This window comes from Crinia signifera, chromosome 7 (genome assembly GCF_055691185.1).
Source record: "Crinia signifera chromosome 7, ASM5569118v1, whole genome shotgun sequence".
NCBI lineage: Eukaryota > Metazoa > Chordata > Amphibia > Anura > Myobatrachidae > Crinia > Crinia signifera.
In genome coordinates this window covers 162,289,716-162,433,894 of record NC_139223.1, presented here as the reverse complement: position 1 = coordinate 162,433,894, position 144,179 = coordinate 162,289,716, and the positions used below count along the sequence as shown (strand labels likewise).

Sequence of the window (144,179 nt, the reverse complement as noted above, 5' to 3'; positions counted from 1 at the left end):
CCAGGGGCATTCAGGGCGCATGTGGTCGAGGTCGCCGCAGCCCGTGCACCTCTCAGATTCCTCTTCGCTCCAGTCGTCCTCTGAGGACCAGTTGGTGGGGGCAGGGTGGTCGACATACCCTTGGCACCAATTCTTAATCGTTTGGGCTGAGACGTAGGGGCAATCCGGCGGTTCGTGGTCCACCTCGTTGCAGAGTTCGCACCAGGGTTCGTCCCATTCGGTATCCTCTCTTGCTGTGTAGCCTTCGTCTCTCTCGCTGGTATCGGCTAGCCACTGTGCCATCGGCGAGACGTCTCGTTCTAGTACGTCCTCTGCCGACTTCCTTCCTCCTATCGGCACGTCCCTACCTTCCGGAGCTTCTGGTCCCAACCGTTCGAGTTGGAGACTGGTCCGGCAGGGGGAGTGGCGAGAGTTCCCTGTTGTGCCTTCTTGCCCCGCCCAACATGGGGACCTTTCCGCGATCCAGAAGGGAGATATCACGGCCTCCTCCGTCGTCAGGGAGTCTGGATGCCTTGGCCCCTTCCACTCCGTCGATCTGATGGTTTCCATTGCAGCATGGCTCTGGGGGCAGTCGCTGGTAAAGTGTCCCACCTGCTGACACGTCCGACACGGGGTCACCAGAGCCTTCGCGAGCCTCTCCTCCCGTCGCTGGTCCTTGTCGCGCTGGATCGACCTCTGTACAATCCTCATCAGGTCCGCTCCTGTCACCGTCACCCAACCGTCTTCATCAACACAGGGGTAAGGTGCTTCCGGAAGGTCCCTCCGGCGGGTCTCCCTGGGCGTGCCCCACATCGCAACTGTGGATTCAGATCCTGCCGACTACGCCAAAATGTAGGAGGCCCCGGGGCGGGGCCGGGCGCGCACCACTCGCTGCGCGTACTCACCTCGCCCGCTCCGCCTCCTACCTTCGGGCCTGTGACGGTCCCGGTACCTTCCTCTTGCTCCACTGGTCTCCAGAAGCGACTGCACCTGTAGGGGGAACAAGGGGGAAAACCCCCTAAGGGGGGGAGGGGATGCTCATCACAGGCACTATTGGCCTCAGAGTGGTTACGCCCGCTTGTGGAACACGGCAGGCGTAACTGAGGTGGGGGAACGCTCCGGGGAGGGGAAGGAGCACAAACAACACGACAACAGATTCAATACAATTTCTACTCACCAGTCGTTCACTGGTCCACCGTCACACTTCCAGTGCGGATACCGGCACCTGAAAAGGAACTCACGTAACCTCCTGCTCCCTAGGGCAGGGCAATACACCAACGCGCATGCGGCTTACCTCCTGCGCACCCTGCGGCCTGAAGCCGGCTTACGTAACTCGCGACCTAGCGCTGGATCCTTAGATGCCACAGCCTAGCGTCGCGCAACCTAGGACCTAACGCCGGATCTCCCGATGCCACGGCCTAGCGTCCTGCAACCTGGCGCCTAACGCCCGCGCAACCTGTGACCTAGCGCCGGATCTTCCGATGCCACGGCCTAGCGTCACGCACCCTGGCGCCTAACGCCCGCGCAACCTGTGACCTAGCGCCGGATCTTCCGATGCCACGGCCTAGCGTCACGCAACCTGAAAAGAACACAATCTGCACAGGGCCACGATTGGTGAACCCCAGTACAGCATACAGTACACGGTGTCAAGTAAAACAGTGCAATGTAAAGAGACAACACTGCACCAACACCTAGCGAGGGCCTACCTCCCTCTGGCTGTTCCTAGCCTTACCGCGATACCCCTTGCGGCGATAACTGCACTCGAGGCCTGTCGATACAGGCCTGTTACTTCTAAGGAGAGGCCTCAGCCCGGGCAGGGTCTGGGCCTCGTCCACAACCAGGGCCTTGCGCCCTGCAACGCAGATGGGCCTGGTGCCCGACACACACGCGGGGCCTAATGCCCAACAACAAGCAAAGAGGCCTAATGCCCAACGACACGCAATGTGGCCTAATGCCAAACAGCACACAAAGTGGCCTAATGCCAAACAACATGAAAGGGGCCTAAGGCCCAACAATACAAAACCTTGGGTCCCCACAGGCCTAGAGCCCGACTACAATACACACAGGCCTGATGCCTGAATTGGCCCACGGACCTAATGCCCGCACGCCTGGTGGTCTAGGGAGGGGACCCACACTGTGGACTTACCCGTCCTAGGGCCTTCCGCTGGACCAAGCCTGGTCCAGCCACGAGGGTGGTCCGTCTTCACCGGAGGTGGGATGCTTCCCACCACCTCCGGGCTTCCTGCAGTCTTCACCGGGGCAGCGGGGGCCGGGGCAAGCTCTTTTGCGTTGCACCCCGCCGCACCCGGGCTTCCTCCGTCTTCGCCGGCTGTCCCCGGCACTGTGTCCTTCGCCCGGCGGGCGGCAGCGTGTAGCAGTACTCCGCACACAGCTGCCGCCTCCCGGGGCTTCCGGCGGCAGACCTCGATCCGTCCTGCAGCCTCCGCTCACTTGCTTCTCCGTCGCCGAACTCCTCTTCCCGCCCCCGGCGTTGGTTAGTTCAAACCAGCACCCGGGGGCGGGGCTCGTGACGTGGCGAGCCAGGATTGGCTCGCCGCCGCCACTTCCCATTGGGCGCCAGAGCGAGAGCCATGATTGGCTCTCCTTTGGCGCCGTATTTGAATCACCTTTGTTCGTGGGGATCAGCGGCAAAGGCTCGCCGCTGCCCCCACACCCGGCGTCACTGGAGGGTCTGCTTCCGGCTCCCTGAGGTGGCGCCAGGCCACCCCAGGCCAGGAAGCAGGCGCCAGCCAGCAGCAGGGCCAGTGACCGCACTAGTACACTGGCCCTGGCTGCAGGGGGCGGCGCCACCCGGCGGCGGCACTGCCCCTTTCGTCCCGGTGCAATAGCACCGGGGCGTATTTCTACACTGCGCCTGCAGGGAGAAAGCAGAAGATGTCACTCACCCGCCGAGAGGACTGGCCGCTGCCACCGCCGAGGACAGGTGAGTCTGCCGGGTGGTGGGAGGGAAGGGGGGGTTTGCAGCCAGTCAGGTCTCCACTCTCCACGGCTCCTCTGCCCCAGCGCAAAAATGTACTGCCTAAGGGCGCTCCATGCCTAGTCTATGGCCAGGGGGAAGGGTGAGGGAACAGGAGAGCTGGCTGCCCGTCTACCGCTGTGATCGCGCAGCTGCGCCTGGCACCAGCAGCGCCCGATCCGCACACGGGGGACATGCCCCCCCTTGCTGCCGCGCCGCCCCATGCTGATCGTGCAGCCGCAGTTCAGTGAAGATCGAAGCAGGCTGTCAGCTGCGCCTGTGATCAACAGCGCCTGCCCTGGGGGGACACTTCCTCCTTTAACTCACAGCCGCTGCCGCACACTGGGAATGGCATGCAAGCCCCCCCATTTGTACTACCACACATAACACTAACATCGTGGCAGAGACTTCACAGAGGACCTGCTTTCACCACTGACTGCACCCGATGATGGACTGCTTCTATTAGGTATGAAGACATAAATTATATATTCTTATAACGCTACAAAAAAAAAATATATATATACACAGTCTTTAATATACTACAGTTCAACTTCTTCATTCTGCCCCCACTAATATATATATATATATATATATATATATATATATATATATATATATATATATATATATATATATATATATATGCAATGTAAGCGACACTCCACACATAGAAATAAGAGCCAAGGCACAGGTTGTTTTGTTCAACATTTCATTTGCAAACATACAATTTTCATCAGGAACTAAAGGTGCACACACACGGGGGCGATTATTGCAACTATCGCTGGCAATATGGTCGCTGAACGACCATATTGCCAGCGATAGGAGTGTGCACCGGCGATAAATCGCCGGGTGCACGCTCCCATTTTCTGCCCTTTGTGATCGCTGGTCGCAGGAGCTTGCTCCTGCGACCAGCTGATTTCCACTGCTGGGCTCCCCTGGCAGTTTCTTTTTCATCAGCGACCATCTCTGGTCGCTGATGCAAACGGGACACCGAGCGATACATCGCACCGTGTGTACAGGGCTTAAGTGTCGCTTATGCTGCCAGTATCTTTGGGGACTGTGCCTGTATCATATCCAGGAGGGCATCCAGGTGAATATATTTTTTTTGTGGAATGTGATAGATTATATATATATATATATATATATATATATATATATATATATATAAACGGGGTAGTGGACAGCACTCCAATGTGCAAAGATTTCCTTGCTCCGGTGCCCTCAGAGGACCTGTTATGGTCCTAGTATGCAACTTTGGGATAAGCGGCACTCGGAATAAATAATACACAACAGCAGGTGTTTAGGGACCCTAAACATCTGCTGTTGAGTATTATTTATTCCGAGTGCCGCTTATCCCAAAGTTGTATATGTATATATATATATATATATATATATATATTTCAGAGAGACAAAGGCACTCAGAGGCTTGAAGAAGGTGAAAAAAACTGGAGGAATTTTATTCCATAGCCTGTCTACATTTCGGGGGTCATGCCCCCGTCATCAGGACAAAAAGGCAAAGGTAACAACCTGCTAAGTGTACATACTGTGAATAAATTTTGTACACTATTTATTCACAGTATGTACACTTAGCAGGTTGTTACCTTTGTCTTTTTGTCCTGACGAACACTTATGTGGCATAATATGCAATATGCATTACGGTGTGTGGTGTAATGGGTATTACGGCATGTGGTATTTGCAATAGGCATTATAAAGTATGGCATAATTGTGTAAGGGGCGTTACCTTGTGTGGTCTAATGTGTAATGGGCATTATAGTGTTAATGTGTGGTATAATGTGTAATGGGCATTGCGTTTAAAATATATTGCTGCATGCCTCTAGCAGGCAGCAGCGGGTGTATGTGCTTCTACATTCGCGGGGTCCAGCTAGGAAAGGATATGACTGCACGGGCTGTTGCTCCTCCTAGACATTTTCTCTGTAGTGGACTCCTGGCTACACCACTGTGCCTCTGCTAAAGTTTGCAGTCTGAATCTGTGTCCACGGGTCTTTTGGTGGTAGTGGTGTGGGTCCTGCTCATCTCAACATATATATGCAGCTTTTGTGAGTGCAGCAGGGACAGCAACTATGGGTGACAGCTGTCCCTTGACAAGGGCAGGGCTGTCAGGGACTTGCGCACATGTACAGGGCTCTTGGCTGCACCTCACGTGGCATTATGCGTGTAAGCAGCACTACAAGGGGCATTGTGTGTGTAAGCGGCACTGCAGGGGGCATTATGTGTAAGTGTATCCTCGCAGGGCATTATGCATGTTAGCGGCAATAAAATGTACTACTAGGAGAAGATGCATCTTTTGCCATGAAACCCCCGGCATAATATGTAATTGGCATTACAGTGTGTGGTATAACATGTACTTGGCATTATGGTGTTTGGTATAATGTGTAATGCACATTACAGTGTGTGGTATACTGTGTACTGGGCATTAAAGTGTGTGGTATAACATGTAATGGGCATTACGGTGTATGGTATAATGTGTACATGGCATTATGGTGTGTGGTGTAATGGGTATTAGGGTGTGTGGCACAATGTGTAATGGCATTACGCTGTGTGGCACAATGTGTAATGGCCATTACGGTTTGTGGTATAATGTGTAATGGGCATTATGGTGTGTGGTACAATGGGCATTACTGTGTGGCATAATATGTAATGGCCATTACCTGGGCACAATGTGTAATGAATTGGGCATGCCTTTTTCCAGGCTAGGATACACCCCTTGTAATTAGGCTCCGCCAATTGTTGATTTGGTGCCGCCCACATGAGGCCACTTCCAGATATTTTCCAGGGCCACTTTCAGTCCCCAATCCGCCCCTGGTCGCATATACCGGCGGCCGCTGCATATGTAGCACCGCGGGGGGGGGGGGTGCTGGTGAGGTCAGTGCCTCCCCAGGCAATGACCTCACCGCACGTCACTGGCGTCTACGATGGTACCTGTGTCGACCACTTTTGTGTTGACCATTGTTATCTCAACCTTTTGACCTTGTCGACCTTAACCACTGTCAACATTTAATGAATTGATTTTAGTTCAACCTATTGACAGTCGACCTTAATGCTGTCAACCCTCTGTGCCGCACCCAGAAGTGAGCATGAGTGGTCTGAACGGGTTTCCATGGAGAACTCGGAGCCTCCTCTTTATTTTTATTCTAAAGACTTCTATGAAGCCGCATTCCGTGAGTCGTGGCCTAAGATCGCCGGAAGGCGACAGGGTGCACAGTGACGCGGCTCAGGGAAACCATCGCTCGCCCGTCCCACGTGCACTTATTACTCACTGCGCCTTCTATCATATCAATGACTCAGTGTCAGGACCTATTAGGGTGACGGAGGATTCACATACTAATCCTTTGTAGGCTTCACTCAGCGCTTCCCGAGACCAACAATAGCTACAAAAGATCCCGTGAAAAGAGAATTTGACTTAAAAGCACAGCCCGAAGGCAGGAGAGAGCGCGCCAGGGAAACCCCCCCCCCCCCTCCCTCCGCTCTCATACACTCCGTTACACTGACATAAATACTCTGGCTGCACCAAAGGCCACCGCCACCTCGCAGCCCGGCCAGTGCACTCAGCCACTTAGCCCTCACTGCACGTCTATACCAGCTCACTATGCGCAATATAGTCATTTCTGTAACGCAGCGCCATGATCTGCTGTCCTGACCACAGGCCAAAAAGGGAACGATACCAGTTACAGGGAGCGCGGGAAGAGTCGAGACAGATATTTATAAGGATCGGCACCAACAGCAGGGCCGGATTTGTGCCTAGGCCCGTGAGGCACCGGTCTCAGGGCGGCACCATTTAAGGGCGGCAGGCAGGCTGACATTCAGTTAAATAGCAGCATGGCACAGCAGGAGGGCAGCGGCGAGTGACGAGCGCCGCAGACATGAATTATCATAATGTCGGCGGCAGCGCCACTCGTCACTCGCCACTGCCCACCCACTCTGCCATGCACATTACATCACCGCTTAGTGGCTGGGTCCGACGGTTTCCCTGCGCGTCCGGAAATGGCTCAGGCTCACTGCTGCCAGCTCCCGCCCATTGGCTACTCTACACACACACACATTGGCTGCTGTGTATCCAACAGCTGAGCTGAGTGGCGCGCAGATCCCCCCTGCGCGCCACTCTGTGCTCAGTTGTTAGTCACAGTGTGTGAGCCAGAGAGAGATTGAGGGAGACACTGTGCAGCTAATCACTGTACTAATAAGTGCCTCCCTCCCTCCGGGTCCTCCGTACAGTGAGCAGTCCAGAGAGAGACTGACAGAGACACTGTGCTGCTAATCACTGTACTAATAAGTGCCTCCCTCCCTCCGGGTCCTCTGTACAGTGAGCAGTCCAGAGAGAGACTGACGGAGACACTGTGCTGCTAATCACTGTACTAATAAGTGCCTCCCTCCCTCCGGGTCCTCCGTACAGTGAGCAGTCCAGAGAGAGACTGACGGAGACACTGTGCTAATCACTGTACTAATAAGTGCCTCCCTCCCTCCGGGTCCTCTGTACAGTGAGCAGTCCAGAGAGAGACTGACGGAGACACTGTGCTAATCACTGTACTAATAAGTGCCTCCCTCCCTCCGGGTCCTCCGTACAGTGAGCAGTCCAGAGAGAGACTGACGGAGACACTGTGCTAATCACTGTACTAATAAGTGCCTCCCTCCCTCCGGGTCCTCCGTACAGTGAGCAGTCCAGAGAGAGACTGACGGAGACACTGTGCTAGTGAGCAAGAGAGATTGAGGGAGACACTGTGCTGCTAATCACTGTACTAATAAGTGCCTCCCTCCCTCCGGGTCCTCTGTAAAGTGAGCAGTCCAGAGAGAGACTGACGGAGACACTGTGCTGCTAATCACTGTACTAATAAGTGACTCCCTCCGGGTCCTCTGTATAGTGAGCAGTCCAGAGAGAGACTGACGGAGACACTGTGCTAATCACTGTACTAATAAGTGCCTCCCTCCCTCCGGGTCCTCCGTACAGTGAGCAGTCCAGAGAGAGACTGACGGAGACACTGTGCTAATCACTGTACTAATAAGTGCCTCCCTTCCTCCGGGTCCTCCGTACAGTGAGCAGTCCAGAGAGAGACTGACGGAGACACTGTGCTGTAAAACACTGTACTAATAAGTGCCTCCCTCCCTCCGGGTCCTCCGTACAGTGAGCAATCCAGAGAGAGACTGACGGAGACACTGTGCTAATCACTGTACTAATAAGTGCCACCCTCCCTCCGGGTCCTCCGTACAGTGAGCAGTCCAGAGAGAGACTGACGGAGACACTGTGCTAATCACTGTACTAATAAGTGCCTCCCTCCGGGTCCTCAGTACAGTGAGCAGTCCAGAGAGAGACTGGCGGAGACACTGTGCTAATCACTGTACTAATAAGTGCCTCCCTCCCTCCGGGTCCTCCGTACACTGAGCAGTCCAGAGAGAGACTGACGGAGACACTTTGAGAATACCTTTGAGAAAGTTGCCAGAGCGCAACGAAACGCGTCAGGTTAACCCTTGTCTGCATTTGTGACCACAACTTTGAATACCTACCAACTACCCCTTGAACCAGCTACCATTTTTTGCCCCCCCCCCCCCACGGACTCAGCCACTTCCAAACTTCTGGAGCCCTATCCGAGCAGTGAGGTATATACAATCTTGCCCACCAGTGGAAACCAACATCAAGGCCTCCAGCAGGACTAACAGATCCCCACCAGTACAAGCTGATTCCGGACCCCCTCTCCACTTTGCCCTTCCCAGTCCCACCCCACCTGGGGACTACAAAATTCTATTAAGAAGGTAGCAGTGCTTGGAACAAGCGGGACTCACTTAAGTATCCTATATCCATTATACTACAAAAAAAAATTTTGACAAGTGGTTTACTGTATGCCTATCTCTCATAAGTGCAATAATTAAGTTTTTATTTATGTGTATTTATATTGAATATGTTTTTAATCGATGTGATAATTAAATGTATTTTTTTGTGATACCCAATTGATCAAACCTCTTTATTTAAATTTATTTAAATTTAATAAGTAATCTTTTTGGCGCTCCACATCTTTTTGCTCTTTGCTCGTATCTACCTTTAGGAGACTGAAACTCCCCCACGTGTGAGCAGCCTTATCAACACACCCCATCTCCCCAGCGCCTTTAATCACCTGGTGGTGATTCAAACCTTCTCTTTAGCAGTCCAGAGAGAGACTGACGGAGACACTGTGCTAATCACTGTACTAATAAGTGCCTCCCTCCCTCCGGGTCCTCCGTACAGTGAGCAGTCCAGAGAGAGACTGACGGAGACACTGTGCTAATCACTGTACTAATAAGTGCCTCCCTCCCTCTGGGTCCTCCGTACAGTAAGCAGTCCAGAGAGAGACTGACGGAGACACTGTGCTAATCACTGTACTAAAAAGTGCCGCCCTCCCTCCGGGTCCTCCGTACAGTGAGCAGTCCAGAGTGAGACTGACGGAGACACTGTGCTAACCACTGTACTAATAAGTGCCTCCCTCCGGGTCCTCCGTACAGTGAGCAGTCCAGAGAGAGACTGACGGAGACACTGTGCTAATCACTGTACTAATAAGTGCCGCCCTCCCTCCGGGTCCTCCGTACAGTGGGCAATCCAGAGAGAGACTGACGGAGACACTGTGCTAACCACTGTACTAATAAGTGCCTCCCTCCGGGTCCTCCGTACAGTGAGCAGTCCAGAGTGAGACTGACGGAGACACTGTGCTAACCACTGTACTAATAAGTGCCGCCCTCCCTCCAGGTCCTCCGTACAGTGAGCAGTCCAGAGAGAGACTGACGGAGACACTGTGCTAATCACTGTACTAATAAGTGCCTCCCTCCCTCCGGGTCCTCCGTACACTGAGCAGTCCAGAGAGAGACTGACGGAGACACTGTGCTAATCACTGTACTAATAAGTGCCGCCCTCCCTCCGGGTCCTCCGTACAGTGAGCAGTCCAGAGAGAGACTGACGGAGACACTGTGCTAATCACTGTACTAATAAGTGCCTCCCTCCCTCCGGGTCCTCCGTACAGTGAGCAGTCCAGAGTGAGACTGACGGAGACACTGTGCTAACCACTGTACTAATAAGTGCCTCCCTCCCTCCGGGTCCTCCGTACAGTGAGCAGTCCAGAGAGAGACTGACGGAGACACTGTGCTAATCACTGTACTAATAAGTGCCGCCCTCCCTCCGGGTCCTCCGTACAGTGGGCAATCCAGAGATAGAGTGACGGAGACACTATGCTAATCTCTGTACTAATAAGTGCCTCCCTCCCTCCGGGTCCTCCGTACAGTGAGCAGTCCAGAGAGAGACTGACGGAGACACTGTGCTAATCGCTGTACTAATAAGTGCCTCCCTCCCTCCGGGTCCTCCGTACAGTGAGCAGTCCAGAGAGAGACTGACGGAGACACTGTGCTAATCACTGTACTAATAAGTGCCTCCCTCCCTCCGGGTCCTCCGTACAGTGAGCAGTCCAGAGAGAGACTGACGGAGACACTGTGCTAATCACTGTACTAATAAGTGCCACCCTCCCTCCGGGTCCTCCGTACAGTGAGCAGTCCAGAGAGAGACTGACGGAGACACTGTGCTAATCACTGTACTAATAAGTGCCTCCCTCCCTCCGGGTCCTCCGTACAGTGAGCAGTCCAGAGTGAGACTGACGGAGACACTGTGCTAACCACTGTACTAATAAGTGCCTCCCTCCGGGTCCTCCGTACAGTGAGCAGTCCAGAGAGAGACTGACGGAGACACTGTGCTAATCACTGTACTAATAAGTGCCTCCCTCCCTCCGGGTCCTCCGTACAGTGAGCAGTCCAGAGAGAGACTGACGGAGACACTGTGCTAATCACTGTACTAATAAGTGCCTCCCTCCCTCCGGGTCCTCCGTACAGTGAGCAGTCCAGAGTGAGACTGACGGAGACACTGTGCTAACCACTGTACTAATAAGTGCCTCCCTCCCTCCGGGTCCTCCGTACAGTGAGCAGTCCAGAGAGAGACTGACGGAGACACTGTGCTAATCACTGTACTAATAAGTGCCGCCCTCCCTCCGGGTCCTCCGTACAGTGAGCAATCCAGAGAGAGAGTGACGGAGACACTATGCTAATCACTGTACTAATAAGTGCCTCCCTCCCTCCGGGTCCTCCGTACAGTGAGCAGTCCAGAGAGAGACTGACGGAGACACTGTGCTAATCGCTGTACTAATAAGTGCCTCCCTCCGGGTCCTCCGTACAGTGAGCAGTCCAGAGAGAGACTGACGGAGACACTGTGCTAATCACTGTACTAATAAGTGCCTCCCTCCCTCCGGGTCCTCCGTACAGTAAGCAGTCCAGAGAGAGACTGACGGAGACACTGTGCTAATCACTGTACTAATAAGTGCCACCCTCCCTCCGGGTCCTCCGTACAGTGAGCAGTCCAGAGAGAGACTGACGGAGTCACTGTGCTAATCACTGTACTAATAAGTGCCTCCCTCCCTCCGGGTCCTCCGTACAGTGAGCAGTCCAGAGAGAGACTGACGGAGACACTGTGCTAACCACTGTACTAATAAGTGCCTCCCTCCGGGTCCTCCGTACAGTGAGCAGTCCAGAGTGAGACTGACGGAGACACTGTGCTAACCACTGTACTAATAAGTGCCGCCCTCCCTCCAGGTCCTCCGTACAGTGAGCAGTCCAGAGAGAGACTGAGGGAGACACTGTGCTAATCACTGTACTAATAAGTGCCTCCCTCCCTCCGGGTCCTCCATACAGTGAGCAGTCCAGAGAGAGACTGACAGAGACACTGTGCTAATCACTGTACTAATAAGTGCCGCCCTCCCTCCGGGTCCTCCGTACAGTGAGCAGTCCAGAGAGAGACTGACGGAGACACTGTGCTGCTAATCACTGTACTAATAAGTGCCGCCCTCCCTCCAGGTCCTCCGTACAGTGAGCAGTCCAGAGAGAGACTGACAGAGACACTGTGCTAATCACTGTACTAATAAGTGCCGCCCTCCCTCCGGGTCCTCCGTACAGTGAGCAGTCCAGAGAGAGACTGACGGAGACACTGTGCTGCTAATCACTGTACTAATAAGTGCCTCCCTCCATCCGGGTCCTCCGTACAGTGAGCAGTCCAGAGAGAGACTGACGGAGACACTGTGCAAATCACTGTACTAATAAGTGCCTCCCTCCGGGTCCTCCATACAGTGAGCAGTTCAGAGAGAGACTGACGGAGACACTGTGCTAATCACTGTACTAATAAGTGCCTCCCTCCGGGTCCTCCGTACAGTGAGCAGTCCAGAGAGAGACTGACGGAGACACTGTGCTAATCACTGTACTAATAAGTGCCTCCCTCCCTCCGGGTCCTCCGTACAGTGAGCAGTCCAGAGAGAGACTGACGGAGACACTGTGCTAACCACTGTACTAATAAGTGCCTCCCTCCCTCCGGGTCCTCCATACAGTGAGCAGTCCAGAGAGAGACTGACAGAGACACTGTGCTAATCACTGTACTAATAAGTGCCGCCCTCCCTCCGGGTCCTCCGTACAGTGAGCAGTCCAGAGAGAGACTGACGGAGACACTGTGCTGCTAATCACTGTACTAATAAGTGCCGCCCTCCCTCCAGGTCCTCCGTACAGTGAGCAGTCCAGAGAGAGACTGACAGAGACACTGTGCTAATCACTGTACTAATAAGTGCCGCCCTCCCTCCGGGTCCTCCGTACAGTGAGCAGTCCAGAGAGAGACTGACGGAGACACTGTGCTGCTAATCACTGTACTAATAAGTGCCTCCCTCCATCCGGGTCCTCCGTACAGTGAGCAGTCCAGAGAGAGACTGACGGAGACACTGTGCAAATCACTGTACTAATAAGTGCCTCCCTCCGGGTCCTCCATACAGTGAGCAGTTCAGAGAGAGACTGACGGAGACACTGTGCTAATCACTGTACTAATAAGTGCCTCCCTCCGGGTCCTCCGTACAGTGAGCAGTCCAGAGAGAGACTGACGGAGACACTGTGCTAATCACTGTACTAATAAGTGCCTCCCTCCCTCCGGGTCCTCCGTACAGTGAGCAGTCCAGAGAGAGACTGACGGAGACACTGTGCTAACCACTGTACTAATAAGTGCCACCCTCCCTCCGGGTCCTCCGTGCAGTGAGCAGTCCAGATAGAGACTGACGGAGACACTGTGCTAATCACTGTACTAATAAGTGCCTCCCTCCCTCCGGGTCCTCCGTACAGTGAACAAAAAAGAGAGATTGCTACTCGCACAGGACCCTCATTGATATCGAGGATAGTGGGTGGACCCCTAGGTTAAGTGTACTTATAGAAGTTTCTAAATAGGGCTTATCAGGGGTGTGCTTCCACTGGACATCAAAATATACACAAATGACAAAGAAGAAAAAGTATGTCCTGGTGTGGTGCACCTATTGAGACTCAAGCGAATAAAGATGAACTTTTATTAACAATTTTAAGAAAGCGAAATATAAAAACACACAGACAAAACATATACGCAAATGTGTTTTTGAATTTTTACAACGCTTTGAACATTTTTTATGAACTTTTGATCAGAGAACATGCTCAATAACATTTGGAAGTATGAAAAAACTGTGTTGGCCGGAAATCGAACCCGGGTCAACTGCTTGGAAGGCACCTATGCTCACCACTATACCACCAACGCTTGACTGACACATTTGCGTATATGTTTTGTCTGTGTGTTTTTATATTTCGCTTTCTTAAAATTGTTAATAAAAGTTAATCTTTATTCGCTTGAGTCTCAATAGGTGCACCACACCAGGACATACTTTTTCTTCTTTGTCACCTCCGTACAGTGAGCAGTCCGGAGTGCTTACAAAAAATATTCAAATATATATATATATATATATATATATATATATATATAAAAATTTTAATGAAATATATAAATAACAATGTATATACATATGATTACATTAAAATGGGGGGGGGGGAGCGGCACAAAAATGTTGTGCCTAGGGGCGGCCTGACCCCTAAATTCGCCCCTGACCAACAGAGCAGGGGGTAGCACACACACACACAATGCATGTATGCTTAGGTCACAACGGATCTTATATAGTCGTATTAAAGCTGAAACGGTGGTCCGGAGGACTCATAGACAATCAATAGGTCGACATTAAAAGGTTGACATGACAAAACACAGATATGGCATGAATTTTTCACATTTTTTTTTTCACTTTTTCATCATTTACCAACCACGTCATCTCTGATTGGGTAAAGTGTGCCAAGTGCAGCGGTAGTGTAGTGGAGTGTAGCTGGCAAAGTGCATCGCTGCGCTCACTATGCTTCGGGCCTGGCGCCTCGCTGCGCTGGGCACACTATTATATGCCCACTTGGATAGTAAGGTATGAAAAACCACCTTTATTTGAAAAAAAAAAAGTGAAAAACTCATGTTGACCATAAGCTTGTACTGACCTTTTGTCAATGTCCACCTTGGGAATGTCGACCATTTCAAGGTGTTGACATTATTGGTCGACCTAATTACTGTTGACTGGGAGATGAGCGAGAGGCCCTGGGAGATTGGGTCATCGCAAGCAGCCCATAGGCAGGAATAGGTGCATGCTACGATGATGGACACGAGGGGAGGAGCCTGCTGGGACACAGACAGATTACCGCCACTGTGTGCACTTCTGCCTGCGATTCAGGCCCCAAGTGTGCTTTCCTCAGCGTCGCATTGGATGTAGGGATGGCCATCGATTGTTTCCTTCAATGGCAATATTGCAACCAGCCATTGATAGTCATAACCTATGTTATGGATAACCATTGATAGCCAAAACTATCGATGGTTATCAATTATCTTTGACTGAATGGATCATGGGCCAATCAGAAAGTGGGGGTGGGGCTTCTGGGTTGTCGGGAGGTGGAGCTATGCTCCGTGTCCCGGCACCCTGGGGGGAAAAAAAAAGAGAAAGAAACATCGGTTCCCCTGTGCCATCGATGTATGGAAAGCATCTGGCTCTCCCACATCGATGGCAAAAGTATTCAACATCGGCCATAAACCATTGATAATTTAAAATCATTGATGGTTGATGGCCATCCCTAAAATTTGGATGAACATCCCACATGACTGACACATTGTTACTATGTTACATCACTGCCCTATACCGCAAGCAGGGCCGGCGCCACCACTAGGCAGCCTTAGGCATTTGCCTAGGGCGCCGGCCACTGGAGGGCGGAAGAAAGGAGCAGGAGGTCCCGTCCCCCCCATGGAGGTAAGCAACTCTGCCCTATACTGATACAGACATAACTGTATGACGTATTAGTCCGCCACATGACTGACACATTGTTACATCACAGCCCTATACCGATACAGACATAACTGTATGATGTATTAGTCCACCACATGACTGACACATTGTTACTATGTTACATCACTGCCCTATACCGTTACAGACATAATTGTATGACGTATTAGTCCGCCACATGACTGACACATTGTGACATCACAGCCCTATACCGATACAGACATAACTGTATGACGTATTAGTCCGACCACATGACTGACACATTGTTACATCACTGCCCTATACCGATACAGACATAAATGTATGACGTATTAGTCCGACCACATGACTGACACATTGTTACATCACAGCCCTATACCGATACAGACATAACTGTATGACGTATTAGTCCACCACATGACTGACACATTGTTACTATGTTACATCACTGCCCTATACCGTTACAGACATAATTGTATGACGTATTAGTCCGCCACATGGCTGACACATTGTTACATCACTGCCCTATACCGATACAGACATAACTGTATGACGTATTAGTCCGACCACAAGACTGACACATTGTTACATCACTGCCCTATACCGATACAGACATAACTGTATGATGTATTAGTCCGACCACAAGACGGACACATTGTTACTATGTTACATCACTGCCCTATACCGATACAGACATAACTGTATGTCGTATTAGTCCGCCACATGACTGACACATTGTTACATCACTGCCCTATACCGATACAGACAGAACTGTATGATGTATTAGTCCGACCACAAGACTGACACATTGTTACTATGTTACATCACTGCCCTATACCGATACAGACATAACTGTATGACGTATTAGTCCGCCACATGACTGACACATTGTTACATCACAGCCCTATACCGATACAGACATAACTGTATGACTTATTAGTCCGCCACATGACTGACACATTGGTACAATGTTACATCACTGCCCTATACCAATACAGACATAACTGTATGACATATTAGTCCGCCACATGACTGACACATTGTTACTATGTTACATCACTGCCCTATACCGATACAGACATAACTGTATGACGTATTAGTCCGCCACATGACTGACACATTGTTACTATGTTAAATCGCAGCAATATACCGATACAGACATAGCTGTATGACGTATTAGTCCGACCACATGACTGACACATTGTTACATCACTGCCCTATACCGATACAGACATAGCTGTATGACGTCTTAGTCCGCCATATGACTGACACATTGTTACATCACTGCCCTATACCGATATAGACATAACTGTATGACGTATTAGTCCGACCACATGACTGACACATTGTTACATCACTGCCCTATACCGATACAGACATAACTGTATGACGTATTAGTCCTCCACATGACTGACACATTGTTACAATGTTACATCACTGCCCTATACTGATACAGACATAACTGTATGACGTATTAGTCCGCCACATGACTGACACATTGTTACATCACTGCCCTATACCGATACAGACATAATTGTATGACGTATTAGTCCGCCACATGACTGACACATTGTTACTATGTTACATCGCAGCACTATACCGATACAGACATAGCTGTATGACGTATTAGTCCGACCACATGACTGACACATTGTTACATCACTGCCCTATACCGATACAGACATAACTGTATGACGTATTAGTCCGCCACATGACTGACACATTGTTACTATGTTAAATCGCAGCAATATACCGATACAGACATAGCTGTATGACGTATTAGTCCGACCACATGACTGACACATTGTTACATCACTGCCCTATACCGATACAGACATAGCTGTATGACGTATTAGTCCGCCATATGACTGACACATTGTTACTATGTTAAATCGCAGCACTATACCGATACAGACATAACTGTATGACGTATTAGTCCGCCACATGACTGACACATTGTTACATCACTGCCCTATACCGATACAGACATAGCTGTATGACGTATTAGTCCGCCATATGACTGACACATTGTTACTATGTTAAATCGCAGCACTATACCGATACAGACATAACTGTATGTCGTATTAGTCCGCCACATGACTGACACATTGTTACATCACTGCCCTATACCGATACAGACATAACTGTATGATGTATTAGTCCGACCACAAGACGGACACATTGTTACTATGTTACATCACTGCCCTATACCGATACAGACATAACTGATGACGTATTAGTCCGCCACATGACTGACACATTGTTACATCACAGCCCTATACCGATACAGACATAACTGTATGACGTATTAGTCCGCCACATGACTGACACATTGTTACTATGTTACATCACTGCCCTATACCGATACAGACATAACTGTATGACGTATTAGTCCGCCACATGACTGACACATTGTTACTATGTTAAATCGCAGCAATATACCGATACAGACATAGCTGTATGACGTATTAGTCCGACCACATGACTGACACATTGTTACATCACAGCCCTATACCGATACAGACATAACTGTATGACGTATTAGTCCGCCACATGACTGACACATTGTTACTATGTTACATCACTGCCCTATACCGATACAGACATAACTGTATGACGTATTAGTCCGCCACATGACTGACACATTGTTACTATGTTAAATCGCAGCAATATACCGATACAGACATAACTGTATGACGTATTAGTCCGCCACATGACTGACACATTGTTACATCACAGCCCTATACCGATACAGACATAACTGTATGACGTATTAGTCCGCCACATGACTGACACATTGTTACTATGTTACATCACTGCCCTATACCGATACAGACATAACTGTATGACGTATTAGTCCGCCACATGACTGACACATTGTTACTATGTTAAATCGCAGCAATATACCGATACAGACATAGCTGTATGACGTATTAGTCCGACCACATGACTGACACATTGTTACATCACTGCCCTATACCGATACAGACATAGCTGTATGACGTATTAGTCCGCCATATGACTGACACATTGTTACATCACTGCCCTATACCGATATAGACATAACTGTATGACGTATTAGTCCGACCACATGACTGACACATTGTTACATCACTGCCCTATACCGATACAGACATAACTGTATGACGTATTAGTCCTCCACATGACTGACACATTGTTACAATGTTACATCACTGCCCTATACTGATACAGACATAACTGTATGACGTATTAGTCCGCCACATGACTGACACATTGTTACATCACTGCCCTATACCGATACAGACATAATTGTATGACGTATTAGTCCGCCACATGACTGACACATTGTTACTATGTTACATCGCAGCACTATACCGATACAGACATAGCTGTATGACGTATTAGTCCGACCACATGACTGACACATTGTTACATCACTGCCCTATACCGATACAGACATAACTGTATGACGTATTAGTCCGCCACATGACTGACACATTGTTACTATGTTAAATCGCAGCAATATACCGATACAGACATAGCTGTATGACGTATTAGTCCGACCACATGACTGACACATTGTTACATCACTGCCCTATACCGATACAGACATAGCTGTATGACGTATTAGTCCGCCATATGACTGACACATTGTTACTATGTTAAATCGCAGCACTATACCGATACAGACATAACTGTATGACGTTTTAGTCCGCCACATGACTGACACATTGTTACTATGTTACATCACTGCCCTATACCGATACAGACAACTGTATGACGTATTAGTCCGACCACATGATTGACACATTGTTACTATGTTACATCGCAGCACTATACCGATACAGACATAACTGTATGACGTATTAGTCCACCACATTACTGACACATTGTTACTTTGTTAAATCGCAGCACTATACCGATACAGACATAACTGTATGACGTATTAGTCCGCCACATTACTGACACATTGTTGGATCACAGTCCTATACCGATACAGACATAGCTGTATGACGTATTAGCCCACCACATTACTGACACATTGTTGGATCACAGCCCTATACCGATACAGACATAACTGTATGACGTATTAGTCCGCCACATGACTAACACATTGTTACTATGTTACATCGCAGCACTATACCGATACAGACATAGCTGTATGACGTATTAGTCCGACCACATGACTGACACATTGTTACATCACTGCCCTATACCGATACAGACATAACTGTATGACGTATTAGTCCACCACATTACTGACACATTGTTGGATCACAGCCCTATACCGATACAGACATAACTGTATGACATATTAGTCCGACCACATGACTGACACATTGTTACATCACTGCCCTACACCGATACAGACATAACTGTATTATGTATTAGTCCGCCACATGACTGACACATTGTTACATCACAGCCCTATACCGATACAGACATAACTGTATTATGTATTAGTCCGCCACATGACTGACACATTGTTACTATGTTACATCGCAGCACTATACCGATACAGACATAGCTGTATGATGTATTAGTCCGCCACATGACTGACACATTGTTACTATGTTACATCGCAGCACTATACCGATACAGACATAGCTGTATGATGTATTAGTCCGCCACATGACTGACACATTGTTACTATGTTACATCGCAGCACTATACCGATACAGACATAGCTGTATGACGTATTAGTCCGCCACATTACTGACACATTGTTGGATCACAGCCCCGGGACAATACTTTCGGTTTCTATGTGACGTCCCCCATTAGTATTGCTCAGCTGTAATACATGCCCCCCATCTATTATTTACTGTCCTGCCCTCACACAATGAATAATTCATGTCAGAGACACAGAGACACATTTGCATGGGAGATGACACTGCGCCGCAGCTCACGGTCCCGGCCATTAGACATGACTCTGACTTGATTACATCTGAAACCAAGCACATGTATTTATCCCAATCTCTAGATCTAAGAGGGTAAGGGGAGGATTTCCCTGCTAATAGAATAAGCAGCTTAATGAATGAGGAAACTAGGTCAAGCTGTCTGGTGTCAGCCGGGCCTGGTCACTGCGTGCTAGTGATTCATGGGAGACAGAATGAGAGCAGGTGCAGCCACCGCTGCCACCGCCGTGGAGTCACAAATAGCTACTTTCACTCTTTGCGTGTAAAAGCTGATCCCATTGCCGCACTCTGGGAGGGGGGTGACTGGCAATTTTTAAAACAATTTCAATGTTTTTTTAGATCCCCAGAATACACATAGCATCAACAATTGTGATAACTCTCTCATTCATAATTCATAGTGTCCGCAAGTCCGGGCAATATACATGTAGTATGAGTTATGCCAGGGTGATGGCACAGCTGTGTGTAGAGGGGTTGCCCCTGGCCAGCTCCCAGCTTCGCAGCAGCAGTGCCTTCTCATCCCCCTATCAGTAGTCTCCTGGCATACAGCGCTGGCTGCTGACAGCAGTGGGTCATGCGGATATTAGTGCTGCCTGAACACATGTTGTCACAGTCACCGCTGTACTCTACGTGACCGGCACGTTCCAGTAAAGTAAGGAGATGGTTCTGAAGAAGTCAGCCATGGGGATACGGGTGCTGGAGATTTGATTCCCAGCCCTGGAACTCTGGATGGGGAATCACCTGCCAGAATCAGGTGCAGCTAACAGCCTCTGCTGTCCCAGCGCTACAGAGGCTGTTAGCTGCGCCGGAGAAAGCCGGCTCAACCCCGCCGGCTATGCTGCAGACAGACCAGCGCTGGATCCTGGATTGGTATATTGGTGTAAAAGTGTATGCGTGTGTATGAATGTGAAATAAAGTTATACTTTTCTGTGTGTGTGTTTTTTCTTTTAACATTCTTTTTACAAGGGGACTACAAGTCCCAGCGGGCCCATTAATGCCCTGCATGCTGGGACTTGTGGTTCTCCAAGTCCCAGCATGCTGGGGAGGTCTGCTGGTACTTGTAGTTCTCCTGGATAAAGCAATGTTACGTGTGTGAGTTTTAACTTTATCAGGCCGGCGTCCACTGGCCACGGATGGCGGTGACAGCCCCGGGCTTCAGCCCTGGACGGGTCAAGCCTGGAGGGGGGGACCCCTTTATTGGGAGGGTCCCCAGTCCTCCAGGTACCCCGTCCAAGGCTGACCAGCCACGGTGCTTATGTTTCGGCTGGGGGACCTTATGTAAAAAGTGTCTCCCGGCTGTGGCATGACACCGCAGGCTGTTGGAGCCCGGTGCTGGTTTCAAAATACGGGGGACCCCCAGATTTCTTGTCCCCCGTATTTTTAGAACTAGGACCGGTCCAAGAGTCCAGGGCTGGTTTCAGAAATACGGGGGACCGTATGCTTTTTGTCCCCGTAATTTATGCTCAGGAGGGGGTACCTTTTTTTTAACAAACACAAAATCGCACATTACCTCAAATTTGCACATTTTTATGCCTAAAATTCGCCCATTATCACACTTTTCTTTCCGGAATACGCACCTAATTAAATATGCAAATTTGCGGCAAAGAATTCGATTTCAAAAAGTGCGATAATGGGTGATTTTGAAAGTGTGAAAAATATCGCATCCTATTAAATGTCACCCTAAAACTCTACTCTAGCCTCCAAACTTTCAAGCGTTCCCTGAGTACTCACCTCTTCAGGCAGCTTATAATATTCCCAAACCCCACACAACCTCCAGTAGTGTTCCCTGAGTACTCACCTCTTCAGGCAGGTTATCATATTCCAGAACCCCCACACAACCTCCAGTAGTGTTACCTTAGTACTCACCTCTTCAGGCAGCCTATCATATTCCGGAACCCCACATAACCTCCAGTAGTGTTCCCTGAGTACTCACCTCTTCAGGCAGCCTATCATATTCCGGAACCCCCACATAACCTCCAGTAGTGTTCCCTGAGTACTCACCTCTTCAGGCAGCCTATCATATTCCGGAACCCCCACATAACCTCCAGTAGTGTTCCCTGAGTACTCACCTCTTCAGGCAGGTTATCATATTCCAGAACCCCCACACAACCTCCAGTAGTGTTCCCTGAGTACTCACCTCTTCAGGCAGCCTATCATATTCCGGAACCCCCACACAAACTCCAGTAGCGTTCCCTGAGTACTCACCTCTTCAGGCAGCCTATCATATTCCGGAACCCCCACATAACCTCCAGTAGCGTTCCCTGAGTACTCACCTCTTCAGGCAGCCTATCATATTCCGGAACCCCCACATAACCTCCAGTAGCGTTCCCTGAGTACTCACCTCTTCAGGCAGCCTATCATATTCCGGAACCCCCACACAACCTCCAGTAGCGTTCAATGAGTACTCACCTCTTCAGGCAGCCTATCATATTCCGGAACCCCCACACAACCCCAAGTAGCGTTCCCTGAATACTCACCTCTTCAGACAGCCTATCATATTCCGGAACCCCCACATAACCTCCAGTAGCGTTCCCTGAGTACTCACCTCTTCAGGCAGCCTATCATATTCCGGAACCCCCTGAGTACTCACCTCTTCAGGCAGCCTATCATATTCCAGAACCACCACATAACCTCCAGTAGCGTTCCCTGAGTACTCACCTCTTCAGGCAGCCTATCATATTCCAGAACCACCACATAACCTCCAGTAGCGTTCCCTGAGTACTCACCTCTTCAGGCAGCCTATCATATTCCGGAACCCCCACATAACCTCCGGTAGCGTTCCCTGAGTACTCACCTCTTCAGGCAGCTTATCATATTCCAGAACCAAAACACAACCTCCAGTAGCATTCCCTGAGTACTCACCTCTTCAGGCAGCTTATCATATTCCAGAACCCCACATAACCTCCAGTAGCATTCCCTGAGTACTCACCTCTTCAGGCAGCCTATCATATTCCAGAGCCCCCACACAACCTCCAGTAGTGTTCCCTGAGTACTCACTTCTTCAGGCAGCCTATCATATTCCAGAACCCCCACATAATCTCCAGTAGTGTTCCCTGAGTACTCACCTCTTCAGTCAGCCTATCATATTCCAGAACCCCCACATAATCTCCAGTAGTGTTCCCTGAGTACTCACCTCTTCTGGTAGCCTATCATATTCCAGAACCCCCACACAACCTCCAGTAGTGTTCCCTGAGTACTCACCTCTTCAGGCAGCCTATCATATTCCAGAACCCCCACATAATCTCCAGTAGTGTTCCCTGAGTACTCACCTCTTCAGTCAGCCTATCATATTCCAGAACCCCCACATAACCTCCAGTAGCGTTCCATGAGTACTTACCTCTTCAGGCAGCCTATCATATTCCAGAACCACCACATAACCTCCAGTAGCGTTCCCTGAGTACTCACCTCTTCAGGCAGCCTATCATATTCCGGAACCCCCACATAACCTCCAGTAGCGTTCCCTGAGTACTCACCTCTTCAGGCAGCCTATCATATTCCGCAAACCCCACACAACCGCCAGTAGCGTTCCCTGAGTACTCACCTCTTCAGCAGGGGCGGGCTGGGCCGGGGGGCAGGATGCCATGTGCCCCCCGGGCCGCTATATCAATTGGTGCGGCGGGCCGGTTTAGATATTGAAAAGGGCCCTGGTGGTCCAGTGTATTTAGAGCCGCGCCCGCCCGCAGCCCGGCATTCACTACACTGGCAGTCACTCTTTGCTGCAGGCGGCACACGCTGGGAGGAGGAGGAGGGATGCGCTCTCCCCACGGCACCTCCTGCTTCAGCGTGTGACGTGACAGCCACGGCCGCGCTGCGATCCCCTTCAGTTACAGTTACCCTGGCATGATATTGACTAGTACTAGTGGTCTCACGGTAGAGACTAGATCGCTTCAGTTACAGTTACTGGCTACCGTTAGACCACTAGTACTAGTCAATATCATGCCACCCGCAGCGCGGCCGCGGCTGTCACGTCACACGCTGAAGCAGGAGGTGCCGTGGGGAGAGTCACACGTTGAAGCAGGAGGTGCCATGGGGAGAGCTCCCAGCGTGCGCCGCCCACGCCCCACAGAAAAGAGTGCCACTGTAGTTATTCAATGAATGCCGGGCTGCGGGCTGGGCCGGGCTGGGTGCTGCCAGCCATGGCACATGGAGGGGGGTGAGCCGGTAAGGAACTTTACTGCGCCTGCTGCTTGCCGCCTGTGAGACCACGGTAGTAGTGCTACAGTATATCATAAGCCAGTAACTGTAACTGAAGGGGATCTAGTCTCTACCCTGGCAGCACCCAGGCCCCAGTGACTGGCCCAGGCTGTGGCTTGCCTCCCCAGGACTTCAGGATGCAGAGCAGCCAATGGGCCATGGCTGTCCTGCACCCCCCACTATGTGCCCTGTCCAGCGGTGCCCAGGTCCCCAGACTCCAGTCAAGTCATTATGTGCCCTCAATTGCACTCAGGCGGCCCCAGGAGCAGGCAGCTCAGCAAGTACGATGCCACCCTTGACACATAGAGCATGCAACCCCAGGTGTCCTAGCATGCAAACCCTGGCATCAAATAAGAAGCCCGTAGCAACGAGCATGTAGGTAAGTGGCACTTATGTGGCATAAAATGTAATAGGCATCACAGCGTGTGGTATTATATGTAATGTAATTATATGTAATGGGCATTACAGTGTGGCATAAGGTGTAATGGGCATTACAGTGTTTGGTATGACGTGTAATGGGCATTACGTGGTTTCGTATAATGAGTAATAAGCATTATGGCATGTGGTGTAATGTAATGGGTGTGCAATGTGTAATAGGCATTATGGTGTAAATTTTTGGCTTGCACTCTCCCAATTTTTGGTTTGCCTAGCTCTTTTATCCTGGCTCCTACATTAACATAACATTTGTTCAGCCCTGACATAACGTGTAATGAGTGTCACAGTGTCTTGCTTAACATGTAATGGGTATCACAGTGTGTGGCGTAGTGTGTAATGGGCATCACGGTGTGTGCCGTTTCATGTAATGGGCATCATGGTGTGTGTGGCGTAGCGTGTACTGGGCATCACGGTGTGGCATAATGTGTAATGAGCATTACGGTGTGCAATAAGCCTGTGAAAATTGCACAGGCCTGCGATTATCTGCAAATCCATTTGCAATAATTTACCATCAAATGATTTACCTAGTGTGTGGAGTCTGTGCGTAGCCCAGGACTTACACTGGTGCTGCGATAGAAACAGGGTCGGAGCTGATGTCACGGTCTGTGACTGTTACTTATGGGCCAGTGCTCAGGACTTGTCCCCCAGGCTAAAAGTTGCCAGCCAGCCCCTGCTCTTCAGGCAGCCTATCATACTCCCGAACCCCCACACAACCTCCAGTAGCGTTCCCTGAGTACTCACCTCTTCAGGCAGCCTATCTTATTCCGGAACCCCCACATAACCTCCAGTAACGTTCCCTGAGTACTCACCTCTTCAGGCAGCCTATCATATTCCGGAACCCCCACATAACCTCCAGTAACGTTCCCTGAGTACCCACCTCTTCAGGCAGCCTATCATATTCCGGAACCCCCACATAACCTCCAGTAGCGTTCCCTGAGTACCCACCACTTCAGGCTGCCTATCATATTCCAGAACCCCCACATAACCTCCAGTAGCGTTCCCTGAGTACTTACCTCTTCAGGCAGCCTATCATATTCCAGAACCACCACACAACCTCCAGTAGCGTTCCCTGAGTACTCACCTCTTCAGGCAGCCTATCATATTCCGGAACCCCCACATAACCTCCAGTAGCATTCCCTGAGTACTCACCTCTTCAGACAGACTATCATATTCCAGAACCACCACATAACCTCCAGTAGCGTTCCCTGAGTACTCACCTCTTCAGGCAGCCTGTCATATTCCAGAACCACCCCACAACCTCCAGTAGCGTTCCCTGAGTACTCACCTCTTCAGGCAGCCTGTCATATTCCAGAACCACCACACAACCTCCAGTAGCGTTCCCTGAGTACTCACCTCTTCAGGCAGCCTATCATATTCCAGAACCCCCACATAACCTCTAGTAGCGTTGCCTGAGTACTTACCTCTTCAGGCAGCCTATCATATTCCGGAACCACCACATAACCTCCACTAGTGTTCCCTGAGTACTCACCTCTTCAGGCAGCCGATCATATTCCGGAACCCCCCCCACAACCTCCAGTAGTGTTCCCTGAGTACTCACCTCTTCAGGCAGCCTATCATATTCCAGAACCACCACACAACCTCCAGTAGCGTTCCCTGAGTACTCACCTCTATAGGCAGCCTATCATATTCCAGAACCCCCACATAACCTCCAGTAGCGTTCACTGAGTACTCACCTCTTCAGACAGCTTATCATATTCCAGAACCCCCACATAACCTCCAGTAGTGTTCCCTGAGTACTCACCTCTTCAGGCAGCTTATCATATTCCGGAACCCCCACATAACCTCCAGTAACGTTCCCTGAGTACTCACCTCTTCAGGCAGCCTATCATATTCTGGAACCCCCACATAACCTCCAGTAGCGTTCCCTGAGTACTCACCTCTTCAGGCAGCCTATCATATTCCAGAACCACCACACAACCTCCAGTAGCGTTCCCTGAGTACTCACCTCTTCAGGCAGCCTATCATATTCCGGAACCCCCACATAACCTCCAATAGTGTTCCCTGAGTACTCACCTCTTCAGGCAGCCTATCATATTCCGGAACCTCCTTATTACCTCCAGCATCAGTCATATCCAATTGCATCCTATCAGGACTGTCTTGGGTACTTATGTAATATCTGGACTCCCGTTTTTCTTATGAGACCGCGTCCCCTCGCGGGGCTCGCTGCGCTCGCCACGCTTCGGGCACGGTGGCTTGCTGCGCTCGCCACACTATATAAAATCAACTCCATGCGTAGTTGGATAGTAGGGGTATGAAAAAATGGGGTGCATTTAACATGGGAGTCCAGATAATACATAAGTACCCTGTCTTGTAATCTGGTGGGACTGCCATGCTATGGAATTGTATCCTTATGTATCCCTCCTATTATCCCTATAGATTGTAAACTTGCGAGCAGGGCCCTCCTACCTCTATGCAAGTTTGTTACTATCACTGTTTCCTTTTCTAAAGCGCAATGGAATCTGTTGCGCTATAGAAGACACTGTAAATAAATATTTTGAAATTCGGATTTAATTTTGGATTTATTAGAACACGATATAAACAGCTAAAATCATGTTATTTGGACCTTATAATGTATAAAATAGTTTGATTTTGTTATTGTCATGTTATGCGTGTACCCCAACACCCCCCCCCTTTTTTTTTCCGCTGTCTTTTTCCACTGGTTTCTTTTTTCTTCTGTCACGTTTCTGTTCTCTGGTTGATTATTTGTATTATAATGTTTACATTTGTTAAAGCGCAATAAAATACTATATAATAAAACATAATAAATGAACAACGGCTACAATGACGCAGTAAGGGGAACACTATACAAATAAATACCACACTACAAAGAGAAGGGCGAAGCAATGAATGAGTCTATTGCTGACCATGAGGGATTAACAGTCCAATCTAATTAGAATGGCTTACCCATGATCTAGCCAATTAAGTGCATGGGACTCTGATTGGCTGATGACCCAGCCAATTAGATCTAGTCAGTGAGATGCAAGTGACTCTGACAGATCATGTAATGTGGATCCCCCCATGATTTGAGGCTTAGCCCTGATAGGCCATTAACCCTTCCCGTACACTTCCCAGCAGCACTGGCGGACCTGTTCCATACAGCAGACGGCTGCTCTCATGCTCTCTGTTATCATCCTCACAGTAAGCCATTTAAGTTTCAGGTATCTTGGTGCTTAGCGCACGGTGAGCCGCTAATCCAATCACTGCCTTAGAACCGGCGTTTGCTGAAACCATCGTAATCACAATGTTTATTTTTCACCCATATTTTCATTGTTTGTAATGATTGGTATCTCTCAGACCATGAACTGTGTCATATAGGGCCTTATTCTAGTTCACTCTTTCTGACAAAATCCTTCTTAGATGGACAACACCATGTGCACTGCAGGGGGGCAGATGTAACCTGTGCAGAGAGAATTAGATTAGGGTGAGTTATTTTGTTTCTGTGCAGGGTAAATACTGGCTGCTTTATTTTTACACTGCAATATAGATCTCACTTTGAAGTAAAACCCCACCCAAATCTAATTCTCTCTGCACAGGTTACATCTGCCCCACCTGCAGTGCACGGAAGCGGTACATCTGTCAGAATGAACTTAGGTCTACAGTCATTAGGTCGACCCCACTAGGTCGACTTGCAGGAAGGTCGACCTGACTTAAGGTCGACATGTGCCAAGGTCGACATGACTTAAGGTCGAATTTGCATAAAGGTCGACATGAGGATGGTCGACTGGTCATAAGGTCGACATGGGTTTTTCACTGTTTTTTTTATCCGAATGTCGACACAGTCGACATGGACACAGTTGGCAATGAGAATCGGACCCTCGCATCGCTCGCTTCGCTCGCAATGCTTCGGGCACGGTGCCTCGCTGCGCTCGGCACACTATTTTATTCTCCCACCACGCCCTAGTGGATGGTAGGGCATGAAATAACGCCTGTCGGCACATGTCGGCTCAAAAAACAGTGAAAAACCCATGTCGACCTTATGACCAGTCGAACTTCCTCATGTCGACCTTTATGCAAATTCGACCTTAAGTCATGTCGACCTTGGCCCATGTCGACCTTAAGTCAGGTCGACCTTCCTGCCAGTCGACCTAGTGGGGTCGACCTAATGACTGTAGACCTAAGTTCATTCTAATAGATGACCGCTTCCCCAGTGCACATGGTGTTGTCCATCTAAGAAGGATTTTGTCAGAAAGAGTGAACTAGAATAAGGCCCATAGCCTGGTGTCGGCAAATGCTATGTACAGGGACTGGGTGTGGTATATTAGATCATTCATGACTAGGTCGACCCCAAAATGTCAACACGCACAAGAGGAATAGTGCCAAAAGGTCAACACAAGCAAAGCGTCGACACATGAAAAGGTCACAATGAGTTTTCCACATTTATTTAGATGTTAATGTCGACTATTGCCTGTCAACCTACCATCCGGATACCAACGGGATCCGCAGCCCCTGAATATCCAAATAGTCCCAAATTACTGTCCTGCAGCTTCCGACCTATCCCATCATAGGGATGGCCATCGATGGTGATACTGCAACCAGCCATCGATAGTAATAGACTATGTGATGGATAACAATCGATAGTTTTACCTTCACGGGTGTCGGAGCTGTGCTCTGGCACGTTGAATAAAACAAAAGCAAAACATCGGTTTTGCTGTGCCATGGATGGAGAGATATCATGTGGTACGCCTCCATCGATGGCAAAAGTATTCGTCATCGGCCATAATCCATCCATGATTTGTAATCATTGATGGTCATCCCTATCCCATTACTGACACTATTTACCTCATAGGGGGATATTCAAGTGGGGATTGTGACAGTCGGAATCCCGGGCAGTGTTCAGCCAGCTCGCCTGAAACTCGACATGATGCAATTCAATGTTCCACCTGGTGAGTGGCGAAAAGTGGGCATGTCGCCGAAAGCGGCGTGGACTCTCGAGAAATGGGCGTGCATTCAACAATCCTCGTCCGTATCCAACAAAACAGATCTGACGGGTTCTAAAGTCGGAGTTATTTTGTCGAGATCCGCCCTCAATGCGGTCGGAAACGGCAGCACTGAATAAGGAAATAGCGCTGGGGATTGAATACCCCCCATAGTGGCCCTGACGCTCTCATTCTCCTCCCAATAGATAAATAATTATAAACCCCCCATTGCTGTTGTGTATATGATTCTGGTTTATGAAGTGCTAGGTGTAGTATATATGTATATATATATATATATATATATATATATATATATATATATATATATATATATACACTGTATGTAGCAGCTGTGTATACTGTTCTGTGCGCTGTAGAATATCGCTATTGCTCAGTCCAATAGGAGACGATTGTTTGCGAATGGCGAAGCAATAACAGAATTGTGACACTACGCCGTCTCTCCGTCCAGCTACAGCAATATTTATACTTCTCTGTGAGAGGCGCTGCATTTTCCATGTTGGGGCTGTGGAACACATAAGGTGATTCATCCTCTCTCCGTAGTACTGGCTGACACAGCAGAGCAGCCGCACAGCACACTCTGCACAGAAGGCGGCTCTGTGATCCTGGGCTCCTGGTGCTGGATACCGTGTAATCGGGCACAGAGGAATATTGTGCAGACAGGCAGGGTGTGTCGTCCTGCACAGACAGTGACTTCACCTATTAGGGTGCCGCCTAGTGCCGGGATACAGTCACCACGGAAAACTAACCTAGCGTACACGTATCCAGACTATTTGTCTACAGCAAAAAGATAGGCAACCATTAGGTCGACAAGCAAAAAGGTGGACATGCAAAATGGTTGACATGCAAAAAGGTCAACAGGCAAAAAGATCAACATGCAAAAAGGTCAACATGCAAAAAGGTTGACACTACCATTAGGTCGACAGTGTCTAGGTCGACAGTCAAAATGTCGACATGGGGTTTTTTCACTGTTTTTTGAGCCGACATGTGCCGACAGGCGGTATTTCATGCCCTACCATCCACTAGGGCGAGGTGCGAAGCCCGAAGCATTGCGAGCGGCTGCGGTTCACTTCAAACTGCATCCATGTAGACTGTGTCGACATTCAGGGGAAAAACCTGTGAAAAACCCCATGTCGACCTTTTGACTGTTGACCTAATAGCAGTGTCGACCTAATTGCAGTGTCGATCTTTTAGCAAGTCGACCTTTTTGCTTGTCGAACTAATGGTGTCGACCTAATGGTTGTCTATCTTTTTGCTGTAGATCCCTTGTCCCGCTTCCGCGTATACACCACAGGCACGCCCAGATCAGTAGCTGGGATATATATATGTGTGTATATATATATATATATATATATATATACATACATACATACATACATACATACATACACACACACACACACCCCACAGACATATAGATAGTGACAGGTGCTCAGTTAGCTTAGTAATACCACTTAAGTGCATGGGATGAGGGGTAACACTGAGTAAGTAACAATACGTGGTTTCCCCCAGCTAGCTGAATGGTATTAGTAACCAGTCTAGATAAAAGGGGCAGATTTATTTAGCCTGGTAAAGGGATAAATTGGCCGGTGATAAAGCACCAGCCAAATAGCTCATAACTGTAATTTTTCTAACAAAATTTGCTATTTGACAGTTGGGAGCTAATTGGTATTTTGGGTGACATTCTATGGGATGCGATTTCCGTTTTTTGGCGTTATTTAGACCACAAAATGGCGATATCGCATTTTTCATTGAAATCGCAAATTTAATGTGATGCGTTAAGTGACAGAAATCGCATATTATGTGCGTAAAGGTATGCGGACCAAAAGCGCGAGATTAATTCACACTTTTATCGCATCCAGATGTTTTCCAATACAAAAGTATACAAACCGCTTATTTAATGCTATGCGCATTCGCAATTCGCACTTTTTAGGTGTCTAATTATCACACTTATTTTAGACCTGGTTCTGTTTGGCGAATTTGCACAGAACTCATTTTGGCCAAGTGCACACATGGTTAATTTCAACACAGGTGCCCTCATTATCACTCACAAACACCCCTACATAAACCCCAACATCAGTAAGGACACCTGTGAGGGTTTAAATCATGTAGATTTTGATGACTATTTTCAAGTTGCTTATCTGTGATGTGTCCCATTTGGAGGATCTACGCAGGAGGGAGGAAGGTGGGCAACAGATCCTGGTAGCCCCCCCACTACTGGGTACCCCACGTATGTATGGTGCTCGCCTGTACCTGGACTACCTGTCGGATCAACAGGTTGTGGGGATGGTTACGCTGAACCCCATTACCCTGTAGGAGTTATATGAGCAGGTGAGAGATGAATTGTACCATTTTGTAGGTGCCAACTATGCAGTGTCTGCCCAGCACAAATTAATGTGTGCCCTCTCCTATTTGTCCACAGCCTCCACTCAGTCTGTGACCTCATGGGCCTTGGTGCTATCACAGGCCACTTTGTCTAAGCATTTTACTCAACTGTTACTTGCTATAAAGAAGTTGTTGCGGACATACATCAGCAGCCGTTACTTTTCTGCTAAGCACATGTGCCCTGTACTCCAAAATGTACCAGTGTTGTAAGTGTACTCATTAACAAATTATTGACCAATACCATCTGTTTCCACCCACATTTAACCTAACACCAGTCCCCAACGGATGCACATGGTGGTGCTGACCTATCCCTTGCTGCTATCTACCTTCTAAGTACTGTTGATACATGTATGAATGAAGTTTGCAGTCAAACATGGCTCACTGGTGTTGTGGAACTACATGTGCCAGCATGCCCAGACACACTACAACCATTACAGTCCAAACCATGAGTGTCAGAGCCTGCTGGAATATGTAGATCCACAACCTTTGCCAGCCAAGGAGTTATACCACACTACTTTAGTGCAATCCCATAGTCATATACCATTACAATATGTTATAATTCACACATTAATTTATATTGAGAAAAAGACACAAACACAATGGTATGCGGTTAGCAATTTTTACTTTTTGTTTTTTTTGGTGAAGCATTCTGCATTTTGACATGTGGTAAATAACAACTGTGGGGCCATGTACAAAGATCTTTGGCATTTCAATGACTAAACACACTGATATAGCAGCTACCTTCTCCCAGCATCAGGCAGCCCTACACCACTTCTAGACCCTGCACTAAGCCCACCACGGGTCCTCACACTACGACGGGGTGGGGAAGTGGGGGAGCCACTTATTGGGGTGCTGGATACACTGCTGAGGGTTGATGCAGTGCCACCTCCCACATTGCCTTCCTGCTGCTGTATTTGGGCCTGCATAGCTAGTAGGGCATTGAACTGCGCTGTGCATGTTTGGGTTAGTGCTGTTAGACTTTGCGCCAGGCTTCCAATATGCATATTCTGCTCCCTTATTGCAGAAGTTAGTTCTGCAAATGGGTGTCAATACTGTTGGCAATGCGCACTTGAGTGCCTACACCTACACGTACACTACGTGCAATTTTGCGTAACTGAAGGAAGGTGTCACGCATGTACCCCTGTATATTACCTTTTTAGGAGGCTTTGGGAGGCCATGAATTCTAACTGTTTGTCCTTGAAATTAACCAAGGAGTTAGCTACTTGGGAAGCAGTAGCTGCTGTATGAGGTGGGTGGGTGGTTGGGGGTGGGTTGGGAGACACCCCACTTGGGGGAAGATCACTCTGTGACGAGGTCTGCATTTCTTCCTCTGCCGCAAAGGTGTTGACCGGATCAAGAATGATGTCCATTTCGTCTAGCACCACTATTGAAGAATCTGTTGTGTTGCTCCCTAGTTGTATAGCACCTGTGGATACAGATGAAGAGGTAAGTATTGATGCATATATAGGACACACTGTCGTCTACACTGTTTTACATAGGGCTATAGATGGCTGACGCACATACCTAGGGGTGTTATGCACTTACACATGTACCCCGATACAGCATGCAACATTGGCATTAATAATATATCACATGCCTAGCTCAGATTACATTCATTTCTGTAGCAATGTAGCAGCAGGAGCTGAATGTAGTGTGAGATCTTGTTGATGTAAGATGGGTGTGTGTACTGTATGTGTAATGGGGTGTGGTTTGTTCATTTACCTGCTTCCGCAGATTCAGCAGCAATGGGCCTTCTTCTCTTGGATGCCGCAGCACTTCGGGACGGACAATCTGTACAAGGAAAGATGGACAGGCATTATGGACATTGCTAAGGCTAAGCATTTTCTGAAAACATGCATTGAATTTACAATAATGGACAATACCCAATGGATAAGGACTGCATTATATCTTGACCACCTTTTTTTTGGTTTATAGTCAAATATTTCATTTAAAGCTTAGTAGTAAACTAGTGTACACATGACAACTATTGGTTAATCGGTGGTATGTAGGCATGGCAGCTAAACCACCAGTACACCACAGGGTTTTTCTACACATACATGTTAGTCTGATAGAAAGAATGGTACACTGTTAATCAATATGAGTAGTTGTGGAACTACAGGGCCCAGCATTATCAGCAATTTCAAAGTAGGAGCAGACATTTTCTTGTGCATGACCTTGCTGGGCTATGTAGTTCCACAGCAGCACTTTACAAAGCATAACAATACAAGTGCACATTACAGGTATAATACATTGGCATGTATGTTAAAGTTTGCATGGGGTCACACTTACCAGCTCGTGGTGGCGTTTGTGGCCTGTCGGAATCCGCCACATGCATGCCAGGCAGGACCTCAGGTGGGATGATGCGCTTCAGCTTCACCTCATACGCATTGTAGCAGACAGTGGTGGGGCTTCCTCCTCCAGTCCTGGTGGCCTCCTCCATCTCCAGGGCCATTTTATGTTTTAACTGGCGTTTTATATCGTTAAACCGCTTTTTCACATTGCGGACCAGGCGCTTGTGATTACTGACAGCGTTCACCGCCTGGGTGATGTCCTTCCATATAGCCCGTTTGCGCTGGGCAGTGGTCTTGTAGTTGCTTTTTCCGAGCAGACGCTCGAACACTGGCATGATAGCCTGGACAAGTGCCACATTTTCTTCATAGGAAAATCTCACCATCCGGCCACTTTTGGTGCGACCAGCTACCACCTCCTCCTCCTCATTTTCACCACCAGCCATGTCGCCCTCCTCCTCCATGCCAGTGTCTTCCTCCTCCTCACCAGCATCTTCCTCCACCTCTGACATGTGGCCCTCCTGCAGCTGGTGTTGGGTATGGTCTAGGGCTTGGCTGTAGGATGGGGATGCCAGCGGATCCTCAACCTCGTCCTGCTGGGGCTGGACGCCCAGGGTCTGGGCTGAGGCTGGCCTTGCTGTGGCCATGCTGCCTGCCACACTGCTGCCTCTCACACTTGACTGGCTGCTGCCACTGCTTCCTCTGCCACTGCTTCCTCTGCCACTGCTCCCTCTGCCACTCATCACTCTGCCACTGCTCCCTCTGCCACTCCTCACTCTGCCACCAACACCTCTTCCTGAACTCACGCTTCCACTGCTCCTCTCCATGCTCCTTACTTCCTATCAAAGAGTGAAATGGCGCCAATGCCCGTTTATATAGGGGGTGTGATGCATAATGGAGGGGACACAGGTGGGCCAATAGGTTGTGGGGTTCTTAGTGATGCGGAGACAGTTTTGTAAATCACACTCCGGTTGGTCCAAAACTCGCACATGACCGGCGGAAGAAATCGCACTTTTTTGTTACTAAAAATCGCACCTCTTCGCCGCAAATCGCCCCTCTTCGCACTTTTCAGCCTCAAATGCGCATCACATTAAATAATCAAATTTTGACTGAAAAGTGCGATTTTGAAAAAGGCGATTTGCGGCGATGTGGTGCGCGAATAAAACATGCGCATTTAGCGCATCCCATAGAATGTCACCCGTAATCTCTCTCCACTGTATCTCTCTCCAAGGCTTAATAAACAGACGTTATAGTCATGTGAAAAAATGACTATAGGCGGGATGTACAGTAACAAGATTTAGGACACAGTAAAGCTCCCAATGACATATATACTAAATAAATAGGGGAACATTTTGTTTCTGTGTAATTTGGGATATCGCGTCCTGGAGCAAAACTGTTCCATGCAATTTGTTCCTCAATTAAATGCTAATATGCCGGTCATATGACTGCAGTTCTGCTGCTAGCGATCACGCCCCGGCAATACCCGCTTACATGCCGCGATGGCAAACACTTTATCGCAGACAGACGCTTCTTTGTACACAAGCTTGATTCTGGTTGTACTAATACAAGTAACCTTTATACATTATCTCTCTGTGGCAGCGGTTATGGTGGTGGGGGGACGGGGTGGAACTGAGTTAGACCACCTGTTAAAGGTGTGGGGGGGGGGGCTAGTTCCGCCTCTGCCACAGCCCTGCACAGTAATTCCAACAGAAAACCTGTTCCAGCGGCTTCCTATTCTGGCACGGCGTATGTGATGTCACGCTGAAGTGAAGAAGAGCTACTATAGGGTCTGTGCATGCTGAAGACAAGGTGATAGAGGGCTGGAGGGACACAGAGAGGGGAAGCTGCTGGAGGTACACAGGATGCGGAACTGCTGGAGTGACAGAGATGTGTATAAGGGGTACTACAGTGGGCATTATGTGAATAAGGGGCGCTACTACTGTGGCCTTTTTGTGTATAGGGGGCAATACTTTAGGTAGGGATATCACTTCATCCCTTTCTGGACACATATTAATTAGACAGGTTCTGTGGCTGATTAAATCCAGGTGAAATGGAATCTTAAAATCAGCCAGCCACAGAACCTGTGTAATTAATGTGTCCAGTATTAAAAGGGATGAGGTGGTAACTTTAGCTCAGGGGTAGTCAACTCCAGTCCTCGAGAGCTACCAGCAGTTTACGTTTTCCAGGTCTCCTCACAGAATCAAGTAATTAGCTCCACCTGTGCACCAGCTAGGACAGGTGGTATGAAACACATGACCTGTTGGTAGCACTCGAGGACTGGAGTTGACAACCCCTGGTTTAGGTATGATCAGTAAATGCAGTACTACTGTGTGCAAGGGTCACAACAAATGTGGGCATTATGTGCAAGGGTCACAACAAATGTGGGCATTATGTGCAAGGGTCACAACCACTGTGTGCATTATGTGCAAGGGGCACGGCCACTGTGTACATTATGTGCAAGGGGCACGGCCACTGTGTGCATTATGTGCAAGGGGCACGGCCACTGTGTGCATTATGTGCAAGGGGCACGGCCACTGTGTGCATTATGTGCAAGGGTCACAACAAATGTGGGCATTATGTGCAAGGGTCACAACCACTGTGTGCATTATGTGCAAGGGGCACGGCCACTGTGTGCATTATGTGCAAGGGGCACGGCCACGGCCACTGTGTGCATTATGTGCAAGGGTCACGACCACTGTGGGCATTATGTGCAAGGGTCACAACAAATGTGTGCATTATGTGCAAGGGGCACGGCCACTGTGTGCATTATGTGCAAAGGTCACAACAAATGTGGGCATTATGTGCAATGGTCACAACCACTGTGGGCATTATGTGCAAGGGTCACAACCACTGTGTGCATTATGTGCAAGGGGCACGGCCACTGTGTGCATTATGTGCAAGGGGCACGGCCACTGTGCGCATTATGTGCAAGGGGCACGGCCACTGTGGGCATTATGTGCAAAGGTCACGGCCACTGTGGGCATTATGTGCAAGGGTCACGACCACTGTGGGCATTATGTGCAAAGGTCACGACCACTGTGAGCATTATGTGCAAGGGTCACAACCACTGTGGGCATTATGTGCAAGGGTCACAACCACTGTGGGCATTATGTGCAAGGGTCACAGCCACTGTGGGCATTTTGTGCAAGGGTCACGACCACTGTGGGCATTATGTGCAAAGGTCACGACCACTGTGGGCATTATGTGCAAGGGTCACGACCACTGTGGGCATTATGTGCAAGGGTCACGGCCACTGTGGGCATTATGTGCAAGGGTCACGACCACTGTGGGCATTATGTGCAAGGGTCACGACCACTGTGGGCATTATGTGCAAGGGGCACGGCCACTGTGGGCATTATGTGCAAAGGTCACGGACACTGTGGGCATTATTTGCAAGGGTCACGACCACTGTGAGCATTATGTGTAAGGGGCACGACCACTGTGTGCATTATGTGCAAGGAGCATGACCACTGTGGGCATTATGTGCAAGGGTCACGACCACTGTGGGCATTATGTGCAAGGGTCACGACCACTGTGGGCATTATGTGCAAGGGTCACGGCCACTGTGGGCATTATGTGCAAGGGTCACGACCACTGTGGGCATTATGTGCAAGGGTCACGACCACTGTGGGAATTATGTGCAAGGGTCACAACCACTGTGTGCATTATGTGCAAGGGGCACAGCCACTGTGTGCATTATGTGCAAGGGTCACAACAAATGTGGGCATTATGTGTAAGGGTCACAACCACTGTGTGCATTATGTGCAAGGGGCACAGCCACTGTGTGCATTATGTGCAAGGGGCACGGCCACTGTGTGCATTATGTGCAAGTGGCACGGCCACTGTGGGCATTATGTGCAAAGGTCACGGCCACTGTGGGCATTATGTGCAAGGGTCACGACCACTGTGGGCATTATGTGCAAAGGTCACGACCACTGTGAGCATTATGTGCAAGGGTCACAACCACTGTGGGCATTATGTGCAAGGGTCACAACCACTGTGGGCATTATGTGCAAGGGTCACAGCCACTGTGGGCATTATGTGCAAGGGTCACAGCCACTGTGGGCATTACGTGCAAGGGGCACGACCACTGTGGGCATTACGTGCAAGGGGCACGACCACTGTGGGCATTACGTGCAAGGGGCACGACCACTGTGGGCATTATGTGTAAGGGGCACGACCACTGTGGGCATTATGTGCAAGGGGCACGACCACTGTGGGCATTATGTGCAAGGGGCATGACCACTGTGGGCATTATGTGCAAGGGGCACGACCACTGTGGGCATTATGTGCAAGGGGCACGACCACTGTGGGCATTATGTGCAAGGGGCACGACCACTGTGGGCATTTTCTATGCTCTATGAAGTCTATGTAGTAAGGGCATGATTCAGACACACATGCAGATTGGGATTTTCTCATGCTCCAGTGCGTTACGCAAACACTTACACTGTGATCACCTCATGATCGCAGTCTAAGTTCTGAGAGGCGGTGATGATGCGACAAGGGCAGCGTTGCAGGCGCTGCATTTTCTGGGAGCGGCCTGGAGAACGCAGGCGCGTCTGGGCCGCGGCGGCTGCCTGATGACATCACACAAAGCCGCTGTGACCCCGAAAAATCTCCGGCTTCAGCATGACTTTGCCAATTTTTGCAGGCACATTGCTGGGCAGGTTCTGGTGTGCGGGGCGGCCTTGCTGTGCTGGGTTCCCCTACCCGCAGACCTTCGCCGGAGGTTGCAACTGCAACCAGGTCTGAATCAGGCCCTAGGTCTTGGAGAGAGATAAAGTACCAGCCAATCAGCTCCCAACTGCCCTGTTACAGGCTGTGTTTGACTGGTTGGTAGTTTATCTCTCACCACAGTATCACTCACTGAGGATTAGTACATGTGTGGCAGTGTGTGTGCAAGGGCGTAACTACCATAGGTACAAGGGGTGCAGCTGCTATGGGGCCCAGAGCGGAGAGGGGCCACCTTCCCTGTCACAGTTACATGTGTTATATACAGGGGTGTAACTACCATAGGTGCAAGGGGTGCAGCTGCTATGGGGCCCAGAGCTGAAGGGGGCCCATCTTCACTGTATAACTAATATGTTTTACATCCATTTATCCCCATCAGTTGCTAAATAGGGGCCCTTACAAACCTTTGCTATGGGGCCTACTAATATCTAGTTATGCCTCTGTGTGTGTGTGGCAGTCTGTGTGCACATGTGTGGCAGTGTGTGTGTGTACATGTGTGGCAATGTGTGTTGTACATGTGTGGCAGTGTGTGTGCATGTGTACATGTGTGTTGTACATGTGTGGCAGTGTGTGTTGTACATGTGTGGCAGTGTGTGTACATATGTGTGGCAGTGTTTGTGATAACACACAGACAATGTGGCACTATGACATCGGGCACAGCGTGTAGTTTTAGCACGCAGCTGCTGGATGAGACGACGCGGCGGACACTGACACGGTGTTGGCATGTCATTAGCAAAGAACTTTTGGGAAGTCCCCACTTAGAACCTCTTTGGAGAGATGACCCAGCGGCCGGCTTCCTCCTGGTCACATAGTAATTCTCAGTATTTATAGTTCACACCAACTTCACTGTTACAGCAAGTGCCGAGAGGACGGAGGCTCCGAACCAAGTCGCCCCCTGCGCCCCCCACTGAGCCAGCTGCCCAGAAATCACCCAGATTAGTGGTGACAGATACAGCGGGCAATGTGGGAGCAGCTGGAAAATGGGCCTATTGCTGAATCCATTCTGCCCTGAAAATAAATAGTGACTAAGGGCCTAATTCAGCACGAGTGGTAGTGTTCCCCAGCCCAGGGCAAGGCCGCCCCAATGCCAGGTCCATCCCAGTGATGCCACTGCAAAAACTGTGAAACATTCGCTGAACAATGCAGCATTTGCATCTGTATGGTAGCCCCTGGCTGCGAAGGCAGGCTCTGGGCTACCATGTGTTGGTTCGCACTGCCGCGCCCAACCACACAAACAGTCCAGACATGGCACCCACTGTTGTCTAGAGTGCACCCCCCACACTGCTGCTGGCCATGCCCCCTGTCCCCTCAGGGCGTCTCCCAACTGCCCTGCCCCCCCCCCCCCCACTGCAAACATTAATGCCCACGAGTGGGGCAGCGGGACAGTCCAGAAAAAGGAACACAAAAATCAGGACAGTTAGGAGGAATGAGCAACCTCTCCACCTACCCACTCGTTACTAGGCTGGTTACATTTCCCCCAGTACCGCACAATAATAAATTATGGTAATTACTGGAAATGTAATGAGGGAGTACAGTGGTACTGGAAATGTGGTGCTGGCATCAGCCAGACCCGAGGAAGCCCAAGTGGGTCTCTGCAGGCTATGCATGGGACATTGGTACTCCCATCAACACATGATCCTCATTTACATACTGTACATTGGTTCTAGCAACACTGTCCCCCGTGCCGTCATGTACCAGCCTATGATATACTGTAAATCAGTCATGAATAACATTATTGTTCCTGCTTACTGTGAGAGACTACAACAAAATGGCTGTTTCCATTGGGTGTATGGGACCGGTCCCTTACAGCAATGACTGAGAGACACATGCACGGATTTTGTGGCTTCTAGATTAATGACACCAAGGAGATTGCAGACCTTGCGATTCCCACCATGTGTTATATATACGGGGCAGTACGGACGGTTACTGCCTCACAGCGCTGAGGTCATGGGTTCTATTCCCACCATGTGTTATATATACGGGGCAGTACGGACGGTGTAATGGTTACATTACTGCCTCACAGCGCTGAGGTCATGGGTTCTATCCCCACCATGTGTTAAATATATACGGTACAGTACGGATGGTGTAATGGTTACATTACTGCCTCACAGCACTGAGGTCATGGGTTCTATCCCACCATGTGTTATATATGTGGGGCAGTACGGATGGTGTAATGGTTAGCATTACTGCCTCACAGCACTGAGGTCATGGGTTCTATCGCCACCATGTGTTATATATACGGGGCAGTACGGACGGTGTAATGGTTACATTACTGCCTCACAGCACTGAGGTCATGGGTCTATTCCCACCATGTGTTATATATACGGGGCAGTACGGACGGTGTAATGGTTACATTACTGCCTCACAGCACTGAGGTCATGGGTTCTATCCCCACCATGTGTTTATATATATACGGGGCAGTAAGGACGGTGTAATGGTTACATTACTGCCTCACAGCACTGAGGTCATGGGTTCTATCCCACCATGTGTTATATATGTGGGGCAGTACGGATGGTGTAATGGTTAGCATTACTGCCTCACAGCACTGAGGTCATGGGTTCTATCGCCACCATGTGTTATATATACGGGGCAGTACGGACGGTGTAATGGTTACATTACTGCCTCACAGCACTGAGGTCATGGGTTCTATTCCCACCATGTGTTATATATACGGGGCAGTACGGACGGTGTAATGGTTACATTACTGCCTCACAGCACTGAGGTCATGGGTTCTATCCCCACCATGTGTTTATATATATACGGGGCAGTAAGGACGGTGTAATGGTTACATTACTGCCTCACAGCGCTGGGGTCATGGGTTCTATCCCCACCATGTGTTATATATACGGGGCAGTACGGACGGTGTAATGGTTAGCATTACTGCCTCACAGCGCTGATCTCATGGGTTCTATCCCCACCATGTGTTATATATACAGGGCAGTACGGATGGTGTAATGGTTAGCATTACTGCCTCACAGCACTGAGGTCATGGGTTCTATTCCCACCATGTGTTATATATATGGGGCAGTACGGACGGTGTAATGGTTACAATACTGCCTCACAGCGCTGAGGTCATGGGTTCTATTCCCACCATGTGTTATATATACAGGGCAGTAAGGATGGTGTAATGGTTACATTACTGCCTCGCAGCACTGAGGTCATGGGTTCTATTCCCACCATGTGTTATATATACGGGGCAGTACGGACGGTGTAATGGTTACATTACTGCCTCACAGCACTGAGGTCATGGGTTCTATCCCCACCATGTGTTATATATACGGGGCAGTACGGACGGTGTAATGGTTAGCATTACTGCCTCACAGCACTGAGGTCATGGGTTCTATCCCCTCCATGTGTTATATATACGGGGCAGTACGGATGGTGTAATGGTTACATTACTGTCTCACAGCACTGAGGTCATGGGTTCTATTCCCACCATGTGTTATATATACGGGGCAGTGCAGACGGTGTAATGGTTACATTACTGCCTCACAGCACTGAGGTCATGGGTTCTATCCCCACCATGTGTTATATATACGGGGCAGTAAGGACGGTGTAATGGTTACATTACTGCCTCACAGCGCTGGGGTCATGGGTTCTATCCCCACCATGTGTTATATATACGGGGCAGTACGGACGGTGTAATGGTTAGCATTACTGCCTCACAGCGCTGATCTCATGGCATTACTGCCTCACAGCACTGAGGTCATGGGTTCTATCCCCACCATGTGTTATGTATATACGGGGCAGTATGGATGGTGTAATGGTTAGCATTACTGCCTCACAGCGCTGAGGTCATGGGTTCTATCCCCACCATATGTTATATATACAGGGCAGTACGGATGGTGTAATGGTTACATTACTGCCTCACAGCGCTGAGGTCATGGGTTCTATTCCCACCATGTGTTATATATACGGGGCAGTACGGACGGTGTAATGGTTAGCATTACTGCCTCACAGCGCTGAGGTCATGGGTTTAATCCCCACCATGTGTTATATATACGGGGCAGTACGGGTGGTGTAATGGTTAGCATTACTGCCTCACAGTGCTGAGGTCATGGGTTCTATCCCCACCATGTGTTATATATACGGGGCAGTACGGATGGTGTAATGATTAGCATTACTGCCTCACAGCGCTGAGGTCATGGGTTTAATACCCACCATCTGTTATATATACGGGGCAGTACGGATGGTGTAATGGTTAGCATTACTGCCTCACAGCGCTGAGGTCATGGGTTTAATCCCCACCATGTGTTATATATACGGGCAGTGCGGACGGTGTAATGGTTACATTACTGCCTCACAGCGCTGAGGTCATGGGTTCTATCCCCACCATGTGTTATATATACGGGGCAGTACGGATGTTGCAATGGTTAGCATTACTGCCTCACAGCACTGAGGTCATGGGTTCTATCCCCACCATGTGTTATATATATACGGGGCAGTACGGATGGTGTAATGGTTAATATTACTGCCTCACAGCACTGAGGTCATGGGTTCTATCCCCACCATGTGTTATATATACGGGGCAGTACGGACGGTGTAATGGTTAAATTACTGCCTCACAGCACTGAGGTCATGGGTTCTATCCCCACCATGTGTTATATATACGGAGCAGTACGGACGGTGTAATGGTTAGCATTACTGCCTCACAGTGCTGAGGTCACGGGTTCTATCCCCACCATGTGTTATATATATACGGGCAGTATGGACGGTGTAATGGTTACATTACCGCCTCACAGTGCTGAGGTCATGGGTTCTATCCCCACCATGTGTTATATATACAGGGCATTACGGATGGTGCAATGGTTAGCATTACTGCCTCACAGCGCTGAGGTCACGGGTTCTATCCCCACCATGTGTTATATATATGGGGCAGTATGGCTGGTGTAATGGTTAGCATTACTGCCTCATAGCACTGAGGTCATGGGTTCTATCCCCACCATGTGTTATATATACGGGGCAGTACGGATGGTGTAATGGTTAGTATTACTGCCTCACAGCACTGAGGTCATGGGTTCTATCCCCACCATGTGTTATATATACGGGGCAGTACGGACGGTGTAATGGTTACATTACTGCCTCACAGCACTGAGGTCATGGGTTCTATGTGTTATATACACGGGGCAGCACGGACGATGTAATGGTTACATTACTGCCTCACAGCGCTGCGGTCTTTGGTTTGATCCCCACCATGTGTTATATATACTGGGCAGTATGGATGGTGTAATGGTTAGTATTACTGCCTCACAGCGCTGAGGTCTTTGGTTTGATTCCCACCATGGCCCTAACGGTGCAGAATTTGTATATTCTCCCTGTGCTTCCATGGGTTTCCTCCAACAATCTGAAAGTATACTGGTACAGGGAAGGAGACATGGTGCTGTGCAGACAGGACCTGCAGGGAGGGAAAGTTGGTGCTGTGTGGACAAGGCCGCAGGGAGGGAGACATGGTGGTAGTGTACAGGACCTGCAGGGAGGGAGACATGTGAGATATGGTGCTGTGTGGTGCTGCAGTGAGGGAAACGTGGTGCTGTGTGGACTAGGCCGCAGGGAGGGAGAAATGGTGCTGTTCGGACAAAGCCACAGGGAGGGAGACTTGGTGCTGTGTGGACTAGGCCAGAGGGAGGGAGATGTGGTGCTGTGCAGACAGGACCAGCAGGGAGGGAGACGTGGTGTTGTGCAGACAGGGAGACGTGCAGACAGGGCCTGCAGACAGGGAGACGTGCAGAGGAGGGAGGGAGACATGGTGGTAGTGTACAGGACCTGCAGGGAGGGAGACATGTGAGATATGGTGCTGTGTGGTGCTGCAGTGAGGGAAACGTGGTGCTGTGTGGACTAGGCCGCAGGGAGGGAGAAATGGTGCTGTTCGGACAAAGCCACAGGGAGGGAGACTTGGTGCTGTGTGGACTAGGCCAGAGGGTGGGAGACGTGCGGTTGTGCGGACAGGACCTGCAGGGAGGGAGACGTGGTGTTGTGCAGACAGGGAGACGTGCAGACAGGGCCTGCAGACAGGGAGACGTGCAGAGGAGGGAGGGAGATGCGGTGCTGTGCAGACAGGACCTGCAGGGAGAGAGATGTGGTGCTGCGCAGACAGGACCTGCAGGGAGGGAGACATGGTGTTGTGCAGACAGGGCCTGCAGCTAGGGAGACGTGGTGCTGTGCGGACAGGACCTGCAGGGAAGGAGAAATGGTGCTGTGCGGACAAGACCTGCAGCCAGGGTGGGAGACATGGTGCTATGCAGACAGGGCCTGCAGGGAGGGAGACATGGTGCTGCGTGGACAAGGCCGCAGGGAGGGAGACATGGTGCTGTGCGGACAGGGCCTGCAGGGAGGGAGACATGGTGCTTCGTGGACAAGGCCGCAGGAAGGGAGACATGGTGCTGTGGGAGGGGTGGGTGGGTGATGTGCTGTACAGACGGGGTCTGCGTGGGAGGAAACATGGTGCTGTGCTTACTGGGCCTGTGTGTGTGTGTGTGGGGGGGGGCTAGTGCTGTACAGATGGGGCCTGTGTGTGTGTGTGTGGGGGGGGCACGGTGCTGTGCTTACAGACAGGACCAGGGCCTGAGGGGAGCATACCTCCCAACTGTCACGATTACAGCGGGACAGTCCCGATTTTCGGGTCCTGTTCCGCTGTCCCACCCGCGGCAGGCATTGTCCCGCTGCGGGTGGTGGCAGTTGGGAGACCCCCCAATCTAATAGAATAGACGCTGTGCGCACGCGCACAGTGTCTATTCTCGTATGAAAATGAGGTTGTGGCTAATTAGCATAAGCCACACCCTCATTTGCATATGCCCACCCCCTTTTCGGACGCCCGCGCGAGTGTCCCAATTTCATCATCACAGAAGTCGGGAGGTATGGGGGAGGTATACACAGCGCTGTACTCACATGCAGGAAGACAGACATACCCAGCTGCAGGAGGTATACATGGTTATGTACAGACAGGACCAGGGCCTGAGCAGAGCCGAATTTCCCATTAGGCACGTGAGGCACCGGCCTAGGGGCGGCACATGTTTGGGGGCGGCACTTGGATGCCTGTGATAGTACTGTCAGCCCAAAATGTACCAATAACTGCAAAATATCCACTGTACTGTACTATATTCCATCTTAAATAGAGTGTAAATGGATAGGACATGCAGATACTGCCCCTATAAACTGTCCTACTTAGTAAACATTATTGTTGTGCCTAGGGGCGCCCTCCTCCCTAAATCCGCCCCTGGGCCTGAGGGGAGGTATACACAGCGCTGTACTCACATGCAGGAAGACAGACATACCCAGCTGCAGAAGGAATACATGGTTATGTACAGACAGGATCAGGGCCTGAGGGGAGGTATACACAGCGCTGTACTCACATGCAGGAAGACAGACATACCCAGCTTCAGGAGGTATACATGGTTATGTACAGACAGGATCAGGGCCTGTGGGGAGGTATACACAGCGATGTACTCACATGCAGGAAGACAGACATACCCAGCTGCAGGGGGTATACATGGTTATGTACAGAAAGGACCAGGGCCTGAGGGGAGGTATACACAGCGCTGTACTCACATGCAGGAAGACAGACATACGCAGCTGCAGGAGGTATACATGGTTATGTACAGACAGGACCAGAGCCTGAGGGGAGGTATACACAGCGCTGTACTCATATGCAAGAAGACAGACATACCCAGCTGCAGAAGGTATACATGGTTAAGTACAGACAGGATCAGGGCCTGAGGGGAGGTATACACAGCGATGTACTCACATGCAGGAAGACAGACATACCCAGCTGCAGGAGGTATACATGGTTATGTACAGACAGGATCAGGGCCTGATGGGAGGTATACACAGCGCTGTACTCACATGCAGGAAGACAGACATACCCAGCTGCAGGAGGTATACATGGTGCTGTGTGTACAGGACCTGTGTGAGGTATAACCAGCATTGTGCAGATGAGGTTTGCCAAGGGGAGGTTTGGAGGTATACATGGCACTGTACCATGTTCCATAATAAAATATTATAAAGCTGCCCCTGGGAGAGGCATGGGTGAGACGGACGCATATACCAGCAGGAGAGAAGTGCACAGCGCTGGTGCTGTGTCACAGGGGGGCTGACAACAGGAATACATGGTGCTGTACTTGCTCCCATAGCAGGAGATAGCTGGTAGTGGCCGGGGAGAGACATTCCCAGGAGTGTCGGTCGGGGTCCCGACAGGCATTTACCCTCGTGGGGGTCCACGACCCCCATAGAGGGAGAATGCGAGCCCGCAGACAGGGCCGGATTAACAATGGGCCTGATGGAGCTACAGCTCCAGGCCCACTCTCCAAATAGGCCCATTTTTAGCTGAGGGCCAGGGCTTTCTAACGAGCCCAGCCCCGTGTCGCTAGCCCCCCGGGAACCAGAGATACTGCCAGGCAAACCTGGAATGTTGTCCCCATATAATAACATGGGACCCGCTAATTCCGACCTCCACCCGCTAATTCCGACCTGGTTCCAACGGCTGCCAGTTCCCCCTCCGGCATCACAGAAGCTCAAGGTTGATCTCAGTCGAACCTTCAATCTGATACCTGGTCCATATGGGTTCATTGGTTCTAGAGATATTGTGGGTAAACCAATTGTTTTTTTTCATTTCTGATATGTAATTTCATGGCTGTTCATGTTGTTTGAGGACAGATTTCTCTGGAACCAAACGGCCCAGTTTCACGGGACCAAAATCATTTGAAGCCTACATGTAAATGGGTCAGTTAGTTCCGAAGATATAGCTGTTTGTTTAAAGGGGGGCGGCGGTGGTTTTCTCTCCCCCTCACACCAGAAAATGCAGCCTGGGACCATATTCCCGGTTAAGTCCCTGCATTTTTGAATGGGGTATTATTTCAAATAGCTGGGACATGCAGTGCTCTGAATACAGCCGGGCAGCCCCCTGCTCTCTGCCCGGCTGTCAATGGCTGTCATTTCTGCCCGGCGGTGGCTGTACCCCAGTTACCACGAGCATGTATTCCCCCTTGGCAATGAGCATGTAATCCCACATGGCAACGAGCATGGAACCCCTGGCAATGAGCTTTAAACCCCTGGCAATGAACATGGAACCCCTGGCAATGAACATGTATGTAATGAAAATGTAAGCAACACTTATGTAGCATGATTTTTAATAGGCATTATGGTGTTTGGCATAATACATAATGGACATTATGGTGTGTGGCTTAACATGTAATAGGCATTATGGTGTAAATTTTTAATGCGCGCCTTTGGCGCGCAATACCCCTATTTATGAAGCATATTGTGCATTATTGCTCAATCTGTTTGGTATAGTGCAGGCATGTCCAAACTATGTCCCTCCAGCTGTTGTGAAACTACAAGTCCCATCATGCATTGCCACAGTTTTGCTATTAGGGAATGCTAAAACTATGTCAAGGCATGCTGGGACGTGTAGTTTCACAACAGCTGGAGGGCCACTGTTTGGACATGCATGGTATAGTGTGTATTTTGGTTCAATCCATGTGGCAAAATGTGAATTTTGCCTTAATCTGTGTGGCATAATGTGAATTTTGACTCAATTCATGTGCCATAGTGTGAATTTTGGCTCAGTCGGTGTGAATTTTTGCTCATTCCATGTGGCATAATGTGTAAGAGGCAAGTACAGTATAAGGGGGTTACTATTGTGTTGCATGATTTGTATAAGGGGTATATGGGGTACTTGTGACTTATCTGGGCACCCGATTTTCTTCATCGCACCTAAAAATCGCGTCAAATCGCATCGCATACAATCAGATTGCATGCGATGCGATTTGACGCGATTTTAATATGTGAAGGCACCCAGATGCCTGTTTCATATGTGAAATGGCCCCCCTGACACCATTTTTAATTGTATACCCACCCTGATGGCTAATAAAATAATGATTTTATATAGTGTGGCGAGCGCAGCGAGCCACCGAGCCCGAAGCGTGGCGAGTGCACGCGGATACCCGTGAAGCCCGCGAGGGGACGCGTATAGCTGTAAAGGTATCCATGTTCCCTCGCCACGCTTCGCGCTCGCCACACTATATAAATTCAACTCCACGCCGACGTGGATAGTGGGGGTATGAAAAGGTCGGAGGACGCGTACCGCCGCCGCTCGCCACGCTTCGGGTGGGCGTTGATAGTGGGGTGGCTTTAACAATGGGGGTCATTTAGCCATCAGGGTGGGTATACAATTATAAATGGGGTCTGGGGGGCCATTTCACATATGAAACAGGCATCTGGGTGCCTGTACATATTAAAATCGCATCAAATCGCATCACATGCAATACAATAGCATACAATGCAACGTGATTTTCTCTTCAAGGGAATTTCAAGGGAAATCGCATGCTTAGGGTACTGGCATACAATTTCAACATCGGGCGCCCAGATAAGTCACAAGTACCGTATATGGTGTGGTAAACTTAGGTGACCACATAAAAGGTGCTGAAATGTTGTCTACCAAGTTTCGGCCTTCAGTATTTTTTTATAACTGGAGTGCCGCCTCACCCCGCAAGTGTCTTAGGACATCGGCATCCTGCTGGTGCAACTTTGGAGTGCACCCACCAATATATCTCCCTGCATTTTTCTTATGCCAGCACCCTGTCTTTTCCAGGCATATATAATTAGTTAAAAGTATTTAAACAAATACAGACAAACCCATGAGCAGACCACCCAACCAGAACACTGGTCACGTCCCCCACATTATTAGGTGCTGGCCACAACCCCTATTATTGCGCATAATAGGCCCTTGATCATTTTCAGCTCCAGGCCCATTTAGACCTTAATCTGGCACTGCCCGCAGGGGGCTTAGTTGCGCTCACCATGATGTCTGTGTCCGGCCAGTCGGGATCCCGACTGTCGGACCCCAGTACCACACCCCCATTCCCAGGAGAGGGGAGTAGTATACAGGGTGCTTTACCAAAGCAGGAGAGGGGAGCAGTAGTATACAGGGCGCTATACCAGAGCAGGGGAGGGAGCAGTATACAGGGTGCTTTACCAAACCAGGAGAGGGTAGCAGTATACCCGGTGCTGTACCACAGCAGGAGAGGGGAGCAGTATACCTGGCGCTGTACCACAGCAGGAGAGGGGAGCAGTATACCCGGCGTGTACCATAGCAGGAGAGGGGAGCAGTATACCCAATGCTGTACCAGAGCTGGAGAGGGGGCAGTATACCCCGGCGCTGTACCAGAGTAGGAGAGGGGAGCAGTATACAGGGGGCTGTAGCAGATCAGGAGAGGGGAGCAGTATACAGGGGGCTGTACCAGAGCAGGAGAGGGGAGCAGTATACAGGGCGCTGTACCAGAGTAGAGCAGTATACAGGGCGCTGTACCAGAGCAGGAGAGGGGAGCAGTATACAGGGCGCTGTACCAGAGTAGGAGAGTGGAGCAGTATACAGGGCGCTGTACCAGAGCAGGAGAGGGGAGCAGTATGCAGGGCGCTGTAGCAGATCAGGAGAGGGGAGCAGTATACAGGGCGCTGTACCAGAGCAGGAGAGGGGCGCAGTATACAGGGCGCTGTACCAGAGCAGGAGAGGGGAGCAGTATACAGGGCGCTGTACCAGAGCAGGAGAGGGGAGCAGTATACAGGGCGCTGTACCAGAGCAGGAGATGAGAGCAGTATACATGGCACTGTGTCATAGCAGGAGAGGGGAGCAGTAGTATACCCGGAGCTGTGTCATAGCAGGAGAGGGAAGCAGTATACAGCTCGCTGTACCAGACCAGGAGAGTGAGCAGTGTACAGGGCGCTGTACCAGTCATGTCAGAGCAGGAGAGGGGAGCAGTGTACATGGCGCTGTGTCATAGCATGAGAGGACGGTAGTATGCAGGGAGCTGTACCAGAGCAGGAGAGGGAGCAGTTAGTATACCGGGCGCGGCGCTGTACCAGAGCAGGAGAGGACGGCAGTATGCAGGGCGCTGTACCAGAGCAGGAGAGGGAGCAGTTAGTATACGGGCGCTGTACCAGAGCAGGAAAGGGAGCAGTTAGGATACCCGGAGCTGTACCATAGCAGGAGAGGACGGCAGTATGCAGGGCGCTGTACGAGAGCAGGAGAGGGAGCAGTATACTACTACCCGGCGCTGTACCAGAGCAGGAGGGGCCGGGGGGAGGCAGTAGCAGCCTGAGAAGGGAGAGGAGGGAGCGGCTGTGGATGAGAGGAAGGCCGAGCCTCCCCCCGCACTCCTCCCTCCCCCGCCCTCCCGGTGCCGCCGTCACTCTCCAGCCGGGAGCTGAGGGAGGTGAGAGGCCGCCAGTGTCCGCGCTGTGCCCGGGAGTCTGCGCTCCGGTACCGAGGTGAGAGCCGGTGATACATTGTATCCGTGTCAGCGGGCGGCGGTTACATTGTATCAGTGCCCGTGTGTATGTGTCATGTATGTGCTGTGTGTACAGCAGGGCGGGGGTCCTAGCACACACATGGATGTTACCTGCTGCCTATGGGGGGAGGTGAGGACACAGCAGCCGGCCTGGGAGCCCCTTCCCCCGGCTACAGGATGCCCCCACACCCGGTGTGTTACACGCTCTGCGCCGGCCCTGTACATACTGTGTATATATGTATTATGGTGTGTGTGTATATATCATATATAGATATATCACTGTAGCAGTCGTCAGATGAGCGGCCTGCATGTGCCTGACATCTCCCCATCCCCTGTGCTGCAGCCCCGGGTATGGCAGCTGGGTGGCTGGGCCTGGTGCTGTGTGCAGGCTCTGCAGGCTGGGGTATTGGGGGCAGTCTGAAGGCTGGGGGTATTGGGGGGCAGACTGGGAGTATTGGGGGGGGGGGGGCAGTCTGCATGCTTGGAGTGTTTGGGGGGATAGTCTTCTGGCTGGGGGAATAGTGTTCAGGCAGGGGGTATTGGGGGGGGGGGGGGAATAGTCTGCAGGCTGGGGGTGTGTTGGGAGTATAGTCTGCAGGCTGGGGGTGTTGGGGGGGGGGGGATAGTCTGCAGGCTGGGGGTGTTGGGGTGGGATAGTCTGCAGGCTGTCTCTGCTACGTTACTGCAATGTGGATATAGGATCTGAGATTCATGGAATCACTTCCCTTATTCCGCCGGTAATTTTCCAGTTTCCATGGAATGTCCTCAGTCTTGAGATGCACTACTAGTGACAGCAGTGTGTATCTGCACTGCAGCACAGGTGTATCTATCAGGTCACTAGCAGTATATAGGCGTTGTATAGCCGCACTGTTTATACCAGGATCAGAGGTAGCGCAGGTGTGTCTATCAGGTAAAAAGCAGTATATATGCATTGTGTAGCCACCCTGCTTATACTGGGATCAGAGGTAGCACAGGTGTATCTATCAGGTCACTAGCGGTATAAAGGTGTTGTATAGCCGCACTGCTTATACCAGGATCAGAGGTAGCGCAGGTGTATCTATCAGGTCACTAGCAGTATATAGGCATTGTGTAGCCGCACTGCTTATACCAGGATCAGAGGTAGCGCAGGTGTGTCTATCAGGTAACTAGCAGTATATATGCATTGTGTAGCCACATTGCTTATACTATGGTCAGCGGTAGCGCAGGTGTGTCTATCAGGTCACTAGCAGTATATAGGCATTGTGTAGCCGCACTGCTTATACCAGGATCAGAGGTAGCGCAGGTGTGTATCAGGTAACAAGCAGTATATAGGCATTGTGTAGCCACATTGCTTATACTATGGTCAGCGGTAGCGCAGGTGTGTCTATCAGGTCACTAGCAGTATATAGGTGTTGTATAGCTGCACTGCTTATACCAGGATCAGAGGTAGCGCAGGTGTGTCTATCAGGTAACAAGCAGTATATAGGCGTTGTGTAGCCACATTGCTTATACTATGGTCAGCGGTAGCGCAGGTGTATCTATCAGGTAACAAGCAGTATATAGGCGTTGTATAGCCGCACGGCTTATACTATGGTCAGCGGTAGCGCAGGTGTAGTCATTCATGTTGTAGTGTTGCTGGGGCTGCATTTGTGTCTTGAGACCGCCTCCTCCTGTGTTCTATAACGTGTGTATCTGTGCTGTAGTGTACATACAGTAATATATTACACTGTGGTCCTTCTGGTGCTAGAAGTTGGGTAATGTATGTTTTGGGGATCACCCGGCGTAATGTTTATTATGGAACCTATTGGGGTGTTTGCTGTATTTGCCTGGGGCTGTGTGCGCTCCGGGGGAGGCTGATTGCGCAGTGCAATGGCATTTTCCCTTATGGGATTCTTGCAATGCAATTTGAATGTTTAGATCAGGCCTTTAGGGCGAGCAGCGGGGAACCGTTTTGGGCCTGTATTACTCCCAGCCGGTAACCCCCCTATGGCGACAGGAATACACGTACTGCTTTGTATGTATACAGCTCGCAGTTTTTAGTGTTAATGATACCACTTGTTGTAACACGTATGATTTCGGAGTCGGTCCTTACACGTCCCAGGACCCACGTCTATCATGTCGGAACAGATTCTGTTTTCACTTGTACACCGTAAGTTACTGTGTGACCTGTCATCTGCCATTGCTCAGCGCACAGTACATTGCAATGCGGAATATGCTAACTTGGCCCCATTTCAGAGTTACACTTGGTAAATGAAATGAGCTTTCAGCGTCTCTATTGTGGTCCAGCCGTTCCTTTCCTAGCCCATAGGAGGTCAGTTGTAGGACCCTGCTGAGTCAGAGGAAACCTTATCTAATCAATATCTCGCCAGTCCTAAATTATTAATTGTATCTGGTCCAGCGTATAGGCCGGCTCCTTGCTTAGTACTTTCCTGTACGGTATTAAGTCTAGGGAGAATCTCTGCTGTCGTAACGAGAGCTGGCCATGCACCTACCAGCGATGCTATGTTTCTCTAATGCACATCCGATCTGCTTATGACCGCAGACAAAGCCATGCCGCATGTATGAACTGAGAATCGACCCTTTTCGACCCGCGGGACCGTGCATCGTACCGATATTCCTCACGAGCCGCACACAATCCATCGTACGACCCCTGGGGCCTGATATCGTTTAGGTGTGTGGCCGTGAGATTCCCTCGCTATTCGAGTTCCAGTGCTGTGCAATCTTCGCTATCATCATACAATTCATGCTATCTACATTCCATTTGCACATTAGTCATTGCTGCCCTGTCTGTCTGGGTTTGTGCTGTGACGGGAGCACGCATCGCAATAACCTGTGCGATTTTGCATAATGCATGCCATTTTGACTAATGTCAAATCTCACCGCGTGTACACCAGTGCTACATGGCTAGCGTATGTAGTTGTATGGCAACTGTTTCATTTATAGCAAACCTAACTGCGCTTCTTAATTCACCAACTAAGGCTTCTGCAATGCACTTTGAGCGGTGTCAGTTTTACTTTCGCTTTGAGCTGAAACATGCTGTTTTGAGCAGCAGTGTGTATGGGCCTTTTGAGCTGTGACAATTTTTTAGCCCTCCCTCCAATCTGTCTTCACAGCTTCCTCTCTCCATGTCCAGCGAGTTTATAACAAACCAATGTCCCTGCAAAAATTGCTTCCACTTTCTCTTGACCTCTTTTAGCACACAAAGTGGTAATTTGGTCCGTTGAGCAGCCTCTAGTGGTCAGTGTCGGTACTTCCCCTCATAGTGGTAAGAAGTAGTGGGATATATACAGTATGGTGTAGCAGTGTTTAGCATTGTCATTTGCCATTGATTTGTGTATGAGGCCCCCTGCGCACTGGATGGAACTACGTTATACCGCAGGAAGTGGTTTCGGGAGCTACAGAGTCCGGCGCTTAAGAGCTTCAGCGTTGCCACTTTCAGCTTTGAGAACAACCAGAGATCTCCTTGTGACTGTGTCCCAGACACCAATAAGTAGATTGTAAGCTCAGACACAGAAACAGCGGCTAATTCTTGCTTTGCTCGCTGTGAAAATAATCTTTGTGGCATGGAAGTGGTGCTACATTATCCGATGTGTGTGGTATTGTTGTGTTACAGGGACAGAGTTCTGAGTGCTTGTTCCTGTCTCCGTAAAACACAGATTTTCATGGTGATGTACCACCTACAACGGTGACAGGAGGCACTGCAGAACTTACCACTAATTGGGGCTGTTTTGCTGAAATCATGGTATTTGCCCCACAGCAGTCAGAGGGTAATTCATGGCACCAAACGATGTGATTTACCTGTGTGTACCTGGGACAGGTGGTGGTTAGTGACCCAATGACAACGTATTGTAGTGGAACTAACACATGGGGGTTGCAGACCAGTAATTGAACTTCTCGTCTTGTGTATCAGGAGAATGTGAGGTCATAGGGTAACTAATATCCTGCAATGGCAGATTCCAGGAAAGTTTGGCTGATGCTGGCCATACACTGGTGAGAAATCAGGTGAAAAGTGGCCAAATTGCATGTGTTTGACGTCCAATATGTTGTGAGTCCCTGAGTGCTTCGGATCCGGACATTGAACCTGCTGTACATAAAACGGAATCATCAGTGCAGCCGCGATATCGCATCCCATTTCTCTTGCACACCCGCGGCAGCTCCCGGGAGTCCTTCCGTGCTATTATTGCATGTGGTAAGTCGCATGTAAACATAGCACCAAGTTCCAAATCGGATGGACAGACTCCCGGGGAGCTCCAGGAAAATTGGGTCTGACTTGTGCCTCAGATAAGTCGCAGGGATGTATGGAGCCTTTGAAGTAGCATTAATTTAAAATGCAAAGTCAGGGGGGGGGGGGGGGTTTCATATAACGGGGGGATTGCATTTTTTTGGGGGTGACAATAATTAATTGGTGCCCGGTGAATTGTTTTGCTGACTGGACTTGATAGTAAACCAAAATGTCAATTTGGGCACCTAAACAGCCTTCTCTTTGTAGATTTTGGTCCCGATTGGCATACAATGAATAATTTCCACAATGGACACAATAGCGATTGAATTCCTTTGAAAGCGTTGGGCAGACTCGCTGGTAACAAACCCCCCCCCCCCAATATGCCAGCACTTCGTGTTCTGTTATATTTCCCCCCATATGAGAGACTTCAGACGTACATAGGGGGATTCCATTAGCCGTGGCTAATTACTTGCGGATAGCTGACGGTATTGAGGAGTTCTTTTTCACCTGCGTGGCCGTGAAGGCAAAGGCGTCCAACTTATCCGAGGTCCTGCGTTTTTGGTGATAAGAGTGGAAAAGGGGCCACAACTGGTGGGCCTGATGTCACCATTGGGTAACTAATTGGGGTAAAGGTCCAGTTTTATGCACTAAAACATTTTGTGATGAATTGAATTTGCCCCATAGTCACAGTTAAGGGTCAACCTCTTTCCATCCTGCAATCATTGTAGTCACTGTATTTTTGCAGCGTTCCATTGGCCTAATATAAGGATTCTGGTGTTTGCCCATATTAGCGTTTGCACATGGCGTTCCCTAAACCCAGCAGTGGGTTACCGGCCAGGCAGACCTTACACACAGACCCTCCGCCACCATTGCTAGTCTACCGGTGAATTAGAGAGAACCCTTGCAGGTATTTCGGTGGGGATCAGGGAGACCTGGGAGGATAAGTTGCATCCCTACTAAAATCGAATGCAGCGATCAGGCTGGTTTCCAGTTAGCGCACGTTCTACGTCACAGTCTCCTGAGGGTTCCCTAAATGTAATGTATGCAGAGTGTGTTAAGACATACATGATCCATTTATCCATCGCTCACGCCGCCCATGCTCGTCCTGTGGGCTGACACAGTGTAATGGATAAACAGCCGCACAGAGCACGCTGAAACATTTATGTACTTTTCCATTTATGTGAATGGAAATAGACTCCCATTGATTTTTTTCTTCTGGACTAAGAACTTCCTGTCTGTCTGTCGGGGCCATTAGGATTACAGTAATGCTGACATTATCTCTGCGTCCGTAATGTGTACGTACGGACTGCCACGCGTGGAACGCTCCATAACGGCAACTTGTGCACAGTTCTTCATGGCCACGCGCAGACCACGGATAATGGCGGACGGCCATTGCTGTATTTCAAGGTCGAATGTAAAATCTGTCTACTTTCTGCTGAATTAACGATTGCCGTCACAGCCGCTACAGTGATCAGCGCCCTTTGTTGTGCTGTACAATAACCATGATTGACTGAACGGTTGCGGCTGTTATGTGCTGTAGTCTTGTTGTCCGCAGTTAAAGCGTCTTCTGGAAGCATTTTGTACGGAAACAACAAATATAATACAAGTATAATATCGTACATCGGTCTTATTGAGGCGCAGCGCCGTCATTGGCTGGATTTGCCGGAATGCCAGAAAGTGACTTGGTTCAGGTGTGTTTACGTTATTTGGTACAGTACGGACAGTGTAATGGTTACATTACTGCCTCACAGCGCTGAGGTCATGGGTTCTATCCCCACCATGTATTATATATACGGGGCAGTACGGACGGTGTAATGGTTAGCAGTACTGCCTCACAGCACTGAGGTCATGGGTTCTATTCCCACCATGTGTTATATATACGGGGCAGTACGGATGGTGTAATGGTTAGTATTACTGCCTCACAGCACTGAGGTCATGGGTTCTATCCCCACCATGTGTTATATATACAGGGCAGTACGGACGGTGTAATGGTTAGCAGTACTGCCTCACAGCACTGAGGTCATGGGTTCTATTCCCACCATGTGTTATATATATACGGGGCAGTACGGATGGTGTAATGGTTAGTATTACTGCCTCACAGCACTGAGGTCATGGGTTCTATCCCCACAATGTGTTATATATACAGGGAAGTACGGATGGTGTAATGGTTATAGCATTACTGCCTCACAGTGCTGAGGTCATGGGTTCTATCCCCACCATGTGTTATATATACGGGGCAGTATGGATAGTGTAATGGTTACATTACTGCCTCACAGCGCTGAGGTCATGGGTTCTATCCCCACCATGTGTTATATATACAGGGCAGTATGGATGGTGTAATGGTTAGCATTACTGCCTCACAGCACTGAGGTCATGGGTTCTATCCCCACCATGTGTTATATATACGGGGCAGTACGGACGGTGTAATGGTTATATTACTGCCTCACAGCGCTGAGGTCATGGGTTCTATCCCCACCATGTGTTATATATACGGGGCAGTACGGACGGTGTAATGGTTATATTACTGCCTCACAGCGCTGTGGTCATGGGTTCTATCCCCACCATGTGTTATATGGGGCAGTATGGACGGTGTAATGGTTAGCATTACTGCCTCACAGTGCTGAGGTCATGGGTTCTATTCCCACCATGTGTTATATATACGGGGCAGTACGGACGGTGTAATGGTTAGCATTACTGCCTCACAGTGCTGAGGTCATGGGTTCTATTCCCACCATGTGTTATATATATATACGGGGCAGTACGGACGGTGTAATGGTTAGCATTACTGCCTCACAGTGGGTTCTATCCCCACCATGTGTTATATATACGGGGCAGTACGGACAGTGTAATGGTTAGTATTACTGCCTCACAGTGCTGAGGTCATGGGTTCTATCCCCACCATGTGTTATATATACGGGGCAGTACGGACAGTGTAATGGTTAGTATTACTGCCTCACAGCGCTGAGGTCATGGGTTCTATTCCTACCATGGCCCTAACTGTACGGAGTTTGTATATTCTCCCCGTGCTTGCGTGGGTTTCCTCCGGGTACTCCGGTTTCCTCCCACAATCCAAATATATACTGGTAGGCTAATTGGCTCCCAACAAATTAACCCTAGAATGTCTGTGTGCGCGTGTACATGTGGTAGCAAATATAGATTGTAAGCTCCACTGGGACAGGGACTGATGTGAATGTTTAACTATTCTCTGTACAGCGCTGCGGAATCTGTGTGCGCTATATAAGAAACTGTTAATCAATTAATTATACCGGCACCACGTAACAAGGGCATAGAACTGTTGGAGCCCAAGTCCCCTGCCCAGAGGGACCACACTGCATCTGTAACCAATCTTTTCCTTCCCAGCATATTGGTTTGGTCCGTCTGTGCCAGGATCCTGGTGTTGATCGTCTCATGGGCAACATGGGGGTTTAGTGGTTAGCGCTGCTGTTGCACAGCATTTGATGTCATGATCATGGCCCATGAGTGTGGAGTTTGTATGTTCTCCCAGTTTATTCCCACAATCCAAACACATACAGATAGGTTAATTGCCTGCTGATAATAATAAATAAAAACAGTTATAGAGATGATAGATTGTAAGCTCCGCCTGGCGTACATTCTCTGCACAGTGCTGGGTATATTGGTGGCGCTATATAAATAAATGGTAATAAAGCCACAAGCCTGGGGCCAGCCGCCTATCCTGAATCCTGGAGTGTTGCTCTCTGCTGTGGTCCCTCTAGCACAGGTCTGGTCTGCATATTGGCGTGAAAATACAGACCACACTGTGCTATAAGCACCACCACAGCAGAGAGCGCCACTTCAGACAGAGAGGAGGAACTGTGCAGGTTTTGGAAGGTGCAGGAATGTTCTAGAATGAACATTAAATTATTTGTTGCCCGGAACGGGGTTGGGATCCTGACAGTCAGAATGTTGACGACGACATCTGGACGAAGCCTAACCCTCCCCTTAGTGCCTAAGCATTACCCTAGTACTTACCATTGGGATCCTGTGTGAATCCCATGCACATCGCCACAGGTATCTATTGGGAGACTGATGAGTGAGGATTGGTCTGTTCTTGCCACCATTGACATGTGTGTGGCAGCAGTGGCGTCCGTCAGTAGAATAGCGCCTATACCGGTGTACACCAGACATGGATCTCATTGCTCCTGAGCACGCTGCAATGACGGTAGCCCCTGTGACATCTTGCCATCATAGTCACCGTTGTGTTCCTCCGAGCCATGATTTCCCCTCCGTTATCCGGCCTGTGTAGACTGATTGCAGTGTAATAAATGGGTAATATGGACTGGTTGTATACGGACACAATAGATGGGGAATGCTGAGCCCTTAATGCAGTGTGTACAATCCCATTACGTCTCCATGAAAGCTTCCTATTGTAGTGTTTTATCTGCTTTAACGTAACATGATTAATTTATTCCCAGCTGAGGAGGAGGGGGCCCTATATAGTATCGGGCCCTTGTTTTGGGGCCTCTAGTTTGGGAGTTCTGTTTCTTACAAGGAATACTAAGTGTCTCTTTTGTATGGTGGCGATACAGTACTTCCTGTCCGCCGCTTTCATGTGTCTCTGTGAGATCTTTGTCCTCAGTGTACTGTCTGAGACTTCACTACAGAGACGAGGACAGTGTCCAGCTGTCAGCCCGCGTTTTATTGCTGCTGTTTGTCATATCGCTGACAGGCCTGAGCCTTCCTGCCTGCGCAGGGCTCCCATTGCAGATGTGCTATCTAGTGATAATTATTTCATGTTTTATTAGTGAATATATTTTGGGGATTTTTTTTCACTCCTTGCGCGGGGGGGGGGGGGGGGGGGCAGCCGGTGGCTATCTACTTGCGCGGGGGCTTCCCTGTTCTCTCTGTCTTTTAGTAACATTTACTATGCAGCACGGATAGTGTAGTGGTTAGCATTACTGCCTCACAGCACTGAGGTCATGGGTTCTATCCCCACCATGTGTTATATATACGGGGCAGTACGGATGGTGTAATGGTTATATTACTGCCTCACAGTGCTGAGGTCATGGGTTCTATCCCCACCATGTGGTGTATATATACGGGCAGTACGGACGGTGTAATGGTTACATTACTGCCTCACAGCGCTGAGGTCATGGGTTCTATTCCCACCATGTGTTATATATACGGGGCAGCACGGATGGTGTAATGGTTAGTATTACTGCCTCACAGCGCTGAGGTCATGGGTTCTATCCCCACCATGTGTTATATGGGTCTGGGACGGATATTAGGCAGCACTTAAATCGACAGCCATTACATCGACAGCTCAATAGGTCGACATGGTTTTAGGTCGACATACCATTAGGTCGACAGCTCATTAGGTCGACATGTTTTTAGGTCGACACTACCATTAGGTCGACCGTGTCTATGTCGACAGTCAAAAGGTCGACATGGGTTTTTTCACTGTTTTTTGACCGAAATGTCGACATGGACACAGTTTGAAGTGTACCGCAGCCCCTCGCATCGCTCGGGATGCTTCGGGCACGGTGCCTCGCTGCGCTCGGCACACTATTTTATTCTCCCACCACGCCCTAGTGGATAGTAGGGCATGAAATACCGCCTGTCGGCACATGTCGGCTCAAAAAACAGTGAAAAAAACCCATGTCGACCTTTTGACTGTCGACATAGACACTGTCGACCTAATGGTAGTGTCGACCTAAAAACATGTCGACCTAATGACATGTCGACCTAATGGTATGTCGACCTAATGGTATGTCGATCTAAAACCATGTCAACCTATTGAGCTGTTGAACTAATGGTGTCGATGTAAGTGCTGTCTAACAATAGTCCGGATACCGTGTTATATATACGGGGCAGTACGGATGGTGTAATGGTTAGCATTACTGCCTCACAGCGCTGAGGTCATGGGTTCTATCCCCACCATGTGTTATATATACGGGGCAGTACGGACGGTGTAATGGTTAGCATTACTGCCTCACAGTGCTGAGGTCATGGGTTGTATTCCACCATGTGTTATATATACGGGGCAGTACGGATGGTGTTATGGTTACATTACTGCCTCACAGCGCTGGGGTCATGGGTTCTATCCCCACCATGTGTTATATATGCGGGGCAGCACGGATGGTGTAATGGTTAGCAGTACTGCCTCACAGCGCTGAGGTCATGGGTTCTATCCCCACCATGTGTTATATATACGGGGCAGTACGGATGGTGTAATGGTTAGCATTACTGCCTCACAGCGCTGAGGTCATGGGTTCTATCCCCACCATGTGTTATATATACGGGCAGTACGGATGGTGTAATGGTTACATTACTGCCTCACAGCGCTGAGGTCATGGGTTCTATCCCCACCATGTGTTATATATACGGGGCAGTACGGACGGTGTAATGGTTAGCATTACTGCCTCACAGTGCTGAGGTCATGGGTTGTATTCCACCATGTGTTATATATACGGGCAGTACGGATGGTGTTATGGTTACATTACTGCCTCACAGCACTGAGGTCATGGGTTCTATTCCCACCATGTGTTATATATATATACGGGGCAGTACGGATGGTGTTATGGTTAGCATTACTGCCTCACAGCACTGAGGTCATGGGTTCTATCCCCACCATGGCTCTAACTGTGCAGAGATTGTATATTCTCCCCGTAATTGCGTGGATTTCTTCCGTGTACTCCGGTTTCCTCCCACAATCCAAAAATATACTGGTAGGTTAATTGGTGCCCAACAAATTAACCCTAGAACGTCTGTGTGTGTGTACATGTGGTAGGTAATATAGATTGTAATCTCCACTGGGGCAGGGACTGATGTGAATGTTCAAATATTCTCTGTACAGTGCTGCGGAATATGTGTGTGCTATATAAAAGGTAATAATAATCTCTGTATAGCACTGCAGAATATGTGTGCGCTATATAATAACTTGTAACAATATTCTCTGTACAGCGCTGCGGAATATGTGTGTGCTATATAAAAGGTAATAATAATCTCTGTATAGCACTGCAGAATATGTGTGCGCTATATAATAACTGGTAATAATATTCTCTGTACAGCGCTGTGGAATATGTGTGTAATTAATGGGGGACGGACAGGGGACAAAAAAACAACACTTACATTTCTGTGACATGAAGGGCCGGTCTCATTGCCCCCAGCCAGGCAGCCAAATGGGATTCTCAGTAGGAGAGTCGGCAGGTCCGAGACTAACTTGCACCCCGTCCACATCCTCCCGTCATCTCTCCTGAATCTGTCTGTTCTTATTCTCTCTTAATAAGTCGATTTTGGAATTGCGCTAAATCTGGAATCCCAGGAGAAGTTTCCTTCCTATCTGATGAGGTTTAAGTTTATTATTTCAATAATGGTAACAATAAAGAATCTTGTTCTCATGCTTAGAGGTAACTCACTGGCATTAAGTCTATTTAATGCCCCCATATTTGGCTCCAAACTATTTAATTTCTATGTTTGCTGCAATAACTTTTTGGGGTATTTATGAAAACTCTCTTTCTGGGGCAATAATTCTGTGACCGCGAATAGTAAAGTGATACATACACTGGGTCTGGGTCTGTTCGCCCTATAGTGCGAGATGTCTGGCGCCTTTGAGTCTTTCTTATGTTCTGGGTCTTATTTGCACCACAGATGCAGCAAAACACCACTCGGAGCGCACAACCGGCGCAGGGCTGCGACTGTTACAGCACAGGAATTGTCAACGTAAAGTCGCAGATGAAGCCGCTGCTGAGCTAGACCATTAGTGCGACAGAGTCTCCGGGACCTGGCGTACTGAGGGGGCCTCTGTCACCCCTGTATTAGGACACATCTAGAAGATGATGGGGAGAGTAGTAATGGGCTGCGAAGTGGGTTCCTCCTGTTTTATCTACGTGATCATTTTCCCTGATGCACATTTTGCTTTGATCTTGTGGAAACATCGGTTTTGTATAATTGGAGGCAAACGCGTTCTTGATAAATGGGCCCCTAAGAACTATAGGACAAGGGAGTGCTGCAGGCCCGGCAGTTGGACTGGGGGAATGCTAGGCATTCAGGCGGCAGAGCAGATGTTTGCAGACGGCGGACGCTCTGGGATCAGTTAGTGGGTGACTGATAAACTCGCAATGGTCATCCCAGATGGCTTTCATATGTTGTTGTCATCTATTCCCAAACTTTTCTTTATTATAACCCCTAATCCTCCCCCCCCCCCCCTCCACACCGCTACATTCCTGGGCTTGTGTTTTAGTTTGCACGTGGGTATACTCATGAGCACTGCATGCTGTTAGTTGGCATGTGGGCATACTCTTGAGCACTGCATACTGTTGGCACCTGGGCAAACTCATGAGCATTTCATACTGTTAGTTGGCACTATATTACAGAGGTCCTTACAGTGACGCGCGGTATCCTGCACAGTGAACCGTATTACTGATCAAGTTCCGCACCCTGGGTAATAACTATAACTGTACTGGGCTGTTCTATGGTGATTTATTACTGGGGTCCTTACAGTGACGCGCGGATCCTGCGCAGTGATCCCTATTACTGATATAGTTCCGTACCCTGGGTAATAACTATTACTGTACTGGGCTGTTCTATGGTGATTTATTACTGGGGTCCTTACAGTGACGCGCGGTATCCTGCGCAGTGATCCCTATTACTGACATAGTTCCGTACCCTGGGTAATAACTATAACTGTACTGGGCTGTTCTATGGTGATTTATTACTGGGGTCCTTACAGTGACGCGCGGTATCCTGCGCAGTGATCCCTATTACTGATATAGTTCCGTACCCTGGGTAATAACTATTACTGTACTGTGCTGTTCTATGGTGATTTATTACCGGGGTCCTTACAGAGATGCGCGGTATCCTGCGCAGTGATCCGTATTACTGATATAGTTCCGCACCCTGGGTAATAACTATTACTGTACTGGGCTGTTCTATGGTGATTTATTACTGGGGTCCTTACAGTGACGCACGGTATCCTGCGCAGTGATCCCTATTACTGATATAGTTCCGTACCCTGGGTAATAACTATTACTGTACTAGGCTGTTCTATGGTGATTTATTACTGGGGTCCTTACAGTGACGCGCGGTATCCTGCGCAGTGATCCCTATTACTGATATAGTTCCGTACCCTGGGTAATAACTATTACTGTACTGTGCTGTTCTATGGTGATTTATTACCGGGGTCCTTATAGAGATGCGCGGTATCCTGCGCAGTGATCCGTATTACTGATATAGTTCCGCACCCTGGGTAATAACTATTACTGTACTGGGCTGTTCTATGGTGATTTATTACTGGGGTCCTTACAGTGACGCGCGGTATCCTGTGCAGTGATCCCTATTACTGATATAGTTCCGTACCCAGGGTAATAACTATTACTGTACTGTGCTGTTCTATGGTGATTTATTACTGGGGTCCTTACAGTGACGCGCGGTATCCTGCGCAGTGATCCGTATTACTGATATAGTTCCGCACCCTGGGTAATAACTATTACTGTACTGGGCTGTTCTATGGTGATTTATTACTGGGGTCCTTACAGTGACGCGCGGTATCCTGCGCAGTGATCCCTATTACTGATATAGTTCCGTACCCAGGGTAATAACTATTACTGTACTGTGCTGTTCTATGGTGATTTATTACTGGGGTCCTTACAGTGACGTGCGGTATCCTGCGCAGTGATCCGTATTACTGATATAGTTCCACACCCTGGGTAATAACTATTACTGTACTGGGCTGTTCTATGGTGATTTATTACTGGGGTCCTTACAGTGACGCGCGGTATCCTGCGCAGTGATCCCTATTACTGATATAGTTCTGTACCCAGGGTAATAACTTACTGTACTGTGCTATTCTATGGTGATTTATTACTGGGGTCCTTACAGTGACGCGCGGTATCCTGCGCAGTGATCCCTATTACTGATATAGTTCCGTACGCTGGGTAATAACTATTACTGTACTGGGCTTGTTCTATGGTGATTTATTACTGGGGTCCTTACAGAGACGCGCGGTATCCTGCACAGTGATCCCTATTACTGATATAGTTCCGTACCCTGGGTAATAACTATCACTGAGAACTCTTGTAAGTCACAATGGTGCGACACATGAGCATTGCCACTGCTACTGTATGCATTCCTCCTCAGAATGGCTGAGGTCCCAGGAATTGGCATGAGGTTGGCATTGCGCTGGGTTTATGCCAGCAGCTGCTGTTCCCTCTGTGGTCAGGTTTCCAGGGCACAGTGCAAGGCTGTTTGTGTTTCTGCAGCAATAGGGAGATAAGGAACAGTACGTCAGGCCTGATAGCTCCTTCACCGGCGTCACAGTCTCGCTGCTGGATGTCCGCAATGTCCCCAGGTTTAGTCTCCAGCTGGAAGTTTAGGAAGCCTCCCTTATCCGCGGTGATTGCAGAACAGTAGCAGCGATTTGTGGTGCAGCAATTTCTTATTGCGATATAATCGGGTGCAGCCACAGTTGCACCTGTAACCTAGGTCATATAGTTATTTAATGACAGCGCTGTAATCCGGTGACTGCATTTCATTAGTTGGCGCATTATTGCAGGAACCTGTGTAACTGGGATCCAGATGATATCTGAGATCATCAATGTATTCCCATACACAGCTTAATACGTCCAGCGTGCGCTCTGCGCTGTTCAACGAGAGTGGAGGTTTGTGTGCCTCTATTTCATGGCGTTGTAACCGTGTCAGGTGGTCTCGCAGGTCTCTGTGTGTAATCTCTGAGCGTGTCAGGTGGTCTCGGTGTGCAATCCCTGAGAGTGTCAGGTGGTCTCGCAGGTCTCTGTGTGTAATCTCTGAGCGTGTCAGGTGGTCTCGGTGTGTAATCCCTGAGAGTGTCAGGTGGTCTCGGTGTGTAATCCCTGAGAGTGTCAGGTGGTCTCGGTGTGTAATCCCTGAGAGTGTCAGGTGGTCTCGGTGTGTAATCCCTGAGAGTGTCAGGTGGTCTCGGTGTGTAATCCCTGAGAGTGTCAGGTGGTCTCGGTGTGTAATCCCTGAGAGTGTCAGGTGGTCTCGGTGTGTAATCCCTGAGCGTGTCAGGTGGTCTCGGTGTGTAATCCCTGAGCGTGTCAGGTGGTCTCGGTGTGTAATCCCTGAGAGTGTCAGGTGGTCTCGGTGTGTAATCCCTGAGCGGGTCAGGTGGTCTCGCAGGTCTTGGTGCGTATGCCCTGAGCAGTTTTAATCCCAGCGATTTTCCCCATCTTCTCTCACCATACACGCTGGGCAGAAACACTATGGACCATTACTATTGGCATGCTCTAAATCCTCATATTGATGCGTAATAATGCTCTCTGGGATACCCCGGAATACTAACCCCCCGGTGCTCATCAGCGGTAGGCATACCAATACATTAGTATTCAGCACCGTGGCTGCTGGCAGACACATTGCCAGCAAATGAGGGAATGTTTCATGCTTGGAACTCAAGTTAAAAACTTAATAAAGGAAACGTTAGTTGTGGATGCAGCAGCAGCGCTGGATAACTGTCTCCATGGCGACTGGATGATGCGGCCTGGCCACTGGGTTATATGTCCCTCTCTTTGTGTTCTCCATGAGCTGCTGTAGTGACGGGTTGCACCCAAATGGAATGATGAGTCTCCCGTGATCAGAAGCCATAGGCCCAATATTATGACCTGTCATGAATACATGTATGTGGGAGGCTGGCTCTTCCCTCTGCAATAATAATATTGCTATATGTATATGTGATTGTTCTTAGCAAAAGCACTGCCGGAATGTAAGGTAATTGTAATGCTGCAGGCTGCTGGAGTGTGCGGCTGGGGGGGGGGGACAAGCGCAGGCTGCTGGAGTGTGCGGCTTGGGGGGGGCAAGTGCAGGCTGCCGGAGTGTGCGGCTGGGGGGGGGGGGGGGGGGGCAAGCGCAGGCTGCCGGAGTGTGCGGCTGGGGGAGGGGGGGCAAGCGCAGTCTGCCGGAGTGTGCGGCTGGGGGGGGGACGACAAGCGCAGGCTGCTGGAATGTGCGGCTGGGGGGGGGACGACAAGCGCAGGCTGCTGGAATGTGCGGCTGGGGGGGGGGGGACACAAGCGCAAGCTGCTGGAGTGTGCGGCTGGGGGAGGGGACAAGCACAGGCTGCCGGAGTGTGCGGCTGGGGGGGGGACAAGCGCGGGCTGCCGGAGTGTGCGGCTGGGGGGGGGACAAGCGCAGGCTGCCGGAGTGTGCGGCTGGGGGAGGGGAGCAAGCGCAGGCTGCCGGAGTGTACGGCTGGGGGGGACAAGCACAGGCTGCCGGAGTGTGCGGCTGGGGGAGGGGGGCAAGCGCAGGCTGCCGGAGTGTGCGGCTGGGGGGGAGGCGCAGGCTGCCGGAGTGTGCGGCTGGGGGGGGGACAAGCGCAGGCTGCCGGAGTGTGCGGCTGGCGGGGGGACAAGCACAGGCTGCTGGAGTGTGCGGCTGGGGGGGTGGGGGCAAGCGCAGGCTGCCGGAGTGTGCGGCTGGGGGGGGGACAAGCGCGGGCTGCCGGAGTGTGCGGCTGGGGGGGGGGGACAAGCGCGGGCTGCCGGAGTGTGCGGCTGGGGGGGGACACAAGCGCAGGCTGCCGGAGTGTGCGGCTGGGGGGGGGGGGGGGGGGCAAGCGCAAGCTGCTGGAGTGTGCGGCTGGGGGTGGGGGGGCTGGGCAAGCGCAGGCTGCCGGAGTGTGCGGCTGGGGGGGGGGGCGCAGGCTGCCGGAGTGTGCGGCTGGGGGGGGGACAAGCGCAGGCTGCCGGAGTGTGCGGCTGGGGGGGGGGACAAGCGCAGGCTGCCGGAGTGTGCGGCTGGCGGGGGGACAAGCACAGGCTGCTGGAGTGTGCGGCTGGGGGGGTGGGGGCAAGCGCAGGCTGCCGGAGTGTGCGGCTGGGGGGGGACAAGCGCGGGCTGCCGGAGTGTGCGGCTGGGGGGGGGTACAAGCGCAGGCTACCGGAGTGTGCGGCTGGGGGGGGACACAAGCGCAGGCTGCCGGAGTGTGCGGCTGGGGGGGGGGGGGGGGGGCAAGCGCAAGCTGCTGGAGTGTGCGGCTGGGGGTGGGGGGGCTGGGCAAGCGCAGGTTGCCGGAGTGTGCGGCTGGGGGGGGCAAGCGCAGGCTGCCGGAGTGTGCGGCTGGTGGGGGGGGGGGGACAAGCGCAGGCTGCCGGAGTGTGCTGCTGGGGGGGGGGACACAAGCGCAGGCTGCCGGAGTGTGCGACTGGGGGGGGGGGGGAGGCGCGCAGGCTACCTTTTTTATATCTTCTGGACCAGTTTTTACTGTCCATTGTTACTCTTACAGTATGTCATGCTTTACATCCTTGCTGGCGGGTCGCCAGAACGTACGCGCTGGCGACCCGCCAGCAGCCTCGCCAGCGAGAAAAATGAGACGTCCCAGTCGCGCGCGTCTCAGTCTCCGTCGCTAGCGCGACGGAAACCCTGTCCGTCTCCGCCTCAGGGAGACGGACAGGGTTAGGGGGGGTTAGTGGGGGGTGCGGGCAGTCGGCGGGGACCCCGGGTTACCGCCGGCAAGCCGGCGGGGACCCGGGGAAACGTATGGAAGCGCCGTCGGAAGGGGACGCGCGCGCCTCTCGTGCGCGCGCGTCCCCTTCTCACGATCGCCATGGCGCTGGCGGGGGATGGCGGCTGGCTTGTTCTATGGTGATTTATTACTGGGGTCCTTACAGAGACGCGCGGTATCCTGCACAGTGATCCCTATTACTGATATAGTTCCGTACCCTGGGTAATAACTATCACTGAGAACTCTTGTAAGTCACAATGGTGCGACACATGAGCATTGCCACTGCTACTGTATGCATTCCTCCTCAGAATGGCTGAGGTCCCAGGAATTGGCATGAGGTTGGCATTGCGCTGGGTTTATGCCAGCAGCTGCTGTTCCCTCTGTGGTCAGGTTTCCAGGGCACAGTGCAAGGCTGTTTGTGTTTCTGCAGCAATAGGGAGATAAGGAACAGTACGTCAGGCCTGATAGCTCCTTCACCGGCGTCACAGTCTCGCTGCTGGATGTCCGCAATGTCCCCAGGTTTAGTCTCCAGCTGGAAGTTTAGGAAGCCTCCCTTATCCGCGGTGATTGCAGAACAGTAGCAGCGATTTGTGGTGCAGCAATTTCTTATTGCGATATAATCGGGTGCAGCCACAGTTGCACCTGTAACCTAGGTCATATAGTTATTTAATGACAGCGCTGTAATCCGGTGACTGCATTTCATTAGTTGGCGCATTATTGCAGGAACCTGTGTAACTGGGATCCAGATGATATCTGAGATCATCAATGTATTCCCATACACAGCTTAATACGTCCAGCGTGCGCTCTGCGCTGTTCAACGAGAGTGGAGGTTTGTGTGCCTCTATTTCATGGCGTTGTAACCGTGTCAGGTGGTCTCGCAGGTCTCTGTGTGTAATCTCTGAGCGTGTCAGGTGGTCTCGGTGTGCAATCCCTGAGAGTGTCAGGTGGTCTCGCAGGTCTCTGTGTGTAATCTCTGAGCGTGTCAGGTGGTCTCGGTGTGTAATCCCTGAGAGTGTCAGGTGGTCTCGGTGTGTAATCCCTGAGAGTGTCAGGTGGTCTCGGTGTGTAATCCCTGAGAGTGTCAGGTGGTCTCGGTGTGTAATCCCTGAGAGTGTCAGGTGGTCTCGGTGTGTAATCCCTGAGAGTGTCAGGTGGTCTCGGTGTGTAATCCCTGAGAGTGTCAGGTGGTCTCGGTGTGTAATCCCTGAGCGTGTCAGGTGGTCTCGGTGTGTAATCCCTGAGCGTGTCAGGTGGTCTCGGTGTGTAATCCCTGAGAGTGTCAGGTGGTCTCGGTGTGTAATCCCTGAGCGGGTCAGGTGGTCTCGCAGGTCTTGGTGCGTATGCCCTGAGCGGTTTTAATCCCAGCGATTTTCCCCATCTTCTCTCACCATACACGCTGGGCAGAAACACTATGGACCATTACTATTGGCATGCTCTAAATCCTCATATTGATGCGTAATAATGCTCTCTGGGATACCCCGGAATACTAACCCCCCGGTGCTCATCAGCGGTAGGCATACCAATACATTAGTATTCAGCACCGTGGCTGCTGGCAGACACATTGCCAGCAAATGAGGGAATGTTTCATGCTTGGAACTCAAGTTAAAAACTTAATAAAGGAAACGTTAGTTGTGGATGCAGCAGCAGCGCTGGATAACTGTCTCCATGGCGACTGGATGATGCGGCCTGGCCACTGGGTTATATGTCCCTCTCTTTGTGTTCTCCATGAGCTGCTGTAGTGACGGGTTGCACCCAAATGGAATGATGAGTCTCCCGTGATCAGAAGCCATAGGCCCAATATTATGACCTGTCATGAATACATGTATGTGGGAGGCTGGCTCTTCCCTCTGCAATAATAATATTGCTATATGTATATGTGATTGTTCTTAGCAAAAGCACTGCCGGAATGTAAGGTAATTGTAATGCTGCAGGCTGCTGGAGTGTGCGGCTGGGGGGGGGGGACAAGCGCAGGCTGCTGGAGTGTGCGGCTTGGGGGGGGCAAGTGCAGGCTGCCGGAGTGTGCGGCTGGGGGGGGGGGGGGGGGGGGCAAGCGCAGGCTGCCGGAGTGTGCGGCTGGGGGAGGGGGGGCAAGCGCAGTCTGCCGGAGTGTGCGGCTGGGGGGGGGACGACAAGCGCAGGCTGCTGGAATGTGCGGCTGGGGGGGGGACGACAAGCGCAGGCTGCTGGAATGTGCGGCTGGGGGGGGGGGGGGACACAAGCGCAAGCTGCTGGAGTGTGCGGCTGGGGGAGGGGACAAGCACAGGCTGCCGGAGTGTGCGGCTGGGGGGGGGACAAGCGCGGGCTGCCGGAGTGTGCGGCTGGGGGGGGGACAAGCGCAGGCTGCCGGAGTGTGCGGCTGGGGGAGGGGAGCAAGCGCAGGCTGCCGGAGTGTACGGCTGGGGGGGACAAGCACAGGCTGCCGGAGTGTGCGGCTGGGGGAGGGGGGCAAGCGCAGGCTGCCGGAGTGTGCGGCTGGGGGGGAGGCGCAGGCTGCCGGAGTGTGCGGCTGGGGGGGGGACAAGCGCAGGCTGCCGGAGTGTGCGGCTGGCGGGGGGACAAGCACAGGCTGCTGGAGTGTGCGGCTGGGGGGGTGGGGGCAAGCGCAGGCTGCCGGAGTGTGCGGCTGGGGGGGGGGACAAGCGCGGGCTGCCGGAGTGTGCGGCTGGGGGGGGGGGACAAGCGCAGGCTGCCGGAGTGTGCGGCTGGGGGGGGATACAAGCGCAGGCTGCCGGAGTGTGCGGCTGGGGGGGGGGGGGGGGGGGGCAAGCGCAAGCTGCTGGAGTGTGCGGCTGGGGGTGGGGGGGCTGGGCAAGCGCAGGCTGCCGGAGTGTGCGGCTGGGGGGGGGGGCGCAGGCTGCCGGAGTGTGCGGCTGGGGGGGGGACAAGCGCAGGCTGCCGGAGTGTGCGGCTGGGGGGGGGGACAAGCGCAGGCTGCCGGAGTGTGCGGCTGGCGGGGGGACAAGCACAGGCTGCTGGAGTGTGCGGCTGGGGGGGGTGGGGGCAAGCGCAGGCTGCCGGAGTGTGCGGCTGGGGGGGGACAAGCGCGGGCTGCCGGAGTGTGCGGCTGGGGGGGGTACAAGCGCAGGCTGCCGGAGTGTGCGGCTGGGGGGGACACAAGCGCAGGCTGCCGGAGTGTGCGGCTGGGGGTGGGGGGGCTGGGCAAGCGCAGGTTGCCGGAGTGTGCGGCTGGGGGGGCAAGCGCAGGCTGCCGGAGTGTGCGGCTGGTGGGGGGGGGGGACAAGCGCAGGCTGCCGGAGTGTGCTGCTGGGGGGGGGGACACAAGCGCAGGCTGCCGGAGTGTGCGACTGGGGGGGGGGGGGAGGCGCGCAGGCTACCTTTTTTATATCTTCTGGACCAGTTTTTACTGTCCATTGTTACTCTTACAGTATGTCATGCTTTACATCCTTGCTGGCGGGTCGCCAGAACGTACGCGCTGGCGACCCGCCAGCAGCCTCGCCAGCGAGAAAAATGAGACGTCCCAGTCGCGCGCGTCTCAGTCTCCGTCGCTAGCGCGACGGAAACCCTGTCCGTCTCCGCCTCAGGGAGACGGACAGGGTTAGGGGGGGTTAGTGGGGGGTGCGGGCAGTCGGCGGGGACCCCGGGTTACCGCCGGCAAGCCGGCGGGGACCCGGGGAAACGTATGGAAGCGCCGTCGGAAGGGGACGCGCGCGCCTCTCGTGCGCGCGCGTCCCCTTCTCACGATCGCCATGGCGCTGGCGGGGGATGGCGGCTGGCGACGCCAGCGCCATCCCCTGCAAAGATGGGAAAAGACCCATCTGTATCTATTCAATAACTGCATATACAAACAGGGGGAGGGGGTGTTGGGGGAATGGCCAAGTGTGTGCCCAGCTTTAAAGTCTGTGAAAGTACATTACAAGCATGAGGCCACTCCTTGACCACTCGCTGACACTTTATTGGTGCACCTGTAGGTAGGGTGACCAACTCATCCCTTTAATTCGGGACACATATTAATTACACAGGTTCTGTGGCAGTTTAAAACCAGGTGAAAGCCAGCCACAGAACCTGTGTAATTAATATGTGTCCCGGATTAAAGGGATGAGTTGGTCACCCTAGCTGTAGGGTACCTGTTCCTGTGGAAGTGCTCCATTACCTGTAAGTACTGTACATCCACCTGATAGAGACGTATGAGTATGTGATGTTATTACTGATAGACCATTACCAGCGGCGATGTCACATCCGTCACAGTGCTGCTCTCTGTGTGGGCATGTCACCGGGGAGTGTTCTGTCCTTTCTTCCGTCATTCCCCGCTCTTCCCATTATCTGCTGATCCATAACAAATTGCCTGGAGTTTGTGGTGTCGGTCTTGCCGTATGCACCTGACCTTTGTTGTGGGAGATTTTGTGTCCTCGTTTGCTTTTGGTGTTTTATGCTGTCCTTCTCGGAATTGGCAGCGTACATGGTGATACCCGGTAATTATATACCTGGTGCTCGGAGACGCTGTTATTACTCATGCATGTCTGGTGAACTGTTACTATTCATTAATTAACCGCCTACATGTCGTGTTTATATAACGTGCGTTCCACACGGGCAGCTCCGTAGCCAATGATAGGCAGCGCTTTTGTGGTAGATATAAAAGTTTGGTTATGGATACTGTATTGCTCAGGACCATGTGTGATGATAATTTGCCCCCTGCCCAGTGTTGCCCACACTGGAAGATTGAGTATCGCTTATCCAAAATGCTCGGGACCAGAAGAATTTTGGATAATGGATTATTACGTATTTTGGAATATTTATATGTTTGAATGAGGTATCTTGTATTGATGTTCTATAAACACATCAAACACATGAAGTACACACAAATGGATTTTATGTGTGCACGAAACAAGGTTTTAAAAAAATGAAACAATTTTTGTGTCCTATCTCAATGTGAGTGCCAAACAATCATTTTTTTGCATTTTTAGTGCTAGGTACATGTTATTTGCCCAGTAGTGCCAGTTACAGATGTAGCCAGTTACATGTTATTGAGGCGGTAATACTAACCATTACACCATCCGTACTGCCCCGTATATATAACACATGGTGGGGATAGAACCCATGACCTCAGCACTGTGAGGCAGTAATGCTAACCATTACACCATCCGTACTGCCCTGACCTCAGTGCTGTGAGGCAGAGAACCCATGACCTCAGTGCTGTGAGGCAGTAATGCTAACCATTACACCGTCCGTACTGCCCCGTATATATAACACATGGTGGGAATAGAACCCATGACCTCAGCGCTGTGAGGCAGTAATGCTAACCATTACACCATCTGTACTGCCCCGTATATATAACACATGGTGGGGAATAGAACCCATGACCTCAGCGCTGTGAGGCAGTAGTGCTAACCATTACACCATCCGTGCTGCCCCGTACATATAACACATGTGGGGAAAAGAACCCATGACCTCAGCGCTGTGAGGCAGTAGTGCTAACCATTACACCATCCGTGCTGCCCCATACATATAACACATGGTGGGATAGAACCCATGACCTCAGTGCTGTGAGGCAGTAATGTAACCATTACACCATCCGTTATGCCCCATATATATAACACATGGTGGCAATAGAACCCATGACCTCAGTGCTGTGAGGCAGTAATGCTAACCATTACACCTAGGGTTACCACCTAGTCCCTTTAATTCCGGACACATGTTAATTACACAGGTTCTGTGGCAGTGTAAAATCAGGTGAAGTGGAGTCTTGAAGTCAGCCAGCCACAGAACCTGTGTAATTAATATGTGTCCGGAATTAAAGGGACTAGGTGGTAACCCTAATTACACCGTCGGTACTGCCCCGTATATATAACACATGGTGGGATAGAGCCCATGACCTCAGTGCTGTGAGGCAGTAATACTAACCATTACACCGTCCGTACTGCCCCGTATAACACATGGTGGGGAATAGAACCCATGACCTCAGCGCTGTGAGGCAGTAATGCTATAACCATTACACCATCTGTACTGCCCCGTATATATAACACATGGTGGGAATAGAACCCATGACCTCAGCGCTGTGAGGCAGTAATACTAATCATTACACCGTCCGTACTGCCCCGTATATATAACACATGGTGGGGAATAGAACCCATGACCTCAGCACTGTGAGGCAGTAATGTAACCATTACACCGTCCATACTGCCCCGTATATATAACACATAGTGGGGAATAGAACCCATGACCTCAGCGCTGTGAGGCAGTAATGTAACCATTACACCGTCCGTACTGCCCCTTATATAGAACACATGGTGGGGATAGAACCCATGACCTCAGCGCTGTGAGGCGGTAATGCTAACCATTACACCATCCGTACTGCCCCATATATACAACACATGGTGGGGATAGAACCCATGACCTCAGTGCTGTGAGTACTGCCCCGTATATATAACACAGGGTGGGGATAGAACCCATGACCTCAGCGCTGTGAGTCAGTAATGCTAACCATTACACCATCCGTATATATATCACATGGTGGGGATAGAACCCATGACCTCAGCACTGTGAGGCAGTAATGTAACCATTACACAGTCCGTACTGCCCCGTATATATAACACATGGTGGGAATAGAACCCATGACCTCAGCACTGTGAGGCAGTAATGCTAACCATTACACCATCCGTACTGCCCCGTATATATAACACATGGTGGGGATAGAACCCATGACCCCAGCGCTGTGAGGCTTTAATACTAACCACTACACCGTCAGTGCTATGTTATGTTTGCGGACCATATGCAGCCAGACGCACCTGGAGCAGGTCCTGCACTCTGTCTGACTGTTACCTGTGCTTACACCTGTCTAGGAGCCAGACTGTCCCTGGACTTTGAGCTCAGGTATAACAGGAAACCAGGTGCATGATAGGAAATCAGATCTAAAGGAAAACATCGCCCCTGTAACCAAACATTGCTACCGTGACAGGGCTGGGCTTCGTGCTGTGTAGGGTGTATTTCTGCATATCACCAGCGCATCGGTGTACTAGGTCACGGTATGTCCTGCACTGCTATATAAGGGATCCCCGGTAGGTAACTGGCACCTCGGTGTACTAGGTCACAGTATGTCCTGCGCTGCTATGGTATGTTTTGCGCTGCTATATAAGGGATCCCTGGTAGGTAACTGGCACCTCGGTGTACTAGGTCACAGTATGTCCTGCGCTGCTATATAAGGGATCCCCTTATCCGGTTTTCTGCCCCGGACATCGGCCGCGTGGCTACATTTCTGCACCTGCCCCTATGGCCGGACGAGCGCCCTGTGCCGGTAGGTGACAGCTGAGTGGCAGCGTTGGGGACGGTCCTGCAGCCCGCATTCCTCAGCTTCCTAATGATAGTTTATGCAGGAAGAGTCAGATAATTGCCACTCTGTGCCCACCGGCATTCCTGTGCCAGGGATAATAACTGCTGTGGAAGCTGCAGGCATCTATTACTGTCTAATTCATGCTCCTCGTACAATATCCGTCTAGTGCTCTGTGTGTAGAACACGCCTGTAGCCCTCACTGAGCGGTTACACGTATGTGTCACGGGCTTCATGCAGGTGACATCCAGGATGACGATGATGCGGTTCCTTCATGCAGCCAGGATGCAGGATGATGTTGCGGTGTCTGGCGGATTGCGTGTACAGTATTTAGGACTCTAGACTGTAAGCTCCTTGGATCGGGGCCTTCTTCCCTCCTGATCTCACAGCTCCCATCTCTTTCTCTCTCTCTCTCTCTCTCTCTCATCAATTTAATTCATGCATTTTGTTAATAAATTCTGTATATGGTAAACCAATGCATTCCTATCCTGGGAGGATGCCGTCGGTGGTCAGGAATTTAACCCTTAAAGTGCCAACGTTGCTGTTGAAGATCCTCAAAATACTATTTTAATGGGACCTCCTGTAACAAATTGTCATGGAACAGCCGCGTGTGGCCGCTGCCGCGGCCTGGAATAACACATACAGCCATGACGTAGGAGACCGTGTGCGGCCGCGGCCTGGAATACCACATACTGCCATGACGTAGGAGACCGTGTGTGGCCGTGACCTGGAATACCACATACTGCCATGACGTAGGAGACCGTGTGCGGCCGTGGCCTGGAATACCACATACTGCCATGATGTAGGAGACCGTGTGCCCCCGCGGCCTGGAATACCACATACTGCCATGACGTAGGAGACCGTGTGCGGCCGCGGCCTGGAATACCACATACTGCCATGACGTAGGAGACAGTGTGCGGCCTGGAATACCACATACTGCCATGACGTAGGAGACCGTGTGCGGCCGCGGCCTGGAATACCACATACTGCCATGACGTAGGAGACCGTGTGCGGCTGCGGCCTGGAATACCACATACTGCCGTGACGTAGGAGACCGTGTGCGGCCGCGGCCTGGAATACCACATACTGCCGTGACGCAGGAGACCGTGTGCGGCCGCGGCCTGGAATACCACATACTGCCATGACGTAGGAGACAGTGTGCGGCCGCGGCCTGGAATACCACATACTGCCATGCCGTAGGAGACCGTGTGCGGCCATGACGTAGGAGACCGTGTGCGGCCGCGGCCTGGAATAACACATACAGCCATGACGTAGGAGACCGTGTGCGGCCGCGGCCTGGAATAACACATACAGCCATGACGTAGGAGACCGTGTGCGGCCGTGGCCTGGAATACCACATACTGCCATGACGTAGGAGACCGTGTGCGGCCGCGGCCTGGAATACCACATACTGCCATGATGTAGGAGACAGTGTGCGGCCTGGAATAACACATACAGCCATGACGTAGGAGACCGTGTGCGGCCGTGGCCTGGAATACCACATACTGCCATGACGTAGGAGACCGTGTGCGGCCGTGGCCTGGAATACCACATACTGCCATGACGTAGGAGACCGTGTGCGGCCGCGGCCTGGAATAACACATACAGCCATGACGTAGGAGACCGTGTGCGGCCGTGGCCTGGAATACCACATACTGCCATGACGTAGGAGACCGTGTGCGGCCGCGGCCTGGAATAACACATACAGCCATGACGTAGGAGACCGTGTGCGGCCGTGGCCTGGAATACCACATACTGCCATGACGTAGGAGACCGTGTGCGGCCGCGGCCTGGATTACCACATACTGCCATGATGTAGGAGACCGTGTGCCCCCGCAGCCTGGAATACCACATACTGCCGTGATGTAGGAGACCGTGTGCGGCCGCGGCCTGGAATACCACATACTACCGTGATGTAGGAGACCGTGTGCGGCCGCGGCCTGGAATACCACATACTGCCGTGACGCAGGAGACCGTGTGCGGCCGCGGCCTGGAATACCACATACTGCCGTGACGCAGGAGACCGTGTGCGGCCGCGGCCTGGAATACCACATACTGCCGTGACGTAGGAGACAGTGTGCGGCCGCGGCCTGGAATACCACATACTGCCATGACGTAGGAGACAGTGTACGGCCGCGGCCTGGAATACCACATACTGCCATGACGTAGGAGACCGTGTGCGGCCTGGAATACCACATACTACCATGACGTAGGAGACCGTGTGCGGCCGCGGCCTGGAATACCACATACTGCCGTGACGCAGGAGACCGTGTGCGGCCGCGGCCTGGAATACCACATACTGCCATGACGTAGGAGACAGTGTGCGGCCGCGGCCTGGAATACCACATACTGCCATGACGTAGGAGACCGTGTGCGGCCATGACGTAGGAGACCGTGTGCGGCCGTGGCCTGGAATACCACATACTGCCGTGACGTAGGAGACCGTGTGCGGCCGCGGCCTGGAATACCACATACTGCCGTGACGTAGGAGACAGTGTGCGGCCGCGGCCTGGAATACCACATACTGCCATGACGTAGGAGACCGTGTGCGGCCATGACGTAGGAGACCGTGTGCGGCCGTGGCCTGGAATACCACATACTGCCATGACGTAGGAGACCGTGTGCGGCCGCGGCCTGGAATACCACATACTGCCGTGACGCAGGAGACCGTGTGCGGCCGCGGCCTGGAATACCACATACTGCCATGACGTAGGAGACAGTGTGCGGCCGCGGCCTGGAATACCACATACTGCCATGACGTAGGAGACCGTGTGCGGCCGCGGCCTGGAATACCACATACTACCATGACGTAGGAGACCGTGTGCGGCCGCGGCCTGGAATACCACATACTGCCGTGACGCAGGAGACCGTGTGCGGCCGCGGCCTGGAATACCACATACTGCCATGACGTAGGAGACAGTGTGCGGCCGCGGCCTGGAATACCACATACTGCCATGACGTAGGAGACCGTGTGCGGCCATGACGTAGGAGACAGTGTGCGGCCGTGGCCTGGAATACCACATACTGCCATGACGTAGGAGACCGTGTGCGGCCGCGGCCTGGAATACCACATACTGCCGTGACGTAGGAGACAGTGTGCGGCCGCGGCCTGTGTCATGATCCCCCCTCTGGGCACCCCCACCTGGATCATGAGGGGGTAGGCACCCCAAGATTCCTAAATATAGCCCAGAGACCCAGACACTCTCTTACCTGAATTAACAACATTTTTCCAATACAATTCCCTGCCTGCCATCTCATGGGGGCCGTGCCTCTCACACTAATAGAGCCTTCCACAGGACTGTGTGTTCTATAGTACTAGGACAGGACTTTATTACATACCAGATGTCTGCCTGCGATGGGAAATAGTACCGCGTGTTTATAAGTATTGCGCCCATCAGGGCATATACTCCTGAGCCTGATATGTCTCTATCACAGTAATGTATGGTTTATTGCATGTGTGTAATATCTTGTTGTCTAAATGCGGACAGCCGACACCCCCCCCCCCTATCTCATCCCCCTCACAGGAAGCATCAGCAAGCTGAATAGGCTGAGACTTCACAACCAACAACAGGGTCTGTTTTGACTTCACACCTGGGCCGCCCCCTTATCAGCAATGGTTCCTGGCCTTTTGTTCTCCCCGGGGACTTGTTATAGACTGGCCGGCACCAGACCAGCAGGGGGCCAGAGAGTCCCAGAGAACAGCAAGTTGGCAGGGCTACAGCAGCAGCCAATCCCTACACAGGACTCAGGGGCATTTACATCTCAGGCTTCAAGCAACAACCAATCCGGTCGCAGAACTCAAGGATAAAATGGGCTGAAACAACAGCTCTGGGTGACTTTCTGCATCCATCCAGGATCCCTGACCCGGCGAGGCAGGATCCCAGGGGAGGAAGCTGAGTTCCCTCCAGACCCCACCAGAACATCAGCAGTGGGCAGTCGGCCCTGGCGCAGTGGACCCCATACCACAGCCAGCGGTTGCATCCAGCGTGCCAGCACCCCGACGGCACCCACAGGCCAAGCGGCTGGGATTCATCACCTGCAGGACCAGCAGTGGGCAGTCGGCCCTGGCGCAGTGGACCCCATACCACAGCCAGCGGTTGCGTCCAGCGTGCCAGCACCCCGACGGCACCCACAGGCCAAGCGGCTGGGATTCATCACCTGCAGGACCGGCAGCGGGCATCGGCCTTGGCTCAGTGGAGCCCGTACCTCCGCTGGGGTTCTGCATTCCCCCCTCACCAAGGCCCCACCAGCCTCAGCTCAGAGACTGCCCAAGGTGACTATTGACTGTGGAAGGGAAGGGGAGGTGTTCACCTTTGTGTGGTTCTGATATAGTTAGTGTGTGCTGTGTATATTGTAGGCTACCTGTATTGTGTAGTGTTAGTGGTGTGGTTATGGTTTTCATGTACTGTTAATATGAAATAAAGGTGCGCTTTGTACCTTGCTTTTGTGGCCTTACTGTGTGATCCGCGAACCGAGGTTCTCCCGGGACTGTGCAAATGCTGTAAACACTGCCTTTCTCAAGGCGGATACGAGCGATAGGCCCCTCCATGCACCCATGAGCCCGGGAGTCCTAACAGCCTGGAATACCACATACTGCCATGACGTAGGAGACAGTGTGCGGCCGCGGCCTGGAATACCACATACTGCCATGACGTAGGAGACCGTGTGCGGCCTGGAATACCACATACTACCATGACGTAGGAGACCGTGTGCGGCCTGGAATACCACATACTGCCGTGACGCAGGAGACCGTGTGCGGCCGCGGCCTGGAATACCACATACTGCCATGACGTAGGAGACAGTGTGCGGCCGCGGCCTGGAATACCACATACTGCCATGACGTAGGAGACAGTGTGCGGCCGCGGCCTGGAATACCACATACTGCCATGACGTAGGAGACCGTGTGCGGCCTGGAATACCACATACTACCATGACGTAGGAGACCGTGTGCGGCCTGGAATACCACATACTGCAATGACGTAGGAGACCGTGTGCGGCTGTGGCCTGGAATACCACATACTGCCATGACGTAGGAGACCGTGTGCGGCCGTGGCCTGGAATACCACATACTGCCATGACGTAGGAGACCGTGTGCCCCCGCGGCCTGGAATACCACATACTGCCATCACGTAGGAGACCGTGTGCGGCCTGGTATACCACATACTGCCGTGACGTAGGAGACCGTGTGCGGCCGCGGCCTGGAATACCACATACTGCCGTGACGTAGGAGACCGTGTGCGGCCGCGGCCTGGTATACCACATACTGCCGTGACGTAGGAGACCCTGTGCGGCCGTGGCCTGGAATACCACATACTGCCATGACGTAGGAGACCGTGTGCGGCCGCGGCCTGGAATAACACATACAGCCATGACGTAGGAGACCGTGTGCGGCCGCGGCCTGGTATACCACATACTGCCATGACGTAGGAGACCGTGTGCGGCCGCGGCCTGGAATACCACATACTGCCATGACGTAGGAGACAGTGTGCGGCCGCGGCCTGGAATACCACATACTGCCATGATGTAGGAGACCGTGTGCCCCCGCAGCCTGGAATACCACATACTGCCGTGATGTAGGAGACCGTGTGCGGCCGCGGCCTGGAATACCACATACTACCGTGATGTAGGAGACCGTGTGCGGCCGCGGCCTGGAATACCACATACTGCCGTGACGCAGGAGACCGTGTGCGGCCGCGGCCTGGAATACCACATACTGCCGTGACGTAGGAGACAGTGTGCGGCCGCGGCCTGGAATACCACATACTGCCATGACGTAGGAGACAGTGTACGGCCGCGGCCTGGAATACCACATACTGCCATGACGTAGGAGACCGTGTGCGGCCTGGAATACCACATACTACCATGACGTAGGAGACGGTGTGCGGCCGCGGCCTGGAATACCACATACTGCCGTGACGCAGGAGACCGTGTGCGGCCGCGGCCTGGAATACCACATACTGCCATGACGTAGGAGACAGTGTGCGGCCGCGGCCTGGAATACCACATACTGCCATGACGTAGGAGACCGTGTGCGGCCATGACGTAGGAGACCGTGTGCGGCCGTGGCCTGGAATACCACATACTGCCATGACGTAGGAGACCGTGTGCGGCCGCGGCCTGGAATACCACATACTGCCGTGACGTAGGAGACAGTGTGCGGCCGCGGCCTGGAATACCACATACTGCCATGACGTAGGAGACCGTGTGCGGCCATGACGTAGGAGACCGTGTGCGGCCGTGGCCTGGAATACCACATACTGCCATGACGTAGGAGACCGTGTGCGGCCGCGGCCTGGAATACCACATACTGCCGTGACGCAGGAGACCGTGTGCGGCCGCGGCCTGGAATACCACATACTGCCATGACGTAGGAGACAGTGTGCGGCCGCGGCCTGGAATACCACATACTGCCATGACGTAGGAGACCGTGTGCGGCCGCGGCCTGGAATACCACATACTACCATGACGTAGGAGACCGTGTGCGGCCGCGGCCTGGAATACCACATACTGCCGTGACGCAGGAGACCGTGTGCGGCCGCGGCCTGGAATACCACATACTGCCATGACGTAGGAGACAGTGTGCGGCCGCGGCCTGGAATACCACATACTGCCATGACGTAGGAGACCGTGTGCGGCCATGACGTAGGAGACAGTGTGCGGCCGTGGCCTGGAATACCACATACTGCCATGACGTAGGAGACCGTGTGCGGCCGCGGCCTGGAATACCACATACTGCCGTGACGTAGGAGACAGTGTGCGGCCGCGGCCTGGAATACCACATACTGCCATGACGTAGGAGACAGTGTGCGGCCGCGGCCTGGAATACCACATACTGCCATGACGTAGGAGACCGTGTGCGGCCTGGAATACCACATACTACCATGACGTAGGAGACCGTGTGCGGCCTGGAATACCACATACTGCCGTGACGCAGGAGACCGTGTGCGGCCGCGGCCTGGAATACCACATACTGCCATGACGTAGGAGACAGTGTGCGGCCGCGGCCTGGAATACCACATACTGCCATGACGTAGGAGACAGTGTGCGGCCGCGGCCTGGAATACCACATACTGCCATGACGTAGGAGACCGTGTGCGGCCTGGAATACCACATACTACCATGACGTAGGAGACCGTGTGCGGCCTGGAATACCACATACTGCAATGACGTAGGAGACCGTGTGCGGCTGTGGCCTGGAATACCACATACTGCCATGACGTAGGAGACCGTGTGCGGCCGTGGCCTGGAATACCACATACTGCCATGACGTAGGAGACCGTGTGCCCCCGCGGCCTGGAATACCACATACTGCCATCACGTAGGAGACCGTGTGCGGCCTGGTATACCACATACTGCCGTGACGTAGGAGACCGTGTGCGGCCGCGGCCTGGAATACCACATACTGCCGTGACGTAGGAGACCGTGTGCGGCCGCGGCCTGGTATACCACATACTGCCGTGACGTAGGAGACCGTGTGCGGCCGTGGCCTGGAATACCACATACTGCCATGACGTAGGAGACCGTGTGCGGCCGCGGCCTGGAATAACACATACAGCCATGACGTAGGAGACCGTGTGCGGCCGCGGCCTGGTATACCACATACTGCCATGACGTAGGAGACCGTGTGCGGCCGCGGCCTGGAATACCACATACTGCCATGACGTAGGAGACAGTGTGCGGCCGCGGCCTGGAATACCACATACTGCCATGACGTAGGAGACTGTGTGCGGCCTGGAATACCACATACTGCCATGACGTAGGAGACAGTGTGCGGCCATGCTGTGGAATCTGAGGGCTTCCGGCCTTGCTGATGGAAGCCGCGCACATTGCTGGTAATTCTCAGGCAGGCAATTAGCACATGAGGGAAGATTCTGTCAGATACAACTATCCTAATAAAGCGGAATTGGTGCCAGCAGGAGATGGGAGACGGCCAAATCCGAAGATCCTTTCACACCTCCCAAGATCCCACGCTTCCCATCTCGTCCTGTCTGCCCCTGTGAGTGATGGTGGCGAGGGCAGACTGGCTCTGTGTCCGTGCAGGTGGCCCAGGTGCTAAGTCACAGCAGAATGTGGAACGTGCCCGGCTTCCTGAGCACACTCAGATGGTCTTTGTTGTGCACACAGTAGACAGGGGTTTGTGTGTCCTGGTTACTGGCCTCCCTCGGAGATGTACCTGGCACTGGATGTGTGGTATCAGAAGGCGCGCTCTGTCACATGGAGTCCTGAATTGCTGAGACAGCGACACCACTAATGGTTTTTCGATCGGCAATATGCTGAGGAGCGGTGTTGTGGTTGTGGAAAACCGATGGACGGATTGATGGAAAAATCAAATCCTGATTTACAGGTCTTGGGTGGTTTATGTATGCAGCTCATAGCGATAATCCTGGGTGGGATATAGCCTCCAAGTTGGCATCGACTCAAGTGATCATAGTATCACTATTGTAAAGCGCAGCGGAATCTGCTGCGCTATATAAGACACTGTAAATATATAAGTGTGCCGAGCACAGCGCGTCACCGCATCCGAAGCATGGCGGGCGCCGCGGTACATTTATCCAGTGTCCTTGTTGACATAGACGAAAAAAATGCGAAAAACATATACATGTCGACATTTAACTTGTGTCGACCTAAGCGCTTTGGCCATTAATGGTCGACCTATCATCCATGCTAGAACCGGAATAACTCTCCTGAGTCTATTTACTAAGAAATGGTGATGGGGCTGGATTTCTATCGCCGTAGATCAGTCAGCGTGAGACAGGCGCTTCCTATTGGATGATAGTTCGGCAGTGTCTAGGTAGACACCAAAAGGTCAACAGGGTGACTGTCGACATGAGTTTTTCATGGCTTTTATTTGCCGTTTATCGCGTACAGTGATGGGTGATTTGCTGTGAGCTTATTAATTGCCGCCTGATGATTCCAGGTTCCGGGGAATTACTTCTGCGTGTTTAGCGTTGGATGCTGGAGCGGTGCCTGGTATACAGTCGCTCTCTGCGTGTGACATATGGACAGTTAGTGACTTGGCTGACAACGCGCCCTGTATTCATGTCTCGGATCATGATCTTCAATTACAGACGTCCTGCTAAAGTCTTACATCGCAGCCATCGCCCGCATGCTGTGACGGACGGCCTCCTGTAGGGCGAGGAGCAGGACCTTGTATAGGAGCAATTGCCACCAAACCTGTCCTTGTGTAGTATTGTAGCACACGTCGCTGTTGTCACAAGATGTTCCACTTAGGGAAGGTGGGGGGGGCGGGGGTGGTGGGTGGTGGGTTGTGTATCAGTCGTCTACTTCTTAAACTATCAATATATAATTTGATTTACAGAAGCGGACAAGGTTTTATTTAACCCTTTCAGTGCTAATGTTACTGAGAGATGTGCTAAATATCCGTTAAAATGATAACGCCGCTCACAGCTACTTGGGGGGGGGGGGGTATGTAACTAAACTTCAATTACTTGACTTTGGTTCATTTGCCGGCAATATCTAAAGTGGTTCCTATTTCTCGACTACGACCCTGGCGTTTTTAGCGGATATTTTGCACATCTCTCACAGCACCGTTGGCACTTAAAGGGTTAAGAATATTAGCAGCGACTTAACGAAGGTTTATTTGTTTTTTACACAGCGGGCGCACAGGGTGAGGATGGGCAGCCAGGCGACTTTTACGTGGCATTTATAATGGCAATCAGACACCGTGTTATCTCATCAAACTGCTCATGTAACACGTGTCACAGGCCACATGGTCACATCCCGTGGCTGTACAGGGGTCCTCGGGGAATAGAGGCGTTGTCTGTCACTGCTATACACATGCATGGGCTGTACCCCTGTGTGTCTGTCACTGCTATACACATGCATGGGCTGTACCCCAGTGTGTGTGTCACTGCTATACACATGCATGGGCTGTACCCCAGTGTGTCTGTCACTGCTATACACATGCATGGGCTGTACCCCAGTGTGTCTGTCTGTCACTGCTATACACATGCATGGGCTGTACCCCGTGTGTCTGTCACTGCTATACACATGCATGGGCTGTACCCCGTGTGTCTGTCACTGCTATACACATGCATGGGCTGTACCCCAGTGTGTCTGTCACTGCTATACACATGCATGGGCTGTACCCCGTGTGTCTGTCACTGCTGTACACCTGCATGGGCTGTACCCCAGTGTGTCTGTAGTAAAGTAACTGCAATACAGTGGGTCCTGTTATCTGTTTATTCCTCCCTGGGATCCCACCAGCTGTCAGGACCACATTCCCCTGCTGGGCACAGCTGACTCTGGGCATGGCGTACTGGTGCCCTCTTGCTTAGTACATGTGATCAACCGTTCCGGGCTCCCCCGTATCTGATCAGATTACAGTTTCATTATGGGGGAAGTGGAACGTGCCCCTTTCTTTACCCATCTGATGCCCATATGGTCACAGCAGCGCTGCTGGAACTTATCCACACATTAAAGCTCTGGCCGACGAACAGGCAACATCTTATTCTGGTGGAGAAGTATCGAGCCTTGAAGAAAGAGAGCTGGAAGTTGCCCATAGCAACACCGTGTATAATCTCTGATCTTAGGGCCTTATTCATGTCACTTGTACGGAGGTGCAAGCAAAGCCGCTGGCCTGAAATGAAGAGCCACCAACTGCACACACCTCCCATAGACCTATATCTACACAGATTGGCCGCTGTAGTAGTGATGCAGACGCCATGCTTCTCTATGTACTTGATGCTACCCCCCCCCCCCCCCAACAGTTCCCTTCCTGTCCATCACTCTGCATTATACTTCTCCGTGCGAGTGACACCACAGCGACACCTTGGCGCGGGTGCAGTGTGATTGCGGCACTTGTGCAGTTTGGCGATATTTGCTCCATTGCATGCACAGCGACGTATGCGTACAGAAGAGAATTAGAGCGTTAGTTGACAACACTTTTACTGCCCCCCCCCCCCCCCCCATATCTGTAAGCTGGATTGTATTTTAGGTTTAGATAAATGACGTTAAGAGGAGATAATTAATAGATGTTTTATTTGGAGTCTTGGCAGATTTCACACTCTCCATACTTAACCATGAAGGTTCCTTGCAGATATCGGGGTGATCCGGGGGGACATCCTAGCGTAACACCCCCGCCATCAGCATTGGCACTGGTAGCCGGCCTCCGAGGCCTGTAGGGATCACAGCGCAGAGAAGGCGACAGGACGGATTCTGCGGCTGCACTCTTTCTCCATTGACACACAGCGAGTGAGCTGAATGAGCGGCTGTATTCTGTGCCGTGTCATTGTTTGTGGAAGTGAGATAATACACATGAGTGTGCCAGATCTCGGCTACTGAATGATTGGTGAGCAGGGATTTAATGATCTATATAGGAAACGCGTACTGCGCTGCTCAGGGAAGTGGGGAGAGGGATTGGGAAGGAGCGTTTCCTCCTGGCTTATTGTGCAGAGATGTGGGAGAGCTGCCAGCGTGTTGTACAGCTGCTGCACTATGACATAACCAAGGAGTAATTCTGTGCTTCCGGTGCCTCTCACCCCCCATAGTCATGGTTAGTCACCGTACAGTCAGGGAGACTTCCACCGCACCTAGCACCCTCGTCTGAGTAATCTGCTGGGACAGATATAACCCACTTGTGATGTTTACTGTCCTGTTGTAAAGTGATTTTACTGAGCGATAGAACAGGACGTGTGATAAGATGGCGCGTGCAATGCGGATAACATTGCTGACTTCTTCCCAGACAGAAATGCCCTTTACCCAAAAATCTTGGCAGATCTCAATTTGCGCCACAGATAATGTTCTCCTCTGGTATTAAAGGAACGTGACTATCTTGCTGACATTGTGCGCAATGCGTGGGGTTTTTGTTGCTTGCCATTGGCCTTGTGAATACTCATTGCAGAGTGGTGCCACAGATCGTCAATGGCGGAGGACCAATGATTTGGAGGCTTTGTTTAGCCTTAAGGCTTGGAGGGTCCACTATGACCTCCGTATGCAGGTATATTCCTGGTATTCGATGCAGGATCATCTTCCCGACAAATGAAGCTAGGATCGTGTGACCTGACCGTGGTGTACGACGCCGGTATCAATTGCGAAAACAGGGTTTAAGAAAGGCCTGGTCACAGTCCAGGCTTTCCACCCCTTCGTGCTCTGATATTGGGGTATAAATGACGGCCCGGAGGCTTCGGGGAACTGAAACGGCGTGATAAAGTGCGGCAAACGTCTTCGGACACAATGAATGATGAATCTGCGCAGTGGTCTGGTTGTATGAGATGCCGGAATGTGGGATGTACACAAGGCTTCCGAATGTTCGCTGGTCTGTTATTACTGAATAACCAATAACTACGAGAAAGATGTTTGGCGTGGATTAGAATATTAACTATGTCCTGATATGTTACCAAAAATCCCAGATTTAGGAAATCCGCAGTTGTTCCGTTGCCATCCTGCATCCACCCTTTCCTTTATACCTAAATCACAGCTTGTATCATTCGCTTCTTGTAGCGCCCGAGATGCTGGTGAATGAGCCCCTTTCCCGTCGCTCTGGCAGCAGCGTAGAATGTAACGCATCAGCCGACACTCAGCAAGTAAAGGCTGGGTCGTTCTCTGCAGATTATCTGGGGAATGTCTCAATATTTTAAACACTTTTCACTTATTGTGATATTTTCCATTTTTGAACCGAGGCTGCAGCTGGAGGATAATTGCAGCCAGGAATTCTGCGATGTGCCGTAGCTGCCAAAGGAAGGGAACTATTAATAACTTTGTCCTGCTCAGAGTGAGATGTTACTCCTGGCAAATAATCCTGAGTATTGCTGGGGAAGGGGCATGTTGGGAAGATGCTGTACCATCCTGTGCCATAAGGGATGCGCTGGGAGATGCTGTACCCTCCTGTGCCATAAGGGATGCGCCTGGAGATGCTGTACCCTCCTGTGCCATAAGGGATGCGCCTGGAGATGCTGTACCCTCCTGTGCCATAAGGGATGCGCCTGGAGATGCTGTACCCTCCTGTGCCATAAGGGATGCGCTGGGAGATGCTGTACACTCCTGTGCCATAAGAGATGCGCTGGGAGATGCTGTACCCTCCTGTGCCATAAGGGATGTGCTGGGAGATGCTGTACCCTCCTGTGCCATAAGGTATGCGCTGGGAGATGCTGTACCATCCTGTGCCATAAGGGATGCGCTGGGAGATGCTGTACACTCCTGTGCCATAAGGGATGCGCTGGGAGATGCTGTACCCTCCTGTGCCATAAGGGATGCGCTGGGAGATGCTGTACCCTCCTGTGCTATAAGGGATGCGCTGGGAGATGCTGCACCCTCCTGTGCCATAAGGGATGTGCTGGGAGATGCTGTACCCTCCTGCGCCATAAGGGATGTGCTGGGAGATCCTGTACCCTCCTGCGCCATAAGGGATGCGCTGGGAGATGCTGTACCGTAAGGGATGCGCTGGGAGAAGCTGTACCGTAAGGGATGCGCTGGGAGAAGCTGTGCCGTAAGGGTGCGCTGGGAGAAGCTGTACCGTAAGGGATGCGCTGGGAGAAGCTGTACCGTAAGGGATGCGCTGGGAGATGCTGTACCGTAAGGGATGCGCTATATGGCTAATGTATGTTGGTTGGTTTTTCTTGTGGAAGGAAACGTTTTCCATGAAGACTGTCAGTTACATACAGCTCACTTTTTCCAGACGTGTCATTTCCTGCGTCCTCACTAATTATTTGGTATGTCTGTATCCAAGTAAACAGAAGACCTTAGTGTGTCACTGACCCCCGGCGATGGCTTCGTCTGCACTCATCTGCCAGTACCAGGCTGCAATGTGAGGTTGGCTGAGGTTCTCTTCCACTGTGGGGTGGAAATGTTCTGCCCCCTTGATAGGTGTGGGTGTGTGTACTGGCCGGACCTGGTGATTATAGGGTGACACCCTTCTTCCTAACGCCTGTCCGCAGTTTTCTTGCACGGGTTTGTGAAATCCAGTGGATTATTGTTCAGGACTAGGGATGGCACAGTGGATGTGGGGCTGGGTGGTGGTGGCACTGTGGCAGGCAGCAGCAGGACTCCCTCCTTCAGTGGTACAGCTGGCAGGATGCGTGCGGCAGGCTGTGCAGTGTGACCTCTGACCTCACATCATACTGTGCACATCTGGGGTCAGGGGCATTCGGCCAGCGTCTGAACCGTGTACAGATGCCCAGTGGTGCCTGACGGTATACATGCACATGCCCTAATCCCGGGCTTGGAAGCTCCAATCCCAGGATTCTTATCCCGCCAATTGTCAGCCGATCCCGATCCTGGGTTCCCATCGATCCTGGGATTGGCTGTGCTGTTCAGGACATGGGATTAATAATCGGTGTGTGCTGGGTGGTGACGTTGTCTGTGCGCAGATCCGCGCCCTGCTAGCAGGGCAGCGCCGCTTGTTACATCGGTGTCATTGCCGTGGTTCTCATTTGGAGCATTTAAATAACCAGGTGAAATAATACAAGATGTGTACATTCTATATGTGTCTGTTTCGGTTCAGTCCCACGAGAACCCTATTCTGAGTGCAGCAGCCGTACCTCCGCCCCGGCATGCACGGACACGCAGAGAATGTGGCTCTGCCGGTGTAGCTGCCGCCTCTCACTAACCGTACCCCAGGGCGGTGTAACTTCTGCCTCTGTCTGTGGCTCAGTCACATTTGCATTGCTGGAGGGCTTGTTTTACTCATCCCATCCCCGTGTCAGTGATACCTGAGACCTGGTGCAGATTCCTCACCGCTACCCTGTCCATCATCCTATGCGTGTTATCTGTACGCTCCTCATCCCGGGATTACGGAATGTATGTACCTGCCGCCCCTGCGCCAATTCACACCTGCCCTGTCCATCATCCTATGCATGTTACCTGTGCGCTCCTCATCCCGGTATTACGGAATGTATGTACCTGCCGCCCCTGCGCCAATTCACACCTGCCCTGTCCATCATCCTATGCGTGTTACCTGTGCGCTCCTCATCCCGGTATTACGGAATGTATGTACCTGCCGCCCCTGCGCCAATTCACAGCTACCCTGTCCATCATCCTATGCGTGTTACCTGTGCGCTCCTCATCCCGGTATTACGGAATGTATGTACCTGCCGCCCCTGCGCCAATTCACACCTGCCCTGTCCATCATCCTATGCGTGTTACCTGTGCGCTCCTCATCCCGGTATTACGGAATGTATGTACCTGCCGCCCCTGCGCCAATTCACAGCTACCCCGTCCATCATCCTATGCGTGTTACCTGTGCGCTCCTCATCCCGGTATTACGGAATGTATGTACCTGCCGCCCCTGCACCAATTCACACCTGCCCTGTCCATCATCCTATGCGTGTTACCTGTGCGCTCCTCATCCCGGTATTACGGAATGTATGTACCTGCCGCCCCTGCGCCAATTCACACCTGCCCTGTCCATCATCCTATGCGTGTTACCTGTGCGCTCCTCATCCCGGTATTACGGAATGTGTGTACCTGCCGCCCCTGCGCCAATTCACACCTGCCCTGTCCATCATCCTATGCGTGTTACCTGTGCGCTCCTCATCCCGGTATTACGGAATGTATGTACCTGCCGCCCCTGCGCCAATTCACAGCTACCCCGTCCATCATCCTATGCGTGTTATCTGTGCGCTCCTCATCCCGGTATTACGGAATGTATGTACCTGCCGCCCCTGCACCAATTCACACCTGCGCTGTCCATCATCCTATGCGTGTTATCTGTGCGCTCCTCATCCCGGTATTACGGAATGTATGTACCTGCCGCCCCTGCGCCAATTCACACCTGCCCTGTCCATCATCCTATGCGTGTTACCTGTGCGCTCCTCATCCCGGTATTACGGAATGTATGTACCTGCCGCCCCTGCACCAATTCACACCTGCCCTGTCCATCATCCTATGCGTGTTACCTGTGCGCTCCTCATCCCGGTATTACGGAATGTATGTACCTGCCGCCCCTGCGCCAATTCACACCTGCGCTGTCCATCATCCTATGCGTGTTACCTGTGCGCTCCTCATCCCGGTATTACGGAATGTATGTACCTGCCGCCCCTGCGCCAATTCACACCTGCGCTGTCCATCATCCTATGCGTGTTACCTGTGCGCTCCTCATCCCGGTATTACGGAATGTATGTACCTGCCGCCCCTGCGCCAATTCACACCTGCCCTGTCCATCATCCTATGCGTGTTATCTGTGCGCTCCTCATCCCGGTATTACGGAATGTATGTACCTGCCGCCCCTGCGCCAATTCACACCTGCCCTGTCCATCATCCTATGCGTGTTACCTGTGCGCTCCTCATCCAGGTATTACGGAATGTGTGTACCTGCCGCCCCTGCGCCAATTCACACCTGCCCTGTCCATCATCCTATGCGTGTTACCTGTGCGCTCCTCATCCCGGTATTACGGAATGTATGTACCTGCCGCCCCTGCGCCAATTCACACCTGCCCTGTCCATCATCCTATGCGTGTTACCTGTGCGCTCCTCATCCCGGTATTACGGAATGTATGTACCTGCCGCCCCTGCGCCAATTCACACCTGCCCTGTCCATCATCCTATGCGTGTTACCTGTGCGCTCCTCATCCCGGTATTACGGAATGTATGCACCTGCCGCCCCTGCGCCAATTCACACCTGCCCTGTCCATCATCCTATGCGTGTTACCTGTGCGCTCCTCATCCAGGTATTAAGGAATGTTTGTACCTGCCGCCCCTGCGCCAATTCACACCTGCCCTGTCCATCATCTTATGCGTGTTACCTGTGCGCTCCTCATCCCGGTATTACGGAGTGTATGCACCTGCCGCCCCTGCGCCAATTCACACCTGCGCTGTCCATCATCCTATGCGTGTTACCTGTGCGCTCCTCATCCCGGTATTACGGAATGTATGTACCTGCCGCCCCTGCGCCAATTCACACCTGCGCTGTCCATCATCCTATGCGTGTTACCTGTGCGCTCCTCATCCCGGTATTACGGAATGTATGTACCTGCCGCCCCTGCGCCAATTCACACCTGCGCTGTCCATCATCCTATGCGTGTTACCTGTGCGCTCCTCATCCCGGTATTACGGAATGTATGTACCTGCCGCCCCTGCGCCAATTCACACCTGCGCTGTCCATCATCCTATGCGTGTTACCTGTGCGCTCCTCATCCCGGTATTACGGAATGTATGTACCTGCCGCCCCTGCGCCAATTCACACCTGCCCTGTCCATCATCCTATGCGTGTTACCTGTGCGCTCCTCATCCCGGTATTACGGAATGTATGTACCTGCCGCCCCTGCGCCAATTCACACCTGCGCTGTCCATCATCCTATGCGTGTTACCTGTGCGCTCCTCATCCCGGTATTACGGAATGTATGTACCTGCCGCCCCTGCGCCAATTCACACCTGCGCTGTCCATCATCCTATGCGTGTTACCTGTGCGCTCCTCATCCCGGTATTACGGAATGTATGTACCTGCCGCCCCTGCGCCAATTCACACCTGCGCTGTCCATCATCCTATGCGTGTTACCTGTGCGCTCCTCATCCCGGTATTACGGAATGTATGTACCTGCCGCCCCTGCGCCAATTCACACCTGCGCTGTCCATCATCCTATGCGTGTTACCTGTGCGCTCCTCATCCCGGTATTACGGAATGTATGTACCTGCCGCCCCTGCGCCAATTCACACCTGCCCTGTCCATCATCCTATGCGTGTTACCTGTGCGCTCCTCATCCCGGTATTACGGAATGTATGTACCTGCCGCCCCTGCGCCAATTCACACCTGCGCTGTCCATCATCCTATGCGTGTTACCTGTGCGCTCCTCATCCCGGTATTACGGAATGTATGTACCTGCCGCCCCTGCGCCAATTCACACCTGCGCTGTCCATCATCCTATGCGTGTTACCTGTGCGCTCCTCATCCCGGTATTACGGAATGTATGTACCTGCCGCCCCTGCGCCAATTCACACCTGCGCTGTCCATCATCCTATGCGTGTTACCTGTGCGCTCCTCATCCCGGTATTACGGAATGTATGTACCTGCCGCCCCTGCGCCAATTCACACCTCCGTCACATCACTGTCTGGCTCACATCGTATTTAGTTTTAATTATCGGTTGCTACGTCTGTAAATGGGCTGTTACCTAGAAACATAGAATGTGCTGGCGGATCAGAACCATTTGGCTCAGCTGCCCGTTCTGTGCTGGGCCTCACTGGTAGCAGTTCCAGCATTCATGTCTGCTGTCTCCTAACGTCAGCGTATACCGCGAGGACCGCCGGCCCAGCACAGAGCCTCGCTTGTCTCCTGCACACTGTGTAAAGCCTTTTACTTGTGAGAAAAGGAAAGTTCCCCTACCACCCCCTGGTACTCTGGTGAATGGGTAAGACTGCGTGCCCAGTGTGCTAATTCCCTCCCCCGCTAGATGCCAGGGCTGGGCTGCTTAGGATGCCAGCAGGATTAGCTCACGGTTGTGTACAGAGAGGACGCTGGGTGTGCAAATCATTGTGCAATTGTGCTAGACGCTCTGATAATCCTCCAGCATTTATTGCTCCTCTTCTATTACACCTGGTATTTAGCTTGGCGCACAGTGCCCCCAACGGGCCTCTCATTCACACCTTCCTGTAATTGGCGTTTTTGCTTGTGGAGACCATTGCTGTCATGACGGGCTTTTGCTTGCGTCGCCCATTGCCACATCGCCCTTTTGCATGCAAGGACCATTGCCACGTCATCTCTTTGCTTGTGTCGACCATTGCAACATCGACTTTTTGCATGTCGACCAATACCACGTAGGCCTTTCATGTGTCGACCATTGCCACGTTTACCTTGTTCATATGTCGACCGTTCATCTGGATCATACATGTTTCCAGCAGGGCAGCGGGTAACACATTTATTCGCGGCCTGTGCTGATACATAGTAAATGCCTTGGTTTATAGTGAAGTCTTAGCGGACTCCTTTCCCTGCCGCAGTGGAAGAGTCACCGACCACATACCTGAGAGCCGGCAGGTAGTACGCCCCAGGTCAGGCATTTCTCTGTGGTCTGAGCAGGGGACTGGGGGAAATCTGTTCCCAGAGGGCTCAGTGCAGGGACAGGGTTATGTGTCTGGCACCGGGAGCGCATGTGAGATGTGGCTGCATTCTTACACCCCCCTTCCTCCGTGCGTGTCATCCTGGGGGCCATAGAATGGGGTCCTGTCTCTGACGGGGATTGGTGAGGGATGGAGCCTAATGTATACAGGGATGTTTAACGAGCACCATTGCTCTGTGTTTATAGAACGACTATTTCTGAACATTCTGCAGCACATTGCACAGCCCTATAAGGACAAGCCAACCAGCTCTGCTGCAGTCACTAAGATGCTACGGTATCGCTATTGCATTATGGCCCCATCCGCTCCTCGTCCTTTTATTGGATGCACTAAATTACCGGGATCCCGTTATCAATTCTATACACGTACAGCACAGGAAGAAACAGCAAATTATCATGGCCACACCGGGATGTGTGAGGAGCCGTTTCTGGTCAGCATCCAATCACTGCGGCTCATGCTTTACTCTGCGATTGTGTCGCTACTGAATGGGCTTTATTTATTGGCTGATCAGATAGCGCCATTATATTGTCACTATTTTATGGACCACTTGGAAGCAGCCTATTCAGAGGCGCGGTGTGATGACGTGACAGATGGTGGTCTGCTGTCCTGCATTGTGCCGGAGGCTCTGATCTCAGGAAGTCCCATCACTTCTGTGGCCGATGGAACCATGATGATTGAACTCCAATGCCTCCATTTACCTATAGCCCCTGAGTAAGTCCAGCAGGATGAAAGCATCAGCTCTCTGTACTGAAGACACTGAGGAAGTCCAGCAGGATGAAACGCATCAGCTCTCTGTACTGAAAACACTGAGGAAGTCCAGCAGGATGAAACTCATCACAACTCTGTACTGGAGACACTGAGGAAGTCCAGCAGGATGAAATGCATCATCTCTCTGTACTGAAAACACTGAGGAAGTCCAGCAGGATGAAACGCGTCACAACTCTGTACTGGAGACACTGAGGAAGTCCATCAGGATGAAATGCATCAGCGCTCTGTACTGAAAACACTGAGGAAGTCCAGCAGGATGAAACGCGTCACAACTCTGTACCATAGACCCTGAGAAAGTCCAGCAGGATGAAACGCGTCACAACTCTGTACCATAGACCCTGAGAAAGTCCAGCAGGATGAAACGCGTCACAACTCTGTACTGTAGACCCTGAGGAAATCCAGCAGGATGAAATCTGTCACAACTCTGTACTGGAAACACTGAGGAAGTCCAGCAGGATGAAACGCGTCACTCTCTACTATGGACACCTTTCGGTTGATTACTGGGGAGCATGGGTCTTCAAACTGTGGCCCTCCAGATGTTGTGAAACTACAAATCCCAGCATGCCTTGCCACAGTTTTGCTATAAGGGAGTGTTAAAACTGTGGCAAGGCATGCTGGGATTTGTAGTTTCACAACATCTGGAGGGCCACAGTTTAAAGACCCATGCTGGTGAGGATAATCCTTATTTCCTTAGCACTACTAAGATTGTCCCCTTCTTATTTATATTGTCTCGCAGGAGCGGAGCCCTCCCTTCTACAGATCTTCTGTTTTCTGCCTTCTCTATCGAGATGGGTGTCCTGTAATACGTTAGCTCCATTTCCCTATTGCCCTGTGCTGCACGCTTCTGTGTGACCCTATAAGTTAGCGCTAATAATATATATCTTAACTAGGTGATTCATCCCGCCCTACGGGCGTTCTTTACACCGGCGTAAGGGTCTGGGCCCCCTTAATTTGTGAACGTTTGTATTGTGAGACATATGGTTAGAATTGTATGACAGATGGCCTGTATTGCAACTTGAGTAATAGGTGAAATGTGATAAATAGAGAGCATTTGGAAGGAGGTGTGTATTGGGTACTTGTTTCCTAGCACGGCCACAATCACGGGCATCGTGTGTCATTTTTAGTTGTATACGACGCGACCGACGCGATGCCCCCGATTTTCCCATTGAAATGCATTGAAAATAGTAAAAATCGCGTCGTATGCGGCTAAAAAAGCCTTAAATGGTCCAGACGCGATGCCCACGATTTCCACATAGGAAACAATGTTAAATGGCTCAATGTACCCGCGATGCGCCCGATTTCTCATAGAGAACAATGTTAAATACCTCAATTTCACCAAATCATCATAGGGAACAATGGTAAATGGGCCAGAAAGCCCCAAAAACACACCAGAACAGTGAAATGTCCCCCCAAAAGTACTTTACGCCACCCCACGATCAACGCGAACCCGAAGCGTGGCGAGTGCAGCGGTACGCGTCCTCCGACCTTTTCATACCCCCACTATCCACGTCGGCGTGGAGTTGAGAATAGAATAGCGTAGCGAGCCACCGAGCCCGAAGCGTGGCGAGCCACCGAGCCCGAAGCGTGGCGAGCGCACGCGGATACCTTCACAGGTAAATGCGTCCCTTCGCGGGCTTCACAGGTATCCGCGTCCCCTCGCGGGGCTCGCTGCGCTCGCCACGCTTCGGGCTCGGTGGCTCGCTGCGCTCGCCACACTATTCTATTCTCAACTCCACACCGACGTGGATAGTGGGGGTATGAAAAGGTCGGAGGACGCGTACCGCCGCCCCTCGTGGGCTCGCTGCGCTCGCCACGCTTCGGGTTCGCGTTGATCGTGGGGTGGCGTAAAATACTTTTGGGGGGACATTTCACTGTTATGGGGTGTTTTGGGGGGTTTATGGCCCATTTAACATTGTTCCCTATGATGATTTGGGTAAATTGACCCATTTAACATTGTTTCCTATGGGAAATCGGGGGCATCGCGGCTAAATTGAGGCATTTAACATTGTTCCCTATGGGGAAATCGCAGGCATCGCGTCGCGACCATCGCACCCGATTTTTTTTAGTGCTCGCGATGCCCCCGATTTTTCCTCACGATGCCCACGATCATGATCGTTGTGGCCGTGCTAGGAAACAAGTACCGTGTATTGTTTTGTTTAATTAAAAAGCGGTTACAGAGTAAGATGTACATTGATAGTGTGGAGGGTACAGTGACATTTGTGGGTGTGGGGGGGGGCATGTTGTTGAGGTGTGTGTGCAATAGTATAGTAGGGTGTTTTTTGGGTCAGCGGCTCCCCACTTGGTGGAGGTCACGACACATGAAAACAGGAGGCTGGGTAGTGATAGGGGTGTGTGGGCGGGTTGGGATCGTTTGGTCGAATGTCATTACATCGAATCCATTAGGTCGAATTGCTAAAAGGTCGACATGATTCTAGGTCGACATGGGAAAAGGTCGAAATGATTCTAGGTCGAAAGGTCATTAGTTCGACAGGTCATTAGGTCGACAAGGTCATTAGTTCGACATTGTCTAGGTCGACATTCACAAAGTCAACATGGGGTTTTTCACTGTTTTTTTACCTGAATGTCAACACAGTCGACATGGACACAGTTTAAAGTGCACTGCATCCCCTCGCATCGCTCGCTGCGCTCGCTATGCGTCGGGCACGGTGCCTCGCTACGCTCGGCACACTATTTTATTCTCCCACCACGCCCTAGTGGATGGTAGGGCATGAAATACCGCCTGTCAGCACATGTCGGCTCAAAAAACAGTGAAAAACCCCATGTCGACTTTGTGAATGTCGAACTAATGACCTTGTCGACCTAATGACCTGTCGAACTAATGACCTTTCGACCTAGAATCATTTCGACCTTTTCCCATGTCGACCTAGAATCATGTCGACCTTTTAGCAATTCGACCTAATGAATTCGATGTAATGACATTCGACCAGAATGCATTCGACCAAATGACCGCATCCCGTGTAGGCATAAGGGGGACTAAAGAGTAGGGTGGGTGACACTGTGCAGCTTCTGCCAGTGGGTGAGGGTCCAGCGTGGCAGCACAGGAGTACAGGACGGTGCCCCTGAGTCAGTGTCTCCTCCTACTATGTGGAAGTTAGGGTGCATGAGAGCAGGAGGCTGGGTGGTAAAGCATGATAGGGGTATGTGGGCGACACAGGGTGAGCGGGTCCCCACTGGCGGAAGTTACGGGGCAGGAGAACAGGAGGCAGGGCAGTGATAGAGGTGTGTGGGCATGAGGGGTAGTAAAGGTTTTTGGCTGTTGCTGAGTAGGGATAGGCATTGGTGCAGACACCATCGATGGTTGGCATTTATGGCGATTTTGCACCATGCCATCGATAGTAGTAACATATTACTTGGATAACCATAGATTATTGTAGCTATCGATGGTCATCCAATATATCTGACTGATAGACATGCACACTCACAATCCTTGCAGAAAGTTTGAAGAACCGGCACACACTGTAACAATCCAACGTGATTTTATTCAGGCTGGTGAATGCGCTCCCCTCTCCCATTCGTACAGCTCTGGAGGAATAGCTGCAGCCTCTCAGATTGATGTAATTACAGGTTTATGTACAAGCCTCACATTGCTGTATCTCTTACTCAGCGCTTTCCCTCTAATCACACGTCCGCTGGCACTCGGAGAATATGCTTCGGATTATTATTTTTAGCTGCGCCAGACTCTTGCCGCGGTTGTGGGATGAAACTTAACATTTTTCTTCTTTTTAACCCTTCCTGATGTCCGTCTTATGATGTCAACATGGGCAAAATGGCGGCCAGCTGGATGAGGTCCGTGATCCCATAATAACAGCAGATGAGCGCCGGACGCTGGCGATGATGCAGGACTACACCTCACCACTCATCGCTGCCCCGTACACCCTGGTCTGAAAGCAGCGCAAACGACATTGCTTTAGCTGCAGTTGGGCGCTGCAGATCCCTTGTGGCGCCATACAAATAAAGGATTATTATACAGTAGACACCTGTAGCGCAGAAGATTCCTACGTAGTGTCCTTACAGAGGCGATCCTGGCCAGTCATAGACCCAGCAAGCAGCACTGGTTTATACTGGTGTAAACAGGAAAGTGCCCCAGTAATGAATGAGCTCACGCAGGGTCTCATCCCTTACACAGATGTCTCCGGGCTTCCTGCTGTGTCTCCCTGGTGTTATATTAGGGCAGGGGATGGTGGTCCGCTGTAGAGGCTTGTTCCCCAATCTGCAGCTGTACTGTATACCTATATTTACCGGTTATCTCTGTGAGGAAGGCGACCGGTGCGATTGTCTTGGATTCATTTCTTCTGGCGTTCACAATATAACATGATACATTAGTGCGCTTTTATTTTGTTATTGCCATAGAGACCAATGCGTTCCTGAGTCCTGCACATCATCACTATACAGAATGTCATCTTCGCTGGGCATTATAACAACCGATGCTGTCATGTTCTGGTGTAAGGTCCCATACATTGAGGGCATGTGAGAACGTATAGATATATCACGGTGAGCCTTCGCTGATCGTGTCTGTACTAACAGACCAGTCCATTTGTTGCGCTTTGCAGAAATCTTCCAGTACTCGTGAGACCTTTATTAATGGTTGTTTCATATAGCGCACACATATTCCGCAGCGTGGAACCAACAGTCACCAAACATGGACAATCTCAGTCTCTGACCAGTAGAGCTTACAGTCTATATCAGCGGTTCTCAAACTGTGGGTCCCGACCACCTCAGCATGGGGTCACGACTCCATGTTGCTGATCATCAGACTAATGTGTCTGTGGAGGGGGGATAGGGTATAAGTGATTAAATAAACACCCACTGCTTCCCTCTTCCATCCCCCTGTCACCCTTTTCCATTCCCCCCCATTACCCACTGCCTCCCTGTCACAAAAGCGGTCACTTCACTTCACTGACCACACATGTGGCGGCCATTCAGTATTAACTTGCTGGGGTCCTGTAATAATTTTTATTGTCTGACGGGGTCCCATAGCAAAATAGTTTGAGCAACCCTGGTCTATATGCATGTGGCCATGCTACAGAAAATATACACTTGGAGTCATTGTAGCCAGTAACCTACCAGTATGTAGCAATGAGACTGTACAAACTCTACACAGAACATCAGGCCGGTGAACGCTGTGCGGTGAGGCTGCGGTGCTGCCTGTTATCACACACACTAGCACCAGACCGCACAACAGTCACTACAGCGGATTGCTCAGTGGAGAGTAGCGCACATTATCTCATGCTACACATATTAATATTGGCCTAGTAGCGATGATCCTGCTGCCGATGTCCATGTGAGCAGCGGTACAGTGTGTCCATCCAGATCCGACGTCCCTGGGATACTTCCCAGTCACTGACCGTCCCTGAGATAACACTGGGATCTTCTGGCTGCAGAAGGCTCAGATTAATGAGTTCCTGCAGCCTCTGGGGTGATGGGAAGCAGATGCTGGGGTCAGGGCCTGTACTTCGGGAGTAATGCCTGTTACGTCTTCCCTTCCTTCTCTACGCAGTGTTTTCTATGGCAAATTAAGTGCCAGTCTTAGGTGCCAACCTTATGGTTATTCTGAATGTTTGGCAGCATAAGCAGCACACGTACTGACCAGTGTGTCCATTACCTACGGTACAGTATAGCAGGAGTACCGGCCAGTATAGATCTATATATATGGGCAGCACGGACGGTGTAGTGTTTAGCATCACAGCGCTGAGGTCACAGTGGCTCTTACTGTGCGGAGTTTGTATATACTCCCCATGCTTACGTGGGTTTCCTCCGGGTGCTCTGGTTTCATCCCACAATCCAAAAATATACAGGTCGGTTAATTGGCTTCCAACAAAAATGAACCCTAGAATGTCTGTGTGTGCGTGTACATGTGGTAGGGAATATAGATTGTAAGCTCCTGGGGCAGGGACTGATGTGAGTGTTGATATATTCTCTATACAGCGCTGCGGAATATGTGTGCGCTATATAAATATTTAGCACATACTGTATACTGGCCAGGGATTGCACCACAGGGTTACTGATCCCCGGCACGCTGATAGGAAACACATCCTGTCATAAAGTTCTCCCTGATCATCCTGGCTTCTCTCCAGATGGAGGAAATACAGAGGAGTGCTGGTACGTATAGTCACTCCCGAGTCCCAGCCTCTATACCCCCTCCATCCAGGTTGGAACTGTGCATTACCAGGGGCCATGATAGGTTTGGGGAGCTCCGTGGCGTCTCCTCAGTACATTGTCCATTGCATGCAGCACCTGGATTGCCAGCTCTGCCGTGCTCGATTCAGGGAAGAATAGAGACCTGGGAACGGGGGGGTTCAGCTGGTCCTCCTATATCTAAGCGCCCCATAACCCAACATCGGCACTTCCTAGTATGTAGGCTTCCTCATGTGCGGGATCCCAGTGTTCTATAGGAAGCGTGCTCCCTGCTTTCCTGTGCTCCCTGCTTTCCTAAGCTACTCGCAGACTCTCTTATGGGGCCTATTTATCAAGGTGACGATTCAGGAACGACAGTATCTGCATAATGTTATGTGTCGCTGCTGAGCGCTAATAGCGTAACGCAGGAGATTCACAGAACTGTTCTGGGGGAAAGTCGCTGTTATAAATGGGTACTACACTCTGACCCATTCGCAGGAGAGGGTTCCTGTGATCCCTCTCCCACAGGCTCCGCCCTTCTCTCACAGCTGACACTGCTCAAGCACAAAGTCTGATTTCCAGGAGGGGTCATTCAGATATAGTGCCCCAGTACTGCCCCCTGTCACCCTACCATGTGTCTGTAGCCTGGTATAGGTGTAGCGGGTAGGTGTGCTGTGCCAGTGTCCTATCAGGGATGAAGCCTACCAATAGTTACTTGTGATGACTGGGACAGCTGGGAAGCCTCCGTTCCGTTCCTCGCTGTGCGCCTGGACCCTGACTGCATTCTTCTGAGGTCCATAACCCTGCGTTTGGCTGCAGCGCTGGGAGAACGATGTTATTCCAACTATGCAGATATGTGGGCAGCCGAGGTCATGCGGCGTGATGGCGGCTGTATATACTCCAATCCCCGAATCACAGGACGTGCCAGCCCCGCACTTGGGGGAAAGGCTCCAGAACGTACTGGAAGAGTGTTCCGAATAGCTGACGGAGTAATGGAACATTCCGGTTCTGTGTCCAGTGATCCGCTCGTGCTGTGTTCTCCTGTATACGGTGTAACCAGTACTACAAGTACCAGCTGCTCCTATTACTGTAGCGGGGATGAGCTTATACTTACCTGGTATAGTCGCTACTTCGCTTTGTTTAGGGGTTTGGGATCATTTGGTCTACAGCATTATGGTCGACATGGGTCTAGGTCGACATTATAGGTCGAAAGGTCCTTACTTCGACAGTGTTTAGGTTGACATGGGGTTTTTCACTGTTTTTTTGGCATGAATGTCAACACAGTCGACTTGGACACAGTTTAAAGTGCACCGCATCCACTCGCAATGCGTCGGGCACTATTTTATTCTCCCACCACGCCCTAGTAGGTGGTAGGACATGAAATACCGCCTGTCAGCACATGTCGGCTCAAAAAACAGTGAAAAACCCCATGTCGACCTAGATACTGGCGAACTAATGACCTTTCCACCTAGACCCATGTCGACCATTTCCCATGTTGCCCTAATGACTGTCGACCATGATGCTGTAGACCATATGACCGCATCCCGCTATCTATCATCTAGTGTGTATGTACTATAGCGCCACCGATGCGCGCTTCTGTGGGCTGTTACTGATATCCCCAGGGGCCGATGAGGTCACTGAACGATATTGTTACCTATATAAATCAGTGTGTTTGCACGGTATATTTAGTTATTAAGTTTCTTATTGAATTCCCCCCTTAGTACTGTGACATGAGAGGACTACTGAGTGTCTTATGGAGCTGCCGCCACTGTTACTGGTACACAATGTAACCGTATGTACAGTTACTGCTTATGCAGATAAGGTCATTTCTACAAAGCACATTCTTCCCAGAGCCCCTTTCTTCTCACGCTTGTCCCAGGGATGAGAAGGGTCCTGATTTCCCACAAGACTGGGAGCAGGAAGCCGCGGGGGCCCGGAGTAACCTCTCATTATACAGAGGGATTAAATCGCTTCCTCCCACTGACTATACAGTGTGTGTGTGTGTTTGAGTAATGGCAGGAGCTGATTGGTTGGTATTTTATCTCTCTCCCAGACTTGGTACATCTCCCCCAGTGCCTGCTGGCTTCCCCCCTACAGCCTAGCGCCCGGTTTTCCAGCCGTGCAGCATAAACAGAGGGAGGCGGACGTATCGCTGTCATAGTACGGAGGTAACGGGTGCATTAATCCCCCAGCCATGCACAGACGGAGCATCATCCAGGACGGGTCCGCACTTCCCAGAAATATACCAGAGCCAGGATCTCACGCCAGCACTTACATTGGCGCGACGGTGTTGGGCGGGGAACAGAAGCACAATAATGACATTATATCACTTTGGTGTAAGACGTCTGACAACACGACAATGACATAAGCACTAGGAATGCATCCGAGGGCCACATCTGCAGTAGGCGCTCCGCACTGCCAGCTACTGTATGTCGGTTCCATGTCAGCGCATCGGGCGCTGCTGGTTATAGACCCGTGTGTTTGTGTCGGCTACAAATCGTCACACAGAGGTTTAGGATTCATTCTGAAATGCACAAAGTATAAATGTGTCCCATAGACAGGAATCCCCTCTGTGTATACGTTCCTGAGGAAGAAGCTGGTATGTACTAAGCTCAAAGCTGTAGTAAAGATTCATTAGCAACATTTCAGATGGACTGAGCGTTCTTTCATCAGGGTGCAGGACAATCGGATGTAACGTGTCTTGGCTGTGGATTACCCCCCAGATTATGTCTAGTGGTCAGGGAACTCGGTCCTCATTACCCCACGCAGTGCATGTTTTGCAGGTCTCCTGACAGAATCACAAGTGAAATAATTAACTCCACCTGCGGACCTTATAAAATGTGTCTGAGAGTAATTAGTGCACCTGTGCACCTGCTGGGTTACCAGCAAAACATGCGCTGTGTGGGGATATGAGGACCGAGTTCCCTGACCACTGAGGTAGACGGTAACAGGTCAACAGTGACCAAAGAATGAAATGCGTTTTTTTCTAGCCCTCACCATAATTCTGACCAGTGGCAGGTGAGGGTTGCCGTCAGCCAGCGGTAACTTGCCGACTCCATAGTTGTGGATCACATCACATCGTACAGGGGGACAATAGACGTGTGCACAATCTGACCAGTTTGGTGCATTCTCTGAGTTATGGTGTGACCAGGAATAATGGCGTATGAGCGCGGGGGGAATGTCCATACATGGGAATAACTGGAGGATATTCTGCTAAGCATCGTGGGGCTGTGACAGGCTGCACAGCATTGCAGGCTATACGCATGGCTACAGACAATACGGATAACTGTATTTATCCCTGCTGTATATTCCGTAGCCTGGACAGATTAGTGGCAGATATAAGATGATGCTTACGCCATACATGGTTCCTTCCGCTCACCTCTGTATAATCCCCTATAGAGGAATATTCTGTTAGCCCCATATTTGGGCAGGTTGACCCCAAAAGGTCGACACAGGAAAAATGTCATGTGAAAAGGTGGCCGTGCGGATCAGCCTGTTTCTATTGCACAGTTATGGAAGGTTCTGGGTTATGCACAGACTGGAATAAACATGCGATGGGGAGTGAGTCGCAAATGGATTTGCAGTTAGTCGCAGACCTGTGATGTTTCGCCATTGGCACACATACACAGGGTTGGGTATCACCCTTGGCACACAGACACAGGGTTGGGTATCGCCCTTGGCACACAGACACAGGGTTGGGTATCGCCACTGGCACACAGACACAGGGTTGGGTATCGCCACTGGCACACAGACACAGGGTTGGGTATCGCCACTGGCACACAGACACAGGGTTGGGTATCGCCATTGGCACACAGACACAGGGTTGGGTATCGCCCTTGGCACACACACACAGGGTTGGGTATCGCCATTGGCGCGCACACAGGGTTGGGTATCGGCCTTGGCGCAGGCGGCAGCTATGTGATCGCAGGGCACTGCTAATTAGCGAACAGGTATGAATAACCCCCTTTGTCTGGTCTATGCTTCTCCCTACATGTTGTCCTTGTGGATGTTGCTGCGGTGTGCTAAGTGTCTGTATTGTGGCACCTGACACATGTAGAACACAGTGACGGTCACACGTTGTCCTTGTTACAGTCACACTGTGGTAATCTCAGCGGTGTGGGGGGGGGGGGGGGGGGTGTGTGTTACAATGTCTCTGCCGGTGCTTTGTTGCACATTACTCCCGGTCATTGCACGTCCTGTCCCTCATGGGTTATAGTGTCGCAGTCAGTGCACTGATAGAACGTGTGCCCGGGACGCACACAATGTTACCACTGAGCTGCGGAGTGTTCTGTGTATGTAGCCTGTTATTCCCGGGACACCTCATCCTGTAGCATCTGTTGTTCTATTTTCTGGTACGTTGTGCACTTATTTCCCTATCCGCCATCTCTTAATATTACCGGCCTTCCATCTGAGGTGCGCACCACATAATAAACCATATTCTTGTTAAACCAACAGTGCCAAAGTGGTTACCCGCTGGGGGGTAGCCATATAGGTTTTTGCGGATTGCAGAACCCTGTACTAGATTTGAAGTCGGACCTATATTTATTTTCGCTGTTTAGTGATAAGCCCCAAGTGCACGTGGCAGTGAGTGAACACTTCCTTCCCTTGTTGCTTCATGTCACATAATTGCCAGAAATAGATTTGCAGACCGCAGCGCCTGTGTGTTATCTCTGGGGCGCAGCGTTCCGCCGCAGAAGCCTCAGCTGCCGCAAACGCTGGAGAATCTTTGCTGCTCCCACTCGGAGGAGATGTAACTGGCGGTCTCTGCGCTTCCCTTTATAGGTGGCTAGGAACGTGATTTATGTCCTGACCACAGAGCTGTGGCTGGTTCTGTTCCGCCCGCTGAACCCTTTCTTTGCCTTGTTTCAGATGGAGCAGTTATCAGATGAGGACCTGGACCATGGGGCGGAGGAGGACAGCGATAAGGAAGACCAGGACCTGGACAAGATGTTTGGGGCCTGGCTAGGGGAGCTGGACAAGCTGACCCAGGTAATGACAGAATGTGGTTCATCATCAATACAGAGATGAGACTTGTGTTATGTAGGGCAGTGGTTGTCTACCCTCAGGTACCTCCAACAGGTCATGTTTTCTGGATTTCTGTCTGTGGAAGCAGAGAGAATAATTGCTGACACAGCAAAGACGTTCTGGAGGTTCTAGAAGAAGATCTTAGAGTGTCAGAGAGAATGGGCGAGCGTGACGTGGTGTTCCTGTCATGTGCTCTATTACAGATGCCAGTGAGGTGGTGTGCGGGTGTAGGGCAGTGCCAGGGAAAATACATTTTGGCATAAACTGTAGTAGGTGGTCTCCAGGGGCCTCCAACCCTTCATCGGGGCTTAACTCTTTCCTCTGTATATGGCACATTATTGCAGTATATAGAGTTCATTCTAGAACCCTGCATCTTTTACTATCTGAGCAGTTCACCTTTCCTGCCTGGGGTGTTATTCTGTGCTGTGGTGCTTCTAGCACAGTCTCATTTGTATTTCAGCAGAGAGATACAGATCAACCTGTGCTACAAGCACCACAGTATAGAGTGACACCCCAGGCAGGAAAGAGGAACTGCGCGGGTTTTGAAGACTAGTATAAGTATCACACCACAGTAATAATGTACAGTAGTGGGACGAGCAGAAATGTGTCCGACAGTGGCTCCCGATGTCACGTGTGTCGCCCCCAGTGTAATGATTCCTCTATCTCTCCACTGCTAGAGTCTGGACACAGAGAAGCCGGAAGAGCCGGTGAAGAGATCGCCGCTGCGCCAGGAGACCAACCTCGCCAACTTCTCATATCGCTTTTCTATGTACAACTTGAATGGTAAGAGTTGTGCCAAGTCCATTACATACATGATTATAATTGAAGACACATTAGGGACAAGTCCAGAAATGTGGGTGCCACAGCGTGCCCACAACTGTACAGCGTTCCCCGATATCTACACTGCCCTGTGGTGGTACTGCCCCTCCCGGCACACGGCCCTGTGGTGGGACTGCCCCCCCCCCCCCCTGGCACGTGGTCCTGTGGCGGGGCTGCCCCCCCCCGGTACGCGGCCCTGTGGCGGGACTGCCCCCTGGCACGTGGTCCTGTGGCGGGACTGCCCCCCTGGCACGCGGCCCTGTGGTGGGACTGACCCCCCTTCTCAAACTCGGTCCTCAGGAGCACAGGTGCACTCATTACTCATTGACACATTTTTACAAGATCCACAGATGGAGCTAATTATTTCACTTGTGATTCTGTGAGGAGACCTGGAAAACCTGCACTGTCTGGGGTCCTGAGGACCGAGTTTGAGAACCTGTCGGTTACAATGCCAGCCCAGGTTTTCAGTATATCCATGCTTAAGCACAGGTGACTTAGGGCCAGATGCACTAAGCTTCAAAAGTGATAAAATGGAGTGATAAACGACCAACCAATCAGCTCCTGCCTGACATTTTTCAAACACAATCTGTGACATGGCAGGTAGGAGCTGATTGGCTGTCTGTTTATCACTCTCCATTTTATCACTTTTGAAGCTTAGTGCATCTGGCCCTTAGTGTCTGAGTTTGAGTATACCATCTGTGCACAAGCATGGTGACCCCAGACTGTGTTTGTGTATATATAGTATGTACAATAGCTGGTGATATATAATTAATATTTGTGTGTTGCAGAAGCTATAAACCAAGGGGAAACGGTGGACTTAGACGCCCTCATGGCCGATCTCTGCTCCATAGAGCAGGAACTAAGCAGCTTCGGGTCACAGTCCTCCAAGAACACCCTGAAGTCCCACGACCGCAGGTCCTCCCAGAAGCCGCCCGCTGGACGGACTAGCGCCAAGCAGAGCAGCCTGAGAGGATTGCCCTCTTCATCATCCGTCAGGTTATCCAAACCCACGCACGCCAACTTCTCGCTGGATGACATCACTGCGCAGCTGGAGCAGGCCTCTCTCAGCATGGATGAGGCAGCCAGGCAGACGATTGTAGAGGATGTTAAACCCGTGGTCACCACCCACCATAGGCGAACGGCGTCGGCGGGCACGGTCAGCGACAGCGACCTCCGCTCAGTCAGCAACTCCTCGCGTTCCAGCATCACCTCAGCCGCCTCCAGCATGGACTCCCTGGATATCGACAAGATGACGAGACCCCAGGAGCTGGAGCTGCTGCAGCAGGGCCAGCCCATATCCGAGGTGAGGCCTGTACCAATGGAAAGGGTTACGCGATAATATTACCTTACAGTTCGCTCGTCCTGTATTCTTGTGGGGTTTTTACATTTTTGTTGAGTTGTGCAGGAAATGTACAATAATTGTCAAATACTATGGGCCTGATTCAGCTTTATTCGCAAAAAAACAAAAACGCACAAGTGGGCAAACCAAGCTGCGCTGCAGGTGGGGCAGATGTAACAGGTGCAGAGAGTGTTAGATTTGGGTGGGGTGTGTTCAAACCAAAATCTAAATTGCAGTGTAAGAATACATTAGCCAGCGACAATATAACCTACCCAAGTCTAAATCTCTGCACCTTATACATCTTCCCCACCTGCAGTGCAGCATGGGTTTGCCCAGTGCTTTTTTTTGCTTTGCTAATATATCTGAATCAGTAGAAGCAGTGCACATATTTCACCTGGTGGTTTCACTTCTTGGACTTGTAGTTCGCCGTGTCTGATTGGTAGACAATGCTGCTGTTCCAAAAGTTGTCTTTGAAGGAGTTGCAGACTTCAGGTGTCTTTCGTCTTTTGTTGACGCACAGCTGGCATCTCCCTGTGGTAGAAGTGATTATGGTGTGTTATAGTGTAGAGTATCTGTGCCAAGGTGCGTGATCTCCAGCTTGGACGCCACCACGTTCTTTGTTATTGGCGAACAGTGAGCAGTCTTACAGAATACGGGCACTGAATTGGTTTTGTGTCCTATATTTCACCAAATGCGTTTTCCTGTTGTAGAAAATACATAGTAGAATAATCCTCGTTCTAACTGTACTACAAATATACATTGTGTTCAGCTGTTATACTTTCTCAGACACTTACCAATCGCTGTGAGCGTATCATGGGATGTGACCGTCACTACCTACCTTGCCGGTCCTTCTTTATACTCCTTCCCGATCACCAGATCTGAGCTTTGAACGTCTGTGGCTGGATACTGTATGCTTCTCCGCAGAGGACATCCATGTGGTCAGACCAACATACATGTGCATAAATTATACCCAGGTAACGGAACCTCCCATAGCGAATCCTCAATTGCCCAAAGCAGGAGTTCCCCACCTCGGTCATCAAGGCACTAACGGTGCAGGTTTTAGTGGCAGGTGGTTAAATCAACATAACTCGGCTACTAATTAAATCACCTGAGCTCAAGCCTGGATATCACTGAGACCTCCACTGTTTTTGTGCCTTGAGGACCGAGGTTGGGAATGCCTGGCCTAAAGTTATATTTTCAGTTATTTTTATAGCAATGGATTTTCATACATTCCATGTCCCCACCCAAAAGTAATCACCCAGGACACTACTGCTGGGCACAGCAATGACCATCACAGAACAGAAAGTGAATTCTGTGATCTACATAAATGATTCTGCACTTCCACAGACGTACGTTCGTTTCCATCGGTTTTATCTGCATTCCTTCTTATTCTGTAGTGTGCGCCGTGCACAGCAGTAATAAGATGCAGACGTATTAAATATAATTCTAGAGATGCTGACATACCACAGATATCTACAGCAGAAACACATCCATGTTTGGTATACCGATTATAGGTCACTATAATGACACTCCAGCTGTTCTTGCACTACACATCCCAGCATGCCCTGCTACAGTTGTACTATTTGGCCATACAGAGGGCGGGATGTACTAACGGGAAAATGCGGTAAAACACCCGTTTTACCGCATTTTCCTATGTATCAATACCCGTCCGCCCCGTTTTCGCAAGGAAGGGTATCGCCACCCTCTGGGTGGCGATACCCTATAGAAGCCTATGGGCTTCTTTCGCCGCCCGCCGTCCGCGCGCCCACCCCCTCCCGTCCTCCTTTAACCTCCTCCTCCCCCTGGTGTCACAGCCGGCAGGACATCCGGCTTCAGGGGGGAGGAGGAGACACAGGGGGACGCTGGCAGCCGCCGGGAGGTGACGGAGACCCCCGCAGCCCACATCACAGGTATCGCGGGGGTCTCCGTTACCGCAGCCCGATGCTGGCCGCATATGTTAGTACATATGCGGTAGCATCGCGGCGGCTGCCGTGCGAAGGGCGGAGATGTATGTTGATACATCCCGCCCTAAAACTGATGCAGCGCATGCTACACCTTGCAGCATGATATACCTCATACATCCAGCCTCAGTACACCATGCAGTGTAATATGCCTCATACATCCAGCCTCAGTACACCATGCAGTGTGATATACCTCATACATCCAGCCTCAGTACACCATGCAGTGTGATATGCCTCATACATCCAGCCTCAGTACACCGTGCAGCGTGATATACCTCATACATCCAGCCTCAGTACACCGTGCAGCGTGATATACCTCATACATCCAGCCTCAGTACACCGTGCAGCGTGATATACCTCAAACACCCAGCCTCAGTACACCGTGCAGCGTGATATACCTCATACACCCAGCCTCAGTACACCGTGCAGCGTGATATACCTCATACACCCAGCCTCAGTACACCGTGCAGCGTGATATACCTCATACACCCAGCCTCAGTACACCGTGCAGCGTGATATACCTCATACACCCAGCCTCAGTACACCGTGCAGCGTGATATACCTCATACACCCAGCCTCAGTACACCGTGCAGCGTGATATACCTCATACATCCAGCCTCAGTACACCGTGCAGCGTGATATACCTCATACACCCAGCCTCAGTACACCGTGCAGCGTGATATACCTCATACATCCAGCCTCAGTGCACCGTGCAGCGTGATATACCTCATACATCCAGCCTCAGTACACCGTGCAGCGTGATATACCTCATACATCCAGCCTCAGTACACCGTGCAGCGTGATATACCTCATACATCCAGCCTCAGTACACCGTGCAGCGTGATATACCTCATACATCCAGCCTCAGTACACCGTGCAGCGTGATATACCTCATACATCCAGCCTCAGTACACCGTGCAGCGTGATATACCTCATACATCCAGCCTCAGTACACCGTGCAGCGTGATATACCTCATACATCCAGCCTCAGTACACCGTGCAGCGTGATATACCTCATACATCCAGCCTCAGTACACCGTGCAGTGTGATATACCTCATACATCCAGCCTTAGTACACCGTGCAGCGTGATATGTATGTACATACTCACACTCCATCGTACACAAAATATACAAGTGTCACATATGACGTTACTCCGCACAGCCGCCTCCTGCGTGCTAGTGGCATCGCAACGTGGTAAAGGCACATTTTCGGCAATACAGACCCCTGATGAAAGTAGAATGTCACATGACCTGTTGCGCCATGAGTGACAGCTTGACATGACTTCAGCGAGGATGTATGCTGCCTATCCGAGTGTGAGTGGTGAGCGCTCGCAGGCATTGCAGTTCTTCTGTGTGATGCTCCCCAGGATGCGGACGTTGGGCTCCTGGTGGGGGGAATTCTTAGAAAAGGAGATTTCTCAGAAACACATGCCAGGGATTGTGACAGGGGCTCCAAGTTTCCTTTTTTTGGGGGGGTGGGGGGGGTTTATTGAATATCCTGTCATATTTATAAAATAATTTGATGATGAAATGTAAAACATACGTCTATTGTCAGACAAGCTGCACAGCGGGCACAAGCCCGATCACGGGGGGTTTCGTTTACTGCACTTTTATTGGTGTAAAACTGAAAAAAGAAAAAAGTTCGACGGCCTACACTACTAGTTGCGTCAGTCCATCCTGTGACCCCCGGGTTTTTTTTTAGAACATTTAGTACAGCCACATTGACGGCACTGGGGGTTAAAGATTTATCCCTTGCCCTTTGACCCCAGCTCTGTTTTGTATACACTACACTACACAGTGGGCTTGATTCAGATTGGATCGATAAGCAGCTTAAATTGCTACTTACCGAGTGCTGAAACGATGCCCCACTGAATATCCCCCCCACACCGCCAAATTATACTCTGGGGTGTGGTGTACCTCATAGAGAATTTCTAGGTCGACTCTCATTCGGTTGACATGGGTTTTTCAAAAAAAATTGTCTCAAAGTTGGCACTTTAGCACAATTGGCCCCAATTAGAGTGCGGCGTCCACTTTACCATCCATGTACACTCTGAGCGGGAACGTAGAAAATAATATATCCCCAAAAAATGTATATGTCGACCTTTTTCATGTGTCAAACTTTTGTAAATGTCGTCCTTGTGCACAAACTATTCACTGTCGCCCAGTTATCCGGATCCTGACTTTCTTTCCTGACTACAGGCATCGGGGAGCTACATAAGTGCACGTCTGGTTCCCATCCGCAGGCGCTATTCGCACATGAGCCCCCTGATGCAATCCATACCCATGACTCCGCCTCTCCCCCTTACAGACAGGTCACTGTAGCTGTGCGCAGAAGTGGCTGCCGTACACTCGGACTTATCTGCATGGCTGCAGCCAGCACACATCCTCAGCGCAGCACTGTAGCCGGCGCGCGCGCAGCCTCAGCGCAGCACTGTAGCCGGCGTGCGCGCAGCCTCAGCGCGGCCCTGTAGCCGGCGAGCGCGCAGCCCTGTAGCCGGCGAGCGCGCAGCCCTGTAGCCGGAAATGTCACCTCACTAATTACATACAGAGATACAGCTACAGCTGATCAGAGTGGGTTTCCTACCAACCGCCACATAACAGCCCTGTACCCAACACAATGCAGGAGGACTCAAACTGTGGGATTTTTGTACTAAGCCTCAGAGAGAGATAAAGTAGCAGAGTAATGACTGGGTTTGAAAAATGACAGTTATGAGCTGAATGGCAGAAGAAACCGCATGGTGACATATTGATGTGACGGGATGCGGTAATTTTGTCTACAGCAGGGGTTCCCAAACTTTTTTGAATCGCAGCACCCTTTAGCATCAAAACATTTTCACGGCACCCCTAGGCCGAATGTTAATTATTGATAAATTAAAAAGAAAAAAATTAAAATAAGTAAATTACATTTATATCTCATCCTTAGGGTTAGTTATATGGTAATAGACAGGATTTGCTACTGTTTGTCCACATGTTAGCATTGACAGCACTGGTTTTGCCTGGTATGTTGATCAGAAATAATTTTAATTGTTTCTGTTCCATCATCTCAGGGCACCCCTGCAAGTGTTCTGAGGCACCCCAGGGTGCCACAGCACAGAGTTTGGGAACCACTGGTCTACAGCATGATGGTCGACAGTCATTAGGTCGACACCATTAAGTCGACATTGGAAAATGTAGACATGTATCTAGGTCGACATAGGAAAAGGTCGTCATTGTTCTAGGTCGAAAGGTCGTTAGTTCGACAGGTCATTAGTTCGAAAGTATCTAGGTCGACAGACAAATGGTCGACATGGGTTTTTTAACTTTTTTTTAGCCGACATGTGCCAACAGGCGGTATTTCATGCCCTACCATCCACTAGGGCGTGGTGGGAGACTAAAATAGTGTAGCGAGCGATGCGGTGCACTTTAAACTGTGTCCATGTCGACTGTGTTGACATCCAGGTCAAAAAAAACTGTGAAAAACCCCATGTCAACCTTTTGACTGTCGACCTCGAACGAATGACCTGTCGAACAAATGACCTTTCTACCTCAGTACACCGTGCAGCGTGATATACCTCATACATCCAGCCTCAGTACACCGTGCAGCGTGAGATACCTCATACATCCAGCCTCAGTACACCGTGCAGCGTGATATACCTCATACATCCAGCCTCAGTACACCGTGCAGCGTGATATACCTCATACATCCAGCCTCAGTACACCGTGCAGCGTGATATACCTCATACACCCAGCCTCAGTACACCGTGCAGCGTGATATACCTCATACACCCAGCCTCAGTACACCGTGCAGCGTGATATACCTCATACATCCAGCCTCAGTACACCGTGCAGCGTGATATACCTCATACATCCAGCCTCAGTACACCGTGCAGCGTGATATACCTCATACATCCAGCCTCAGTACACCGTGCAGCGTGATATACCTCATACATCCAGCCTCAGTACACCGTGCAGCGTGATATACCTCATACATCCAGCCTCAGTACACCGTGCAGCGTGATATACCTCATACATCCAGCCTCAGTACACCGTGCAGTGTGATATACCTCATACATCCAGCCTTAGTACACCGTGCAGCGTGATATGTATGTACATACTCACACTCCATCGTACACAAAATATACAAGTGTCACATATGACGTTACTCCGCACAGCCGCCTCCTGCGTGCTAGTGGCATCGCAACGTGGTAAAGGCACATTTTCGGCAATACAGACCCCTGATGAAAGTAGAATGTCACATGACCTGTTGCGCCATGAGTGACAGCTTGACATGACTTCAGCGAGGATGTATGCTGCCTATCTGTGTGTGAGTGGTGAGCGCTCGCAGGCATTGCAGTTCTTCTGTGTAATGCTCCCCAGGATGCGGACGTTGGGCTCCTGGTGGGGGGAATTCTTAGAAAAGGAGATTTCTCAGAAACACATGCCAGGGATTGTGACAGGGGCTCCAAGTTTCCTTTTTTTTGGGGGGGTGGGGGGGGGTTTATTGAATATCCTGTCATATTTATAAAATCATTTGATGATGAAATGTAAAACATACGTCTATTGTCAGACAAGCTGCACAGCGTGCACAAGCCCGATCACGGGGGGTTTCGTTTACTGCGCTTTTATTGGTGTAAAACTGAAAAAAGAAAAAAGTTCGACGGCCTACACTACTAGTTGCGTCAGTCCATCCTGTGACCCCCGGGTTTTTTTTTAGAACATTTAGTACAGCCACATTGACGGCACTGGGGGTTAAAGATTTATCCCTTGCCCTTTGACCCCAGCTCTGTTTTGTATACACTACACTGCACAGTGGGCTTGATTCAGATTGGATCGATAAGCAGCTTAAATTGCTACTTACCGAGTGCTGAAACGATGCCCCACTGAATATCCCCCCCACACCGCCAAATTATACTCTGGGGTGTGGTGTACCTCATAGACAATTTCTAGGTCGATTCTCATTCGGTTGACATGGGTTTTTCAAAAAAAATTGTCTCAAAGTTGGCACTTTAGCACAATTGGCCCCAATGAGAGTGCGGCGTCCACTTTACCATCCATGTACACTCTGAGCGGGAACGTAGAAAATAATATATCCCCAAAAAATGTATATGTCGACCTTTTTCATGTGTCAAACTTTTGTAAATGTCGTCCTTGTGCACAAACTATTCACTGTCGCCCAGTTATCCGGATCCTGACTTTCTTTCCTGACTACAGGCATCGGGGAGCTACATAAGTGCACGTCTGGTTCCCATCCGCAGGCGCTATTTGCACATGAGCCCCCTGATGCAATCCAAACCCATGACTCCGCCTCTCCCCCTTACAGACAGGTCACTGTAGCTGTGCGCAGAAGTGGCTGCCGTACACTCGGACTTATCTGCATGGCTGCAGCCAGCACACATCCTCAGCGCAGCACTGTAGTCAGCGTGCGCGCAGCACTGTAGCCGGCGTGCGCGCAGCCTCAGCGTGGCACTGTAGCCGGCGAGCGCGCAGCCCTGTAGCCGGCGAGCGCCGCAGCCCTGTAGCCGGAAATGTCACCTCACTAATTACATACAGAGATACAGCTACAGCTGATCACAGAGTGGGTTTCCTACCAACCGCCACATAACAGCCCTGTACCCAACACAATGCAGGAGGACTCAAACTGTGGGATTTTTGTACTAAGCCTCAGAGAGAGATAAAGTAGCAGAGTAATGTCATGTTACAGACTGGGTTTGAAAAATGACAGTTATGAGCTGAATGGCAGAAGAAACCGCATGGCGACATATTGATGTGACGGGATGCGGTCATTTTGTCTACAGCAGGGGTTCCCAAACTTTTTTGAATCGCAGCACCCTTTAGCATCAAAACATTTTCACGGCACCCCTAGGCCGAATGTTAATTATTGATAAATTAAAAAGAAAAAAATTAAAGTAAGTAAATTACATTTATATCTCATCCTTAGGGTTAGTTATATGGTAATAGACAGGATTTGCTACTGTTTGTCCACATGTTAGCATTGACAGCACTGGTTTTGCCTGTTATGTTGATCAGAAATAATTTTAATTGGTTCTGTTCCACCATCTCAGGGCACCCCTGCAAGTGTTCTGAGGCACCCCAGGGTGCCACAGCACACAGTTTGGGAACCACTGGTCTACAGCATGATGGTCGACAGTCATTAGGTCGACACCATTAAGTCGACATTGGAAAATGTAGACATGTATCTAGGTCGACATAGGAAAAGGTCGTCATTGTTCTAGGTCGAAAGGTCGTTAGTTCGACAGGTCATTAGTTCGAAAAGGTCGACATGGGTTTTTAAACTTTTTTAAAACTTTTTTTTAGCCGACAGGCGGTATTTCATGCCCTACCATCCACTAGGGCGTGGTGGGAGACTAAAATAGTGTAGCGAGCGATGCGGTGCACTTTAAACTGTGTCCATGTCGACTGTGTTGACATCCAGGTCAAAAAAACTGTGAAAAACCCCATGTCAACCTTTTGACTGTCGACCTAGACATGTCGACCTCGAACGAATGACCTGTCGAACAAATGACCTTTCTACCTAGAACCATGTCGACCTAGACCCATGTTGACCTTTTCCCATGTCGAATTAATGGTGTCGACCTAATAACTGTCGACCATCATGCTGTAGACCAAATGATCCCAACCCGCTGTGACTCGGACATTATAAGCCGGGCGTCCCCTATGTGCAGGGTAAAGCATATAGTAATGCACATAGAAGACCAAAGAGGATTCATTTATGTTCTGTGCATATTCTACAACTATTGTTACTGTATCATCTGTTACATTGTAGCAGGTAATTGGGTTGTATAAGTTACAATTGCCTTTTGAATCGCTACCCTTCTTTACTTTATCAGTTAACAGCAAGTAATAGCAGCGGAGGTAGTGGTGTTAGATACAGTAATAGCACCGGAGGTAATGGTGTTAGATACAGTAATAGCACCGGAGGTAATGGTGTTAGATATGCAGTAATAGCACCGGAGGTAATGGTGTTAGATACAGTAATAGCACCGGAGGTAATGGTGTTAGATACAGTAATAGCACCGGAGGTAATGGTGTTAGATACAGTAATAGCACCGGAGGTAATGGTGTTGGATACAGTAATAGCACCAGAGGTAATGGTGTTAGATACAGTAATAGCAACGGAGGTAATGGTGTTAGATACAGTAATAGCACCGGAGGTAATGGTGTTAGATACAGTAATAGCACCGGAGGCAATGGTGTTAGATACACAGTAATAGCACCGGAGGTAATGGTGTTAGATACACAGTAATAGCACCGGAGGTAATGGTGTTAGATACACAGTAATAGCGCCAGAGGTAATGGTGTTAGATATGCAGTAATAGCACCGGAGGTAATGGTGTTAGATATGCAGTAATAGCACCGGAGGTAATGGTGTTAGATACAGTAATAGCACCGGAGGTAATGGTGTTAGATATGCAGTAATAGCACCGGAGGTAATGGTGTTAGATATGCAGTAATAGCACCGGAGGTAATGGTGTTAGATATGCAGTAATAGCACCGGAGGTAATGGTGTTAGATATGCAGTAATAGCACCAGAGGTAATGGTGTTAGATATGCAGTAATAGCACCGGAGGTAATGGTGTTAGATATGCAGTAATAGCACCGGAGGTAATGGTGTTAGATATGCAGTAATAGCACCGGAGGTAATGGTGTTAGATATGCAGTAATAGCACCGGAGGTAATGGTGTTAGATATGCAGTAATAGCACCGGAGGTAATGGTGTTAGATATGCAGTAATAGCACCGGAGGTAATGGTGTTAGATACACAGTAATAGCACCGGAGGTAATGGTGTTAGATACACAGTAATAGCGCCAGAGGTAATGGTGTTAGATATGCAGTAATAGCACCGGAGGTAATGGTGTTAGATATGCAGTAATAGCACCGGAGGTAATGGTGTTAGATACAGTAATAGCACCGGAGGTAATGGTGTTAGATACAGTAATAGCACCGGAGGTAATGGTGTTGGATACAGTAATAGCACCGGAGGTAATGGTGTTAGATACGCAGTAATGTCACCGGAGGTAATGGTGTTAGATACAGTAATAGCACCGGAGGTAATGGTGTTAGATACAGTAATAGCACCGGAGGTAATGGTGTTGGATACAGTAATAGCATCGGAGGTAATGGTGTTGGATACAGTAATAGCACCGGAGGTAATGGTGTTGGATACAGTAATAGCACCGGAGGTAATGGTGTTGGATACAGTAATAGCACCGGAGGTAATGGTGTTGGATACAGTAATAGCACCGGAGGTAATGGTGTTGGATACGCAGTAATGTCACCAGAGGTAATGGTGTTAGATACAGTAGCACCGGTGTCAGCATTACCAGACTGTCTGTATGTATATGGGACAGGTGAAGCCTGGGGCGGTGTACTGTACTGTATATTTGCGGATGTGTGTCCCCTGTATAGGGGGTGTTCTGTCTCTCTGCACGCCTATACTGTAATAATCAGAGCACCGATCATCAGGACTTGCACACGTTGTTCATGTAACTGTGTTTTTCTCCTCTTCTCTCCTGTCTCTGCGCAAGCATTCCTATCTGGACAGGGAGACCTCTCTCCTGCTCAGAAACATTGCAGGGAAGCCCTCGCACTTGCTGACTAAGGTGATGAAGCTTGCTCGTTCTGTCTGCATGCCCCCTCTCCCCGCAGCTGCACTGTGCCACCTGTGCCCCAACCGACACATTGGGGGGGGGTACAGTGCTGCTGGCGCTAACCCACTACCTCTCTTCTCCGTGTCACCTGCCGCTTCTGCTCACGCCGCATGTTGCTAGACCTGTGTGTGCTGCTTGTGTGTGTGTACTGCGTGTGTGTGTGTACTACGTCTATAGACCCTAGCTTATGGTGCACCGAATGCAACCTGGCTTTGGTGTGGTCTTATTGCCCGTGAGTTGTGTGCCAGCCTTAATGCATGCAGCTCATTCTGTCCTCCATGTATATTGCAGGACTGCTGAGCCTGTGCGGGGGTCAGTGGCCAGAAGGTGTCTCTGTACAGGTACTGTGTGGGTGTCAGTCGCCTGCAGGTGTCTCTGTACAGACACTGTGCGGGGGTCAGTCGCCTGCAGGTGTCTCTGTACAGACACTGTGCGGGGGTCAGTCGCCTGCAGGTGTCTCTGTACAGACACTGTGCGGGGGTCAGTGGCCAGAAGGTGTCTCTGTACAGACACTGTGCGGGGGTCAGTGGCCAGAATGTGTCTCTGTACAGACACTGTGCGGGGGTCAGTGGCCAGAAGGTGTCTCTGTACAGACACTGTGCGGGGGTCAGTGGCCAGAAGGTGTCTCTGTACAGACACTGTGCGGGGGTCAGTGGCCAGCAGGTGTCTCTGACGTCTGGTATTCGGAGGATCCGGGAAGCTGCTCCAGTCTGGATTACAGATCACTTAATAAAGAGACCAAATGGCTATTAATACTGAAACTCCCCCTGAATGGCACATGCCCTACCCCACACAGGAGAATAATCACATGTACAGACTGGAGTCCATGCCAGGGTACTGGGAGGGAGGGCAGCCTGGGACGCCATGGTGGGTAGCTCTCTGCTGCTTTGGGGGATGCATTACCAGAGCAAGCATCTAGGATATGGTTAGGGGGACACTCTGAATCATCGCTCTGACAGCTCTCCGCACGTTGGCACTGCGTGATCACCTGACCTCAGTCACAGGAACATTAGCCCAATATAGCTGATGCTCGGGGCACTTATGGCAGGGAGAAGGGAGAGTTTCTCTACAATGGTCCATTGATAAGTGCCATGTTTCCTGCCTGCACTGTGTGTATGGTGCCAAGTATACTGTAAACCTGATTTGTGACTCAAGACGCTTAAGAACGTAATGCAGTACAGAAACTATGGACATATCACAGAGGTTTAGCTTGGCATGAGAAACACAGAGCATGGAGATAATATAGAGATCATGGCGGCCATCACGAGTTGTTCGGGCGTGAAGTTACCATCCAGGTTTCTGGGGAGCTGATTTCCCCTTATCGGCTTCACCAGAAGTTTCTGAGGAGCGGGTTGCCCCTCATTGGCTTCATTTGTAGTTGCTGGGAAGCTGATTTCCCCTCATTGACTTCATTTGCCTAATCAGGAGTTGCATGAGAGCTGATTTTCTCTCATTGTCTTCACCAGGAGTTGCTGAGGAGCGGATTTCCCCTCATTGGCTTTATCAAGAGTTTCTGGGGTGCTAATTGACCCTCCCCTCATTGGCTTCACCAGGAGTTGCTGGGGAGTAGATTTCCCCTCATCTGCTGCATCTGGACTTGCTGGGGAGCTGATCGATCCTCCACGGCTTCAATGGGGGTTGCTGGGGAGCTGATTGATCCTCCACAGCATCATTGGAAATTGCTTTAGAGCTAATTGACCCTCCTCTGCTTCATCCGGTGTTGCTGGAAAGCTGATTTGCCCTCTTCAACTTCATTTGGTTTTCCTGGGGAGCTGAGTTATCCTACTTTGCTTCATCTGTGGAGCTGTGTTACCCTCCTCTGCTTCATCAGGAGTTGCTCCTGTATATTATTCCTCTGAGGTCAGTGGTGAAGTGTAGGCAGGCTCACCATAAGTTTCCTCTCGCTACTATACCTCATTCACTACTTTTAATACTTCAGTTCAGCAAATGGGCATATTTCACTTTACCATTCTGTGATATATAACATTATCCGTGTTACCCGTGGACGAGCCGCTAAACAATAACAGGAATAAACTAAACAAGGAGCGGCTTCATTTTATAGAAACTTATTTTTTATCATCTTCTTCTGCCAACAGTTTTGCTTTCATGACCTGGAACGATGTACTGAGGAGTAATTGAATCCAGCAGCCATTCTATCACGTGTGTTTACTTAATTACGCCGGTTACATCACGCAGGCTTGTTGCACAATACTCCCCCACTAAGTTGGCCACAAACTTTTATATGACTTTCAGTAATGTATGGAGCCAAGCGTAATACCCAGCCATTTGCGGGAGCCGTCACAATTCCGACCAGATTCTCTTTAGGCTTAAAGCGGGAACTAGTTTAAAGGCAGAATCAAGTTATTATCTGTAACAGTCATTGCCCTGGTGGCCTGGCATGGGCTGATAGGAAGTTGTTGATGGTAAGTGGGAGCGCACGGGGAGAGAACCAAGATGGTGGACAACCCTGATACTGAGCTTACAGTCTAGGGGAGTGGGGGTATAGTATAACTGGTAAGAGATGACGTAGGATGACTGAGAGTGAGTGGAGGCTTGTTAAGAAGACCAGGTGTGCTGCGGCACTGATGGCTTAAGAAGAGACCACAGAGTAGGAGGTTGCAGTAGCCCAGGTGGGAGATCACTGGGCCATGAGTGAGGACGAGTTTGATCCTAGAGCTGAGAGTATGAATGTGGGGGGTGAAGGCGAGGGAAGAGTTGATGACAGGTTTTTTTTACTCAATCTGCGTCTAGATATTAAAGTGTCCATACCTGCCATGGCCTTCAGAAAGCCACCTCATTTATAATATATGTTGAGCCCTCTCTCTGTTTAGCTAAAACATTTTCCTATGACAATGATGTGTCTTGAGCAATACATTCGGTGATGGACCGCGAGGTAGCGGTATGGGTGAGAGAGGCCGTTACTGCGCTCGTTAAGTCTTAATTATTTCTCTCTCTCAACCATTGTGATGAGTTTGGTGGATCGGTGGTAAGTCAGCCAAGCATAGAAGTCTCTCAATGTCCCCCACACCCACAAATGGAATCTTCTCATTGATTATGGTCCATCTGAAACACAATGACTGAGACATCGAAGGGTTTAGTGATGTTACTGTAATAAGTATATTCCTAGCTGGCAATTCCTGTTCTGTGCACACCGGGTGGGGAAGAGATCAGGGTAATGCATCTTACTTCCGGCCACCTACTTCATGTTTCCGTATGGCCATGGCTAATGGTTCCGTAGGCTGATACAGCAAAGGACGACGCAGACTAGGAACCTATTGAGGAACCAAGAAGCGCACAGATCATTATTTCCATAGACGATAGATCAGGGACAAAGCACAAGAACGTCACTCAGGATTTCTGCAGTCATTCTGTCAATACGTCTACATTCAAAGACTGATTAACGATGTCCTGTGCTGCAATGAATCTACTGCATTATGAACGCACACATCTGCACAGTGTGTGTGTATGTATGTTATATAATATTATACAGACTTTACGGTCTTGAACTGTGCGTGATCTGTGCCCCATTGCCCTGCGTACGTTGACCCTGTGCGTTTGCTCCATGGCTAATTCTCTAACCCTTGTATCAGGTGTGTGTGCATGAACATGTTGCTGACCTGGTGGTGCCTCGTTTGTGGTTGCTGACCGTTATATTCTCAGCATAATGACACAAAGATGGATCTATAAGACACATCCTTTACAGGCGCTGACCACTTCAATTAAATTGTCTGTTTCTTTGTCCCCACAGGAGGAGCAGGCTGCCATAATTAAGGCGGAGAAGATTCGGGTGGCGCTAGAAAAGATCAAAGAGGCTCAAGTAAAAAAGGTGGGCAGAAAGGGGTGGGAAAGGGGCCTCCGACATCTGAAAATGCATCTTAGTTACAATGTGCTGCGATTGGGATGTTCCAGGAGACTGCGCTGTCTAATGTTATGTGCGACACTTGTATCTGAGTGCGACAGAGTCTGGATATGGAGCCGAGTCTGGATATGGAGCTGATTCGAACACAATGTGGATAAAAGCTGCAGCACTTAGTGTACAGATCAGAGACTCAGTCGCACATAGCTATGTGTCCCATAGTCTCTTGATGTGTCCTAGCTGCATCACGTGTCGCGGACCTGGCGTGCCAAGACTGGCTGCTTGGCGTAACGGCAGCAGGGATGTATGAGGACACACCTGACTCATGCTTCCTGGATCGCTTTCCTGATGTTTGTTGGTGCGGGGACTTGGGTATGAATGAACCTTTCCACCACGTCCCATAAAGTCTCAGTTGGGTTTATATCAGGTGGACGTTGTGGCCGCGCCATTGGTCTGAACTCTCTAGAATGCCCCTTGAACCAATTCTGGACAACTTGGTACAGATGACTCAGTGCATTATCCTACTGGAATATGCCGTTGTTGTGGGTGGTACATGAAGTCCACCAAGCACTGCAACATAGCGGTTACCAGTCAACGCCGTGTTTAGGTGGATTAGCTGATTTATGGAACAACCGCTAGCACGCATGCTGCTTTAGTCACTCGGATTTATGGCCCTATGAAGTCTGTTTTCCTACCCGAACCCTACCATTAGCCTGAATACCTGGAACTGTCACTCACACCACAGCACGTGCCGCCAGTCCTCCAGGGTCCAGTTAGCGCTGTGTCTGGTGACTAGTGATAACAGGGGCTCTCTGGTGGTTCCTCTGCTAGAAGGACGCTACAGAACCCTGCACTGTTCTGTTCTAGCCTTCAGATGTGATGTGAGCCAGTGTCTGTTACCATGGACAGTTCTGCCCAGATGCCGCTGGTGGGTAGCACTGACATCCATGAGATATCGCGTAACACACGTGACACTGTAGATCGAGGAATGTTGAATGTTCTCACAAGTTCGGAAGAGGAACGTTCCCTCTGTCGGTCTCGATCACGCTCTGTTCGGACTCTGATAAGTCACATCGCTTAGGAGGTGCTCTCCACATGTCCAACAGATGCAGATCTGGCCGTTCCTAAGATGTTACAGCGCCACCTACCTGTACCTTTACATACTGCTAGCCCAGGACTTCTGGTAATTAATGTGTATTGCTGAGTGCTCTCGGTGGTGCGTTAATGGCTCCTATACGCTCGGCTGTTTTGCTGTGTTGGGGATATTGCATCGCCGCGCTGGTATCCAATGGGAGCATGTATCGCAGTGATGCATTTCAGGATCTCCCTGTCTTATCCGCCTTGTTACTCATTTCCTCCTCAGCTTGTGATCCGAGTGCACATGTCTGATGAAAGCTCCAAGACGATGATGGTGGATGAGCGGCAGACGGTGCGGCAGGTGCTGGACAATCTGATGGACAAATCGCACTGCGGCTTCAGCCTGGATTGGTCGCTGGTGGAGACCATTTCCGAGCTGCAGATGGGTGAGTAGGTCGGCTTATACAGTCCGGCTGTGGTGACGTATGGAAATCTGTGCAGTACAAAGGGACTCATCCCCTACCTGCTCATTTGCTGAATAGGATGGGCTCCGCCTCTTGCAGCATCTTGTCGCAGCTACTACCTGTTTGGTTGTCGTAGTGTCAGTGCCAAACATCCATCCCATTGGGACCTACGGAGGTATCCTGATGCTGCGTGGCTAAGTGCTGTGGCCTGCGCTAAAATGGGCCCAATATTCCAGGGGCGCAGTGCACTGCCCCTTCAGTAGTGGGTCCCATGTATTCAGAATAAGGGGTTGGTGAATTGATCTGCAACGGACACGTGGAATGGAATTTGTATCCTCTGTATATGTCTAGTGTCCGTGTGTAACCGAAACACTGCCATCTGCTGGCAGCGAGTGAAACTACATTTCTTTCACACATACACAAACACAGAGGCAATCACAAAGTAGCAGACTAGCTTTCGAAGCATTTGCTTTGGTCCTCTGCTTTGATTGGCAGCCAGTAGCACTGCCTTTGCCTGTCACTTTGTCCATAAATAGTTTTGGTCCTAGACCGGCACCCCTGCAGGAACCAAGCGGCGCCACTCGTCGCACAGTTTGGGAACCACTGTAATATAGGCTTACTATTGCTTGTTTGGGGATAGATGAGGCAGCGGGTACCATGGCCGCTATATAATCCTGCTCGCTCACCAGAACGCCGTCCCGCCATGTATAACCTGGTCTCCTCCATCAGATCGCATCTTTGAAGATCATGAAAACCTGGTGGAGAACTTATTGAACTGGACCCGGGACAGTCAGAACAAACTCATGTTTGTGGAGCGCATAGAGAAATACGCATTGTTCAAGAACCCACAAGTAAGGCGGATTGAGGGGGGGGCATGTGTGTTATCCTAAAGGAATGAGATGCGGGTGTACAGTAGTATCAGCATGACGGCGGTGTGTCTAGCACTGTGTGCCCAGCATAGTATTACCGATACCCTGCACAATGATTACACACCTATTCCCACCAGCGAGGACTCGGCGTCGGAGGTGATAGTCCTTGGGTTCCGGGTCACCCTGACACCGGCTTTATATCTGTGCGTGTGGGACACAGACACCAAGGTCTCTCCCATCTGTAGCTTATTAGAACAATGACTCTTCTTACTAGAAGTAGACACAATGTGCGCGACAATGCTGCAAGGTCACTGCGGGAACACTGCTACAATGTAACACACAGGACTTGTTTCCAACGCGTTATGTCTTCATACATACACCGACGCAGTGCCGACACACACACGTGGTCGCTAAGCACCAGGCAGTGATTAGGGGAATACAGCGAGAATAGATATAACCAGGGCAGGAAGCATGGGTACAGATTAGTGGCGCGGCACACATGGGTTCTATAGGTGCGTTATACATATGTGCCCAGCTGGGGACGGTTATTAGTGCCTATTCCTCATACACGTGATTATTACAGGAGGTGATACGGAATACAGAGCTCGTTGTACGTGTAGACGGTTCTGACGGTCTCTCACATCTCCGTCCTCCGGATTTACTAATGATTGTTGTTTTGTTGCAGAACTACCTGTTAGGGAGGAAGGAGACTTCGGAGATGGCAGACCGTAATAAGGAGGTGTTACTAGAGGTGAGGGTCACCCCAACCGCTTTGTCCGCAATGTGCTACCTGCTGTATAAATCAAAGATCAATGTATTAAAATCACCTTTGTTTGACGCACAGATTACACAGCGGCGTTGTACCCTCTCTATGCACCCCTGCTATCCCTATCACCCCATCTCCACACCCTGTTGCCCCATCTTCTCTTATCCCCCCATGCCCTTCATTACTCACTACCGACTAATAACCTGATTTATTGCCCTTCCTCCTCCTCCGTTTTCCCCGCACACCCCCTCGTCTGAGCCCCATTCCCTGCTCGTTATGTAATATACTGGTCTGTGATATCCGGACACAAGCTGGCAGTATGGGGGTTAATCCCTAAACTGTATTATTATAATAGCAAAATCAACTTGTATTAATGTGTAATGAATGTGCATTAGAGCGAGGCACCAGCACTTCTGCGGCACGAGGCACAAACCTGCAGCAAACATAATGGCAGGAAAAGAGCGGTACTCGAAACTTCCATTGTTTAGCTGCATAAAGACCCAGCTGGAGAGCAGGGGGCGGATGGGGCCTGCGCTAATATTTCACATATTTCTAGTATACTGTATATATTTTGGGGTTGGCTTTGCAATTGTTCCACGTCTGGCAAACAGACGCTTATTAACCTCTCACAAGTACGAGAAGAACTGCAGCTGCGATCCCGGAGAGTACGGCGATAACTAGGCTTCAGCCAATCAGATTTGTGCTCAGGATCAAGCACCGATGTCTGGTTGGTTACTAGATGACCTGGTCGCATGACTTGTAACAAGGGTTTGTGCTGTTGATTTTGGATCAGAATATTAATTGACAGAAAATTCTTTATTACTGAGCATTCCATCACCACGAACTCCGTTATTGCCGCAGTGTAATAAGATATTAGAGTGTCTCTCTGCTCACCAGCAATGGTGATGGTATGCCAACCATACTGGATCCTACAGCCGGCTGGCTGGATGCCAATATAAAACACGACCGGTACTCTGATGCGCACTTCCTATATATAATAATATACCATCCCCAGCTACTTTGAGGGCGGTGCGCTAGTATAATACACCATCCCCAGCTACTGTGAGGGCGGTGCGCTAGTATAATACACCATCCCCAGCTACTGTGAGGGCGGTGCGCTAGTATAATACACCATCCCCAGCTACTGTGAGGTTGGTGCGCTAGTATAATACACCATCCCCAGCTACTGTGAGGGCGGTGCGCTAGTATAATACACCATCCCCAGCTATTGTGAGGTTGGTGCGCTAGTATAATACAACATCCCTGGTTACTGTGAGGGCGGTGTGCTAGTATAATACAACATCCCCCAGTGACTGTTAGGGTGGTGCACTAGAATAATACAACATCCCCAGTTACTGTGAGGGCCGTGCGCTAGTATAATACACTATCCCCAGTTACTGTGAGGATGGTGCACTAGAATAATACACTATCCCCAGTTACTGTGAGGATGGTGCACTAGAATAATACACTATCCCCAGTTACTGTGAGGGCGGTGCGCTAGAATAATACACTATCCCCAGTTACTGTGAGGGCGGTGCGCTAGAATAATACAACATCGCCAGCTACTGTGAGGGTGGTGCGCTAGTATAATACACTATCCCCAGTTACTGTGAGGGCGGTGCGCTAGTATAATACACCATCCCCAGTTACTGTGAGGGTGGTGCGCTAGAATAATACACCATCCCCAGTTACTGTGAGGGTGGTGCGCTAGAATAATACACTATCCCCAGTTACTGTGAGGGTGGTGCGCTAGTATAATACAACATCCCCAGCTACTGTGAGGGTGGTGCGCTAGTATAATACAACATCTCCAGTTACTGTGAGGGCGGTGCGCTAGTATAATACAACATCCCCAGCTACTGTGAGGGTGGTGCGCTAGTATAATACAACATCCCCAGTTACTGTGAGGGCGGTGCGCTAGTATAATACAACATCCCCAGTTACTGTGATGGCGGTGCGCTAGTATAATACAACATCCCCGGTTACTGTGAGGGCGGTGCGCTAGTATAATACAACATCCCCAGCTACTGTGAGGGTGGTGCGCTAGTATAATACAACATCCCCAGTTACTGTGAGGGCGGTGCGCTAGTATAATACAACATCCCCAGTTACTGTGATGGCGGTGCGCTAGTATAATACAACATCCCCGGTTACTGTGAGGGCGGTGCGCTAGTATAATACAACATCCCCCAGTGACTGTGAGGGTGGTGCACTAGAATAATACAACATCCCCAGTTACTGTGAGGGCTGTGCGCTAGTATAATACAACATCCCCAGCTACTGTGAGGGCGGTGCGCTAGTATAATACACTATCCCCAGTTACTGTGAGGGCTGTGCGCTAGTATAATACACTATCCCCAGTTACTGTGAGGGCGGTGCGCTAGAATAACACAACATCCCCAGTTACTGTGAGGGCGGTGCGCTAGAATAACACAACATCCCCAGTTACTGTGAGGGCGGTGCGCTAGAATAACACAACATCCCCAGTTACTGTGAGGGTGGCGCACTAGTATAATACAACATCCCCAGTTACTGTGAGGGCGGTGCGCTAGTATAATACACTATCCCCAGTTACTGTGAGGGTGGCACACTAGTATAGTACACTATCCCCTGAGGCTACTATTTTTTGTTACCATTTACTGGTCCTAAATTGCCTTATACCGGAAGTCATTGTTTTTGCTCATTTATGTGTTCTGTTAGGCGCTGCAGAACCCTTCTGGCGCCATATAACATGATACTATTCTGTAGTGATTCTGCCTCTTGTCCCTGCAGGAGTGTTTCTGCGGGAGCTCGGTTACGGTACCTGAGATAGAGGGCGTCCTGTGGCTGAAGGATGATGGAAAAAAGTCCTGGAAAAAGCGATATTTCTTACTCCGAGCATCTGGAATTTACTATGTGCCTAAAGGGAAGGCAAAGGTGAGATTGCGGCGTGCGGCATCGCCCTATGTACTATACCACATGTAATAACAGTATTATTACAGGATAACATTCGCAGAGTCCACCGTGGTGAATGTGATTTCAAGGGTCCACACAATAAAGGAGGGGTCCAATATGTGTACATCTCCAATCAATGCCTTTAGTAACTAAGACAAACCTTTATCATCACCCAACATATTCAGGCCTGTGGCCACAAGATAACACCAAAGATTATAAATGTATCACACAATACCAGAGATATGAACACAATACAGATTTGTGATACACAGCTGTACAATTTTTACAATCTTGTAATGTAAGGTTTTTGTTAAAGGGTATTATAGATTATTTTACCCTACGCTTTTCGTCTCCACGTGAGACTTCATCAGGGGTATCAATAGTATAGAATAGGAAACAATTGTGAGGTGATGGAATGGTTCAGTCAGACTGGTCGTCCAGCAGATAATCAAACATATGCTGCGTACACATTAGACAGTCATGTGTGCCTAACGACCTCGTTACTGACGGGAACAGGTAGGGGATGCCGGTATTGGTGTGCATGCCTTCTGTGACGAGCGTTAGGACATTGCTAAAGACCCGGGAGAGCGTGCATCATTAATGATATAGTGCAGACACATTAGACGACATGCGTGAGAATATTGTTAACGTTCGTCGTTATTGTGCATTATCGCATCATCTAATGTGTAGTTATCGAATTAAAGTAACATCGCATCTGAAACTTGTGTGCAATGTCACAAATAAATGAATGAGTCTGAATGGTAGCCAGATATACTGTACAATGGTTGCCACTTCTTGGCAATGATGTGGTCGGAACACCGCCTTATGTATGAAGCAAGTTCTAACACCGTGATATATACCCACACACACTAGTATTTTTGAGATATGAATTATCTAGGCGCTAGTTTGCACCCTCTCCCCTCCTCAAATCTAGTAGCAACAGTGACACCTGCTGGTTGTACCTGTAAATACACCACACGGCCTATAGTTACATGAAATGTATCTTCTCTCTAACCAATGAGTGACGGCATCTGATTTGTTGGGATTCCTTTGTCTGCAGGCATCTCGCGACCTTGTCTGCTTCCTGCAACTGGATCATGTCAATATTTACTATGGCCAGGAGTACCGCAGCAAATACAAGGCACCCACGGACTACTGCCTGGTACTAAAGGTAAGACCACGCATTCCCCCGCTTGTCTATTTGGGAGGAGATGAGTCTGTGCCATTTGCAGCCTCTGGCATTTGGTTGGCACAGAGTGGACATACATCATGAGGGTAAGATCCCGCCACACTCCTAAGTTGCCTACTTTTTTAGTATGCTGCCACTCAGTGGTTGAATGTTGAATTGCGAATCTGATTAATTATCCTGCTGCTGTCAGTATGATTATCCTCGTTACATTACAGCATAATTCAGGGCACATGTTACCCCATGCCATCATGTGCCCACTTGCCCTCTCCCATCCTTCGTCCCCCACCCAGTGCTCTGTCCTGTACCCACTTACCTTCTGTGGAGCCGGGCACGGTAGAATAAAGCGACCGCCGGTGAATTATTGTCTTCCGCGCCCTCTGCACGCTCATTGGGTTTCGCACGAGGGGATTGTGCAGCGGTGACATCATGTGCATTAGTGGTATTAGCACAGCAGATGGGTGATGTCGGGCGACCTGGTGACAATGTGTCATGTTCCGGGTCATTGCCCACTAGCGTAAATCAGGAGCCATATGAGGCCTTTTAGTGATTCCCCTGGGGACCATGTCAGCTTCTGTGATGATTATGTCATAGTGTTATTGATCAGGAATTGCAGTCTCTGTAGCAGCATGTGTGCAGTATGATTTACATGGTGGGGTCATAAAAGTATTTACTGTGATCAGGAGAACCTGTGTACTGTACTGTATATACCGCTAGTACAAGTCTGTGTGTGTGTCACAACTGTGATCAGGAGAACCTGTGTACTGTACTGTATATACCGCTAGTACAAGTCTGTGTGTGTCACAACTGTGATCAGGAGAACCTGTGTACTGTACTGTATATACCGCTAGTACAAGTCTTTGTGTGTCACAACTGTGATCAGGAGACCAGTGTACTGTACTGTATATACCGCTAGTACAAGTCTGTGTGTGTCACAACTGTGATCAGCAGGACCTGTGTACTGTACTGTATATACCGCTAGTACAAGTCTGTGTGTGTCACAACTGTAGTCAGGAGAACCTGTGTACTGTACTGTATATACCACTAGTACAAGTCTGTGTGTGTCACAACTGTGATCAGGAGAACCTGTGTACTGTACTGTATATACCGCTAGTACAAGTCTGTGTGTGTCACAACTGTGATAAGGAGACCGGTGTACTGTACTGTATATACCGCTAGTACAAGTCTGTGTGTGTCACAACTGTGATAAGGAGACCGGTGTACTGTACTGTATATACCGCTAGTACAAGTCTGTGTGTGTCACAACTGTGATAAGGAGACCGGTGTACTGTATATACCGCTAGTACAAGTCTGTGTGTGTCACAACTGTGATCAGGAGAACCTGTGTACTGTACTGTATATACCGCTAGTACAAGTCTGTGTGTGTCACAACCAGTGTTCCCTCTAAGCTGTGCACGCGTGCGCGCGCACACAACTCGACGAGCGTGCGCACAGACATTACAACAGAGCGCACAAAGCAGCAGTGGTCCCTTTTTGCAGTTGTGGACTCAATTAATGTGTGTTTCACCCATTAACTACATTGTGTGCTGTGTTTTAAATGTTTAATACCATTTTGAAGTAAAGTTAACACATATGCTGAACGTCATTTTCCAGTTATATGTAAGTGACGCACAAAAATTAAAATTTCCTTCCAAAGTTGCACAAACAAAATCTTTTGCCGCACACAGCCTTCGTAAAATTAGAGGGAACATTGGTCACAACTGTGATCAGGAGAACCTTTGTACTGTACTGTATATACCGCTAGTACAAGTCTGTGTGTGTCACAACTGTGATAAGGAGACTGGTGTACTGTATATACCGCTAGTACAAGTCTGTGTGTGTCACAACTGTGATCAGGAGAACCTGTGTACTGTACTGTATATACCGCTAGTAAAAGTCTGTGTGTGTCACAACTGTGATCAGGAGAACCTGTGTACTGTACTGTATATACCGCTAGTACAAGTCTGTGTGTGTCACAACTGTGATAAGGAGACCGGTGTACTGTACTGTATATACCGCTAGTACAAGTCTGTGTGTGTCACAACTGTGATCAGCAGGACCGGTGTACTGTACTGTATATACCGCTAGTACAAGTCTGTGTGTGTCACAACTGTGATCAGCAGGACCGGTGTACTGTACTGTATATACCGCTAGTACAAGTCTGTGTGTGTCACAACTGTGATAAGGAGACCGGTGTACTGTATATACCGCTAGTACAAGTCTGTGTGTGTCACAACTGTGATCAGGAGAACCTGTGTACTGTACTGTATATACCGCTAGTACAAGTCTGTGTGTGTCACAACTGTGATCAGGAGAACCTGTGTACTGTACTGTATATACCGCTAGTACAAGTCTGTGTGTGTCACAACTGTGATAAGGAGACCGGTGTACTGTACTGTATATACCGCTAGTACAAGTCTGTGTGTGTCACAACTGTGATCAGGAGAACCTGTGTACTGTATATACCGCTAGTACAAGTCTGTGTGTGTCACAACTGTGATAAGGAGACCGGTGTACTGTACTGTATATACCGCTAGTACAAGTCTGTGTGTGTCACAACTGTGATCAGGAGAACCTGTGTACTGTACTGTATATACCGCTAGTACAAGTCTGTGTGTGTCACAACTGTGATCAGGAGAACCTGTGTACTGTACTGTATATACCGCTAGTACAAGTCTGTGTGTGTCACAACTGTGATAAGGAGACCGGTGTACTGTATATACCGCTAGTACAAGTCTGTGTGTGTCATAACTGTGATAAGGAAAACCTGTGTACTGTACTGTATATACCGCTAGCACAAGTCTGTGTGTGTCACAACTGTGATAAGGAGAACCTGTGTACTGTACTGTATATACCGCTAGTACAAGTCTGTGTGTGTCACAACTGTGATAAGGAGAACCTGTGTACTGTATATACCGCTAGCACAAGTCTGTGTGTGTCACAACTGTGATAAGGAGAACCTGTGTACTGTACTGTATATACCGCTAGTACAAGTCTGTGTGTGTCACAACTGTGATAAGGAGACCGGTGTACTGTATATAACGCTAGTACAAGTCTGTGTGTGTCACAACTGTGATAAGGAGACCGGTGTACTGTACTGTATATACCGCTAGTACAAGTCTGTGTGTGTCACAACTGTGATAAGGAGAACCTGTGTACTGTACTGTATATACCGCTAGTACAAGTCTGTGTGTGTCACAACTGTGATCAGGAGAACCTGTGTACTGTACTGTATATACCTCTAGTACAAGTCTGTGTGTGTCACAACTGTGATCAGGAGAACCTGTGTACTGTACTGTATATACCTCTAGTACAAGTCTGTGTGTGTGTGTGTTTTATGCTTTGGTGTTTATTTTGGGATAGGGTCATATTGTCTACAGCATTTAGGTCTACAAGCACTAGGTCGACCTGCATTTAGGTCGACAGGGTCATTAGGTCGACAGGGTCATTAGGTCGACTTTTATAAGGTCGACAGGGTCATTAGGTCGACATGGGGAAGGTCGACATGGGGTCATTTGACTTTTTTATGAGTCGACATGTGCCGACAGGCGGTATTTCATGCCCTACCATCCACTAGGGCGTGGTGGGAGAATAAAATAGTGTGCTGAGCGTAGCGAGGCACTGTGCCCGAAGCATGGCCAGCGGACGCGGTGCTATGTTTACTCTGTCGACGCTTGAAAAAAAAAATGTCGACTTTTTCACTGTCAACCTTATACCTGTCGACCTAACCCATGTCGACTTTCAGTCAGGTCGACCTAAATGCAAGTCGACCGCATGGTGTAGACCTAATGCTTGTAGACCTAAATGCAGTCTGACGAATGATCCGATTCCTTTATTTTTGACAGTACCCTGTTTGGTGCAGCTCTGTGTAATGTCAGCTCCTTACTGATACCCACCGCACATAACACTACAATAAGTGTGACGCACACATGCTGTATATTACAGCGGACCTGTATAATTGTTACCACATTGGTGGATGGATGAGCAGGAAGTGGCAAATGTGTTCTGTATCCCAGCTAGGTGTCTGGCACTGGTGCACCTTGGCGCGGCCGGTGGGAATACGCCTGGGCGCGGCCGGTGGGAATATTGCAGAAGACTTGTCATATGTGTATAAAGTACAATACGCGGTACACTATTCCTCTAACTCACTATTATTCTCTCCTTCCCAGCATCCTCAAATTCAGAAAAAGTCGCAGTATATCAAGTACCTGTGCTGCGATGACGTCAGGACGTTACATCAGTGGATCAACGGTATCAGAATAGCGAAGGTAATCTATGTCTCTAGTCTGCGCACATCTTACACCAGGCTGTAATGGTGACAGTGGGAGGGACGGCATGGGTCATAGAAACTGTGCTACCTTGGGCACTATGTCACCTCTATAGGTCTCCGTCTCTCCTGTGTTGTCACTTCCCTGTGACCTCTATAGGTGTCCGTCTCTCCTGTGCAGTGTCACTTCCCTGTGACCTCTATAGGTGTCCGTCTCTCCTGTGCAGTGTCACTTCCCTGTGACCTCTACAGGTGTCCGTCTCTCCTGTGCAGTGTCACTTCCCTGTGACCTCTATAGGTGTCCATCTCTCCTGTGCGGTGTCGCTTCCCTGTGACCTCTATAGGTGTTCATCTCTCCTGTGCGGTGTCACTTCCCTGTGACCTCTATAGGTGTCCATCTCTCCTGTGCGGTGTCACTTCCCTGTGACCTCTATAGATCTCCGTCTCTCCTGTGCAGTGTCACTTCCCTTTGACCTCTATAGGTCTCCGTCTCTCCTGTGCAGTGTCACTTCCCTGTGACCTCTATAGGTGTCCGTCTCTCCTGTGCGGTGTCACTTCCCTGTGACCTTCTATAGGTCTCCGTCTCTCCTGTGCGGTGTCACTTCCCTGTGACCTCTATAGGTCTCCGTCTCTCCTGTGTTGTCACTTCCCTGTGACCTCTATAGTTGTCCATCTCTCCTGTGCGGTGTCACTTCCCTGTGACCTCTATAGGTGTCCATCTCTCCTGTGCAGTGTCACTTCCCTTTGACCTCTATAGGTCTCCGTCTCTCCTGTGCAGTGTCACTTCCCTGTGACCTCTATAGGTGTCCGTCTCTCCTGTGCGGTGTCACTTCCCTGTGACCTTCTATAGGTCTCCGTCTCTCCTGTGCGGTGTCACTTCCCTGTGACCTCTATAGGTCTCCGTCTCTCCTGTGTTGTCACTTCCCTGTGACCTCTATAGTTGTCCATCTCTCCTGTGCGGTGTCACTTCCCTGTGACCTCTATAGGTGTCCATCTCTCCTGTGCGGAGTCACTTCCCTGTGACCTCTATAGGTCTCCGTCTCTCCTGTGCGGAGTCACTTCCCTGTGACCTCTATAGGTCTCCGTCTCTCCTGTGCGGTGTCACTTCCCTGTGACCTCTATAGGTGTCCGTCTCTCCTGTGCGGTGTCACTTCCCTGTGACCTCTATAGGTGTCCGTCTCTCCTGTGCGGTGTCACTTCCCTGTGACCTCTATAGGTGTCCGTCTCTCCTGTGCGGTGTCACTTCCCTGTGACCTCTATAGGTGCCCGTCTCTCCTGTGCAGTGTCACTTCCCTGTGACCTCTATAGGTCTCCGTCTCTTCTGTGCGGTGTCACTTCCCTGTGACCTCTATAGGTGTCCGTCTCTCCTGTGCGGTGTCACTTCCCTGAGACCTCTATAGGTGTCCGTCTCTCCTGTGCGGTGTCACTCCCCTGTGACCTCTATAGGTGTCCATCTCTCCTGTGCGGTGTCACTTCCCTGTGACCTCTATAGGTGTCCATCTCTCCTGTGCGGTGTCACTTCCCTGTGACCTCTATAGGTGTCCATCTCTCCTGTGCGGTGTCACTTCCCTGTGACCTCTATAGGTGTCCATCTCTCCTGTGCGGTGTCACTTCCCTGTGACCTCTATAGGTGTCCACCTCTCCTGTGCGGTGTCACTTCCCTGTGACCTCTATAGGTGTCCGTCTCTCCTGTGCGGTGTCACTTCCCTGTGACCTCTATAGGTCTCCGTCTCTCCTGTGCGGTGTCACTTCCCTGTGACCTCTATAGGTGTCTGTCTCTCCTGTGCGGTGTCACTTCCCTGTGACCTCCTATAGGTCTCCGTCTCTCCTGTGCGGTGTCACTTCCCTGTGACCTCTATAGGTCTCCGTCTCTCCTGTGTTGTCACTTCCCTGTGACCTCTATAGGTGTCCATCTCTCCTGTGCGGTGTCACTTCCCTGTGACCTCTATAGGTGTCCATCTCTCCTGTGCGGTGTCGCTTCCCTGTGACCTCTATAGGTGTCCATCTCTCCTGTGCGGTGTCGCTTCCCTGTGACCTCTATAGGTGTCCTTCTCTCCTGTGCTGTGTCGCTTCCCTGTGACCTCTATAGGTGTCCGTCTCTCCTGTGCTGTGTCGCTTCCCTGTGACCTCTATAGGTGTCCTTCTCTCCTGTGCTGTGTCGCTTCCCTGTGACCTTTATAGGTGTCCTTCTCTCCTGTGCTGTGTCGCTTCCCTGTGACCTTTATAGGTGTCCATCTCTCCTGTGCGGTGTCACTTCCCTGTGACCTCTATAGGTGTCCATCTCTCCTGTGCGGTGTCACTTCCCTGTGACCTCTATAGGTGTCCGTCTCTCCTCAGTGCCACAGGGATATACGTAATGCCTCATCCCGCACTGTGCTCTGCAGATGGACAAATCCGCCTCTGGTACCAACGTAACTTACAGCTCCACATGCTGGTATCCAGCCATAGGAATACAGTATGACCACTGCAGCATTGCCAACTGCCAGGAGCCCCTGTGTTATGCCCAGCATGGGATGGGGTATACCTGCTCCCCTGGCCGCAGGTTGTGTCCATGTTCTATGTAGTGTGACCTGGATGGTCATCCTCCATGTGTCTGACCTAATGCATCACCTTGTAACCTTCCAGTACGGGAAGCAGCTCTACACCAACTACCAGGAGGCCTTGAAGCGGACAGAAGCCGCGTATGATTGGACGTCTCTGTCCAGTTCCAGCATGAAATCTGGATCCAGCTCTTCTAGTTTACCAGGTAAATGTGAAGTCTTGATAAATGATAAATCATGATGAATTGAGTGCATGGATTAGAGTGTTTGCAGTGTCTTGTGTAAGGTACGGGTGAATGGATATGTTTTTTAGATGCATGTCACACGATTTAGAGACAGATTGAATGTGAGGAATGAAGGACAGTTCAGCTTCAAGGATGACCCCTAGGCAGCGAGCTTGTGGGGGGTAGGATTACTTGTAGTGTTCTCAACAGTTAGTAACTACTCTTGGCTGGTGGGAATATAATTAATTTTGTTTTGGAAATGTTGAGTTTGAGATGGCGAGAAGACATCCAAGATGAGATGGCAGAGAGACATTCAGAGACACGGAGCAATACTGATAGTGACAATTCCGGGGAGGGTAGGTAGATCTGAGTATCATCCTCATACAGGTGATACTGAAAGAGCTGATTAGTTTACCAAGTGAGGAGGTATAGACTGACAAAAAAATCAGAGGACCTAAGACTGAGCCCTGAGGTCTCCAAATGACAGAGGTAGTGAGGAGGAGGTGGAATCAGAGAAACGAACACTGAAGGAGCAGTTAGATAGGTAAGATGTGAACCAGGAAATGCTGTATCACTAAGACCTAGGGAGTGCAGTGTTTGTATGAGAAGAGAGTGGTCAACAGTGTCAAAGCAGAAAGATCTAGAAGAATAAGTAGTGAATAATGGCCTTTAGACATCAGTGGCCAGATCATTCACCACTTCAGTCAGTGCAGTGTCTGTGGAGTGTTGGGAACGAAAGCCGGACTGGTGTGGGGTCCAATGAGTTGTGTGGGGTCCAATGAGTTGTGTGGGAATAGTAAATCTTATATGTGAAGAAGTCCATTGGAATACAAGATTTACGCCTTTTACGCTCAACTTTACATGAGGATTTTGTCGGTGTTTGGTTGAATTCGGGTGTCACGGTTGACATCTAAGTCCATATGGAGTGTGGTGGGTAGCTGGAGCCACTTCAGTGCGGTTTCTGGGTAAGGTGTGATAGAGCCATCTCAGGAGAAGTGAAAGCAGCAATAGGTGCGATCAGGGAGAAGGCAAGATCATTAGTAACATTAATATTTCTGAGGGTTTACAGTGGGCTAGATTTTTTTTTTATGGTGACCGTTTGTGTATGTTGCTATAAATGTAGAATGGAAATAAACATCTCATGAGTGTTAACAAGAGGGGAGTAAATAAATGAGGAAGCAATGTGTGTAGAGGGGCGAGTGGCAGGGAGAGTGAACGATGGAATTGCTATGGAGGGAATACCATGGAGAGAGATGCAGAAGAGCAATTTGTGGTACGTGGTGTGTTTGAAGGGTTATTTAGCGTTAGAGCCTAATGAGTTGCAATTGTTTAGCACTCAAATTCCTGTCTGCTCCTGGATTCATCACTGTGAGGGTGGAAGTATATTCGTTTCTGTGCTCTTTATACAGAATCCCAGTCGAATCATTCAAACCAATCAGACAGCGGACTCTCTGACTCACTGGCCGGTTGCCATGTGCGTTCCCAGAGCATCGTCAGCTCCATCTTCTCCGAAGCCTGGAAACGAGGGACCCAGCTGGAAGAGTCCAGCAAGGTAGCAGCACATAATGCCCATGTTCAGAAGTAATGCACTACAAGTAGCAGGCTGCTGGGATCTATAGCTGGCTTTCTGTGCCTGATTTCCCATCACATAATGTACAGCCATGCATAGTGTCCATCCCCTCTACATAATATCACCCCATTGTTATGTTGCCATGTGGCCGTCCCACTGGGTAAGTTTGTTGTGTTTTGATAAAAAAAAATCTTTGTAATAATAAAAAAAATGGTATTTCATGACGTCATCTAATTAACATATTGCCATCATTGAAGTATGCACTATATTGTCAGCATGGGGAACGGCGCATTACATGTCTGCATCGTGTTTGCTGTTCTGACGCCACGCATTTTGTTTCACTGCTCGTGTTTCTCCTGTCGCCTCGTTGTCCCAGGTTCCAATTGTGAAGCCCACGTCTAAGGCCACCAAGCCCACAGCGATTTGTAGCGGCCAGTATTAAGGTCAGGGGTCATCTGAAAAACACATTTAACCTGGATGTTGTTACCTGGAATTCTCCAGACTAACTTTCTAAAGAATCCTTAATCCTTTCCTGAAAACAAGAACAAATCTTAACACCAATCTCCCCCCACCCCTCCCCCCCGGCTTCTAGATAACTTTTTCCTTGCCCAATATTAATTCTGTTACTTTCTGAAAGTAGTCACGAACGTGGTTGTGGCAGCCACCTCTTATGTGGCCACAAAACCAAAGTGGCCTGAAATAAAAGCTCATGTGGCTGATAATGATTTAAATGCAAATCTGGATTTTAGTCTTTCTGGGCTGATAATACACCTGCCAGTGACTGCAAGCGCCATGCGTATGCCATCACCGCGACCTCAGCGCTCCGCCAGTGTCTGAATGTCCTGATCGTAAGATCCTGAAACCTATTCTCATCCAGAGGAACATCTAAAGCAGGCTTGTCCAACCTGCGGCCCTCCAGATGTGCTAAAACTACTTATCCCAGCATGCCTTGCCACAGTTCGGCTATTAGGGAATGCTAGAATGATGGCAGTGCATGCTGGGATGTGTAGTTTTAGCACATCTGGAGGGCCGCAGGTTGGACATGCCTGATCTAAAGCATTAGGCCGGAAGCCTCTGAGGGTCCGGCGTGCAGACTGAGAACATAGGGGCGTGCATTGTCCATCAGTGCTTCCTTATAATGCGCAATCCTTTAGCGGATGGGTGTATAAGCCAAATTCTGTTTAGCATCCCATTCTAGACCACTTCATGGAATGTGATGTAGAACCTTTTATCCCCAATTCTACATAGTTATTTTATACCCTCCATTAGCCTGCAGGACAGAAGAGTTACAGCATCCAGGCAAGGAGAATACATCATTACTGCTTTCTATTTTATAGAGATCCACTCCGTAAACGGCAAATAATGCAGAGTTGGGGGTAAGGCAGTAAGAGTACAAGTAACTTTGCCCCTTGGTAAAACCATTTGCACATAAGCCCCAAAATAAAGTAGATAAAGAGAACGTGGCTCATACTGGGACACAAGGGGCTGCTCTTCTTCTTGCTACTGGCCAATGGGCTGCTTCATATTTTACAGGGCGTGGTTCTTAGAGCAGGAACGGAAGCTGTCTCCGCTTACCTTGCTGCTTGCCGCATTTCACTCATCGCTGGTTTCCTTGTAATGTCGTCTGTTGGCCGCAGGTCTTTCTGTGTAACAAATACTGACGCCCAATCACAGTCCTGTGTCTCATTTCTTCCCTTTCTGTTTGTTTGTTTGCATCTTTTACACCAAATATTATCCCGGCAGATTTCTGGTCCCGGTGCTAGATGTTGCATTTTCTAATTGCTGTTTGTATGTAATTGCTGCACACTGATACAGCGATGTATCTGTAATTCGTCCTCCTGCCTCCCTCTGTTGATTCATTGTGACGTCCACGTGTGGTGTTTGTAGAACCACTGTATGTGTCCACTTATATTCATGTCTGTTTTTTATTGTTGTTTTAGGCTCGGATTGAGACCTTAACTCGTCCCTTAACTTCACTGACCCCTCAGTCCCAGGTGCAGATAAGAGCGATCTCTCCACATGCTGCACCTCAGTCTTCACCACTTACCCCACCTCCTCCTCTACCTCCACCACCTCCTCCTCCCCCTCCTCCGCCTCCTCCTCCTCTTCCCACTCAATCCAAGTCCACCCCGACTCTGTTTGCCAAGTACAGTACCATTACTAGGTTGCAAAATGCCGCCCAGTACCCCGGACCTCATTTCAAGGCACCATCAGCGAGCCAAACGACTCAGCACATCACACTAGGTGCGAAACCTCAAATGATTGTGACCCCAAATGGGGCTATTCCACCGCCACCACCTCCTCCTCCCCCTCCTCCACCACCTCCTCCTGGCTCTGCAATGGCAATGCTAAGACCTAACCCATGTACGCCATCCATGCCTCAGTTTACACCTCCACCACCTGCTTTCAAGATTAATCAAGTCCCCCACAATAACATTGTCCAGGCTGCTCAGCCTCCTCCACCTCCACCTTTGCCACCACCTCCGCCGCCTCCTCCGCCACCACCTCCACCACCACCTCCATTCCAAGCTCCAACCAAACATTTTGTGCCTGGTGGTAAAATTACAGCCCCCATTTCTGTTGCACCAACAACTGTAGCTTTGGGACCTCCTACAGCACCCAAAAAGCAGTTAAACTTCACCCCCGCACTTACTCAACAACCTTTAGCACCCCCATTGCTGCCAACAGGTCCAACACCACCTCCAACATTACCAAAACAGCAGAGTTTCTCTGCCAAGCCCCTGTCCTCCCCGCTGTCTCCTATGCCCTCGGTGAAACAAATTGCTAGTCAGTTCCCACTTCCACCTCCGTCAGACACTCCCAAGCCAGCAACGCCAAGCACGGCTCCCCAATCTCCCCCAGCTGTGAAAGCAAAACCAAAATGGCAGCCGTTTTCTGTCCCATCACCTGAATTTCCTCCTCCTCCCCCTGAGAGCAGTTTAGCACTACTTCCGCCGCCGCCTCCTCCACCCCCACCTCCTCCATCAACATCCCCTGTCCCACCACCTTCTCCGACTCCAGATAAAACTGGTTCCCCTGTTAAAAAGGCAAGCAAGACATCAAGCCCAGGAGGCAAAAAACCTCCACCCACTCCCCAACGCAACTCTAGTATTAAATCCAACAGCTCTGCGGAGTACTATGAGTCCAAGAAGTCTTCTGTCGACAGCCTTGTCTCCAAGTTTACTGAACCTCCTTCATCTCCATCTAAGGAGGCTATCCCCCCACCTGCAGCCCCACCAAAGCCTGTCAAACTTAATCTTTCAGGGGTAAACTTGCCCATGGTTTTTCAGCAAGGAAATCTCTCTTTACTTTCGGCAAAAGAGTCCACCACAGAATTTCCATCTCCACCATATGAATCGGAATCCGATTTCCCACCTCCGCCTGCAGATCTTGAGCTTCTCCCCCCTCCACCTCCACCTACAGATGGCCCACCAGTTTTGTTTTCTGGAAATACTTCTCCAAAAGTGGCCGTGGTGAACCCGCAGCCCCAAACATGGTCAAAGTCATCTGTAAAGAAAGCACCGCCCCCGACTAGGCCGAAACGGAATGACAGCATGAAGCTAATGCAAGCTGAAACAGCAGATCCTCCTCCGGCCAGTCCTCAACCACCAACTTCGCCTAAAGCGGTCCTCAGTGTACAGCCTGGGTTCCTCGCTGACCTAAACAAGACTCTGCAGCGGAAGTCTATTACAAGACACAGTTCTCTCTCATCTGCCCGTTTATCGAGGCCAGAACCTACTGCAACTATGGATGACATGGTACTACCGCCTCCACCCCCAGAACTAATGGGTGATCATCAAAAGGCGAATTGCTATGGAGGGAGCCATTTATCAGGCTATGCAACATTACGAAGGGGTCCACCTCCAGCCCCACCTAAAAGAGACCAGAATACCAAACTTTCTAGAGACTGGTAACCCAAGACATAAACTTTTTTTGGTGACTAGATTAACACTTGTCTGACTAATGTACTATGACTTTAGGATCCTTGTATGATAATGCCTCAAGGCGAATGTCACATCGGGAGGGTCACTGCGCACTTCCGTTCTTCAGCAGAAACCGTTTCTGGTGATCCGTTGCTCATCCCCAGTACAGACAGGACCAAACCAGAATTCAGATCCTACATATACAGAAACCTTTTTGTAGCGTATGTTGGTGTGCAGTGTGTTCCTGCATGTGTTCCTGCGGTAGGCATATAACTGTCATTATTATAGCAGCTGTACAATAAAGTATGACCAGAAGGTTTTATTTCATTATGTCTGTTTTAGTGAGCCACAGCGACAAGTGTACGAAGACCCGATACTGGCGCGGCGGCTTTCCCAGCTCTGGTTCCGTCTCCGCACTTAGATTTAACTTTTTATTCTTTTTATCAGCTTGTAACAGAGGACAGTAAGTTATGTACTAAGGTCTCACTTACCTTAATAGGTGCTATTGTGTGTTACTGTATGTCATTCCACCAAATGTTTCCCAGATCCCGGCGTAGTCTACTATACACAGAGTCTAGCCTCCC

The 144,179-nt window shown here is 50.4% G+C and overlaps 1 protein-coding gene across 5 annotated transcripts; it reads left to right on the top strand.

Annotated features, from left to right (window-relative positions):
- The first annotated feature begins 50,973 nt into the window (after nucleotides 1-50,973).
- On the top strand, nucleotides 50,974-143,922 carry RAPH1 (Ras association (RalGDS/AF-6) and pleckstrin homology domains 1). 5 transcript variants are annotated; one of them, XM_083154212.1, is made up of 16 exons: nucleotides 50,974-51,282; nucleotides 106,996-107,115; nucleotides 107,829-107,934; nucleotides 108,759-109,273; nucleotides 119,797-119,871; nucleotides 123,668-123,745; nucleotides 125,139-125,298; nucleotides 126,046-126,167; nucleotides 126,871-126,936; nucleotides 129,724-129,867; nucleotides 130,946-131,056; nucleotides 135,241-135,339; nucleotides 137,964-138,084; nucleotides 139,512-139,654; nucleotides 140,049-140,115; nucleotides 141,613-141,750. In XM_083154212.1, the coding sequence occupies exons 2-15, from the start codon at nucleotides 106,996-106,998 to the stop codon at nucleotides 140,112-140,114; spliced, it is 1,926 nt and encodes a 641-aa protein (XP_083010338.1). In that variant the 5' UTR covers nucleotides 50,974-51,282; the 3' UTR covers nucleotide 140,115; nucleotides 141,613-141,750. The 5 variants fall into 5 exon arrangements, with proteins under 5 accessions (XP_083010338.1, XP_083010333.1, XP_083010336.1 ...); XM_083154207.1 differs by lacking the exon at nucleotides 140,049-140,115 and having other exon boundaries at nucleotides 50,987-51,282; nucleotides 139,512-139,657; nucleotides 141,613-143,922; XM_083154209.1 differs by lacking the exon at nucleotides 140,049-140,115 and having other exon boundaries at nucleotides 50,989-51,282; nucleotides 141,613-143,922.
- Nucleotides 143,923-144,179: the final 257 nt, after the last annotated feature.

Excerpts from the sequence above, each read along its gene's own strand:
- RAPH1 (XM_083154207.1), top strand. The coding sequence starts at position 106,996 with ATGGAGCAGTTATCAGATGAGGACCTGGACCATGGGGCGGAGGAGGAC. Across the intron at positions 107,935-108,758 it reads TTCTATGTACAACTTGAATG|AAGCTATAAACCAAGGGGAA; the intron begins GTAAGAGTTGTG and ends TGTGTGTTGCAG. Across the intron at positions 125,299-126,045 it reads CATTTCCGAGCTGCAGATGG|ATCGCATCTTTGAAGATCAT; the intron begins GTGAGTAGGTCG and ends CTCCTCCATCAG.